The sequence below is a fragment of the Salmo salar genome, chromosome 28 (assembly GCF_965601325.2).
Source record: "Salmo salar chromosome 28, fSalSal1, whole genome shotgun sequence".
NCBI lineage: Eukaryota > Metazoa > Chordata > Actinopteri > Salmoniformes > Salmonidae > Salmo > Salmo salar.
In genome coordinates, this window is record NC_138318.1 from 24,645,619 (window position 1) to 24,750,397 (window position 104,779).

The 104,779-nt window shown below is 41.7% G+C and overlaps 3 protein-coding genes across 5 annotated transcripts in view; all 3 read left to right on the forward strand.

Moving 5' to 3' along the window:
* Positions 1-17,526, forward strand: part of lhcgr (luteinizing hormone/choriogonadotropin receptor) — a 20,055-nt gene extending 2,529 nt beyond the window's left edge. Inside the window, 13 exon segments of one of the 2 annotated variants that reach the window (NM_001123555.1) lie at positions 8,269-8,340; positions 8,458-8,532; positions 8,864-8,938; positions 9,946-10,029; positions 10,300-10,377; positions 10,578-10,646; positions 10,767-10,841; positions 11,851-12,036; positions 14,119-14,190; positions 15,138-15,334; positions 15,750-16,207; positions 16,612-17,237; positions 17,331-17,526. In NM_001123555.1, coding sequence (NP_001117027.1) covers positions 8,269-8,340; positions 8,458-8,532; positions 8,864-8,938; positions 9,946-10,029; positions 10,300-10,377; positions 10,578-10,646; positions 10,767-10,841; positions 11,851-12,036; positions 14,119-14,190; positions 15,138-15,334; positions 15,750-16,207; positions 16,612-17,178 — 2,008 coding nt within the window. In that variant the 3' untranslated portion in view covers positions 17,179-17,237; positions 17,331-17,526. 2 annotated transcript variants of the gene reach the window in all.
* Positions 17,527-26,652: 9,126 nt separating this feature from the next.
* mertka (c-mer proto-oncogene tyrosine kinase a) lies at positions 26,653-68,065 on the forward strand. Its single transcript, XM_014179999.3, has 21 exons — positions 26,653-26,963; positions 31,573-31,756; positions 32,023-32,226; positions 32,481-32,581; positions 32,804-32,977; positions 42,088-42,174; positions 42,903-43,018; positions 47,509-47,698; positions 48,800-48,945; positions 54,225-54,360; positions 58,156-58,306; positions 59,608-59,696; positions 59,880-59,975; positions 60,237-60,317; positions 60,618-60,710; positions 60,933-61,051; positions 61,171-61,280; positions 64,979-65,138; positions 66,000-66,136; positions 66,434-66,494; positions 67,004-68,065. The coding sequence occupies exons 1-21, from the start codon at positions 26,879-26,881 to the stop codon at positions 67,514-67,516; spliced, it is 3,033 nt and encodes a 1,010-aa protein (XP_014035474.1). The 5' UTR covers positions 26,653-26,878; the 3' UTR covers positions 67,517-68,065.
* A 2,270-nt stretch (positions 68,066-70,335) lies between these two features.
* Positions 70,336-99,857, forward strand: LOC106589726 (transmembrane protein 87A). 2 transcript variants are annotated; one of them, XM_014180001.3, is made up of 19 exons: positions 70,336-70,826; positions 73,950-74,010; positions 79,212-79,303; positions 79,968-80,102; positions 81,479-81,532; positions 81,786-81,963; positions 82,364-82,425; positions 91,763-91,946; positions 92,973-93,072; positions 93,188-93,281; positions 93,965-94,036; positions 94,622-94,730; positions 94,839-94,897; positions 95,179-95,282; positions 95,556-95,629; positions 95,715-95,791; positions 96,643-96,695; positions 96,799-96,829; positions 97,026-99,857. In XM_014180001.3, exons 1-19 carry the CDS (start codon positions 70,671-70,673, stop codon positions 97,065-97,067), a joined length of 1,737 nt encoding a protein of 578 aa, XP_014035476.1. In that variant the 5' UTR covers positions 70,336-70,670; the 3' UTR covers positions 97,068-99,857. The 2 variants fall into 2 exon arrangements, with proteins under 2 accessions (XP_014035476.1, XP_082826651.1); XM_082970525.1 differs by lacking the exon at positions 93,965-94,036 and adding an exon at positions 93,411-93,481 and having other exon boundaries at positions 70,344-70,826; positions 94,621-94,730.
* The last annotated feature ends 4,922 nt before the right edge of the window (positions 99,858-104,779 follow it).

Consider the following 104,779-nt stretch of genomic DNA (forward strand, 5'->3'; position numbering starts at 1 on the left):
GGCAGCCTTCGCAAATGACCATGTTGTACCTTTAAGAGGCTAAAGCCACAAAAGACCTAATGGAATGGCATGGTATCAGTTATCTGTTGTTGATTTTTCAATCTAACATTTCTAGTGTTGATTCAGGAGAAAACTATGTTTTTTTGTTCCCAAATCCTAATCAAATTTTATTGGTCACAAACACGTGTTTAGCAGATGTTATTGCGGGTGTAGCGAAATGATTGTGTTTCTAGCTCCAACAGTGCAGTAATATCTAACAAGTAATATCTAACAAGTACACAACATATACCCAATACATGCAAATCTAGTAAAGGAATGGAATTAAGAAAATTCTAACCAACTGTTGAGACCCCAACTGAGTTCTGAATAAAATAATATATACAACAATTTTGGGAAATTGATCCGCTGGCCTACAAAAGAGGGGCAGTCTGTTTATATCTTCCAAACCACAGAGTTACATTAAGGTGAACTAATCGGCCATTCCATTTGAGTGACTCTGTCCTCCATTTCTTATTCTGCTGTCACGATGGGCCTCGTATGAGGTTACATTAGCTGGTGGTTACATTAGCTGGTGTTTGGACATCTGTAGGGGCTTGGCTCAATGAGGAGGCCTGTCAATGTGGCTTTTGTAAATCGAGAGATTGTCCAAACACTCTGACACTAATAAAAACAAGCCCTTGTTCCCTGCATTAGTGGAGAGCGATGGGTCTGAGTGATTCATCAAGTCTGTTACAGTTGTCTGTTACAAAATAGCATTGTTCAATAATTGTGTCAGTATTGTCTATTGATAAAACAGAAAAATACTTTTGGCCAATACTGTTATACAGTACATGATGGAGTTCAGAGTTAACAGTGTGCTGCTTTATGTACAGTGAGCTCCAAAAGTATTGGGACATTGACAAACGTTTTGTTGTTTTGGCTCTGTACTCCAGCAATATGGATTTGAAATGATACATTGACTATGAGATTAAAGTGCAGACTGTATATTCATCCATATCAACTGAACTGTTTAGAAATTACAGCACTTTTTGAACGTAGTCCCCCCATTTTAGGGGAGCAAAAGTATTGGGACAAATTCATTTTTATGTGTATTAAAGAAGTCGAAGTTTAGTATTTGGTCCCATATTCCTAGTACTCAGTGATTACATCTAGCTTGTGACTCTACAAACTTGTTGGATGCATTTGCTGTTTGTTTTGGTTGTGTTTCAGATTATTTTGTGCCCAATGGTAAATAAGGTATTGACTCATTTTAAAGTCACATTTATTGTAAATAAGAATACAATATGTGTCTATACATATACATACATATATATATATATATGAATGTGGATGTTACCATGATTATGGATAGTCCTGAATGAATCATGAATAATGATGAGTAAGAATGTAATGGTGAGAGATTAGCATGTCATGGGAGGTATGATATTTGTTCATCTGTTTCTCACTTTCTCATTCATCATTATTCACGATTCAAAAAACACAAGCCAAATATCCCATTTGAGAAACATCTGCAGTGTAGACTCAATCTCTCCAGTCATTAAATGCATACTTCTGTTCGACTAGATGATTAGCAGTCCCATATTGCATTAGATTTTACACTGTTCATAATAATGTCAGTTTGACTATAGATTAGAATTTGTGGACAAAGACATTAAAATAAATCAGATTTTTTAATATAATTAGCTTTTTTAATATAAAACTTTGGAGTTATTGGAGATGTATCATAAACCGTTTAATAGTGTATTTATGTAGTTATTGAAAGTGTAACATTATCTGTGAAACATTTTCTCATATCTAGCTGTTTATTTGAAAATGATAGACCTGTTACTTTGAAAGGAATCTCTGTGTCACACCCTGATTTGTTTCACCTGTCTTTGTGATTGTCTCCACCCCCCTCCAGGTGTCGCCCATCTTCCCCATTATCCCCTGTGTATTTATACCGGTGTTCTCTGTTTGTCTGTTGCCAGTTCGTCATGTCTGTCAAGTCAACCAACGTTTTTGTATCAGCTCTTGCTTTACTCCCGGCTCTCTATTCTTGTCCTCCTGGTTTTGACACTTGCCTGCCCTGAGCCTGCCCGCCTGACCACTCTGCTTGACCTGACCCTGAGCATGCCTGCCGTCCTGTACCTTTGCCCCTGTTGCTGTAATAAACATTGTTACTTCGACACGGTCTGCATCTGGGTCTTACCTTATTCTGATAGTACGAACTTGCCATGACTGACCCAGCAGACCCGGGCCAGCTGCGCGACACCATCTCCTCCCAAGGAGCCACCATCGGGAGGCACAAGGAACTGCTTCGTGGCCTTATGGAGGGGGTCCAAATGTTGTCTGAACGCCATAACCGGGCATTGAGTAGTTTGCTGGAGCCATTCCGCGGGTTGTCTGGGAAGCAGCCTACCACAGCCTCTCAGTAACCCAGCTGCTAGCAGCGCCGTCTCATCGGCCGCTCCACCTTCTCAGGAGCCCCGTTTACCCCCACCCCCCCCACCCCCGGAATGCTTCAATGGAGAGTCGACCATCTGTCGGGCGTTTTCTAGCTCAGTGTGCCCTCATTTTCGAGCTTCAGCCCTCCTCCTTCCCCTAGGCTATCTTGGAGTGAGCCGATCTCATCACGCTGATGTCCGGGAGGGCTCTCACCTGGGCTACTGCTGTATGGGAACAGCAGCCGGCCATATGTGTTAGTCTGGAGGGGTTCGTGGGAGAGGTGAAGGTTTTTTACGCCCCGTTCTCCTGGAGAGAAGCTGCCCGGGAGCTAATCCAGCTTCAGCAGGACTCCTGCAGTGTGGCTGACTATACAGTGGATTTCCGCACGTTGGCAGCAGAGAGTGATTGGAACCAGGAAGAACTGTTCGATATGTTCCTGCACGGCGTCTCGGAGGAGGTCAAGGACGAGCTTGCTGCTCGGGAGTTACCTACGGATCTCGATTCCCTCATCACTTTGACCATCCAAATTGATGTCCGACTACGGGAACGATGGAGCGATATGAAATTCGACTTCGCTCGCACAACCAGGGATTCCACCTTGCCTCTGAGTTTACTTGAATTTCAGAGATCAGTGACCTATTTTGAAGCAACTATTGCAAAGGGTTTTCTAATGATCAATTAGCTTTTTAAAATTATAAACTTGGATTAGCTAGCACAATGTGCCATTGGAACACAGGAGTGATGGTTGTTTACAATGGGCCTCTGTACACCTATGTAGATATTCCATAAAAAATCTGCAGTTTCCAGCTACAATAGTCATTTAAAGCTAATTGATCATTAGAAAACCCTTTGCAATTATGTTAGCACAGATGAAACCTGTTGTCCTGATTTAAAGAAGCAATAAAACTGGCCTTCATTAGACTACCACTCAGACTAGTTGAGTAACTGGAGCATCAGCATTTGTGGGTTCGATTACAGGCTCAAAATGGCCAGAAACAAATACATTTCTTCTGAAACTCGTCAGTCTATTCTTGTTCTGAGAAATGAAGAGTATTCCATGTGAGAAATTGCCAAGAAAGTGAAGATGTCGTACAACGCTGTGTAATACTCCCTTCACAGAACAGCACAAACTGGGTCTAACCAGAATAGAAAGAGGAGTGGGAGGCCCCGGTGCACAACTGAGCAAAAAAACAAGTACATTAGAGTATCTAGTTAGAGAAACAGACGCCAGTCTCAACGTCAACAGTGAAGAGGCGACTCCAGGATGCTGGCCTTCTAGGCAGAGTTGCAGAGAAAAAAACATATCTCAGACTGGCCAATAAAAATAAAAGATTAAGATGGGCAAAAGAACACAGGCACTGGACAGAGGAACTCTGCCTAGAAGGCCAGCATCCCGGAGTCGCCTCTTCACTGTTGACGTTGAGACTGGTGTTTTGCGGGTACTATTTAATGAAGCTGCAAGTTGAGGACTTGTGAGGTGTCTGTTTCTGAAACTAGACACTCTAACGTACTTGTCCTCTTGCTCAGTTGTGCACCGGGGACTCCCACTCTTCTATTCTCGTTAGAGGCAGATTTTTAACTGCATTGTTAAGGGCTTAGAAAGCCTTTCACTGTAAGGTCTACACCTGTTGTATTCGGCACATGTGACAAATACAATTTGATTTGATTTGATTTGATAACATCCCTGTCGCTCTGTGGCAAGCAGGACAGTCACACATAAACACAGGCCATCTTATCTTCCTACATAGAACCTGTTTGTGAAACCAGCTCTTGAAAACTGAGCCTGTCCTGCAGGTTCAACTAGGTTTTAGTTTTTTTATTTGTTTAAGAGAGGAGAAAAATATAACAGAGTGGAAAATATAATATAGTAATTGTTGCAAAACATTTATGTGAAAATAGCAAATGTTTGGAGCATAATGCAGTAAATACTGTATGTTTAGATTAAATAAAATGAAGAATCAGTAATAATAAGAGCATCATGCTATAATCATCATGCTATATATTGCAGGTTTCATTTCCATATACAGTGGCTTGCGAAAGTATTCACCCCCCTTGGCATTTTTCCTATTTTGTTGCCTTACAACCTGGAATTAAAATTGTTTTGTGGCGGGTTTGTGTCATTTGATTTTCACAACATGCCTACCACTTTGAAGATGCAAAATATTTTTTATTGTGAAACAAACAAGAAATAAGACAAAAAACAGAACTTGAGCGTGCATAACTATTCACCCCCCCAAAATCACAAAATCAAAACTTTGTAGAGCCACCTTTTGCAGCAATTACAGCTGAAAGTCTCTTGGAGTATGTCTCTATAAGCTTGGCACGTCTAGCCACTGGGATTTTTGCCCATTCTTCAAGGCAAAACTGCTCCAGCTCCTTCAAGTTGGATGGGTTCCGCTGGTGTACATAAATCTTTAAGTCATGCCACAGATTTTCAATTGGATTGAGGTCTGGGCTTTGACTAGGCCATTTCAAGACATTTAAATGTTTCCCCTTAAACCACTCGAGTGTTGCTTTAGCAGTATGGTTAGGGTCATTGTCCTGCTGGAAGGTGAACCTCCATCCCAGTCTCAAATCTCTGGAAGACTGAGACAGGTTTCCCACAAGAATTTAGCGCCATCCATCATGCCTTCAATTTTGACCAGTTTCCCAGTCCCTGCCGATGAAAAACATCCCCACAGCATGATGCTGCCACCACCATGCTTCACTGTGGGGATGGTGTTCTCGGGGTGATGGGAGGTGTTGGGTTTGCGCCAGACATAGCATTTTCCTTGATGGCCAAAAAGCTACATTTTAGTCTCATCTGACCAGAGTACCTTCTTCCATATGTTTGGGGAGTCTCCCACATGCCTTTTGGCAAACACCAAACGTGTTTGCTCATTTTTTTCTTTAAGCAATGGCTTTTTTCTGGCCACTCTTCCTTAAAGCCTAGCTCTGGGGCGTGTACGGCTTAAAGTGGTCCTATGCACAGATACTCCAATCTCCGCTGTGGAGCTTTGCAGCTCCTTCAGGGTTATCTTTGGTCTCTTTGTTGCCTCTCTGATTAATGCCCTCCTTGCCTGGTCTGTGAGTTTTGGTGGGCGGCCCTCTCTTGGCAGGTTTGTTGCGGTGCCATATTCTTTCCATTTTTTAATAATGGATTTAATGGTGCTCCGTGGGATGTTCAAAGCTTTGGATATTTTTTTATAACCCGACCCTGACTTCTCCACAACTTTGTCCATGACCTGTAAGAAGAGCTCCTTGGTCTTCATGGTGCCGTTTGCTTGGTGGTGCCCCTTGCTTAGTGGTGTTGCAGACTCTGGGGCCTTTCAGAACAGGTGTATATGTAACCGATGTGAAATGGCTAGTTAGTTAGCGGTGGTGCGCGCTAATAGCGTTTCAATCGGGTGACGTCACCCGCTCTGAGACCTGAAGTAGTTGTTCCCCTTGCTCTGCAAGGGCCGTGGCTTTTGTGGCGCAATGGGTAACGATGCTTCGTGGGTGTCTGTTGTTGATGTGTGCAGAGGGTCCCTGGTTCAAGCCCAGGTTGGGGCGAGGAGAGGGACGGAAGCTATACTGTTACATACAGTGCCTTGCGAAAGTATTCGGCCCCCTTGAACTTTTCGACCTTTTGCCACATTTCAGGCTTCAAACATAAAGATATAAAACTGTAATTTTTTGTGAAGAATCAACAACAAGTGGGACACAATTATGAAGTGGAACGAAATTTATTGGATATTTCAAACTTTTTTAACAATAAAAAAATGGAAAAATTGGCCGTGCAAAATTATTCAGCCCCTGTACTTTCAGTGCAGCAAACTCTCTCCAGAAGTTCAGTGAGGATCTCTGAATGATCCAATGTTGACCTAAATGACTAATGATGATAAATAGAATCCACCTGTGTGTAATCAAGTCTCCGTATAAATGCACCTGCTCTGTGATAGACTCAGAGGTCCGTTTAAAGCGCAGAGAGCATCATGAAGAAAAAGGAACACACCAGGCAGGTCCGAGATACTGTTGTGGAGAAGTTTAAAGCCGGATTTGGATACAAAAAGATTTCCCAAGCTTTAAACATCCCAAGGAGCACTGTGCAAGCGATAATATTGAAATGGAAGGAGTATCAGACCACGGCAAATCTACGAAGACCCGGCCGTCCCTCTAAACTTTCAGCTCATACAAGGAGAAGACTGATCAGAGATGCAGCCAAGAGGCCCATGATCACTCTGGATGAACTGCAGAGATCTACAGCTGAGGTGGGAGACTCTGTCCATAGGACAACAATCAGTCGTATACTGCACAAATCTGGCCTTTATGGAAGAGTGGCAAAAAGAAAGCCATTTCTTAAAGATATCCATAAAAAGTGTCGTTTAAAGTTTGCCACTAGCCACCTGGGAGACACACCAAACATGTGGAAGAAGGTGCTCTGGTCAGATGAAACCAAAATCGAACTTTTTGGCATCAATGCAAAACGTTATGTTTGGCGTAAAAGCAACACAGCTCATCACCCTGAACACACCATCCCCACTGTCAAACATGGTGGTGGCAGCATCATGGTTTGGGCCTGCTTTTCTTCAGCAGGGGCAGGGAAGATGGTTAAAATTGATGGGAAGATGGATGGAGCCAAATACAGGACCATTCTGGAAGAAAACCTGATGGAGTCTGCAAAAGACCTGAGTCTGGGACGGAGATTTGTCTTCCAACAAGACAATGATCCAAAACATAAAGCAAAATCTACAATGGAATGGTTCACAAATAAACATATCCAGGTGTTAGAATGGCCAAGTCAAAGTCCAGACCTGAATCCAATCGAGAATCTGTGGAAAGAACTGAAAACTGCTGTTCACAAACGCTCTTCATCCAACCTCACTGAGCTCGAGCTGTTTTGCAAGGAGGAATGGGCAAAAAGTTCAGTCTCTCGATGTGCAAAACTGATAGAGACATACCCCAAGCGATTTACAGCTGTAATCGCAGCAAAAGGTGGCGCTACAAAGTATTAACTTAAGGGGGCTGAATAATTTTGCACGCCCAATTTTTCAGTTTTTTATTTGTTAAAAAAGTTTGAAATATCCAATAAATTTCGTTCCACTTCATGATTGTGTCCCACTTGTTGTTGATTCTTCACAAAAAATTACAGTTTTATATCTTTATGTTTGAAGCCTGAAATGTGGCAAAAGGTCGAAAAGTTCAAGGGGGCCGAATACTTTCGCAAGGCACTGTATATATACTGAGATCATGTGACACTTAGATTGCACACAAGTGGACTTTATTTAACTAATTATGTGACTTCTGAAAGTAATTGGTTGCACCATATCTTATTTAGGGGCTTAATAGCAAAGGGGCGAATACATATGCACGCACCACCTTTCTGTTTTTCATTTTTTTGAATTTTATGAAACAAATAATTTTTTTCACTTCACCAATTTGTACTATTTGGTGTATGTCCATGACATGAAATGCAAATAAAAATCCATTTCAATTACAGGTTGTAATGCAACAAAATAGTAAAAACGCCAAGGGGGATGAATACTTTTGCAAGGCACTGGATTTAGGGCTTGTTTTTGGTGTGTGTGTGTGTGTATGTGTGTGTGCATATGCGTGTGTATGTGAGCGTGTGTGTTTACTGAAGAGGACAACAGATATGTGTGTGACTGTGTGGAAGACCTTGAACAATGTGTTGTTACCAGGACAACTTCAGACAGGGAATTCTTTCAAGAACACACACTTCCTTGACTGTTAACAAAATGTCTTATTTGACTTACTAAAAGTAAAGTCGAAAAGTATGGTTCCTTTTCGATGGTCTGTCAAATAGTTTAAAAGTACCATTTTATATAATATTGTCTTTCTGACTGTTCCCATACTTCTCAGGGTCCTGAAGCATCTGACTATGAGCACAATAGCCAGCCACACCTTTGATGGCCTGAGAAGAGTCCAGCATATGTGAGTATCAAATATCAATCTGGCGTTGATCCATATCAATTCAATCACTTTTTGACCACACCCCTTTTGATTAGGAATTGTTCAAAATAACCCGTTTTTGCTTGGTGCGTCTTTTAGAGAAATCGGTCAAAGTGTTGCCTTGGAAACCATAGAGACCCTTGCATTCAACAATCTTCTCGACCTCAATGAAATGTGAGTGTGTTTCCCCCAGGTGTAGAACATGGATCCTCATAGAAAGAGTTTAGTCTGCTTTCTTGTATGGGCTGATCTTTTTTCAAGATGGTGTTCTAGATCTGCTAGTGATGTATGTGACGTTTAGTAATATGTCATTGTAAGTGACGTATAACTAATATGTCAGCTTGGGTGACATACAGTATAACAAAAATGATTAAGTGTCACTATTTTGAATGATCCTACTGAGACCATGTTGTGAATATATTGTAAAGGGACTGGCTGAAATCAAGCGTGTTCTGTATGTCAGATGTGTGCTGTATGTGACGTCATATACATTTTTGTTTCGCAGCTTCATTAAGAACACACGGAGCCTGGTGCACATCGCTCGAAGGACGTTCAACAACCTTCCTAAGCTGCGTTATCTGTGAGAGGCCTTCTGAACTTTAAGAGATACCAGAGATCATACCATACTATACTATGTCTGTGTTTCAAATGGCACCCTATTCCTATCATAGTCCACTACTTTGTATTCCCTTTATAGTGAACTACTTTTGACCAGGACCAGGGCTCTGGTCAGAAGTAGCGCACTATAAAGGGAATAGGCTGCCATTTGGGATGCAACCTATCTCTCTCTGCATAGTGAGGGCTTGTTCCACTCTAGATAATGCTACCTGTCTGGTTTATTCATTCACATACTTTCTTATACTCTGCTACAATGTACATGTTGACACTTTGACCTCACAATAGTTCATTTCAGTTCAGTAAATCTTTATTGTTCCCAGTGTATATATTGTGTGTATAAAACATTAAGAACACCTGCTCTTTCCATGACATAAACTGACCAGGTGAAACCAGGTGAAAGCTATGATCCCTTATTGATGTCACCTGTTAAATCCACTTCAATCAGTGTAGATGAAGGGAAGGAGACAGGTTATAGATGGATTTTTAAGCCTTGAGACAATTGAGACATGGATTGTCTCAACTGAAAAGTGTTCAGAGGGGGAATGGGCCAGACAAAATATTTAAGTTCCTTTGAACGGGGTATGGTAGTAGGTGCCAGGCACACTGGTTTGAGTGTGTCAAGAACTGTTGCTGGGTTTTTCACGCTTAACAGTTTCCCGTGTATATCAAGAATGGTCCACCACCCAAAGGACATCCAGCCAACTTGACACAACTGTGGGAAGCATTGGAGTCAACATGGACCAGCATCCCTGTGGAACACTTTCGACACCTTGTAATCAATGCCCCAGCAACTCAATATTAGAAAGGTTTTCCTAATGTTTTGTAAACTCAGTGTATATTGTACATACAAAACATAGAAACCATATGATACAACATACATAAGGGATAGCAAGACCTCGGTAAGGTAGCGCAAATAGGTTATTATTGTGTTATGAAGTAATATAATTCAGTCTTGTTATGCATTAACAGGAGTATATCCAACACTGGGATAACGGTGTTTCCTGACATGACTTCTATCCATTCTCTGGAACCTTGGAACCAAAATTTTGTCTTGTAAGTATGTGAAGAAAAAAAGGGGTGCTCCAATAACATGAGAAGAGGTGCTGCCTTAAATCCTAGTGGAATCCATAAGAGGTAGAGATGCGACACTCTCCATTAAAACTATTTTTTTATTAGAAATTCATTAAAAACACCGTGACTTTCATCAGACAGAGTGTTGTAAGTATGGGTCAGTGACGTTGAAGGACTTGTCGACACTCTGTTGAAAAGTAAATATAGGCCTAAACAGTATTATATCAACTTAATCAAAAATGTGTCTTACAGGGATATCTGTGACAACCTCTATCTTCTGTCAATACCAGTAAATGCTTTCGTTGGCATGACAACTGAATATACTGCAATGTAAGTACTGTGTTATTATAATGGCTAGGCCTACTTTTTCCAATCCAAAGGAGAATATAGTCCTAAAAGCCTGAAGTGTGAAAATGGTATTGCTATACTGAATGACATTTAAAGTCACTAACTCTCGTTATTGCCTATTCAGGATCTGGGATCTAGGCCTTAATGCCAATGGTGTTAACATTGTTTTGTCTCTATTCTAGGAACCTGTTCAACAACGGCATTAGAGAAATACAAGACTATGCCTTTAATGGGACCAAGATAAACAAATTGTAGTATTTCCCATACTTTTAACATTTCAACTTATTTTTTTACAATGATAGCAAATGACTAAATAATCCAGTAACAATAAACCATGCTATTTACATCTACTTTGTTTTATGTGTTCTTAGGGTTTTAAAGAATAACCGAAACCTCAGAGTGATCCATAGGGAAGCTTTTAAAGGAGCGGTGGGCCCTAGGATACTGTAAGTGACACGCTTAAAGACTATCAATATTTGGTCTTTATTCTATGTTTCCTTTATTTAGTCAGGTTACCACAAGACTATATGAAGTCATGGTAACCTTCCCACAGCTGCAGGGATCAACTACACATACTAGAAAGGCATCAGTACACACACTGTAAGTCACTTTAGAAGTCGAAAATATATCTAATGCATGTGCTTCTGCTTCTAGCTCCATTGGAATTTGTACAGTACCAGTCAAAAGTTTGGACACACATACTCATTCAAGGGTTTTTCTTTATTTTTACTATTTTCTACATTGTAGAATAATAGTCAATACATTAAAACTATGAAATAACACATATGGAATCATGTAGTACCCAAAAAAGTGTTAAACAAATAAAAATATATTTTATATTTGAGATTCTTCAAAGTAGCCACCCTTTGCCTTGATGACAGCTTTGCACACTCTTGGCATTCTCTCAACCAGCTTCACCTGGAATGCTTTTCCAACAGTCTTGAAGGAGTTCCCATATATGCTGAGCACTTGTTGGCTGCTTTTCCTTCACTCTGTGGTCCAACTCATCCCAAACCATCTCAATTGGGTTGAGGTCGGGTGATTGTGGAGGCCAGGTCATCTGATGCAGTACCATTACTCTCACTCTTGGTCAAATAGCCCTTCACACGGCCTGGAGGCATGTTGGGTCCTGTTGAAAAACAAATGATAGTCCCACTAAGTGCTGTGTAAGGGCTATTCTACAATGTAGAAAATAGCAAAAATAAAGAAAAACCCTTGAATGAGTAGGTGTGTCCAAACTTTTTGACTGGTACTGTAATATCCTCAAAAACCTTTGTATCCTCTGTGTTGAGTGAATGAGTTACGATGATGACAGGTTCCATCCATTCTGAACCCTTTGCCATGTCTGTAATTAGAGCTCTGATGAATGACTGAGGGAGTGAGTTCATTAGTGAGTGAGAGAATGAATTAATAAAAACCTTTATTATGATTGTGTTTTCACTGTATGTTTTCCAGAGATGTCTCGTCGACGGCGATAGAGACTTTGCCGTCACATGGCCTCAATTCTGTCGTGGAGCTGGTTGCCCGTACAGCCTACGGCCTAAAGCGACTACCCCCTTTCAGGGGTCTGGGCAACCTGCAGAAGGCACACCTCACCTACAACAGCCACTGCTGTGCCTTACTCACCTGGGACACACACAGGTGGCATAATCCCATTCTCTGCAGAAGAGGCTGGTGGGTGGAGATATAGGAGAACAGGCTCATTGTAATGGCTGGAATGGAATCAATGGAACAGTATCAAACACATCAGACATATGAAACCACATGTTTGACCATGTTCCATTTCAGCAAGCCATCCTCCTATAGCTCCTCCAACCAGCCTCTTCTGATTCACACCAGGAGCAAGTGTCAAAAGCAGGATTTGAACCTGGGTCTCCCACAGGAGAAACCAGTGTCTTGACGTTAGACCAAGAGGAAACTTCCTTTAGGGCTGACGGACAGGGAGTTCCTCTTTTCGAGGGATATAACTAGTAATTAAGTGGGCTATTCGTAGTAGAAGTTTGGAATTAATGAGACAATGGTCTTCAATGCCCTTCAAATGAATCCCATGAATTGTTTACAGGATGCAGCTGGAATCAGTCTCTAGGGCATGGGTTAAAGATAATGTAATCTCGGAACCCAAAACCAAGTAGTGTTTGCTGGCCAGCTAGCAGTCTATCACAAGAGACTAAATATATTGTATCTCATTTTAGGTTTTGCCCCGGTGCACGTTCGATGCGTGCCCGTTTGGTAATCCGGCCCTGTGTGTGTGTGTGTGTGTGTGTGTGTGTGTGTGTCTGTGACACAGCTCTCATGCCAGTCTCTCCTCATTGCTGTTAACCAAATCAAATGTTCCAAGAGGGTGGGGGCCCACAGATAGCATATGATAGCAAAATGTGTAGAATTGCAGGAAATTTGCTTTAAAACTGAATCATGTTCCCTCAGCCTCATGGCAAAATGTGTAGAATAGCAGGAAATTAGCTTTAAAACTGCAAGATTGTATAATAACATTGTAAAACTGCCAATTTTTCTCTCTGCACCATGGCAAAATGTGTTGAAATGAAAGAGGTCGGTGCCCAGGGTCCCAAATGCGGTAGTTGGCCCTACACACACACACACACACACACACACACACACACACACACAGCTGTATTTTCATGAAATGTAAGAACTTTTTGGAGTGTAACATTTTTGGAGCATTAAAAATCCTATTTTCCCTAACCTTAAACCTAACCCTAATACTTAACCTAACCCTAACATTATACCCAAAAACCCTTTCACTAAGACTAACCCTAACCCCAACCCCCCCTAACCCCAAAACCCTTAAAATACAATTTTAACAAATTCAGGACCAGAAAAAAGTCCTGACTGTTCAAAACAGTTCTTGTTTTCCTACCTTTTCAGGACATTAAGGTGAAATGTTAGGACATTGGGGTCCTGATAATGTAGGAAAACAAGGACACACACACACACACACACACACACACTTTGTCTCTCTCTCTCTCTCTCTCTCTATCGCTCTTTCTCCCACGCCCCCTCTCTCTTTTACTGTAATCATTCAAGCTCACAGGCCTAACAACACAGGTGTCATGTCCTGACCAGTAAAGGGGGTTATTTGTTATTGTAGTTTGGTCAGGGCGTGGCAGGGGGTGTTTGTTTTATGTTTTTCTGTGTTTTTGGTTTATGTTCTATGTTAGTATATTTCTATGTTTATTTTAGTGTGTCTATTTCTATGTTTAAGTTTCTTGGGTTGACCTTCAATTGGAGGCAGCTGTTCCTCGTTGTGTCTAACTGAAGGTCCTATTTAGTAGGGGTGTTTTTTCCTGTGTTTTGTGGGTAGTTGTTTCCTGTTTTGTGTATGTTGCACCTGACGGGACTGTTTACGGTCGTTTTGTTGTTTGTTTGATTTTGAGTTAAATAAAAGTAAATATGAGCACGTCACACGCCGCGTCTTGGTCCCCATTAGATGACCCACGTTACAACAGGATCATAAATGGGAACAATATCTGTTTGCCTGTTGCAGTTTATCAATGAGGTTCACAATGAAATCAAGACCAGACACTCATGGTAGTATGCTCCAAATATAGAGATGGAAAAGAGAGAACACCTATCTTTGCGATCATGGCTTCTGTGACGGCATAGACTGCCATTGTTGACTATCTTGTGGCAAGTGCGCCATCTATACATCTCTATGGCTCCACGCTGATTTTGAACACAGATTTAATTTACCTCTATCTCCCCTAGGGATTCTCCAATCAATGCAGCACAACATAATGGATCTAGGCCTACGTATTGTGATGACAGTCAGTCTGAAAAGTGAGTTTCTTTTGCTTCTTCGTTTAAATGTTCAGTGCAGCCATTTTTATCTCAATATCAAATCATTTCTGGTTAACAATTATGCGACTTATTGTGATTGTTTTAAATTACAATTGTAAAAAATAATCAAAAATAGCGTTTTAGTAAAGGGCAATTTCTCAAGCAAGAATTTTGAGAGGGGAGGGGAAACTGAAAATGACCTGTTATTGGCAGAGAAGTTTGGAACTCTCTTTCTTATTGATTTATTAACTAATGTACCGCATGGTGATGTCACCATGAAGGCCAAAACTCCATCCCACCAAAAAAACTACTCTTACACTAAAAGGGCATTATCATCATTTTCACAATTTAAAAGTATTATTCCAACCTCATAGTGTGGAAATATATATTAAACACAGGAAAATAACGTTTTTGATTGCACTGGGCCTTTAAAAAATCTAAAGTCTGAGTTCCCCAAATAATTATTCATTACATCATGGAATTGCTAAGTTTGTAGATTCATCCGTTTTGACTTAGAGACATCTTCAGTGAAGGTGCCATATTTGCCTAATTCCTAATTTGAGTAATAAATCATCTATTGATTATGACTTTTCAGGGATCCCATTTAAACTATCTGATTAGAAATGCCACTACTTGTCTGAACTAAAGTGAACTGTTTTTCATCCAGTCCTGCAATACTAGTGACACATCATGATCAATCATGATCTTTCAGTGATGACCTTTCATCTCTCCACCTTTGAACTATGGAAACAGGTTTTTCTATCTAGCCAATGGATTGTAGCCTCATATTACCAGACTAATTCATGTAAGTCCACAAGATCCGTCTGGCTCGCGACGCTAAATGCATTGGTCTTCGGGGAAAAATAAATGTCAATATAATTATACAGTCATAAAACTTTAGTGACCATTGACCTACTCTTTACACCTCTCGCTTCCTGTACCACCAGGTTTCCAGCTGGTATGGTGGACTCATCCGACACATCCCTACTGGTGGAAATACATGGAACAAACAAAGATGTGGAAGATGAGTCCTACGGAGGTGTGGATTTCCAGTATCCAGAACTAGGGTTATACTGTCAGACCAGACCAACCCTCCAGTGTACCCCAGAGGCTGACGCCTTTAACCCGTGTGAAGACATAGCAGGTAGAATCAAGAATTGCTGCACTCAACTCAGCTTAGTCCCTTAGCAAAAGTCTTTGGATGCAGGGTTAAAAAGACAAACTGGGAAAGGCAAAACCCTCATCTCACTGTAATAGTCTTTAGACGTTTTAATGTTATTTCAAGCAGTCAAGAGGTCAAACTAATGGACATGTTTTGACGACAGCCTTTTACTGAAAGAACAGAAGGCCTAGGCATGATGCAAAAACATTGAGATTACTTTGTCCTACTGTCTCCTTTCCACTGTTATTTTACTGTTTTACTATCTTTATTTCTTAATAATAAAAAAAATGGTATCTAATGTTGTTGCGCAACTTTAAATGTATTTTCTGTAAGAAATGTGTTATATAAATGAAGTTTGATTGATTGAGTTTGACTGCTTTTCCCTTGTTAACTCCAGGTTTCAGTTTTCTCAGAGTCGCCATCTGGTTCATCAACATCCTGGCGATCATTGGCAACCTGACGGTCCTCCTCATCTTCTTCACCAGTCGCTGTAAACTCACCGTGCCACGCTTCCTCATGTGTCATCTGGCCTTCGCTGACTTCTGCATCGGCGTCTACCTCCTTATGATTGCCGCGGTCGACCTCCACACCCGAGGCCACTACAGTGAGCACGCCATCGATTGGCAGACGGGAGCAGGTTGTAGTGCGGCGGGCTTCCTGTCTGTGTTCGGTGGGGAGCTGTCGGTGTACACGTTGTCGACTATCACTCTGGAGCGCTGGCATACGATAACTCATGCCTTGCAGCTGGAGAAGAGGCTAGGCCTGGCGCAGGCTGCTGGCATCATGGCTGGAGGGTGGTTGATCTGTCTGGGGATGGCCATGCTCCCCCTGGTGGGGGTCAGCAGCTACAGCAGGGTATATAATATACTGTACCATAAAAAAACAGAACAATGGACGGCAGAGTATACCTAATGCTTCTGAACAGAGTAGTGGCCGACATATTCTGTTCATTTTTCAATGATTCTACATGTTGAATCCACACAAATAGCCACCACTAGTCTGCACCCAGCAGGTGGTTGCTATGACACACTGCAGCGACAGAACGCAATGACCATCCATTGTTGTGTTAAAAAACACACCGCAGCGACAGCAAGTGATGGCCGTCCATCGTTGTTGCTATAACACACCGCAGCAAAAGAAAGCAATGACCGTCCATCGTTCTGTGTGTTCTTTACATTATTTTCCCAGAGGAGAAAATGGGTTAGGACACTTTTTTTCATTACTGCTGTATATTAAATAACACAATAAATATTTTCCAGGTGAGCATGTGCCTTCCCATGGACGTAAAGACTCCTCTGGCCCAAGCTTTCATCCTCCTGCTCCTCTTCTTCAACGTGGGGGCGTTCCTGGTGGTCTGCGTCTGCTACGTCCTCATCTACCTGGCAGTACGGAACCCCCAGTTCCCCAGCCGCAGTGCAGATGCCAAGATCGCTAAGCGCATGGCTGTCCTGATCTTCACCGACCTCCTCTGCATGGCGCCCATCTCGTTCTTCGCTATATCCGCAGCCTTTAAGGTTCCGCTCATCACCGTCACCAACTCCAAGATACTCCTGGTGTTGTTCTTTCCTATCAATTCCTGTGCCAACCCTTTCCTCTATGCCATCTTTACTAAGGCTTTCAGGAAAGATGTCTATCTGTTACTGAGTAACATGGGCTGCTGCGAGAATAAAGCTAATATGTACAGGATGAAGGCCTATTGCTCTGAGAATTTGGTGAAGAGTAGTTCTGGGAACAAAGGGACTCTGATTTGTACAACACAAATGATGGACCCTCTGCCATTGCAGAGCCAACAGCTGAAAGACGATGGAGATTTGGGGACAATCTGAAATGGCACCCTATACCTGAAGAATAGACTATGCTTTTTTATTTTGTTCTATTCATTATCATCAACAGTAGCAACAAGTGACCTTACAGTATTTTGTAGTGCAATTCACTGGTTACTACAGTCTTACTCGGGGGGGGGGGGGGGGGGGGGGTTATTGTTCGGATGGGACGTTTCTTTAACTTTTTTCTTTAACTGGGTCCTACAAGTAGAACCAGGATTGTCTGCAATTTACTGTAAATCAAAGAGACGGTAAACAATTCTGAACATTTGAACTCCAATGTAATTCTCATATGGCTAAATGTGTCATTCAACCAAATTGTATTTAAATAAAACAACATTTTCTGTTGGCATTCCAGACTTGCTTGGTGAATCAATGCTACACTATGTACATGTTTTGTAACAGAATAACTATTCGGATATATATTATATATATATATATATATATATATATATATATATATATATATATATATATACATATATATATATATATATACATACTTGTTTATTTTGCAGTCATATGGAATATCTTCAAGCAGAGGCTGTCTGTAGACCATAAGAATGAGACCAGTGTCCACAGACAGTGGTTAGACCAAGTGTAAACCAGCCTTGCATTTCACATAAGGCTCAGTGGCGACCCGTCATTCAGGGCAGAGCCCCACCTATTTTGAGCACCACATTTTTTGGAAGAAAAAAAACTTAACTCAGAACAGCGAATACTTGACTTCAGTGAGTTCAAGACAACTGGGAAGTCGGGAATAAATGAGCTCCGACTGGGAAAATACGTTTTGAACAGTCATCCAACTTGGAATTGTACATTAGGCCTATTTCTAGAGCTACGACCTGAAGATCAATGACATCATGATTCGACCTTGTTTTTTTGAGTTCCCAGTTGTTTTGAAAACGCCATAAATTCAGAGAATACCAGACTTTGATGAAAAAATTGGCCCACGAAGAACCGCTACGTCACCTTCCTGTTTAAGTGAGCACAGCACAACAAGGTGTCTAAAAATGTATTGTATGCTGCTGCATAAATTATGTCATATTCCAGGGAGATATGTATACTGTAGCTAAGAATGTAATACTAAGTGTATGTTGTGTAGTAAGATGTTAGTAGCCCATGCGTCTCACCATAATAATTTGGTCTATTTACCGCTCTTAATTTTGCCTACTGTTCTGACCTGGTGGTGCACATGTAGCCTATAACCTGTTTTAGAGAAATGTAATCATCAAATATTATAAGAGCTTTCATTGTCTGCTTCAATGCCCCCTTTACTTATCCTATGGTTCTGACTTGGTGTACAGGGAGAACACTGTAACAACGGCCCATGTTTTGAATTCTGTCGCTGTACATTTCAAAAGTGCTAAACAAATAGTTGAATTGACTATGTCCATCCTAGCTCACTCATTAATGTCTTAATCGAAATTACAGATTGCCTCTTATCAGCTTGTTGTCTGTCCCCTTACGTCATAGTTTGTACATCTCAATTTTCATTAGAAACCACATTTGTTTAAACAAGTCAGCCATATCAGCTATGTTTTTTAAAAGTCAGTAAATGAGGCTGAATGAACTGTTTCGCTGCCAGACAAGGCTCTGCTGATAGCCAGGTGTAGCAGTGGTAAGATGTTGGGACTGCTGTTGGGACAGCTTTATGTAGGCCCTAACAGTTTGTGGGCACCGTTTGTCACCGTTATAGTGCAATTAATGTATTGCTTAGTGTTGTGTTGTAGTGCTTTTGCTGGCATGCATCCCACTTTCTTTTTTTTGCCCATACCAAGATCCACTGATAATTTCTTGGTCTATTTTGCTTGAATAGCATTACTGTGCTCAATAGTCAAAAGGCGGCGCACATATGAAAATGGGTCCCCATTAATATCAGATAACGGTGTGTTATTAAAAATGTGTTGTAAATGCGAGCCTATCCTTTATTGTTCTAATCTTAGTCAAATCTCCTATTGTCCATGGACAGGAGACGATGTTTACTTTTGTGAGGATTCAAAAATGGGAATGGTTAGATCATCCACACATCCACACACACACGCGTATACACTGACTGTACAAAACATTTGGAACAGCTGCTCTTTCCATGACATAGACTGACCAGGTGAAACCAGGTGAAAGCAATGATCCCTTATTGATGTCACCTGTTAAATCCACTTCAATCAGTGTAGATGAAAGGGAGAAGACAGGTTAAAGAAGGATCTTTAAGCCTTGAGACAATTGAGACATAGATTGTGTGTCATGTCCTGACCAGTAAAGAGGTTATTTGTTATTGTAGTTTGGTCAGGACGTGGCAGGGGGTGTTTGTTTAATGTGTTTCGGGGTTTGTTGGGCAATGTTCTATGTTAGTCTATTTCTATGTCTGGTTTGACCTTCAATTGGAGGCAGCTGTTCCTCGTTGCCTCTAATTGAAGGTCCTATTTAGTAGGGTTGTTTTTTCATGGGTTTTTGTGGGTAGTTGTTCCTTGTGTAGTTGTGTGCCTTACAGGACTGTTTTCTCGTTGTTTTTGATTAAGTGTTTTTTTTTTGTTTTCTTCTCATTAAATAAAGAAGATGAGCATACACATTCCCGCTGCGCCTTGGTCCCATCTGTACGACGATCGTGACATTGTGTGTGTGCCATTCAGAGGGAGAATGGGCAAGACAAAAAATGTAAGTTCTTTTGAACGGGGTATGGTAGTAGGTGCCAGGCGCACCGGTTTGAGTGTGTCAAGAACTGCAACGCTGCTGGGTTTTTTACGTCAACAGTTTCCTGTGTGTATCAAGAATGGTCGACCACCCAATGGACATATAGCCAACTTGACACAACTGTGGGAAGCATTGGAGTCAACAAGGGCCAGCATCCTTGTGGAACGCTTTCGAGATCTTGTAGAGACCATGCCCAGACGAATTGAGTTGTTGAGGGCAAAAAGGGGTGTAGCTCAATATTAGGAAGGTGTTCCTAATGTTTTGTACACTCACTGTACATCCATGTACACTTCACAACTGCTGCTACCAGACTCTTAATTTACTATTGCTAATACTAAACAATTCAAACACCCCCCAATCCTCCCTTCTCTGATACATGTGTAAATATTGTACTATAAATTGTGCCTTCCTGTATTATACTTGTGCTAAAATGTCTATTATATTCTTATATTGTATTATTTCTTATTGTTGTTGCATTGTCATGAAGGAACTTGCTAGTAGGCATTTCGTTGGACAGTGTATACAATACATATGACTAATAAAACTTGAAACTGAAACCTGTTTTAGGCATTCATTTTATTGTTTTATCATTGCATTATTGGTATGACAGTGCTACAGTAGTCTAATTTATCTACTCAAGGCACAGTCGGCTATCAGCTGCTGCAAATATTTGCGGATCAAAATGTGCTGATCAAAATGTAATAACGAGATCAATATGGGTAATCATTGAAGAGAATGAAGAGTAACCGCCCAAAAGTGGGATCCCTCAAAAACCTCTAGTGACATCACCAGAAAAGTTTACCCCCGCCTTCCAAAGAAACATTACAGTTCTCCTAGCAGCAGGATATTATGCTGGAAAGACGATCCCGGATTTATATATTTTTTTTTTAAAGTAAGAGTCCCCCTGCAAAGACATGCTACATTTTGGGAATATCAATGTTCTGTTTAGGCTATATTTAAAGAAATACACTTGTAAAAAGTATATGTTATTGGAATTACTCAAGAGTCTGGAAAACTTAAATTGGTCTCTTTTGCTGGGCGACTGGTTTAATACAGTGCTGGTGACTCCTTACTCCACCTCCTCCATTGTCCTCAAAGAAACACTGTATATGAATGACATATTGGCTTATAGTGAAAAACTATTCTTTGTGCCAATGTAAAAGTTTGTTTGGGAGTACTAGTAGGGTCTGTAGAATGTATATATGGTGTCATTTCATAGGGGACTGAGGTCAAAATACCCAACAGGACTTTTTAAATTTTAGTCATTCAGCAGATGCTCTTATCCAGAGTGACTTACAGTAGTGAACGCATACATTTTCATACATTTCTTTGGTACTGGCCCCCTGTGGGAATTCAACCCACAACACTGGCGTTGCACACACCATGCTGGCGTTGCAAACACCATGCTCTACCAACTGAGCGTGACCCTGGACAACACCCTGTCGTTCTCCACTAACATCAAGGCGGTGACCCGATCCTGTAGGTTCATGCTCTACAACATTCGCAGAGTACGACCCTGCCTCACACAGGAAGCGGCGCAGGTCCTAATCCAGGCACTTGTCATCTCCCGTCTGGATTACTGCAACTCGCTGTTGGCTGGGCTCCCTGCCTGTGCCATTAAACCCCTACAACTCATCCAGAATGCCGCAGCCCGTCTGGTGTTCAACCATCCCAAGTTCTCTCACGTCACCCCGCTCCTCCGCTCTCTCCACTGGCTTCCAGTTGAAGCTCGCATCCGCTACAAGACCATGGTGCTTGCCTACGGAGCTGTGAGGGGAACGGCACCTCCGTACCTTCAGGCTCTGATCAGGCCCTACACCCAAACAAGGGCACTTGTTTGGGTGTAGCCCTTTCCTGCAGTCAAATGACCAAATCGCCCTCTAGTTGCCTCATTCTATTTCTACTTTGCACTTTCTTCCACTACAAATCTACCATTCCAGTGTTTTACTTGCTATATTGTATTTACTTTGCCACCATGGCCTTTTTTGCCTTTACCTCCCTTATCTCACCTCATTTGCTCACATTGTATATAGACTTATTTTTCTACTGTATTATTAACTGTATGTTTGTTTTACTCCATGTGTAACTCTGTGTTGTTGTATGTGTCGAACTGCTTTGCTTTATCTTGGCCAGGTCGCAATTGTAAATGAGAACTTGTTCTCAACTTGCCTACCTGGTTAAATAAAGGTGAAATAAATAAATAAATAAAATAAAAATGGGTAGAATGTTATTCATATTTTTCATAATTTCATAATAAATCAGCATTACTTTCAAGTTATCTTGTGATGTATATAAAGTGTAATATTGGGATGCAAACTCAAAACGGAACACATTTCAACTCTATATCTGACATAGCACAGGTGTCTTCTTTTTTAAGCCCATAACCTTGTGTGTGAGGTGCATCATTTTGTTTCAAAGTAGATTTGTTTAAGACTACCAAGAAACACTCTGTGTGACCCTGATTTAACCCACTGCAGTAAAGACTAAACAGAACATTGTTGGTCGCTGGGCTTGTGCTAAGACCTCGAAATGCTGATGCAGCACCCAGCACCGGTCCTATCATTTCTTTCCTATACAGTATTTTGTAAATATTATGTAGTAAAATTAGTACACAGTATGTAGTTTTAGTAAGTAGAAGGCAAGACCGATTTCAGACATGGCCTCTACACTAGTTTAAAGACAGAATGTGAAGGAATAGTTTTTGCTTTCCAAGATGGCCACTCTACTTAGGGCTATAACGGCCATTAACGATTTGCCAAATTTCATGCAACCTGGCAGAATTGTCGAACCCACACAACTGAACATTTGACCACTTTCCCAACAACTTAGGCAGTAACGTAGAGCATTAAAGTGCGCTAGATTCTACAGACCCTACTGACTACTCTCAACAGCACTTTTACATTGGCAAAAATACTATTTATTTTCTCCATAAGCCAATATGTAATTCATATATAGTGATTTGCATTGTGGCCAACGGAATGGTGGTGGAATAAAAGGCCAGCAACGCTCCATTTTATTTAGTCCACCATTCAAAAGGCACTCGCACATCTGAGCTATCGTTTTTGCAGGTGCATGGTAACAGTTGAATAAAATGAGAAAAAAGAAGGAACACACACATTGCTCTTGATATTATCACTTCTCTTTAATAAGCTTTATGTATCGGCCTCACGGCCTTCGTCAGAGGTCTGATACATAAAGCTTATTAAAGAGCAGTGATACTATTAAGAGCAGTGTGTGGGTTCCTTCTTTTTTCTCATTTAGTCCACTATGGAATAACACCATTGCCAGTCAAAAGTTTGGACACACCTACTCAATCAAGGTATTTTTTTAAATATTTTCTACATTGTAGAATAATAATGAAGACATGAAAGACTATGAAATAACACATATGGAATCATGTAGTAACCAAAAAAGTGGTAAACAAAGCAACATATATTTTGAATTCTTCAAAGTAGCCACCCTTTGCCTTTTTTAGTAGACACTCTTATCCAGAGCAACTTACAGTAGTGAATACATACATTTCATACATTTCCTTTCATGCATTTTTTTTTTTTGTACTGGCCCCCTGTGGGAATTGAACCCACAACCCTGACATTGCACACACCATGCTCTACCAACTGAGCCACAGGTAGGCTTTGAGCATTCTTGACATTTTCTCAACCAGCTTCACCTGGAATTCTTTTCCAACAGTCTTGAAGGAGTTCCCATATTTGCTGAGCACTTGTTGGCTGCTTTTCCTTCACTCTGCAGTCCAACTCATCCCAAACCGTATCAACTGGGTTGAGGTCGTGTGATTGTTGAGGCCAGGTCATCTGATGCAGCACTCGATCACTCTCCTTGGTCAAATAGCCCTTACACAGTCTGGAGATGTGTTTTGGGCCATTGTCCTGTTGAAAAACAAATGATAGTCCCACTAAGCGCAAACCAGATGGGATGGCGTATCGCTGCAGAATGATGTATTAGCCTTGCTGGTTAAGTGTGCCTTGAATTCAAAATAAATCACTGACAGTGTCACCTGCAAAGCACACCCACACCATCACACCTCCTCCTCCATGCTTCACGGTAGGAAACACACATGCGGAGATCATCCATTCACCTACTCTGCGTCTCACAAAGACATGGTGGTTGGAACCAAAAATCTCAAATTTGGACTCCTCAGACCAAAGGACAGAATTCCACCGGTCTGATGTCCATTGCTCGTGTTTCTTGGTCCAAGCAAGTTTCTTATTATTATTGGTGTCCTTTAGTAGTGGTTTCTTTGCAGTAATTCGACCATAAGGCCTGATTTGCGCAGTCTCCTCTGAACAGTTGATGTTGAGATGTGTCTGCTACTTGAATTCTGTGAAGCATTTATTTGGGCTGCAATCTGCAATGCAGTTACCTCTAATGATCTCATCCTATGCATCAGCGATAACTCTGGGACTTCCTTTCCAGTGGTGGTTCTCATGAGAACTAGTTTCATGATAGAGCATGATGGTTTTTGCGACTGCACTTGAAAAAACATTAAAAGTTCTTGAAATTTTCCAGATTGACTGACCTTCATGTCTTAAAGTAATGATGGACTGCCGTTTCTCTTTGCTTATTTGAGCAGTTCTTGCCATAAATTCTTTATTCATTTAACTAGGCAAGCCAGTTAAGAACAAATTCTTACTTAGAATGATAGCCTACCCTTGCCAAACCTTAACCCAGATAACGCTGGGCCAATTGTGCAACACCCTACAGCCTGGACTTAAACCAGGGTATGTAGCACCTCTAAGGCACTGAGATGCAGTGCCTTAGGCCACTGCCCCACTCAGGAGCAGACATTGACTTGGTATTTCACCAAATAGGGCTATCTTCTATATACCACCCCTACCTTGTCACAACATAACTGATTGGCTCAAACATATTAAGAAGGAAAGAAATTCCACAGATTAACTTTTAACAAGGCACACCTGTTAATGCATTCCAAAATACCTCATGAAGCTGGTTGAGAGAATTCCAAGAGTGTGCAAAGCTGTCATCAAGGCAAAGGTTGGCTACTTTGAAGAATCTCAAATATAAAATATATTTCGATTTGTTTAATACTTTTTTCTATATGTGTTATTTCATAGTTTTGATGTCTTCACCCTATTAATCTACAATGTAGAAAATAGTAATAAAAAAAGTAAAACCATTGAATGAGTAGGTGTGTCCAAATTTTTGACTAGTAATGTATATAGATTCTACAGACCCTACTGAGTACTCACAACCCCAATTTTACATCAGTACAAAGAATAGTTTTTTTCTCTACAGCCCAATATTGTGAATATACAGTAGAAGACTGAACATTGTATTTTTCAATAGTGGTCTTAAATAAAAAATAAAAAAAATAAACATATTTCTGATTTATTTAATGAATTCCTTCTTGCATTTGCTTATAAGCACCATAACAATGGCCATTGATTACAATTTACAATATTTTTTATGAGTTATCAACAATGAAATGTTTTGAAACTTGTATTTTGAATGTTTCCTCATTACCATACAACGTGACGTTGTAACTTGTGCTGATTAGTACAACAATATAGTCAGAGAATTGTTATTTCCATCGTGGAGTTTATTATCGTTCTCTTAGCAGCAGGATATTAATGCTGGCAGTGCAAAAACTCAGATTTTCTTTTTTTAAATAAGAGTCTCCCTTCAAAGAAATGCTAAAATCTGGGAATGTCGATTTATTTATTCGCACTCTAGTGCAGTACAACAGTTTTTCAAAGTACTACAACCACCTTACAAAAATGGATAATTTGACATATTTATTTTAAATATTGTATTATTTAAATATGTGAAGTTTAGTAGGGGGACCATGTTGTACATACTCTGTACATACCTAGCACCCTATGCAATACATTGTAATAGACTGTACATGGGAAACATTTTGGCTTGTAGATTGAAAACCTTTCTGCCTGTCTCAGCTAGAGTCGGATGGAACAGACTCAGCAGGATCTCTATTGGTTCGTTTTAGAAGGGTACTTTGTAACACGGCCTGCTGATGGCTTTTCACTCCTCCCTCTCCATAGTCCCCAACGCAATACACTTCAACAGTAAATATGTGTCGTTTTGGAGGGGGACTCATGCATATCCAGCAACACAGCTTTAAAGGATGTGGTACTTGTCACGGTCCTGAAATGAATACGCGCTCAACAACAACAAAAGAAACACAAGAAACCAACTTTGTTATTAAAACGAAAATCTCATTTATTTACAAGTTAAATGTAATTAATATTAAACAGGCTATTAGTACACAGTATAATAACGCTTTCAAAGACATTTTCTGTAGAGTTTTAAATGCATTACGTAGTCGTTTTCTCTCTGATAACTCATATACAGTGAGGGAAAAAAGTATTTGATCCCCTGATGATTTTGTACGTTTGCCCACTGACAAAGAAATGATCAGTCTATTTTTAATGGTAGGTTTATTTGAACAGTGAGAGACAGAATAAGAACAAAAAAATCCAGAAAAACGCATGTCAAAAATGTTATAAATTGATTTGCATTTTAATGAGGGAAATAAGTATTTGACCCCTTTGCAAAACATGACTTGGTGGCAAAACCCTTGTTGGCAATCACAGAGGTCAGACGTTTCTTGTAGTTGGTAGGTTTGCACACATCTCAGGAGGGATTCATACATTTCTTTTTGACATAATAAAAGTGGCCAGTGATTAAAATTCAGTATCTTTTGAATGAGTTATCCACATTGCGAAGCTTTTTTATAATCCTGGCTTTTATTTTGAAGGTTGGATTTACCATACCATATGGCGTCATCGTTTGTGCTGCCTGCAGAATACTAGTGAAGCTCTTATATGGACGAAACAGCTTGGATTCTAGAGCAAAATAAATGTCTGTGTTATTCAATGATGTTGAGAAATGAGAATGATAACTATTTGTGGTAAAGTGTCAGATCGTACGACTTCTAGAAAATAGTTTCATTTTTATTGGAGAGGAGGTAGTAGCGGAAAAAATCCTATTGTCTGCGCACTGCATACTATTTACTATGGCGAAAAAGTCAACTACGATACATCTATGGACTATTTTACTTTCTACCAGTGTTGGCATAATTTGGGAGAATCTGGCCAGTGGTAAGTTGAAATGTAACAATTTTTGCGGTTTGGAGGACTTTGAACAACTCTTTCTGTCAATAGTTAATTATGTCTTTGATGAAAATCAACTTCTGTTTTTCAAGCAATTCATTGTCGATGTTTCATTGTTGTTCATTTTGAAACTTGAGTTTAATATTTGTTCGATTGTAAATTAATTCCATAGAGTGATTTCTTGTGAGCATGTATTTATTTGGTAAACATTTTGAAACATACATTTACATGTATCCTTAGTGGGGGTTACAAAGGGTCTATAAATTTGTCAAATTTTAAAAGTACTTGTTTATTACCTTAAAGATAAGCCCCCAGTACTCAATTGTTTATGTTTTTGTTTTCATTGGACAAAAGTAGTTGTTCTCATCAAATATCTTGAACACTTCAAATTGGCGTATAGAAATCCAATGCTATTTGCACATAGGAAATCTCATGGGATCCATTTGTTTATGTTTTTGTAGGGGCCCCTGAACACTCTCTTATGGTGTTACGTCATCCTACAGAGTGTAGCTTTAATCCCAGCCTACAGTATATACTTGTCGGGCTTTTATAACGCCAAATCCAGGTGGTACTGATTTAAAATAGCCTGGAATGTATATGACCTCCCTGTAGCATCCAATGCAACTTCTGAAGGATTGTAAATCTGACCAGTTACTTGGAATGCACAAACCTGTAGGGCAGCCCTACACTCCAATGTGCCGTTTTTGTTTCACTGCAGTGTAGTGTTTTGATGTATTGTTAAGGGTTTCGCTGATCAGTGATGTCTGCTTGACTCTTTTAGGGACCTATGGTAAGGACAAACGTTCAGTACTGAATAGATTAATCCCTCTTTTATTCTCCTCCTCTCATGTTTAAAACCAGCCGGCTCCAGACCTCGTAGGGTAAGAGTTGAGTACCCCTGAGTTATAGGATGATAAATACTGTATACGAGAGTTTTGGTGCAGGTACAGCCAACAAGCGCTAGCTAACGTTAACCACCTAGCAAATGTTTTTAAATTTAAATTTAATTTTTTACAAATCAATTCTTGCAGTCACAGTATCGATATAAAAACTACACAAATAATATTTCGATGCTCTACTGTATCGATTTTCACCCGCTTCTCTAGGTTTGTCTAGGGTATGTAGCCTACGACACCGTTTGTGAAGAGGAGAAGTGAGAGAACAGGTTTGGCCTTTAGACTCTGGCATCACTAACAAAGTGGATCATTGCTTCCAGGGAGGCAGTTTGCTTCCTCTGATAACAGATTATTTTAACTCTGAACTGCTGGTATTCCCCCCTTCCTCTCTGTCCCAGTGAAAGCTGGTGTCAGTTCCCTTACAAACAAATGTATGAGCTTACATTTATTTCACTTTTGAAACCATATTTTCACATGTATACATTTAGAGAATCATATTTTGAAATGTATACATTTAGAGTTGACATGTTAACACCACCTTTTCACATGTGAGGAAATTGCAGTTTCACATGTTAAAAACATTCACATGTGAACATCTCAGTTCACATGTAGAATTGCAAGTTCATTAGCAGTTTCATTAGCAGTTTCATTAGCAGTTTCAAAATCTGGGGTTGAAATAATGTTATTCTCCTCACATGTGAAAAGATGTTTCCACCTGTGGAATTAGGACAGTGGTGGAAAAAGTAACCAATTGTAATACTTGAGTAAAAGTAAAGATACCTTAATAGAAAATGACTCAAGTAAAATACTACTTGAGTAAAAGTATAAAAGTATTTGTTTTGAAATATACTTAAGTATCAAAAGTAAAAGTATACATCATATCTAATTCCATATATAAAGTAAACTAGACGGCACCATTTTCTTGTTTTTTAGCCAGGGGAACACTCCAACACTCAGACATCATTTACAGATAGCCAGGGGAACACTCCAACACTCAGACATCATTTACAGATAGCCAGGGGAACACTCCAACACTCAGACATCATTTACAGATAGCCAGGGGAACACTCCAACACTCAGACATCATTTACAGATAGCCAGGGGAACACTCCAACACTCAGACATCATTTACAGATAGCCAGGGGAACACTCCAACACTCAGACATCATTTACAGATAGCCAGGGGAACACTCCAACACTCAGACATCATTTACAGATAGCCAGGGGAACACTCCAACACTCAGACATCATTTACAGATAGCCAGGGGAACACTCCAACACTCAGACATCATTTACAGATAGCCAGGGGAACACTCCAACACTCAGACATCATTTACAGATAGCCAGGGGAATACTCCAACACTCAGACATCATTTACAGATAGCCAGGGGAACACTCCAACACTCAGACATCATTTACAGATAGCCAGGGGAACACTCCAACACTCAGACATTATTTACAGATAGCCAGGGGAACACTCCAACACTCAGACATCATTTACAAACAAAGCATGTGTGTTTAGTGAGTCCGCTAGATCAGAGGCAGTAGGAATGACCAGGGATGTTCTCTTGATAAGTCTGTGAATTTGACCATTTTCTTGTCCTGCTAAGCATTCAAAATGTAACGAGTACTTTTGGTTGTCAGGGAAAATGAATGGAGTAAAAAGTACATTATTTTCTTTAGGAATGTAGTGAAGTAAAGGTTTTCAGAAATATAAATAGTAAAGTAATGTACAGTTACCCCAAAAAACAACTTAAGTAATATATTAAAGTATTTTTACTTAAGAACTTTACACCACTGAATTAGGGTGACCACATCTAAAAAGCCCAAATGCGGGACAAGGGAACGATTTTGTGTGACATTCACAGAACAGAGGACAGAATAATTTTTTTGGGGGGCAGGTTAATGGATGACGTTCAAATGGCGACATAGTTCTGCTGTATGAAGGTCACTTCCTGTTAAAGGGGCAATCCTCAGTTGTAACTTTCCATTTTGGACTTGTAAATTAATGATATGTACCCATAGATCTTTTAAAGAATATAATGTATAATGTAAATTCCTCATGAGTGTATCCCATCAGAACCCAAAATATAAGCTTGTTTTACTCCAATGTTTGTAAATAATGTAAATGTAAACAGTCACTGTATAGCCTAAAAGCATGTTTAAACTATCATTTTGATATTATGGATGGTCAGTCCTTGCATCCATAGCGTGGAGTGGTTGAGTGGTTGCATTTCTCTAGCCCCATCCCTCAGCTTTTTACTGAAACTGTGGTGTGGAGAACACTTTGTTCATGTTTCAATTAAGGATTGCCACTTTAAACACCTTTAATAGAGTAATAGTGATATTATATGGAGAAATCCTCTAGTGAGGGAGTTACTTTTGTGTCAATAATACCAAGTAAAACTTCTAAAGTCGAGAACTTAATTCTTAGCATTGCAAACAAACAGAATGATCTTGAAAGCAAAACAAAAACCCCAAAGTATGGATAGCAAAACAAAAAATTGCATGGAAATAATTTCAAAATGCGAGAACAAATTAATTGTAAATGGATGCAAAAACTATTTTCCAGTGATTTTTCTTTAATGATAATGTGACTAAATAAAACACCTCCCTCTTTCCTGCAATTTTCCCTATCTTTGGTTATGTAACCCTGGCCGTTGCTGCCTTTTTTTCCAGTTCCATGTTTTGGCACATTCATTCTAGCAACATAGCTACTGCTGGTTTGCCTCAGAAGCTAAGCAGGGTTGGTCCTGGATGGGAAACCAGATGTAGCTGGAAGTGGTGAAAATGAACATGTAACAAAAAAAATGTCACATGAGCAAAAGACTAATTCACCAGGAAAAGTACATGTGAAACTTCACACGTATCTGAAAACCACATCTCTGACTTGTGTGAAAATCTCAACTAATAAACATCTATATTTTTTTAACATGAACATTTTCACGTGATTTGTTCACACGTGTTCACATGTCTGAAAACGAAAGGTGTTTTTTTTTATGTTTTTTTTTTTGTTGTTGTAAGGGCTAGCCTGGTCCTATATCTGTGCTGGTTGTTGAACTATGACCATCGGAGTTTGCAAGACAGCAAAAACAGATCTGGGACCAGGCTAAGTAGCAGTAGCCTGTCTTGAGATTTTATAAGGATATTGCCATACACATATTTGCTTCGTCCCATATCTGTTTTTTGCTGTCTAGGCAAGACTGTATAAACAGATCTGGGATCAGGCTATATGAATATTACTTCGCTGAGATATCCAAGGGAGGACCAGGAAAAGTATTGAAATACTCCAGATATTTGGGAGATTCCTCTGCTTACACTGTATGGTTCCTCCCTTAGCACAGGGAGAGGGAGAAACAAATGCAGAGTGGTATTGAATATCAAATTAGCTGTTCCACCCCCTCCTATACAGTCTCAATACAGTTTGTTTCCATTTGAGTTAGGCTAATCGTGGTGGCTTTAATCATTTGAGTAGTTCTAACTCTGTGCGCAAAATACTAAATTTAGGGAACTGAAATGTTAGTTTCAATTGCAGATTATTCTCCAATCCCCCTGTGACGTTATTTTGTGTTTTTTGTTGTTGTGAGAAATACAGTATATAAAGTTATTGACTATTGATCTAAGGTAGGAGAAATGACAGAGATGGTCTATAATATTGTAACAGGCTTTGGAAATGACCGTCCCTTCCTGCTCACATACAGCTGAGCATCATGGGAGTCCCTATGTTTACCGTGTCTCTGGAGGACGTGGCCGTGGCGGGGTCTCCCCCCACATGTCAGGACGCCAGGGTCGGTCCTCCAAGCCCACTGTACCCCCCGAGACCCTCATCGTACCAGCCCATTCCCCGAGGGTCCACCTCAGCCAGGACGACATCAGGAACCTGAGGTTACTATCTATCAATCACTTGTTTGTATTGTTGTTGTTGTAACTTTTGTCTTGTTGTCTTTTTTTATTATCATTAGGTAGATGTTATTTGTTTTACCATTCTGAACCCCTTTGGGAATAAGTCTTTGTATTAATCAATGCGTGAGCTATCCTCTGAGGTTTAAATCACATCTTACTGATGAATGTTTCATTTGCAACCGTAAAATTCAACAACATTTAACTCAACTCAACTTCCATTTCATTCAACTCAATTTGATTCCATCCAGGTTCAAGCCTACGGTGGGGTCGGTGCACCTATCCGAGGGCCACGAGGCAAAGTTCAACTGCTCCATCGACATCCCTGACGCCAACCTGGACCTCACCGTGCTGTGGTGGAAGAACAACATGGAGCTGGCTGGAAACCTGCAGGTGGTCATCAACGAACTACAGACCGTTACACACGGGGTCATGACCCTGCTGTCCACCGTCAGGTAACTGTAATGGGAGGACTTGGGTGTGAGCAGGGGACATTCATGGCAGACACAGCATGTGAAGAAAAGAGCATTTGGATACTTAGATCCTTGCAATTTTTTGTAATTAAACTGCCAAGCTTTCAGTTACAGTCGACCTTTGTCAGAACATAGAAACACAAACAATGTGACACAGAGAGTGCAATCAGTATTATAAATCAGGTGGTTCTGAAATGTCTGGATTGCTAAATTTCTCCACTACTTGTGTGTTTCAGCATAACTCATGTGCAGAGAGCTGACTCTGGGGACTACCGCTGTAGACTGAGAGTCAGTGACACAGTGATAGAGTCCCAGCCTATCAGCATCCAGGTCGAAGGTGAGTCCCAACATCATACGAGTGCTTCAAATGGATGACAAGGGTTTCCATGACTGGTTCTTATATACTGTGTCTTTTAGGTGACCAGTTTGAGCAAGACGAGGCGTAGATTCACTGATCTTGATCTTAACAAGTAGTTATTTGTAATGTAAGGTGATTCTGCACAGCCTGACTGCAATGTAGTCGATCTCAAACATGTACTCTGTCTGTGTGTGTTTTTAGGTCTACCAACGTTCACAAGACAGCCTGATGACAAGAACGTAACTCGTAACAGCCCCTTTAACCTGTCGTGTGAAGCAGTGGGTCCCCCGAATCCTATCACGATCCACTGGCTACGCAACGGAGTGCGTGTGATAGGGTACATTACCTCCTCCCCCAGCAACTACACTGTACCAGGTGAGAGAGACACACACACATGCACGCACACACACGCGGGCACATGCACAGATGAGCACACGCACGTGCGTATACATGCACACACATATGCACACACATATGCACACACATGCACACACATGCACATATGCACATACACACTCATACGCACATACACACACACATGCACACATTTGCACATACACACACACGTACATATACCCACATATGCACCTACACACATGCACATACACACGAACATGTACATACACACACATATGGACATACAATCTCTTGCTTTCATATGAAGTATTGAACTGGCAGCCAATATTATCTCAGTACCACTTTCTGGGTTTCACAAAGAGTCTGGAGGTGTATTGGATTGTTCTATTGCTCCATCATCTTAGTTTGCATCCCAAATGGCACCCTATTCCCTATCAAGTGCACTACATTTGACCAGAGCCTCTGGTCTAAAGTGGTGTACTACATAGGGAATATGGTGCCATTTTGGAGATAACCTTAGCCTCTCTCCTAAGACCTAGAAAACCTCTTAAAATTAAAAAAAGTGGATTTCCACACCGCGCGTTGCCCATTTTGCTAAACTTTGAATTCAGGTCATTGGCTAATACACAGACGTAGATTGAATAGGGATCTTAGCGACTCACCTGCATCTCTCCTTTATAACACCACAAATGTACTGTAAGTCATGTTGTATTTTGCAATGTTGAGTTGGGTTTTCTGGCATACAAAATCCCCTAGGTCCTAAAGAAAATGTGTGCATAGGTCTCTTAAGGGAAATGTTTTGTTCTGTGTGCATATTATTAAGATTTAAACATTTTTCCCCTTATTATTAAATTACCTTGTTATTTCGTTAAAATTAATTGTTTAATGTGAGAGAGAGAGAGAGAGAGAGAGAGATGAGGTAAGACCAAAAGAGAGTATGAGGACCAAGATAGATAGATAAAGAGAACGTAAGACTGAGATAGAGAGAGGAAGTAAGACCAAAAGAGAGTATGAGGACCAAGATAGATAGATAAAGAGAACGTAAGACTGAGATAGAGAGAGGAAGTAAGACCAAAAGAGAGTATGAGGACCAAGATAGATAGATAAAGAGAACGTAAGACTGAGATAGAGAGAGGAAGTAAGACCAAAAGAGAGTATGAGGACCAAGATAGATAGATAAAGAGAACGTAAGACTGAGATAGAGAGAGGAAGTAAGACCAAAAGAGAGTATGAGGACCAAGATAGATAGATAAAGAGCACGTAAGACTGAGATAGAGAGAGGAAGTAAGACCAAAAGAGAGTATGAGGACCAAGATAGATAGATAAAGAGAACGTAAGACTGAGATAGAGAGAGGAAGTAAGACCAAAAGAGAGTATGAGGACCAAGAAGAACTTGTGTTGTGGTTTATGGAGGGAATACGGTTTCCTCATATCGCTGAATGTCCAGGCAGTCTAGCACATTTGGTTGGTTATTCATAAGCGATGGTAAAGGACATTCATGTCAGTGTTTGTGTGTGTGTTTATCAGTGTAAAATGTGCAGAGCTGTGTCCTACTCAGCTGTAGCAGAGATGTGTTGGAGGTCTGAATACTGTGATGTCACTCTGTCTATCTACAGTCTCAGCATCTGTCTCTCCCTTTCTCTCTTTCCCTCCATCTCTTTCTCTCTCCCTCTACTCTCCATTTTCCTCTCTCTTTTTGTCTCTCGCTGTGTCTCTCTCTCTCTCTGCCCTATCCCACTTTCTCTATTTCTGTCCTGCTACCACAGAGAGATGTATCACCATGTTCACTGTAACTGTGGGCCCCCCGAGTTACAGTGCTGAATAGCTAACCACTTCCAACTGGACTCGCTCTAGCTTTAACAATGTGTCTGTCTGTCTGTCTGTCTGTCTGTCTGTCTGTCTGTCTGTCTGTCTGTCTGTCTGTCTGTCTGTCTGTCTGTCTGTCTGTCTGTCTGTCTGTCTGTCTGTCTGTCTGTCTGTCTGTCTGTCTGTCTGTCTGTCTGTCTGTCTGTCTGTCTGGACTGTATACTAAGATAATCATGTTGGTTATTGGGGAAAATGGATCCTTTCAGTTAGTTTGGTGGGGAGGAATCTGATATTGTCAAGGGTCAAGATAAGCTTTTTGTGCAAGGAGAATGTTTTGTGTGGTTTGATGAATGGGAATGTGTTGCGTGTCAAGGCCAGTGGTGCCATGTTTTACTCCATACATTTTCCTTGACCCCCAAAAGTACTCGTTACATTTTGAATGCTGAGCAGGACAGGAAAATGGTCCAATTCATGCACTTATCAATCGAACATCCCTGGTGTTGGTGTGCCCCTGACTATCCGTAAAAAAAAATACTGCTGTCTGGTTTGCTTAATATAAGGAATTTAAAATGATTTATGTGTTTACTTTTGATACTTAAGTATATTTTAAACCAAATATTTTTAGACTTTTACTCAAGTAGAATTTTACTGGGTGTCATTTTCTATTAAGATATCTTTACTTTTACTCAAGTATGACAGTTGGGTACTTTTCCCACCACTGGTCAAGACTGAGTAGAGCTACAACATTTTGGCCTGGAGATTTACTAAATTAGTTATGATTTGAATCCTGGACTGACAGAGTGGGGACTGCAGCTTTGAAACGCTCCAAAATACCTAAAGGGGCCTTAATGATTAATTTGTAATAAATATCTTGAAGCTGAGCAGTGTTGTGAGCATAAGACTTGAAGTTACCTGCCTCCGTTAGGTTCTCCCACAGATAAACACCTGTCTTCAATGTGAAAACATAACATTGGCTCTATGCAATTTACAGCAGTTCATTTTCTTGGTGACCTGGGGCCAAGCATTCTTTATTTTTTCTTTATTTTTTCTTTGGAGGGGGGGTAGATCAGCTTTAATATTGCAGATAGATTGTGGGTCCTATCAAATTGTTAGGTGGGGACATTGTTTCCAATCCCCCATATTTAATTGTATTTTATTTTTACATATATTTTCCATTGAATTTATGAATCTAGGGCCTCCCAAATGGCGCACTGGTCTAAAGCATTGCCTCACAGTGCTAGCTGTGCCATTAGAGATCCTGGTTTGAGTCCAGGCTCTGTCGCAGTTGACCGCGACCGGGAGACCCGTGGGGTGGCGCACAATTGTCCCAGCGTCGTCGGGGTTAGGGGAGTGTTTGGCTGGCAGGGATGTCCTTGTCCCATCATGCTCTAGCGACTCCTGTGGTGGGCTGGGTGCAATGCACGCTGACACGGTTGTCAAGTGTACAGTGTTTCCTCCGACACATTGGTGCTGCTGGCTTCCAGGTTAAGCGGGCATTGTGTCAAGAAGCAGTGTTGTGTTTCGGAGGACGCACGGGCTCTCAACCTTCGCCTCTCCCGAGTCCGTACGGGAGTTGCAGCGATGGGACAAGACTGTAACTACCAATTGGATACCATGCAAAAGGGGTAAAAATAATTCATGAATCTTTTGAGCTCTGTGGTTTGATTTAGGGTCCGGTACTGTTCAGTTTATATATATATGTTACCCCTTGGTAGTGTTATCAAAAAGCACTGCATTGATTTTTACTGCTACGCACACGATACACAACTTTACATTTGTGTCACCAGTAGTCCAGACACAGTGGTGAGTTGTAGGGCCTTTAGTAGTCCAGACACAGTGGTGAGTTGTAGGGCCTTTAGTAGTCCAGACACAGTGGTGAGTTGAAGGGCCTTTAGTAATCCAGACACAGTGGTGAGTTGTAGGGCCTTTAGTAGTCCAGACACAGTGGTGAGTTGTAGGGCCTTTAGTAGTCCAGAAAGAGTGGTGAGTTGTAGGGCCTTTAGTAGTCCAGACACAGTGGTGAGTTGTAGGGCCTTTAGTAGTCCAGACACAGTGGTGAGTTGTAGAGCTACTGGCTGGGAGGTGAAGGGTGGAGGGTTAGAGGCCAGAGTTGTGTTTTTTTCCAGCATGTGCTGTGTGTGTGTGTGTGATGGGGGTTGAAGGGAAGATGGACAGATCGGGGGATGGCTCCCTGGACAAAGGCCTCATTCACAGGATGGCCCACCACCCCGCTCTGCTTTACAGGGAGGGACTGGAAAGGGGAGCTGGCTGGGGACTGGCAGGCTGGCAGGGTTTACTTACATCCATATCTCTGGATGTTACGGGTAGCCTCTCCTCCCACTAACACTGAGCAGTTTCCTTCCCTTTTCTGACTCGATTCTGATTGGGCCTGTTCAGCTTTTGTTACTGGGGTGGTAGCCTACTGTTGTTACAGGTAGCCTTTGCTCCCTCAAATTCTAACCATTTTCCTTTCTGTATATTAAAGTCCAGTTAGCCACTGTTCTCTCCCAGAACAATACATGTTACATAATGATTTACAAACCTAGTCCCCAGAGGCACATTACAGGGTCAGACCATGGCCACATTACATGCCCACAATCTCCTCAGAGCACAAAGGGAACCAATGTGTTACAGTGATGGAATGGAATAGGCTACTTTAGTTGAAAATGGAAAAAGACATTGGGGCGAAATGTGATGCATTGATATAAAAAAGAGCTGAAGTGTGTCCCCCCAAGTGTACTCTTTTTGACCCACCCAATGGAACCTGGTCAAAAGTAGTGCACTGCACCATATAGAGAATATAATGCCATTTGGGACGCATACTGGGTTATATGAGGTTGTTCTGCAACCAGGTCAGTTCAGCAGTGAAAGCCTGGTAGAATGGAACCATAGAAATAGAATGGAACCTTGCCAAACCTGATAATTACACACTGTTTGTTGGACTTGGAACCGCAATGCAATACTTCCAGGGCTAGTTACAGAGAGATCATACATTTGGCTCGCTGGTTATAGAGAGATCATACATCTAGGCTTGATTGAAGTTGCCTGACCTAATCGAACCAATAGAATAGTCGCAAAAGTGCAAATCCCTGCCCATTTGGCACTCTAGGCAGACTAAAGCAAATGCTAAAAGTATTTGAAAGATTTCAAATAGTATTGGAACCCAGTTTCGGCTCACTCCACCCACTCACTCTCTCTATGCATTTACTGTAATCCACTAAACCAATTTCAATGTTGTTAGCCTCTTAGTTGGAATGGTCACTTGCAAGTCTCAAGAAATTCTGTTTTGAGCTGCAGGAGTTGTCTAGGACAGCCACCAATAAATGGTGTCGGTGTGAAGAGCAAGTGTCTGACCTTTGCTTTGTGTGTTGTCTTTTTATTAAACTTTTTATTAGACTCTTTAGTACTCATTGATCTGTGAGTTGGAAGGCCCTCTGAAAGATGCTGTTAATTCTCTGGATGTGACCCACATGGCACCCTATTCCCTTTATAGTGAATTACTTTTGACCAGGGACATACAGTGGGGGAAAAAAGTATTTGATCCCCTGCTGTTTTTGTTTGTTTGCCCACATACAAAGAAATGGTCAGTCTATAATTTTAATGGTAGGTTTATTTGAACAGTGAGAGACAGAATAACAACAAAAAAATCCAGAAAAATGCATGTCAAAAATGTTATAAAATGATTTGCATTTTAATGAGGGAAATAAGTATTTGACCTCTCTGCAAAACATGGCTTAGTACTTGGTGGCAAAACCCTTGTTGGCAATCACAGAGGTCAGACGTTTCTTGTAGTTGGCCACCAGGTTTGCACACATCTCAGGAGGGATTTTGTCCCACTCCTCTTTGCAGATTTTCTCCAAGTCATTAAGGTTTCGAGGCTGACGTTTGGCAACTTGAACCTTCAGCTCCCTCCACAGATTTTCTATGGGATTAAGGTCTGGAGATTGGCTAGGCCACTCCAGGACCTTAATGTGCTTCTTCTTGAGCCACTCCTTTGTTGCCTTGGCCGTGTGTTTAGGGTCATTGTCATGCTGGAATACCCATCCACGACCCATTTTCAATGCCCTGGCTGAGGGAAGGATGTTCTCACCCAAGATTTGACGGTACATGGCCCCGTCCATCGTCCCTTTGATGCGGTGAAGTTGTCCTGGCCCCTTAGCAGAAAAACAACCCCCAAAGCATAATGTTTCCACCTCCATGTTTGACGGTGGAGATGGTGTTCTTGGGGTCATAGGCAGCATTCCTCCTCCTCCAAACACGGCGAGTTGAGTTGATGCCAAAGAGCTCCATTTTGGTCTCATCTGACCACAACACTTTCACCAGTTGTCCTCTGAATCATTCAGATGTTCATTGGCAATCTTCAGACGGGCATGTATATGTATTCTTGAGCAGGGGGACCTTGCGGGTGCTGCAGGATTTCAGTCCTTCACGGCGTAGTGTGTTACCAATTGTTTTCTTTGTGACTATTGTCCCAGCTGCCTTGAGATCATTGACAAGATCCTCCCGTGTAGTTCTGGGCTGATTCCTCACCGTTCTCATGATCATTGCAACCCCACGAGGTGAGATCTTGCATGGAGCCCCAGGCCGAGGGATATTGACAGTTCTTTTGTGTTTCTTCCATTTGCGAATAATCGCACCAAATGTTGTCACCTTCTCACCAAGCTGCTTGGCGATGGTCTTGTAGCCCATTCCAGCATTGTGTAGATCTACAATCTTGTCCCTGACATCCTTGGAGAGCTCTTTGGTCTTGGCCATGGTGGAGAGTTTGGAATCTGATTGATTGATTGCTTCTGTGGACAGGTGTCTTTTTTACATGTAACAAGCTGCGGTTAGGAGCACTCCCTTTAAGAGTGTGCTCCTAATGTCAGCTCGTTACCTGTATAAAAGACACCTGGGAGCCAGAAATCTTTCTGATTGAGAGGGGGTCAAATACTTATTTCCCTCATTAAAATGCAAATCAATTTATAACATTTTTGACATGCGTTTTTCTGGATATTTTTGTTGTTATTCTGTCTCTCACTGTTCAAATAAACCTACCATTAAAATTATAGACTGATCCTTTCTTTATCAGTGGGCAAACGTACAAAATCAGCAGGGGATCAAATACTTTTTTCCCTCACTGTAGAACTCTGGTCAAATGTAATGCACTATATAGGGAATGGGGCGGCATTTGGGACTTACTTACAGTCTCTTCTCTAGAAAGGGAAGCTGGATGCAGTCGTTGGCTGTTATTTACTAGATTTGGCTCTTTTCACTGTTGCCTGAAATAGACAAACCTTGGTTTGCCAAAAAAGGCATTTCTGCTCTATAAAACCAGTATCATAAACTGAGTAACTCTCTCTCTCTCTCTTACTTTTTCTCTCTCTTTCGCTCTATCTCTCTCTCGCTTTCACTCTCTCTTTCACTTGCTCTCTCTCTTTCTTTCTTTCTCTTACGCTTTCTCTCTCTCTCTCTCACTCTCTCTCTCTCCCTCTCTGTGACCATACACTGGCTTCTCTACAGCCTATCTCAGTTTGTAATGGGAGGTTTGTTTATTTGTCTGTTTGAAGAACTTCAAGCCTGCTGGAAGTATTTAGTAACTCTGAGGGAAAATGAGAGAGATCATGAGACTTTGAGAGATGTCAAAACTTTGATCATAGTTTTACCAAAACGTAAGGTTTTAGTTTATAAAGGATTTGTAGGTATTTATATAGACCTCATACTGGACTTAGGAGGTAAGCTTCTGTACTTTTGAAACTCACTTGTTTAAAATGTCAATATTTGACTGCCGTGATAACTGAGTGACAGGCTCCATACCCTGATGAGACAGATGTGGCATTATGTACTACACTCTTAGAAAAAAAGGTGCTATCTAGAACCTAAAGGGTTCTTTGGCTGTCCCCATAGGAGAACCCTTTGAAGAACCCTTTATGGTTGCAGGTAGAACCATTTTGGTTCCTGGTAGAACCCATTTGGGTTCCATGAAGAACCATTTCTACAGAGGGTTCTTCATGGAACCCAAAAGGGTTCTCCTATGGGGACAGCCGAAGAACCCTTTTGAAACACTTTTTTCTAAGAATGTACATTACCCATAATAGTCTGCACATCATGTTTCTACTCCTCCTTGATATTCAGAGGAAAGTAAACAAAACTAGAAAAGGTAAATGTCCTGAAGAAAAATGTGTGTACTTGCTTCAGCAGTCTAAAAGGCTGTTGTATGGTGGTGGTAGAAGTTTCAATTGGTAAAGGCTAATGTAGAATCACACTGAGGGTACACTACAAAACAGATTCATTAGATATTCAGAAAAATGAAAACAATAACAAGCCAAGCTGTTTCCAGTTCCAGTCAGCTCTCGTGGGCAGAGCAAGCAGTGAATTGTGGAATGGTTTCTGAGCTTCGAGGCAGAGCAAGCAGTGCATTGTTGTGGAAAGGTTTCCAAGCATGAAACACTGGACAGTGTGGAAAAAAACAGCAGCACAAAAGGGACATTATATGGAGCAGGCCTACGCTGGGCAGATGCAGGGTTTGAACACTGCTCCTGTGTGGTGGTAGCCAGGAGAAAGAACTCAGGCATTGAGAGAGACACCATTGGTCCAGTATGGACTTTAGTAGAGCAGAAGCGGTTGCAAAGTGGAAAGATTCAAAAGTTTAGTTTATTGTTGAGGTACTGCCATTATCTAACCTGACACTTATCTAACCTGACACTAGGCCTATGTTTTGTCAAGGATGATTCAAGGATGATTCAAGGATGACAAACCACTCAAACCTCTCACGTCAATAATTCTTTTTAGGCCTACTCAGGACTAAAGCTCTTCCCCCTGTCAAGCTGACACAGCTTTCATCAGTCTTTTTCATGGTCTAACACTTTACCCACTACAGTACATGTAGTCCTGTATTCTGCTAATGGTAAACTAGTATTAGTAACATTCACTTTCAGGCGGTAAGTGGAAGGGAATGAAATTAAAAAGTGGCTTGTATCACATTGTTTGACATGTTCATTTTGCAGCTGACACAATATGACAGTTGGTTTCTGTTTGTGTGGTAGTTGGTAGAGGCATGAACGTTATCAAGACCTTGACTTACTTTCTATTGCATTTCAGTAGTTACTGTACTGTATGCCCATGATAAATGCATTGTTTGTAGAAGTTTCAATTTAAATATTTCATTGGTTGAGTTCACAAAGTTGAACTTAAACTACTCCACCATACTTTTATTTGGTTATACACAAAGTTAAACTTTATACACAAAGTTAAAGCATTATCATTATAAAATCTGTTCCATTACCTTGTCCTTCGGTACAATTCAGTTAACATGTTCTGCTGTGTTATGTTTTCGTCTATAGGTGTGGACAAGTACACCCAGTTCAGCTGTGAGGCCCACAACCAGAAAGGTGTCACTACTTCCAGGGAAGCTAACGTCAACATTAAAGGTAATGTGGACTCCAAAGTCTCCTCCCACACTTTGAACTATTTGAATATGATAACATGGACAGGGGAGATCATCCTAGATCAGCACTTTGTGAATATGGGCACATTCAGGCTGTCTGAGCGGTAATAGTGCCCTAAATCTCAGTGCGTGGTGCCCAGTAAGGCAGCCACGGTGCTTCTTGGTGAGGCAGCCACGGTGCTTCTTGGTGAGGCAGCCACGGTGCTTCTTGGTGAGGCAGCCACTGTGTTAGGTCGCTGCTCTTTGTTAACTTATGGATTGCTAATTGGGCTGTATTTATTGCTGTATGGGGATTATGTGGATTTTATTTAAGCAATAAGGCACAAGGGGGTGTGGTATATGGCCAATATACCACGGCTAAGGGCTGTTCTTATGCACGACGCAACGCGGAGTCCCTGGATACAGCCCTTAGCCGTGGTATATTGGCCATATACCACAAACCCCCGAGGTGCCTTATTGCTATTATAAACTGGTCACCAACATAATTAGAGAAGTAAAAATACATGATATACTACAGCTGGCAGCCAATCAGCATTCAGGGCTCGAACCACTCAGTTTATAATCGTCAATATATTCTGTCTGTATATTCTGTTTATTCTGGCAGCACCATTTCAGATCAATTTCCTAGTACATGTAAATGTACTTGGCAAATAAAGATGATTCTGATTCTCCTTCTCTCGTGATGATGGATTGTGTTTGGTATGTTTGCAGTGCTTCCAGCTCCTGTCTCTGAGGTCACAGTGATACAACGTGAATCTAACAAACTAGTTCTGAGATGGACCCCTGGACACGATGGATTCTCCCCACTCACTACTTGCCAGATCAGGGTAAGCAAAGCTCCACACTCTCTGCCTAGATGGTGTATGATGACACAGAGAGACTAGCCTTGCTACCCATCCACATCGCTCCAGCCAAACGCCACGCCCTCTAACCATCAATCAATCAAATGTATTAATAAAGCCCTTTTTACATCAGCCAATGTCACAAAGTGCTATACAGAAACGCAGCCTAAAACCCCAAACAAGCAATGCAGATACATGGTGGCTAGGAAAAACTCCCTAGAAAGGCAGGAACCTAGGAAGAGACCTAGAGAGGAACCAGGCTTTGAGGGGTGGCCAGTCCTCTTCTGCCTGTGCCGGGTTGAGATTGTAACAGTACATGGCCAAGATGTTCAAACTTTCATAGATGACCAGCAGGGTCAAATTATAATAATAATCACAGTGGTTGTAGAGGGTACAACAGCTCAGGACCTCAGGAGTAAATGTCAGTTGGCTTTTCATAGCCGAGCATTCAGAGTTAGAGACAGCAGACACGGCAGAGAGAGAGAGTCGAAAACAGCAGGTCCGGGACAAGGTAGCATGTCCGGTGAACAGGTCAGGGTTCCATAGCCGCAGGCAGAACAGTTGAAACTAGAGGTTGACCGATTATGATTTTTCAGCGCCAATACCGATTATTGGAGGACCAACAAAAACCGATACTGATTAATCGGCCGATTTTAAATTTAAAAAATGTATTTCTAATAATGACAATTACAACAATACTGAATGAACACTTATTTTAACTTAATATAATACATCAATAAAATCAATTTAGCCTCAAATAAATAATGAAACATGTTCAATTTGGTTTAAATAATGCAAAACAAAGTGTTAGAGAAGAAAGTAAAAGTGCAATATGTGCCATGTAAGAAAGCTAACGTTTAAGTGCCTTGTTCAGAACATGGGAACATATGAAAGCTGGTGGTTCCTTTTAACATGAGACTTCAATATTCACAGGTAATACATTTTAGGTTGTAGTTATTATAGGAATTATAGGACTATTTCTCTCTATACGATTTGTATTTCATATACCTTTGACTATTGGATGTTCTTATAGGCACTAGTATTGCCAGTGTAACAGTATAGCTTCCGTCCCTCTCCTCGCTCCTACCTGGGCTCGAACCAGGAGCACATCGACAACAGCCACCTTCGAAGCAGCGTTACCCATGCAGAGCAAGGGGAACAACTACTCCAAGTCTCAGAGCAAGTGACGTTTGAAACGCTTTTAGCGCGCACCCCGCTAACTAGCTAGCCATTTCACATCGGTTACACCAGCCTAATCTTGGGAGTTGATAGGCTTGAAGGGGTGGGTATAATTTGTGGAACGTTCCAACAGGAATCTGTTCCAAAAAACGTAAAGTAAAGGTTGCCAACCAACAACGCATACAAAGTAGCAACGCATACAAACCTAGCTAACTAGCTGCCGAATAGGCATCAACTCACCACGTAGCTTATTCTTAATGTTTGTCCATAGGCAACCAGAGTGAGGACAGACATTTTTCGGAATAAACGTGATGAGTGAAAAACGCAATGAAATAGACCACTCCCTACCCGGTATCTTATTCTGCCGCTATACAACTTTGTATGCGTTGTTTTTTGGCAACCTTGTTATTTACGAAGTTTTTGGAATAGATTCCTGTTAGAACGTTCCACAAATGATATTAAATTATAGTTGATAGGCTTGAAGTCACAGCGAAGAGCTACTGGAAAAACGCACGAAAGTGCTGTTTGAATGAATGCTTACGAGCCTGCTGCTGCCTACCACCGCTCAGTCAGACTGCTCTATCAAATTATAGACTTAATTATAATATAATAAACACACAGAAATACGAGCCTTAGGACATTAATATGGTCGAATCCGGAAACTATCATCTCGTTTTTTCTTTCAGTGAAATACGGAACCGTTCCGTATTTTATCTAACGGGTGGCATCCCTAAGTCTAAATATTCCTGTTACATTGCACAACCTTCAATGTTATTTCATAATTGTGTAAAATTCTGGCAAATTAGTTCGCAATGAGCCAGGCAGCAAAAACTGTTGCATATATCCTGACTGCGTGCAATGAACACAAGAGAAGTGACACAATTTCATGTTAGCAGGCAATATTAACTAAATATGCAGGTTTAAAAATATATACTTGTGTATTGATTTTAAAGAAAGGCATTGATGTTTATGGTTAGGTACATTGGTGCAACGACAGTGCTTTTTTCGCAAATGCGCTTGTTAAATCAACACCCGTTTGTCGAAGTAGACTGTGATTCAATGAGAAATTAACAGGCACCGCATCGATTATATGCAACGCAGGACATGTTAGATAAACTAGTAATATCATCAACCATGTCTAGTTAACTGGTGATTATGTTAATAAGATTGATAGTTTTTTATAAGATAAGTTTAATGCTAGCTAGCAACTTACCTTGGCTTCTTGCTGCCCTTGTGTAACAGGTAGTCAGCCTGCCATGCAGGCTCCTCGTGGAGTGCAATGTAAGGCAGGTGGTTAGAGCGTTGGACTAGTAACCGGAAGGTTGCCAAAACGAATCCCCGAATCCCTCCTGAACAAGGCAGTTAACCCCCGTCCCTAGGCCGTCATTGAAAATAAGAATGTGTTCTTAATCTGACTTGTCTAGTTAAATAAAGGTGTAAAAAATTAAAAAATTGGCAAATTGGTGGCCAAAAATACTGATTACCGATTGTTATGAAAACTTGAAATCGGCCCAAATTAATTGGCCATTCCGATTAATCGGTCGACCTCTAGTTGAAACTGGAGAAGCAGCACGACCAGGTGGACTGGGGACAGCAAGGAGTCATCAGGCCAGATAGTCCTGAGGCATGGTCTTAGGTTTCAGGTCCCCCGGGAGGGGAGGGAGAGACAGAGAATTAGAGGGAGCATACTTAAATTCGCATAGGACACCGGATAAGACAGGAGAAATACTCCAGATATAACAGACTGACCCTAGCCCCCCGACACGTAAACTATTGCAGCGTAAATACTGGAGGTTGAGACAGAAGGGGTCGGGAGACACTGTGGCCCCGTCCGACGATCCCCCAGGACAGGCAGGATATAACCCCACCCACTTTTCCAAAGCACAGCCCCCACACCACTAGTTGTATATCTTCAACCACCAACTTACCATCCTGAGACAAGGCCGAGTATAGCCCACGAAGATCTCCCCCATGGCACGAACCCGAGGGGGGCGCCAAACCCGGACAGGAAGATCACGTCAGTGACGCAACTCACTCAAGTGATGCACCCTTCCTAGGGACGGGATGGAAGAGCACCAGTAAGCCAGTGACTCAGCCTCCGTAATAGGGTTTAGAGGCAGAGAATCCCGGTGGAGAGAGGGCAGAGACAGCAAGGGTGGTTCGTCGCTCCAGTGCCTTTCCGTTCACCTTCACACCCCTGGGCCAGACTACACTCAATTATAGGACCTACTGAAGAGATGAGTCTTCAATAAAGACTTGAGACTGAGTCTGCGTCTGTCACATGGATAGGCAGACCATTCCATAAAAATTGAGCTCTATAGGAGAAAGCCCTGCCTCCAGCTGTTTGCTTAGAAATACAAGGGACAATAAGGAGGCCTGCGTCTTGTGACCGTAGCGTATGTGTAGGTATGTACGGCAGGACCAAATCGGAGAGATAGGTAGGAGCAAGTTCACGTAATGCTTTGTAGTTTAGCAGTAAAACCTAAACATCAGCCCTAGCCTTAACAGGAAGCCAGTGTAGATAGGCTAGCACTGGAGTAATATGATCAAATTTTGGGGTTCTAGTCAAGATTCTAGCTGCTGTGTTTAGCACTAATTGAAGTTTATTTAGTGCTTTATCCGAGTAGCCAGAAAGTAGAGTATTGCAGTAGTCTAACCTAGAAGTGACAAAGGCATGGATTAACTTTTCTGTAACATTTTTGTACGGAAAGTTTCAGATTTTTGCAATGTTACGAAGATGGAAAAAAGCTCTAATGTTTCTTCTCCACGATGAGTCGGGATTTAATCTCCTACCTGATGACTTCTCGAATGCGAACACATTCAAAGCGTTTTGAATGGTCCCAGAAACCGATGGGTTGGGCCAGAGCCTGAACACGTGGGTAAAGCACAGTTTCGGAAATATTCATTGGCTTTGATACTCGCTGATGGATTGTTTGGTACAATGCCCCTCACTTTGACGTCAGCAGAGAGGACTTCTAGGATTGCAGTCTGACTGAATACATGTTGTGATAAATAAAGCAGAGGAATTCAATTCAGTATGAGTCATCAGGGAACAGAGAGATGGCACCAGCTCAAATAAACAACTTGCTGATAGCATCAGTCAGTTGTCAATTCAAACAAATGTTTATCAGTGTTTATTTGAATCCCTGAATAGGGTTAATTAGTGTTGTTCCTAAACCACTTTGTGATATCTTTGCACAAATGTATCTTTTTATAAGAAAATTCTGTCCTGAATGTCTGTCTACAGTAGGCTATATATTTTTCTAACCTATATTTTTCCCTGTGCTCTCTTCAAGGTGAAAGAGGTGAGCCGAAGGAGAGGAGAGGTCAGGCTGGCTAGGATAATCAACACTACAGCTCCTCCGTTCCAGAGTGATGTCCCGGGGTTACAGGCCATGACCTGGTACAACATGAGCGTCTCCTGTAGCAATGAGCTTGGGCATTCACCAGTCAGTACCTGGGTCCAGAGCAACACTACAGAAGGAGGTGGGTAACATCTATGGGCCCGGGTAAAAAGTAGTGCACAATGTAGGGAATAGGGTGCCATTTAGGACATAGGCCCATTGTCTTTGAGCAGGTGCTGGACATCAACACATTTTCAATACAAGGTGAAAATAGACTCTGTACACTGGATTCTATGCTCCCATGTGAATTATTGGTGACAATGTTTCAACCACATCATGATCCGCTATACTGCAGCCAGGACATGGGTCAGTTTGGAGATTTCGGTAGTGTTTTCATGCATAGAGAATGCATAGATCGCAGGAGCAGCCTGTCCAGGTCCTTGCCTTCTTAAGACTGCATACATCATATGCACTTTCCTGTATGGGATTCTGTAGATCCTGTGTTAGGTCCTGCCTCTGTATAAGATGCATGGCTGTGTGTTGTGTTATTGTAGCGTGGGGGGATCCAAATTGTTGTTTCACTTCACAAAAGAGAGCAATTCAGTTTGGATCCGGGCTAGTTTTCTTGTCCCCTCATCCCATCAAGTATTCAGAAATCAGTTTAATTTCATTGATCAGAAATTGTTAGAAGTACAGTACATACTATATTTTGCATGACAGGGGTTCCTAGTGAAATGTGCGTCACATCCAGAATATGTCTGATATTATCTTTGCATATCTTCCTGAGAGGCCACATAGGAAGCAAAAGCAGGAGTGGTCTCATGGAGAAAGCACGCAGTTCATCGTGTATGGGTGGGGCTGCTTCTGACTTCCTCTCTAAACTAAAGCCGCTGTTGGGGATATTTTAGTCTACAGATCTGACAGGAATCTTTCCATGCTGTAGGAAACATCAGAAGTGGTTGGCCCGAATGTGGCCTCATCTCAGTCATTTTCTTTGATGACGAGACATATTGAAAATAATGTCTTATTTGTTTCATTACCTCCTATATAAAAATGTTGATGTAACCGTGAAGGACCGTGCACATTAATCAACATTTCAGTGTTCTTATAAATGCGAATGTGCCAGTGTTTGCAAAAGTAGTCTGTTGTATGTGAGCTCTATTTGAGGATTATCACAGATTCCAGGATTGAAGATCGTTTTTGAGTGTGTGACCCTCTCTTTCCCTTCCCTTTGTTACTCCAGTACCGTCAGTCTACCCCCGTAACGTGACTGTTATGCTAAACGAGTCAATGCTGGTGATCCGATGGAAGGACCCACCCCGGGACAGGGTCAACGGAATCCTCATAGGTTATGATGTCATCGTCACGTATGGGACTCAGGACAACAAGGTGATTCTCCTCCTGGAACCTGGAAGACATTGATGCTATCACCCTAGAAATATGATTATTAGACTGGACGTTTCCATCCTATTTCTATGGCGCTCACTGCCTCTCTCAATCACTGAAAGAGGCAGTGGGTCTCCCCATGGGTCTCTCCCCATGGGTCTCAAAAAGTATTCTATTCTATTGATTCATCCATGCCTCTGTGAGATCTAGAATAGCAGAAACTTAAGATGACCTACTGTAAAAGGTTTTGTTGCACTTTCAATATTAACAATGTCAGTTTCATACTGAGATTTCCGGACCAAGATTCAAGAAGTGAGATGGTCATATGATTTTATAGTCAGTCAGTTTGTTCATAAGGTGGTGTGTGTGTGTGTGTGTGAGCGTGTGCATGCGTTGTATGAGGTGGGGGATTGTTGGTCCTTCTTCTGACATTGTTCCTTTCTACCCAACAGACGGTCAACTTCTCTATTCTCTGTCCTGAACTAAAGTGTTTCATTCTACCGTTGAGTCAACAGTAACCTCTCCTGTGTGTAGCAATGCAGGAGTTGTCATTTTTAGGGAATGCTGAAAGTTATTATCCTGGTCCTAGATCTGTAGTGCACTGTGTAGGGAATAGGGTACCATTTAGGACACACCCCAGTTCTCTCTAGTACAATAGCAGGTTTCCTGTCACTTTCTGGTTGTGTAGTGGTTTACTGGAATAGTGTTTCCCCGTCTGAGTCATTGGTCATTGGTTGGTGGAGTGAACGGAAAATGAATACCTTAGATAGAGAGGGACTGCGTCCCAAACGGCACCCTGTTCTCTAATCCCCAACTCAGTCCTGGGGACACCAATGGGTGCACCTTTTGATTTTTGCCCAAGCACTACACAGCTGATTCAAATCATCAAAGCTTAGGAAAGACTGCTCTATTTGCGTCCCACTACATAGGGACTCAAACAAAGGTATACATTTGTAATAACCATATGCCCTGTCCAGTCAAATGATGACATCACCACGTACAAAGGCTTTGTAACGACATCAGTGAATGAATGGATATGTATAATAACCCATGTGGGTCCTGTCCAGTCAAAAGCTGTCTGCATGACGTCATCATCACACAAAGGCTTGGTCAAAAACAACACTCATATATCAGTGACGGGAAGTGTGTGTGTGTGTGTGTGTGTGTGTGTGTGTGTGTGTGTGTGTGTGTGTGTGTGTGTGTGTGTGTGTGTGTGTGTGTGTGTGTGTGTGTGTGTGTGTGTGTGTGTGTGAATGTAAGTGTGTGTGTGTGAATGTAAGTGTGTGTGTGTGAATGTAAGTGTGTGTGTGTGTGTGTGTGTGAATGTAAGTGTGTGTGTGTGTGTGTGTGAATGTAAGTGTGTGTGTGTGTGTGAATGTAAGTGTGTGTGAGACCCAGCTCCTGGATCCTCAGCTGTTCAGCTGTTTCACCAGCCAAACAGCTGTGTTGTTCAAGAGAGTGATTCACAGAAACACCTTACATAGACACCTAACTTATTTTACTTTTCTACTCTACTCTACTCAATCCTGCTCAACTCAACTTTATTCTACTCTACTCATCCTACTCTACTTAACCCTGCTCTACTCTTCTCAACCCTGCTCTACTCAACTCTACTCTACTCAACCCTACTCTGCTCTACTCAACCCTGCTCTACTCAATCCTGCTCTACTCAAACCTGCTCTACACTTCCCCATCCTGCTCTACTCAACCCTGCTCTACTCATTCCTACTCTACTCTACTCAATCCTACTCTACTCAACCCTACTCTGCTCTACTCAACCCTGCTCTACACTTCCCCATCCTGCTCTACTCAACCCTGCTCTACTCATTCCTACTCTACTCTACTCAATCCTACTCTACTCAACCCTACTCTGCTCTACTCAACCCTGCTCTACACTTCCCCATCCTGCTCTACTCAATCCTACTCTACTCAAGCCTACTCTACTCAAACCTGCTCTACTCAACCCTGCTCTACTCAACACTGCTCTACTCTACTCAACCCTACTCTACTCAACTCAATCCTACTCTACTCTATTCAACCCTGCTCTATTCAACCCTGCTCTATTCAACACTGCTGTACTCTACTCATCCTACTCTACTTAACCCTGCTCTACTCTTCTCAACCCTGCTCTACTCAACTCTACTCTACTCAACCCTACTCTGCTCTACTCAAACCTGCTCTACACTTCCCCATCCTGCTCTACTCAACCCTGCTCTACTCATTCCTACTCTACTCTACTCAATCCTACTCTACTCAAGCCTACTCTACTCAAACCTGCTCTACTCAACCCTGCTCTACTCAACACTGCTCTACTCTACTCAACCCTACTCTACTCAACTCAACCCTACTCTACTCTATTCAACCCTGCTCTATTCAACCCTGCTCTATTCAACACTGCTGTACTCTACTCAACCCTACTCTACTCAACCCTGCTCTACTCTACTCAACCCTACTCTACTCAACCCTACTCTACTCAACCCTGCTCTACTCTACTCAACCCTGCTCTACCCTTCTCTGCTCTACACCCTACTCTACACCCTACTCTACTCAACTCTACCATGCTCTACTCTACCCCCTACTCTAACCCCTACTCTACTCTACCCTTCTCTGCTCTACACCCTACTCTAACCCCTACTCTACTCTACCCTGCTCTGCTCTACACCCTACTCTAACCCCTACTCTACCCTGCTCTGCTCTACACCCTACTCTAACCCCTACTCTACCCTGTTCTGCTCTACACCCTACTCTACTCAACTCTACCCTGCTCTGCTCTACACCCTACTCTACCCTACTCTAACCCCTACTCTACCCTGCTCTGCTCTACACCCTACTCTAACCCCTACTCTACTCTACTCTACTCTACCCTGCTCTGCTCTACACCCTACTCTAACCCCTACTCTACCCTGCTCTGCTCTACACCCTACTCTAACCCCTACTCTACCCTGTTCTGCTCTACACCCTACTCTACTCAACTCTACCCTGCTCTACTCTAACCCCTACTCTAACCCCTACTCTACCCTGCTCTGCTCTACACCCTACTCTACCCTACTCTAACCCCTACTCTACCCTGCTCTGCTCCACACCCTACTCTAACCCCTACTCTACCCTGTTCTGCTCTACACCCTACTCTAACCCCTACTCTACCCTGTTCTGCTCTATACTCTACCCTGCTCTGCTCTACACCCTACTCTAACCCCTACTCTACCCTGCTCTGCTCTACACCCTACTCTAACCCTACTCTACTAAACCCTGCTCTGCTCTACACCCTACTCTAACCCCTACTCTAACCCCTACTCTAACCCCTACTCTAACCCCTACTCTACTAAACCCTGCTCTGCTCTACACTACTCTATTCTATCACCAAGCTATAGTATAATTGCTATTTCTAGACATATAATAGATGTTTTTGGTCAGTGAAATAGTACAACATGTTTCTGAGTGTGTGTTTTCTATGCCTTTAGCCAGCAGACCAGTAACACAGTCAGCATGTTAGCTAGTTCAGTTTTAGTTTCCAAAATAAAAGTTCTGGTGTGAAATGTTGTCATAGAGAGATAGTCCACCATGTGTCTGTGTGACTTCCATGTTTTTCCAGGCCTCCAGTCTCACTGTCAGCATGTTAGCTAGTGAGAGAGGAACCCCAGATGTTGCCATGCGGTGGTATTGTGCAACCAAGGGCTTTATCCACTGTCACATGTTCCCCAACAATCCCCCGCTCAGCTCTCTGTAAACACCATGCTGATCATGTCTGAGCCCCAAATGGCAACATATTCCCTATTAAGTGCTCTACTCTATGAGCCCTAGTCAAAAGAAGTGCACTACGTAGGGAATACGAATAGGCTGCGATTTGGAACTAAACCCAAGTCCACATACCAGCCTGCCTGTCAAGAAAGTTTTGTTTTCTTCCCCTTTTTTCAGAGCTTTGTGAAACAATTTTCTCAGCTTCCCAATGTTAGCAGAGCTAGAAACATCCAGAATGGCTCTGCAATGACTTGACACAAAACAAATGTGGGTTACAAGTGCAAATATATTTCACGTTGGCATGAAGGATCGGGAGAACAGACGCAGGAATGCATAATAGGGTTTTTCATTAAGCCCAAATTACGGCGTGCCGTGTAAAGGCACGGGGACGAAGACCAAACAAACACGTAACAAAACACAGGGTAGAAACCCAAACAAAAGAGCGAGGAGTACCTCAAATAAATAACACAAGCGCACAATGATTAACACACGGGACGAGACCCGTAATCATCTGCACAATCCACAAGGGCACGAAAGCCCAAAACACACAGCACAGGTACTCACACTCACCAACAGACATTGTAACAATAATCAACCCCCCAATGGAAAACAAAGGGCACATATATAAAAATACTAATCAGTGGGAATAGGGGACAGGTGTGCATGATGAAAGTTCCGGAGGGATCCGTGACACAATGTTACATAGTATTTGGTTAACGTCATTTCCTGGCTGTTAATCAGAATTTGCCACATATCTAACGCTGACTTTGACACACAGATAATCATTAACTTCAAGGGACCACTACAAACACTATAATCCAAAAAAATGGCCTATAGTACGTATGACAGACAATTTTCCCAGGTGTCCATCTGTTACTGGGTGATGTTCAGTAGGAGGGAAACATTTTGAAACATTTCCAGTAAGAACACAGATTGTAGTTTTACATTGGTAAATTATTTGCTATCATAATAATAATTATTATTTATTAAACTTCTATAGTATTTTCATAAAATCTCAAAGCGCTTCAAGAGCAAAAAACAAACTAGCAATATATCATGACATGATAAGACAACAGATGTAGGATCTTAATTTGATCAGTCTTTTGTTGCTGATCATTTTTCTGCACTTGCAGCAAACGCAAACTTGTAGTGTATTCAAGGTTTAAAAAGGCTTCTAAAGTTTGCAATTTCCACTTAAAAAAGTCAGACTTGTTTTGCCGTAACAAAAAATATATCAACCCCGACAAAAAATAACCATTGACTATAATCCACATAGCAATTCACATTCCCTGTTGCTGCAGGATTATTTTCCTGCTGTAGCAAACTGGCTCAAATTAAGATTCTACCTCTGTAGTTATAACAGTGTTTCTTAATTCCTGGGAAGACATTTTTTTTTTGCCCTAGCACTACACATCTGATTCCACTAGTCAAAGGTTTGATGATGAGTTGATTAGTGGTATGAGTTGATCAGTTGAATAGGTGTCTATTATTGTAAACTGCTGAGTACAACCATGATCGCTCTAACATGCTGTTGTGTTCCTCAGATCCGCAGCTCCTCCAACACTGCTACGGTGGCCCTACAGGAGTTCAACACTACATACAGTGTTCAGGTAGCTGCCTGTACTCAGGCTGGGCGTGGCATGCTCAGTCCACCGGTCGGGATCTTCGTACCAGAGAACAGTGAGTAGACCGCACTACATCAGGAGTCCCTAATCCTAACAGCTTTATACATATTGAATTACATCAGGAGTTCCTAATCCTAACACCTTTATTCATAGTGAATTACATCAGGAGTTCCTAATCCTAACACCTTTACACATATTGAATTACATCAGGAGTTCATAATCCTAACACCTTTACACATATTGAATTACATATTGAATTACATCAGGAGTTCCTAATCCTAACACCTTTATTCATATTGAATTACATCAGGAGTTCCTAATCCTAACACCTTTATACATATTGAATTACATCGGGAGTTCCTAATCCTAACACCTATTGAATTACATCAGTAGTTCCTAATCCTAACACCTTTATACATATTGAATTACATCAGGAGTTCCTAATCCTAACACCTTTATACATATTGAATTACATCAGTAGTTCCTAATCCTAACACCTTTATACATATTGAATTACATCAGTAGTTCCTAATCCTAACACCTTTATACATATTGAATTATATAAGGAGTTCCTAATCCTAACACCTTTATACATATTGAATTATATAAGGAGTTCCTAATCCTAACACCTTTATACATATTGAATTACATCAGTAGTTCCTAATCCTAACACCTTTATACATATTGAATTACATCAGGAGTTCCTAATCCTAACACCTTTATACATATTGAATTATATAAGGAGTTCCTAATCCTAACACCTTTATACATATTGAATTACATCAGGAGTTCCTAATCCTAACACCTTTATACATATTGAAGTACATAAGGAGTTCCTAATCCTAACACCTTTATACATATTGAATTATATAAGGAGTTCCTAATCCTAACACCTTTACACATATTGAAGTACATAAGGAGTTCCTAATCTTAACACCTTTATACATATTGAAGTACATAAGGAGTTCCTAATCTTAACACCTTTATACATATTGAAGTACATAAGGAGTTCCTAATCTTAACACCTTTATACATATTGAAGTACATAAGCATGACAACAACCGCAAGTAGATATTTAACCTGACCGTGTTCTAAATAGTAGGCCGGTTAAGTATGTGATAAAAATAAAGTTTTATTGTATGTGACATTTACAAAATCGAGTATACTTTAAATTTCCGGATGTCATACTAATTTCAGCTTTGACAACAGCTGATAATCAGATATGGGGACGTGCTACTGAAATTAACCAATAACGTGAAACAACACAATCGCGCATGACGCAGTCTCAGTATGCGAAAATATAATGTTTTACAGTGTGCAATTTTGAAAATCGAGTATGGTTTAAATGCCAGGATGTTGTACTAATTTCAGCTCTTCATCTAGTAGAATTGAATGCACACTTTTCCACAATGCATTGGAAGAGGTGGGTTGCAAGTGACAGGCCCTAGTTCTAGTAGCGGTGTGTGGGTAAAATCCAGTGGTGTAAAGTACCTAAGTAAAAATACTTTAAAGAACTACTTACTATTTATATGTTTGACAACTTTTACCTTTACTTCAATACATTCCTTAAAAAAAGATTGGACTTTTTACTCCATACATTTTCCTTTACACCCAAAAGTACTTGTTACATTTTGAATGTATAGCAGGACAGGAAAATAGTCAAATTCACACACTAAACAGAACATCCCTATTCATCCCTACTGCCTCTGATCTGGCAGACTCACTAAACACACATGCTTTGTATGTAAATTATGTCTGAGTGTTGGAGTGTGCCCCTGGCTTTGCGTACATTTTAAAAAAAAGAAAAGAAAATTGTGCCGTCTGATTTGCGTAATTTAAGGACTTTGAAAATATTTATACTTATACTTTGAAATTTCATACTTAAGTACATTTTAGCAATTACATTTACTTTTGATACTTAAGTATATTTTAAACCAAATACATTTAGACTTTTAATCAAGTAAAATTTTACTGGGTGACTTTACTTTTAAGTTATCTTTACATTTACTCAAGTATGACAGTTGGGTACTTTTTCCACCACTGGTAAAATCACCAGGGAAGCCAATCCAGAAAAAAAGCCATATTACAACCTATGTGTTGTGATAGTTGAATTGTTTGCTCTATAACCTGTTAATTTATATGCCTTGCCACTGTGATATATAGGCCTAAGGCCGAGACAATAAGAAGACACAGTCGCAGAATAAATTCATCCAGACCTTTGTTTCATCCCAAAAAGGGAGCGACCTCTGTCCGGTGAGGCCCACAAAGTATATTGCATGTAGGGTAACAAACAGTTACATGACCTACAGCATGGTCAAGCAAGTTAATGTTTCTGACAATTTCGGACCACTAAACAACTATTGATTTAGAACCACAGAGAGTTACTGCAAGACACAAAGAAAACAGGAGCTGCCTCCACTATTCCAGCACCATTTCAACATCATCAAATCGTGTGTGTGTGTGTGTGTGTGTGTGTGTGTGTGTGTGTGTGTGTGTGTGTGTGTGTGTGTGTGTGTGTGTGTGTGTGTGTGTGTGTGTGCGTGCGTGCGTGCGTGCGTGCGTGCGTGTACGTGTGCAAGTTGAAAAAACATGTTGACTCATCCCACATTAACATTTTCAAGGCTGTCTCTTCACATGATAACATTTCTGTCACAACGCCAATGCCATCCTCCTCTCTTTCATGTTGATTAAACGGTCTATGACTCTGTAATACAGTACATGCTTTTAGTTTTTGTTGCCCTAGGCTACCTGGCTAAAATGCTTGCTCACTAGCCAAACTTCCTTTCATGTGCAACGATGAGCCAGCTAATTAACATTAGCCTACTTCATCTAGCTACATATTGAACTATCATCCTCTCAGGCCAGGGGCACAATGTATGAATTTATGGTTGGTTCAGAATCGCCGTTATAATCACTTGCCAGTACAGAGAATTAGGTAAAACCACAAATGAGAATTAGGTAAAACCACAAATGCAAATCCCTATCTCCACTCATGGCTATTTAGGAAAGGGACACTTTTAACTAGCTAGCTAGCCACTAGAGGACAATGACACAACGAGATGTAACAATGCAAGTTTTTCTGCCAATTACGTTTTTCTGTTGATGTTATTGATGTGAAGCCAAATCCAAACTGGTTTCCCTTGACACTTTTTTTTGGTGCGGCAGGAACATTCACAGTTGAGCTAACTCAGTTTAGCTCAACGCTGATTGGCAAATGTTATACTTTTTTATCAAGGGAGGCCAAATGCTCGCTGGTTTCCCTTGCATTCAATACTACAGGTGGAAAAAATGTCATACTCTTTTTGACCAGACCGTATCAGATACGCTACACATACAGAGACAGAGGGGCGCTGTTTTGCTCTCTTGGATGCTTCCTCCGGTGAGATACATTCAGCCTCTTCCGAATTGAAGGATAATTATGAAACAAAGAGAGACGAAAGATGATCAATTATTATGTGTATGTTTTTTTGTTTTTGTTAGTTTTTTGGTAAATGTTTTGGGGAAGCTTTGCTTCCCTTGTCATCCATGAATACACACCACTGCCTAGTTTTCTTCAAGTAGCCATACAACAAAATTAGGCTACTTAATTGGGAAGATGCAGAATAGTGAAGCTTCTGCGGTGGTGTTAAAGGGCAATTCGGTTGTTGCAAAATTACACACAAACTGGGAACACACACATTTACAGCAAAACATATACAACATACAGTTGAGGGAGTTGAAACTTTGATCATGTTTCTATCATGTTTCTATCATGTTTGTGTGTTCTGTTCTATCAATCGATCATACTTTGATTTGATTGATTCATTGCTTGATTGATTCAATCATTGATTGATTGCGTGTTGTGTTCCAGAGTGGCCCCTGTCTCCCTCCTCCAGTCCAGACACCATAGGATCAGACTCTGTGTATATCATACTGGGGGTGGTATGTGGCTTCTGTCTCCTGCTGCTAGTACTCTGGGCTGCTATCTGCATGAGAAGCAGGATACTGGACACACGCTTTGGGTAAGTTTGCATGCTTCTTCACATATTAAAGTCTTAATTGTATCATGATGTACAAGGAGGGGTGTACATTGATGTACTACAGTACCCAAAATGCTGTGTAACATCTGGTTTGTCTTGTTTCTGACGCTAACCTAATGGTGTCCTCAATACCTTAATGATCTGATCATGATCACTTTAAACCCCTGTGTATTGACTTTGACCGTGCTGCAGTCCATTGTTGTAGTACTGGAAGTCACACAGTATCTTGATTCTTAAATTGGTCAGGGGAAACGGTGTAGCTAAGGGCAGTCTTCCTTCCTCAAATAACTTACTTGTACTTGACTAGTAGATCAAAGATCCTCAACAGTGCATCTCCAGCCAGTGAATTCTGTTTTGCCTTTGTAGTGCTCTTCACTCAGTTTCACCAGTAAGAAATGTCTATTGTCTGTTGCTGCAGATGTAAAAGTTACTCAGCATTTTGATCCCTGAAGTTGGTAAGGGGAAACGGTGTATTGGTCAGTGGAAGTGGTTATATTTCCTGTTGAGGGAGGGGTAAAGTTACTCAGTACATTGTCAATAAAGCAGCCTGGTTTCCTCATAATCACTGACAACTGCACCTGAGTCAAGACTGCCAAGGTTGTGCTGACTGGATCACGTTCATTAGGCACCAAATGGAAGAAAACAGACTGAAACAGCTGGACTCAATCAGCAGTGAGATCTGGGCGGTGTTAGTTAAAGGCAGACTATGGAAAACATTTTTCAACAGAAAATGAAAATGGGCCTATCTCATTGGACAAGCCCTGGTAGTCCCTCCCTGTTTGTCTATTTTCTTCTGTTTGGTGCCTAATGAACACAACCATCCCTGGTCTTACTGCTGAAGACAGAAGTAGTCTAGCTGTGTTGGAAAGAAACACCAAAATAATCCTTTCCACTCTAATCCTCTCACCTCTCCACTCCGCTCCACCACTCCTCTCTGCTAGTCTTTCCTCCGCTCCTCTCTCCTCCTCACCAAAACAACCCATCTCCTCTCTGTTCTGCTGTCTCTGTTCTGGAATTCATTATGTTGAAGAGGTGACTCAGTGTTGCCGTTCGGGATATACAGATAAGAATGCTCAGAACTGGCAGACACCTCTCATCCCCCAGAGGCAGGAAAACATCCGGTCATAGAGCTTGCTTCCTGATTCAAGATGAATTCTTAATCGTGTCAACCAAATGATTACAACTCTGAGGCAAGCTCTTGTTAAAGTGTTAGTCAGTGAATGACTCATTCTGCTCCATTGTATATAGTAACTTGTTTTGTTTCTCTCTGGCACCCCCTGCAGTCAAATGTTTGGAAGTGGAGAGAAGCTTCAACCCATCGTTCAGTACAGGCCACAGAAGTCCTACAACCGATCAGCCATTGAAATTACACGTACGTTAATAAACATTCTATTCTAATCTACTGTACTCTGCTCTACTTTACTCTACTTTTCTCTACTCTACTCTAATCCTCTATGTTCCTATTAACATACATCGGAGAAGAAAATCTATATCCACAGATTTTGCATAATAGTAAAAATATGAGCTCTATTTTCCCCTCTTGCCCCCTTTTTAGTAGGTAACCTGGGTGTGAGTGATGAGCTCCAAGCCAAACTACAGGACTTCATGATTATGAGAAATCTGCTCTCCATCGGGAAGGTTCTGGGAGAGGGTGAGGATGACATTCATTTGATTATTTAGTACACACAATTAGGGGCCTATTTGTGTTATAACGTAGGTAGAATACAACTTTATCTCAGTCATATGTCATTTCTTCCAATGTAATTTCTTACTTTTTTTTTGGTCATCTCATTTGTTTGTGGTTGTTCCTTAATCGCATTTCACATGTAATGTATTTGTTGCTACTCGTCATTTAGAGGTATTTCTGACTGTTACCTTTCTGACTGTTACCAACCCATTGTTTATTGACCAGGTGAATTTGGCTCTGTGGTGGAGGGACATCTGAAACAACTGGACGGAACATCTGAGAAAGTGGCTGTGAAGACCATGAAATGTGAGCTTCATCCTCTTGTTAGTTTTCTGTAATTGGGCTGATCTAACAATGCCCATTAATTTAGGTCAGATTCAGAGTGTTTTTTTCTCCTTCTTACTCTCTGATTAATATCCTAGATGGTTGATGAATTCCTCATAGCCTGGTCCCAGATCTGTTTGTGCTGTATTACCAGCTACTATGACCGTTCATGCCATGTTTGGAATGCCAGTGACCGCAGGAGTTGGAAAGATAGTGCAAACAGATCTAAGACCAGGCTAAATAACACATGACATTTGTATTAATCTCCTCTTTGTTTTCCAGTGGATAACTTCTCCCAGAGGGAGATAGAAGAGTTCCTGAATGAGGCTGCCTGCATGAAGGACTTTGACCACCCTAATGTCATCAGGCTGCTAGGTACTGTAGGTCTTCTTTGCTGCCATCACAGACCATCCTGCACAGTCCTGCCCATCATGCAGAAACGATGGATTCATGCTCACTCACTCCATCCAGCCATACATACACATAAGAGATCACAGTTGATGACTAAAGGATTTTGTAATACTTAGTAAAAACTTTATTTTACAGTCATTTTACAACTGGTATTTACCTGGTATTACATTGATCTGCTCCTGCTAGGTGTTTGTCTGGAGGCGGGGTCTGGTCACTTCCACAAGCCCATGGTGATCCTGCCCTTCATGAGATATGGAGACCTCCATAGCTTCCTGCTGCGCTCACGCCTCGGTGACAGTCCACTGGTGAGCTATCTGATGCTTTCCCGAGCAGCACTTTGGAAAAAAGTGTTGTCTTGTCTGAATATGGTTAATGACATTGTAATGATGAAGATGTTGTTTCTTTCTTCTTCTTTTTCTTTCAGTTCCTGCCCACTCAGACACTCCTGAAATTTATGATTGACATCGCCATGGGGATGGAATACCTCAGTGGGCGGAACTTCCTCCACCGTGACTTGGCTGCACGCAACTGCATGTAGGTTTACATTTCACCTGAACCAGAGCCATACTGAGTGTACAAAACATTACGAACACCTTCCTAATATTGAGTTGCACCCCCTTTTGACCTCAGAACAGCCTCAATACGTTGGGCATGGACTCTACAAGGTGTCAAAAGCATTCCACAGGGATGCTGACCCATGTTGACTCCAATGCTTCCCACAGTTGTGTCAAGTTGGCTGGATGTCCTTTGGGTGGTGGACCATTCTTGATACACACGGAAAACTGTTGAGCGTGAAAAACCCAGCAGCGTTGCAGTTCTTGACACACTCAAACCAGTGCGCCTGGCACCTACTACCGTACCCCTTTCAAAGGCACTTACATATTTTGTCTTGCCCATTCACCCTCTGAATGGTGCACATACACAATCCACATCTCAATTGTCTCAAGGCTTAAAAATCATTCTTTAACCTGTCTCATCCCCATCATCTACACTGATTGAAGTGGATTTAACAAGTGACCTCAATAATGGATAAAAGCTTTCACCTGGTCAGTCTATTTCATGGAAATAGCAGGTATTCCTAATATTTTGAACACATAGTGATTTACATCTTTACATTGTGACAAGGTACAGGTCAGAGCTGTATATACACACACACATATATATATATAAACTGAACAAAAATATGAACGAACATGTAAAGTGTTTGTCCCATTTTTCATGAGCGGAAATAAAATATGCCAGAAATGTTCCATATGCACAAAAAGCTTACTTCTCTCAAATGTTGTGCAAAAATGTGTTTACATCCCTGTTAGTGAGCATTTCTACTTTGCCAAGATAATTCATCCACCTGACAGGTGTGGCATATCAAGAAGCTGATTAAACCGCATGTTCATTACATAGGTGCACGTTGTCCTGGGGACAATAAAATTACACTCTAAAATGGGCAGTTTTGTCACACAACACAATGCCACAGATGTCTCAAGTTTTGAGGGAGCATGCAATTGGCATGTCCACCAGAGCTGTTTCTGGAGATTTGATCTTAATTTCTCTACCATAAGCCGCTTTAGAGAATTTGGCAGTACCTACAACCGCAGACCAAGTGTATGGTGTCGTGTGGGTGAGCCTTTCACTGATGTAAACGTTGTGAACAGAGTGCCCCCCTGATCAACTCTATGAGAAGGAGATATGCCGCGCTGCATGAGTCAAATGGTGGTCACACCAGATACTAGCTTAAAGGTATCTGTGGAATCCATAGATTAGGGCCTAATGAATTCATTTTCAATTGACTGATTTCCTTATATGAACTGTAACTCAGTTAAATCTTTGAAATTGTTGTATGTGGCGTTTATATTTTTGTTCAGTGTGTATATACACTGCTCAAAAAAATAAAGGAAACACTTAAACAACACAATGTAACTCCAAGTCAATCACACTTCTGTGAAATCAAACTGTCCAGTTAGGAAGCAACACTGATTGACAATAAATTTCACATGCTGTTGTGCAAATGGAATAGACAACAGGTGGAAATTATATGCAATTAGCAAGACACCCCCAATAAAGGAGTGGTTCTGCAGGTGGGGACCACAGTTCCTATGCTTCCTGGCTGATGTTTTGGTCACTTTTGAATGCTGGCGGTGCTTTCACTCTAGTGGTAGCATGAGACGGAGTCTACAACCCACACAAGTGGCTCAGGTAGTGCAGCTCATCCAGGATGGCACATCAATGCGAGCTGTGGCAAGAAGGTTTGCTGTGTCTGTCAGCGTAGTGTCCAGAGCATGGAGGCGCACCCAAGAGATAGGCCAGTACATCAGGAGACGTGGAGGAGGCCGTAGGAGGGCAACAACCCAGCAGCAGGACCGCTACCTCCGCCTTTGTGCAAGGAGGAGCAGGAGAAGCACTGCCAAAGCCCTGTAAAATGACCTCCAGCAGGCCACAAATGTGCATGTGTCTGCTCAAACGGTCAGAAACAGACTCCATGAGGGTGGTATGAGGGCCCGACATCCACAGGTGGGGGTTGTGCTTACAGCCCAACACCGTGCAGGACATTTGGCATTTGCTAGAGAACACCAAGATTGGAAAATTCGCCACTGGCGCCCTGTGCTCTTCACAGATGAAAGCAGGTTCACACTGAGCACGTGACAGACGTGACAGAGTCTGGAGACGCCGTGGAGAACGTTCTGCTGCCTGCAACATCCTCCAGCATGACCGGTTTGGCGGTGGGTCAGTCATGGTGTGGGGTGGCATTTCTTTGAGGGGCCGCAGAGCCCTCCATGTGCTCGCCAGAGGTAGCCTGACTGCCATTAGGTACCAAGATGAGATCCTCAGACCCCTTGTGAGACCATATGCTGGTGCGGTTGGCCCTGGGTTCCTCCTAATGCAAGACAATGCTAGACCTCATGTGGCTGGAGTGTGTCGGCAGTTCCTGCAAGAGGAAGGCATTGATGCTATGGACTGGCCCGCCCGTTCCCCAGACCTGAATCCAATTGAGCACATCTGGGACATCATGTCTCGCTCCATCCACCAACGCCACGTTGCACCACAGACTGTCCAGGAGTTGGCGGATGCTTTAGTCCAGGTCTGGGAGGAGATCCCTCAGGAGACCATCCGTCACCTCATCAGGAGCATGCCCAGGCGTTGTAGGGAGGTCATACAGGCACGTGGAGGCCACACACACTACTGAGCCTCATTTTGACTTGTTTTAAGGACATTACATCAAAGTTGGATCAGCCTGTAGTGTGGTTTTCCACTTTAATTTTGAGTGTGACTCCAAATCCAGACCTCCATGGGTTGATAAATTGGATTTCCATTGATTATTTTTGTGTGATTTTGTTGTCAGCACATTCAACTATGTAAAGAAAAAAGTATTTAATAAGATTATTTATTTCATTCAGATGTAGGATGTGTTGTTTAAGTGTTCCCTTTATTTTTTTGAGCAGTATATATATATATATATATATATATATATATATATGTATATATATATATATATATATATATACAGTACCTGTCAAAGGTTTGGACACACCTACTCAATCAAGGGTTTTTCTTTATTTTTATTGTTTTCTACATTGTAGAATAGTAGTGAAGACATAAAAACTATGAAATAACACATATGGAATCATGTAGTAACTAAAAAAGTGTTAAACAAATCAAAATATATTTCATATTTGAGATTCTTCAAAGTAGCCACCCTTTGCCTTGATGACAGCTTTGCACACTTTTCTTTCGGAATGTAGTGAAGTAAAAGTAAAAGTTGTCAAAAATATAAATAGTAAAGTAAAAATGTTTTAAATATATTTAAGTACTTTACACCACTGTGTGTGTGTGTGTGTGTGTGTGTGTGTGTGTGTGTGTGTGTGTGTGTGTGTGTGTGTGTGTGTGTGTGTGTGTGTGTGTGTGTGTGTGTGTACAGGTCTGACCTGAACTTTTTCACAATGTAAAGATATGAGTCTTATCTCAGGGTAAACGGAGAGGACGGCAGCTAAACCATCCTTGTTCCTTGGTACTGTTCATGTACGACTGTGGTCTATTTTGGCAACTTATTCAAGTAGAAACTCACTGTTGCTGTCCACCATATTGTCATTGTTATGTAGACACATTGCTCTTGACATTTTGAATAAATGCCAAATTCTTGCACGTGTATCCTGCCTGGTCAATTTTGATCTGTTTCTAGTAAGTGGAATTGATAGATTGTTCTATTGATTGATTGGTTGGTTGGTCTGGTCCTACAGGCTGCGTGATGACATGACGGTGTGTGTGGCAGACTTCGGCTTGTCTAAGAAGATCTACAGTGGTGATTACTACAGACAGGGCAGGATAGCCAAGATGCCTGTGAAATGGATCGCAGTGGAGAGCCTGGCGGACAGAGTATTCACTGTGAAGAGTGATGTGGTATGGAGGTCCACACACACACACACACACACACACACACACACACACACACACACACACACACACACACACACACACAATGATGTTGTAAGAAACGTCTGAGATCGAGCCCCCATCAGCTAGTTTAATTTCTTTCATCCTTGACTGATTATAGGAATACATGTGAATGTGTCAGAGAGAAAGGAAAAGTACTGTTATTCAAGTATTTAGTTCCCTTTCTGAGAAATTAAACAGCCAGCCCATGAAGTTCAGCCCACAGCCACAGCACTCAGCATTGGAAAAGTTATTGGGTAAGAGCCGTGTGACTGCAGAACAGTTAAATGGCTATCCAGACTTTCTGCTTTTCACTCCCTACCTACATGTACATAGTACTTCAATCAATCAATCACCTAACCAAACCTACATGTACATATTACCTCAATCAATCAACCCAACTACCTCGTACCCCAGTACACTGACGCAATACTCCTTGTATATAGCCTGTATATAGCCTCCTTATTGTTATTTTATTGTGTTATTGTATTAATTTACTGTTTTATTTTTTATCTATTTGTTCATTTTCTTACTTTTTAACTGCATTGTTGGGAAAGGGCTCGTAAGTAAGCATTTCACTGTAAAGTCTACACTTGTTGTATTCAGGGTGTGACAAATACAATTTCATTTGATTAGACTGCAAATGTGATACTTGAAATCACAAATTAAAACGCATTTACAGTTCTCTGATCACGTTATGTAGATGCATCTAACATGTTATTTTAGTGGGAGCTAGCAGAACCTACCAATTTTAACATTTACGTTAACAGTCTATCACGAGAGAGAAACTACAGCTAACATAAACGTGTGCTGTGTGTCTTCTTGCAGTGGGCATTTGGTGTGACCATGTGGGAGATAGCGACACGGGGCATGACGCCGTACCCTGGTATCCAGAACCATGAGATTTATGACTACCTACTTTTGGGCCACAGGCTGAAGCAGCCAACAGACTGCTTAGATGAACTGTGAGTGTTTTTCTTCTCTCTACATGGCTGTCTTTCAGATTGGGTTTTAGTAGATAGGAACATTTAGCCTGATCCAATACCTGTTTGTGCTGTATTGCCAACTCCTAAGGTCAATGAATGGACATATTAACTATACAGATCTGGGACCAGGTTAAGGAACATTATGTTACAGCCAGAACAATATAGATAAACTGAAGAAGAAGTAATGCCTGCAACTCTGTTACGCTCCCCAGTGGTTTATTAAGACGCAAAACAGATCACATTTGAATGATTATTCTTACTTCTCCTGTCCACCAGGTACGAGATCATGTACAGCTGTTGGCGTGCTGACCTCCTGGATCGCCCCGTCTTCACTCAGGTGAGAGAACTCCCGACGAAGCTGCTCTAGACAAAGTCTACGTCCCAAATGGCACTCTATTCAATTTATAGTTCACTACTTAGGGAAACCCATAGGGCTCTGGTCAAAATTAGTGCATTATATAAGAAATAATATGGTGCCATTTGGGATGCAGACATTGACATAGACACCCTGGTCAAAAATAGTGCACTACACTCTTAGCACCTTTTTTTTCTATCAAGAACCTAAAAGGGTTCTTCGGCTGTCCTCAAATAAGAACCCTTTGAAGAACCCTTTCTGGTTCCAGGTAGAACCCATTTGGTTCCAGGTAGAATCCTTTTGGGTTCCACGTAGAACCCTTTCCACAGAGGGTTGTACTTGGAACCAAAAAGGGTTCTACCTGAAACCAAAAAGGGTTCTCTTCTCCTATGGGAACAGTTGAAGAGTGAATATAACAAATAAGGTGAAATTTGCTATGCAGACTCAGACTGCGTAAAGATGAATCTTCTAATCTTTCGGACTTTCCTTAGGTTAGAGAACTGTTGGAGAAGCTGACAGAGAAACTTCCGGAGGCTTCTACCAGCAAAGAGGACATCATCTACATCAACACCAGTTTCCCTGAGGAGGATCAGCCCGGTGCTTGTGCAGACTCCCACCTGGATTTGCCTCTTTTTAGCTCCTCCCCTTCCTGCAGTCATAGAAACCAATTCAGCCCCTCCCCTTCCTGTAGCGACCAGTTCAGCTCTTCTCTGTCCTGCAGTGACAGTCGCCAGAGACGAGACAACCGAGATCTGGTGACAGCAGTCATCCACGAGAATATGGAGGAAAAGGAGGAGGAAGATGATCGTTACGTTGTTGTCATCTCTAATGCCAATAGGAGTGGGGACCCCGCTGTCACCATGACAACAGCAGCTGTGGACAGTGACACTCCCCTGTTGGCTCGGGAGGGCTTGGGTGGTGTTTTGGGGGGAGTTACTCGTGACTCAGTGGGAGATGTCACTGGGATGGATCAGCACGCAAGTGACACAACGCTGTTGCTCTGATAGGCATGGAACGTTGGGACTAGAAATCCAGTAATCTGAAACCAGACAAAGAAAAGAAAAGCTCTCCCCCAGGGGTCATGTCTGATGATAATACACATCCTTCTTGTCTGCACTTTGGACTGTTGAGGACATAATATTAGGTATTGTAATGACCCTGCCGTTGATAAGCACGATGACCACTCACCCAAGGGAACTAGCTTTCTTGGAGCAGCGGTAACATTTCTGGATCTGGACCCTATGATACTGGTTGCAAATCACGCCTCGGAATCTCGTGCTACTTCCTCATTTTGTTACAGTTTGAACGTATGGTACTGTGTGGATCATGAGCACATAGACCTTCTGATTGGTGCAGCATGTGTAGTCTCACGTTGCAACACTTCCAAGTTGTTTCACCAAGGATCTGCCCAGTGTCTATAGAAATATAATCCCTATTTCTATGATCCTGTCTTGTGTAGTTCTGTCCAGTTTCCATAGAAATATAATCCCTATTTCTTTGATTCTGTCTTGTGGCATTATTAAAATAGTGTTATTGCCTTGTTTATTCCCCAATGCTTTGCATTGAAATAATTGTGACCAGTTTTCCAGTGGATGTTTATACCTCAAATGGTTACCACCAGCTATCAGTGTTAATGCAAGAGATGTACATAAGAGACGCTACATTTGCACATCTCTCTTATAGTATATTTCCAATTAAATAAGCTCTGCTAAAAAATGAAGTCAGTGTATCCCTAGCAGATATTGAAAGCTGTGAACAAGGCACAATTACAGCCAACCACTGTTGTAAGTCAGTAGTACACTCCCATTACAATCAGAGGCCATCTAAAGCATGTGTACTGTGTCTTTCTGTCCTTCTTGGATCCACACACATAGCAGCGCTTCTTCTTGTTGCTACCGCCTGCAATCTACTCACACTTACTTTCGGTATTGGAGTTGTTGGTTCTGCGGGTCAGGCGGATGGGGCACCAGCATCCTCCTCCTGAATCCTCCTCATGATGGCTGCAAAAGCTGGGGTCCTTGGGATATGTTGCCTCCTCTGGATTTGAGGTCTTACCAATGCCTTGCCCTGTTCTTCGAGAAAGAGATGTCTCCTCTGGAGCTTCCCTCTGTAACAATCTGGGTTCAACCCCATCCAGATGACCAACGCGTTGTACGCCGAGATGCCCAAGATGTTGAAGAATTTCACAAGTGTCCAGGGTAGGGTTCTTCTTTTGCAGCTGTAGCCAGTCACCAGCTTGTTTAAATTGTCCACCCCTCCTTTTGTGGCATTGTAATCCATTATGATTTCTGTTTTTTGATGTTCCTGGCCACAAATTCTCCCATCCCTATGCAGCGTACTCATGAGTACCACATTTTTGCCTTTCTTTGGCACGTAGGACACTAGGGACGTTCTGGACATGAACACAAACTTAAAGGAATTTATAGGCCAGTTCCATGTATTCAACAGCTGAGGTGGGATCTCTGGCTTGTTTTTTCTTACTGGTCCTACCATTGTCAGCTTCCTCTTGAGGAGCTCCTGTCCCAGCTTGTGTGAAGTAAAAAAGTTATTGCATGTGATGTTGTGGCCACAGAGTCCCTGTGTCACATCCAGGACAACCCGCATCCCTTGGTTCTTCTCAGGAGCTCCTCCATCTGGCTTCCCTGTATACACTTGCATGTCCCACGCATATGATGAAGCAGCATCACAGGCAGCACAGATCTTGATTCCATATTTTGTGGGTTTAGATGGTATGTACTGCCTGAAAGGGGCAGCGGCCCTTAAATGGCATAAGCTGCTCATCAACAGTAACGTTGGGCCCAGGGTTGTAAAACAGGGGAAGGTGGTCCACCCACTTGTCCCATACTGACCTGATTGCAGCTAGCTTGTCTCTCTGCCGCCGAGCTGGTCTGGTGTCTCGGTTATCGCAGCGGATAATCCTGGAAATAATGTGGACGTTTTCCAGTGACAGTTTTGCACGGAAGAGTTCTCTGCCAGTTTCTACATCCCACAGGGATTCTGTAGATTCCCCATTGGATATGAAAACAGCAGAAAGGATAAGAACCCCAACATATGCATGTAAATGAGTTTGGTCCATCTCCTTCCACCTCTCTCCAAAAACACGCCTTCCCTCCAAATTAATGCAGTCCAGAATAATTTTCTGGATGGTGTCTGGGATGAACAGTTCAAAAGAAGACTTTATGTCCTGCACATGAGTAACCACCATCCTCGTCGGCCCTGGTTGCATCCTTATTACATTGGCAGCCACCCCGCATGACCGCCAATGTGATAAGGATGCAACCAGGAGGGCAAGAATCTTCTTGCCCTCCTGCAGGCTGCTGATGAGCTTGTTGCTGACGGGCTGGTCCTGGGGTTGGCTGCCGACGGGCTGGTCCTGGGGCTGGCTGAGGGTCAGGTCAATCTCATCCTCTTCTTCCAACTCACTGTCAGACTTCAAATTGACAGAGACATGATCCTCATATTCGGAAATTTCTTCATTTTCCAAAGTGGAAGACACTCCTTCCACACTAGCTTCTCTCCCTGCAAAACATTTTTCTAAGGCCCTCTGATCAGAGATAATATTTGCCATACTGATTGATTGTGGTAAGGAGCCACACATGCAAAGCTATTTATTTGTGGTGTCCCTCCCCCAATTTGCACCTGGCTGAGGTATAGTGTGGCAAAATACCGACTTTTTTATAATGTATCGAAATAATGTAATGTAATAACATTGTGCAGGTTCTCGCAGTACATTTTATAGTTTCACACACTACAAAGGGTAAAGAGTGCGAGAAAAGTGGGAGACAGGCAGAAAGGCAGGTGGACCCGAACACCACATATGTAATATAAATGTGTAGGGGGGTAAACAGTGTGCACTCAATGAAAATGTGTTATTTTACATGTTCTTCACAGAAAATGAGCCAAGGCCAATGAGTGGCAGGTGAAAAAATAATTAATTGCATCATTTGTCTTCTAGTATACATTGAAAATGGGTCCCACAGACCCGAACACCACACTAGGGTTAATACAGTATATACATGGTCACTGGCACTGCTTAACATGGTGTATGGTTCAATGCATCTGATGCCAAAACGTCAACTCAAACATAAGCATGTGCGTGACGTTACTTCCACTCAGGTGAGTTAGCTAGTCGCCCCAGCTGTACCACATGCTGAAAACATGGCTGCTTCTGTACGTGTGAGGACGTGGAACAGCACGGCTAGCTCAGTGAAAACCTGGCTCCTTTATTTGGCAGGGATTCTTTTACTAGGAGATGTAAATAGCGGGGTGATGGCAGCTCCAGAACCAGGACAATGGAGAATTACAGTTGTCAATGTGAGTATTAAAATATGTAATATAGTTAGCTAGCAAGAACAATTGTGCGATTAATTTCAACTAACTGGCTAGCAATCCAACCTACCTAGCTAGCCAGTTAGCATGGGTTTGGATGCAGGGGGCGTTTTTCTGTTCATAAAATTGAACATTATTGATTAATAATGCATTTTCCTGGACAGATTGACTTTATCGATATGCACAAGCCGTTGTAGCAAACATTAATGTTTTGTCTGCTAGCTAGATAGCATAGGCTCACTAACCCGATATCGTTGAAAGATGTAGCCACAGAGTTTCTAAACTCAGAGGCGCAACATCGCGAAACTTCCGGGAACGCTTTCCAAGCAGACCAGGTCCGGGTTTGGAGAAGTCAATAAGTGAAGTGAAACATGGTTCCTTAGTTAATTTTATCAATCTAAAGACACATAGATTCGAGACAATGTATTAAGTAGATTAACATGTTATTTCTCCAACCTCGTGAAAGTGACAAACTGACACGTTTCCATTTGTCAAAACAACTATCGAAAGTGTGCCTTTTGATTTGACGGCGTTCACATGCGCAGTTCGGCGCGAGACGAGATTATGTGTTTCTGCGCATGAGTTTAGCTAGACAACGTCGCCTACAAGCTTGAGCTGGGATTTTTAATGGAGAAGCAGTGTTTGCCGATCTTCATATCTACATTTCTTGGCCAAACACCTCGGTTAGGCAGCTACCTAGCTAAAGTTACATAGCTAAATGTAAACAAACATCAGACACAGACCACTGTACTCAGGGTTAGATCATTGCCTGAAATTTAGCCCAGATAGAACGTACGTCTACCAATCATTCAGCTAGTTAAATTAGTGAACTAGCGAAATTTCAGATTAGAATGTGGGCTGTGCCAAGTCTATTTGGTAGACTAGCTACCGTGTCCAATGAATTGAAGAGGTCTACCAGTAAATTGCTTTCAAGTCAGTGAAGGGCAAGTGAGCAAGTGCACAAGAGAGGTAGGCTCATTGGGAGTTTAAGTTTTCCATGGAGGTGGTCAGGTGTCTGACCTCCATCATATCCTGTTGCAAAGTAATGTGAGAGCTGCCCATTGCCTGCCTAGGGACTCCCAATAATGGTTACCAGGGCCTATATGAAGTGTATGAGTAGGAATGAGTGCTGGTCAAGGATCAAGTCCCCCTTCCAATGTAATCTAATTTATCGCGATCTGAAAAAGCAAAACGGATTCTAAATCATCACTCTTACTCAGAGGCTGGATACATACGGCCCCAGATGAGAGAACACGAGTGTTGTGGTTTATGGAGGGAATAGGGTTTCCTCATATCACTGAATGTCATGGGTGCATATATTATACAGTTGAAGTCAGAAGTTTACATACACCTTAGCCAAATACATTTAAACTCAGTTTCACAATTCCTGACATTTAATTCAAGTAAAAATTCCCTTTCTTAGGTCAGTTAGGATCACCACTTTTATTTTAAGAATGTGAAATGCCAGAAGAGATTTATTTCAGCTTTTATTTATTTCATCACATTCCCAGTGGGTCAGAAGTTTACATACACTCAATTAGTATTTGGTAGCATTTCCTTTAAATTGTTTAACTTGGGTCAAATGTTTTGGGTAGCCTTCCACAAGCTCCCCACAATAAGTTGGGTGAATTTTGGCCCATTCCTCCTGACAGAGCTGGTGTAACTTTGGTTTGTAGGCCTCCTTGCTCACACACACTTTTTCAGTTCTGCCCACAAATGTTCTGTGGGATTGAGGTCAGGGCTTTGTGATGGCCACTCCAATACCTTGACTTTGTTGTCCTTAAGCCATTTTGCCACAACTTTGGAAGTATGCTTGGGGTCATTGTCCATTTGAAAGACCCATTTGCGACCAAGCTTTAACTTCCTGACTGATGTCTTGAGATGTTGCTTCAATATATCCACATCATTTTCTTCCCTCATGATGCCATCTATTTTGTGAAGTGCACCAGTCCCTCCTGCAGCAAAGCACCCCCACAACATGATGCTGCCACCCCCGTGCTTCACGGTTGGGATGGTATTCTTCGGCTTGCAAGCCTCCTCCTTTTTCCTCCAAACATAACGATGGTCATTATGGCCAAACAGTTCTGTGTTTGTTTCATCAGACCAGAGGACATTTCTCCAAAAAGTACAATCTTTGTCCCCATGTGCAGTTGCAAACTGTAGTCTGGCTTTTTTATGGCGGTTTTGGAGCAGTGGCTTCCTTGCTGAGCGGCCTTTCAGGTTATGTCGATATAGAAGTGGTTTTACTGTGGATATAGATACTTTTGTATCTGTTTCCTCCAGCATCTTCACAAGGTCCTTTGCGGTTGTTCTGGGATTGATTTGCACTTTTCACACCAACGTACGTTCGTCTCTAGGAGACAGAATGCGTCTCCTTCCTGAGAGGTATGACGGCTGCGTGGTACCATGGTGTTTATACTTGCGTACTATTGTTTGTACAGATGAACGTGGTACCTTCAGGCGTTTGGAAATTGCTCCCAAGGATGAACCAGACTTGTGGAGGTCTACATTTTTTTCTGAGGTCTTGGCTGATTTCTTTTGATTTGCCCATGATGTCAAGCAAAGAGGCACTGAGTTTGAAGGTAGGCGTTGAAATACATCCACAAGTACACCTCCAATTGTCTCAAATTATGTAAATTAGCCTATCAGAAGCTTCAAAAGCCACGACATCATTTTCTGGAATTTTCCAAGCTGTTTAAAGGCAAAGTCAACTTTGTGTATGTGAACTTCTGACCCACTGGAATGGTGATACAGTGAAATAATCAGTAAACAGTTGTTGAAAAAATAATTTGTGTCATGCACAAAAGTGGATGTCCAAACCGACTTGCCAAAACTATAGTTTGTTAATTAACAAGAAATGTGTGGAGTGGTTGAAACACTTAGGTTGGAGTCATTAAAACTTGTTTATGTAAACATCCGACTTCAACTGTATGTATGGGGGATCCCGGGAATCAAACCCACGATCCTGGCGTTGCAAGTGCAATGCTCTACCAACTGAGATACAGAGGACCTGTTAGGCATTAGGCCTATACTACATTAGAGTCAGGACTGACTTACTCGGTTTATCTAACTAATGCCAATGGAAACACTGTTCCCTCTTCTTCACAGACCTCAAGACCATTGCTTTTGAGGAAATCCATGTATAAAGACACTGATATCAAATTGAAAGGTAAGATTAGCCTATGTTTGATGTCATACTGTATATGGGAAATGCCTCGCTTGAGGGTGTCAAACAAATGAAAATCGGTTTCCTCGAGCATTTGTGAGAATTCTACTGAATGTTTCACTTTCACAAGACCTGAAAATAAACGTTTCAGGGTGCGATTTGCAAGATGCATATTCTATATGACATTATCTTGTTTACAATCTTCAAAAGGTTCCATGCGACTCGCACTGCCCTGTCACAATACCTGGTACTCTGGTTCTAGATCTTCGACCCGCTACCAAAGATTGCCTATTATATTGAAAAGATAGTCAAGTGACCTTTTTAACAATGCAAATGCATGTTCTCAAAGATGGAAGGCAGGCAGGAGGAGGCGAGGTCAGGTGGGACCATTCTAGCCACTGAGACGGCAGATGCGCATGTGAACAACAGCCCATAGAGATGGATGGAGTACTCTTTATATCTGTGCCATTATAGCGTCTGCAGCATGGGTAACGCCATTGAGCCTATCTTTATTTTAAAGTAGTAAATTCTCTTCAGTGGCTGATTTCTCCCAACTCATAGGAGTCCCCACCAAGTTCACTATTTTAAAATAGTGGAAACCATCAATGGCAATGTCCGTGCTTGATTTTATTTTATTAGGGTTTCTTTTAGTCCTCATTTGTGCAAAAAAAAAGGGTTATATCCGTTAAGACTGCTGAACAGTTAATCAAAATGCTACCCAGACTTTCTGCATTTCACCCCCTACCTACATGTACTTCAATCAATCACCTAACCAAACCTACATGTACATATTACCTCACTCAATCAACCCAACTACCTCGTACCCCAGTACACTGACTCTGTACCGGTACTCTTTGTATATAGCCTCGTTATTGTTATTTCTTATTGTTACTATTTTCTTATCTATTTGTAAATGTTCTTACTTTTTAACTGCATTGTTGGGAAAGGGCTCGTAAGTAAGCATTTCATGGTAATCTACACTTGTATTCTGGGTGCTTGTGACATTAAAATGTTATTTGATTTATCCGTGTCCTCTATCTCTATGAAAACAGGCACAGCTCCAATATAGTTTTTTTTCTTTTTTTTTATAAATTGACGAAATGTATATCAGTGCCACGTACAGTATCAGTCAAAAGTTTAGACACACCTACACATTCCAGGGTTTTTCTTTTTTAATATTTCCTACATTGTAGAATAATAGTGAAGACATCAAAACTATGAAATAACAACACATATGGAATCATGTAGTAACCAAAAAAGTGTTAACCTTTCTGGCGCAGGCGTTCCGCTAGCGACCCACCTCGACAACAACCGATGAAATTGCAGAGCGCCAAATTCAAAATAAAGAAATAGTCATAATAAACATTCATAAAAAATACAAGTGTTATACATCGGCTTAAAGATTAACTTCTTGTTAATTCAGCCACTTTGTCAGATATCAAAAAGGCTTTATGGCGAAAGCATACCATGCGATTATCTGAGGCCAGCGCCCTGCTTACAAAAGCATACAAACATTTTCCAACCATGTAAAGGAATTATAAAAGTCAGAAATAACGATACAATTAATCACTTACCTTTGAAGATCTTCATATGGGTGCAGTCACAAGAGTCCCAGCTACACAATAAATGTTAGTTTTGTTCAATAAAGTCCCTCTTTATATCCCAAAAACTCAGTTTTGTTGGCGCGTTTTGTTCAGTAATCCACTGGCTCAAAGGCGGTCAAAACATGCAGACGAATACAACCTAATAGTTCCAGTCAAGTTCATCGTAACATGTCAAACAATGTTTATAATTAATCCTCAGGTTGTCAATTGTCTAAATAATCGATAATATTTAAACCGGACAATAGCGTATTCAATAGAAAGGAAAAACAACGAAGGGCGCGCACTCGGTCATGCGCAAACACAGCACTGCATGATTCTACAGTCCACTGACAGAAAGGTCTCATTCTTCTTCATTTTTCAGAAAACAAGCCTGAAACAATGTCTAAAGACTTCACATCTAGTGGAAGCCATAGGAACTGCAATCTGGGTCCTAACCCATTAGATATTCTATAGGCATTCAATTGAAAACTACCTACATTAAAAAAATCCCACTTCCTGGATGGATTTTCCTCAGGCTTTCGCCTGCCATATCAGTTCTGTTATACTCACAGACATTATTTTAACAGTTTTGGAAACTTCAGAGTGTTTTCTATCCTATGTTCTGGGCCTGAGTAACAGGCAGTTTACTTTGGGCACGCTTCTCATCCGGATGTCAAAATACTGCCCCCAAGCCATAAGAAGTTAAACAAATCAAAATATATTTGAGGTTCTTCAAAGTAGCCACCCTTTGCCTTGATGACAGCTTTGCACACTCTTGGCATTCTCTCAACCAACTTCATGAGGAATGCTTTTCCAAACAATCTTGAAGGAGTTCCCACATGTGCAGAGCACTTGTTGGCTGCTTTTCCTTCTCTCTGTGGTCCAACTCATCCCAAACCATCTCAATTGAGTTGAGGTTGGGTGATTTGTGGAGGCCAGGTCATCTGATGCAGCACTCCATCACTGTCCTTCTTGGTCAAATAGCCCTTACACAGCCTGGAGGTGTGTTTTGCGTCATTGTCCTGTTGAAAAAAACAAATGATAGTCCCACAAAGCGCAAACCGGGTGCGATGGCGTATCACTGCAAAATGCTGTGGTAGCCATGCTGGTTAAGTGTGCCTTGAATTCTAAATTAAACAGTGTCACCGTCACACCACCACCTCCATGCTTCACGTTGGAAACCACACATGCAGAGATTATCTGTTCACCTACTCTGCCTCTCACGAAGAAACGGTGGTTGGAACCAAAAATCTCCAATTTGGACTCCAGACCAAAGGACAAAATTCCACCAGTTTAATGTCCGTTGCTTGTGTTTCTTGGCCCAAGCAAGTCTCTTCTTATTGTTGTGGTTTCTTTGCAGCAATTCGACCATGAAGGTCTGATTTTCACGCAGTCTTCTCTGAAAAGTTGATGTCTGTTACTTGAACTCTGAAGCATTTATTTGGGCTGCAATCTGAGGTGCAGTTAACTCTAATGAACGTATCCTCTGCAGTAGAGGTAACTCTGGGTCTTCCTTTCCTGTGGCACTCCTCATGAGAGCCAGTTTCATCATAGCGCTTGATGGTTTTTAGACTGCACTTGAAGAAACGTTAAAAGTTCTTGACATTTTCTGTATTGAATGACCTTCATGTCTTAAAGTAATGACGGACTGTTGTTTCTCTTTGCTTATTTGAGCTGTTCTTGCCATAATATGGACTTGGTCTTTTACCAAATAGGGCTATCTTCTGTATACCACCCTTACCTTGTCACAACACAACTGATTGGCTCAAACGCATTAAGAAGGAAAGAAATTACACAAATTAACAAGGCACACCTGTTGATTGAAATGCATTCCAGCTGACTACATCATGAAGCTGATTGAGAGAATGCCAAGAGTGTGCAAAGCTGTCATCAAGGCAAAGGGTGGCTACTTTGAAGAAAATCAAATATAAAATATGATTCCATATGTATTATTTCATAGTTTTGATGTCTACACTATTATTCTACAATGTAGAAAATAGTACAAATAAAAACCCTTGATTGAGTAGGTATGTCCAAACCTTTGACTGGTACTGTATATCAGTGCATTTGTAACAACCTAACCGTTACAAGACTTCTATTAGATCAAATAAGCCTCACGTAGCAAATTTGCAATTTTGTGTTGTTGACCAAATTCGACACTCATTGAACTCCATACAAAAATTCCTCACATAGTAGAATCCCAGTATGTAACTATTCCCCCCTCCCATCAAAAATAGTTACGATATATAGAGTTCAAAATAAAATCCCCAAATCCCAATATTTATCTTGTTGACAATATCGCTAGTTTTCTGTACCGTCACAAATTCCAATATTCACTTCATAGCTCGTTCTCCATTTTTTTAAAGGGAGCCAATTTGTTTTCAGGACTTTTATTTCCATGACTGATCAAAACTCATTTCCTCATGGCTCTCTCTTGTCCTCTTGCAGCAGAAATATGTTTGGAACATCGAATCGCAATAAAATCACGGTATCGAATCGCAATACATATCGTATCAAACCTAAGTATCTTGATCCCTGCCCTACTTTGTGGGCTTATTTTCGTGGGCAGAGTAAAACCTCTAGCTTCCTCTCAGCCGCTACTCACGCAGGTCCAGGGATAATTTCAGTCAGAGTACCAAACGCTAAAGAGTCCGGATCATCAAGGGATATGAAAGCACCCTAAGAACTACCTCAGTAACCATGTTTCCATCCAACCTTTTTATCCGTGTAAAGTACATGTCAGATAAAACATGTCACGACAGGCCTGATGGAAACGGAAAATTTGTGAGTCAACTTTCCAAACGTCGACAAAACAAAATACGCTAGACAAGGTGGGATCTTGTTGTGTCGGCAAAATTAATAATGCAAGACATGGCGACAGAAATGCTTTATGCGCAAATATTGATATAACTATTGTAATGAAACAGCAGGCAGGGATCAGGTCTCGAACCCTCGACCTTCAAGCCCGAAGTCCGGCGCGCTATCGACTGTGCCACAAAGTCATGCTCGTCCGGCAGTGTCGATTTCCACGCTTATAAACCCAGGGTCTTTACACTATCATATCGAAGTAAACAGTCACGCGATATGTTGTGTACTGCGATAATACGACTCAGGAAAGAATGCTGTTTTTGTGCTACAGATGAAATGCGTTATAATGAACTTCACACGGTGGTAAAAGTGCACGCAGTGATTAATGATCCTTTCCAATAAATATCGAGGGACTTATTCTGGAGAGATGATGATTGATGCTTGGCTTTTGATAAATCTAAACCTCACTTTTTTTTTTGTCCATTATAATCTAATCATTTAGGCTATCCTACCCACACTGTATCTGCGAGCAGAGTGGGTACATTTTGCTATTTTTGACAACCATCAGTAGAATTGAATGTGATGGAAACCCATTTAACTTGTATTTTTTGTTTCGGTACATGGGAATTTAACCGCAAAAGTATTTTTTTATGTGCGCTACGTCATCACACACAGCATTTTATCTGCAACAGGTCCATTTGATGGGAAAATGTGCATATTTATGTGGATTTTAGAATATTCACAAATCTGTTACCAATTAGATGGAAACATACCTAGTAACACTTAATTATTATATATACATTTTTTTTAAAGTTGTGTCCTTTGGATGTCCAGAGGAGATGACTTTTACCATTCAATGGTACTTGAAATACTACCCCTGTCACAACGAGTTCAATAATATTGAGGTAAGTAAAGTACATGCACTAGCCTAGTTAGTAAGTTACTAGTACCATGTTAGTCTAAAGCAGGGGTCGGCAACAGGTGGCCCGGGGGCCAGAATTTGTTTTGCTCCCAAGTTTTTACTACAAAAATAAATAGTAAAATCACCAGGAATTCAGCAAAAAATGAGTTTCATGTAGGAAATCTGTTCCCAATTATTCCCATGAAAAAAATGAATGTATATGTGATAGTGACTCAATGTAATCAAGGTATAAAATTATTGTATTTGAAAAGAAAAATACATTTTTGGGCTTAGTTGTGGTCAATTTACAGTGTACAAATTATTATAGTTATATTCCGGCCTTCCACTCCGACAAAAATCGGCCTGTTGCCGAATCTAGTTTCCTACCCCTGGTCTGTAAGTTGAAATCAGATATGGGTGTGTGGAGCAGACAGTGAGTGTTTGCCATAGTCATCTTTCATTATCACTACCTTCATTTGTTTAGGATTCCTATGGTAGTACCACATTTTGATAGTTGGTGTGAATTACCAGTTGACTAATATGCGCTTTTGGAGTTACTTTTAAATCTCATTGCTCAAAGGAAATGTATGTCTCCCTACATTCAATTACTAATAAATATTGTATTTATAAAACATATCTGAACTTTGATATAAATCATTACTTTCAAGGAAATGTATGAGAGGACGCCACTGAGTCGAGGACAGAGTATGGATCCTAACCCTCTAGGACAAGGGGAATGCATTGAGCACAAGCACAAGCCCTTGACCTGCAACAATGACGTGCGATACTTCCCAATGCTAAATGTAAGGGCTTATAGGTTACATACAGTACATGAGTTACCTTCCATTACAGGGCTTTTCACACTACTGGACTGAACTGAGCAGTCCTGGTTACTCAGCTACCATAGTTGCTTGAACCGTACTGAAAAGGACAGGGTGAAAACAAAATATTCAAGCCACAGTTTTGTTCGGGTCGGCTCAATAGTTTGAAAAGGATACAGTGCATTCAGAAAGTATTCACACCCCTTCCCTTTTTCCACATTTTGTTACGTTACAGCATTATTCTAAAATTGATTTTTTTAAATGTAATCCTCATCAATCTACACACAATAACTCATAATGACAAAGTGAAAAGCATTAAAAATATATATCTTATTTACTTAAGTATTCGGACCCTTTATGACACTCGAAATTGAGGTCAGGTGCATCCTGTTTCCATTGATCATCATTGAGATGTTTCTACAAGTTGATTGGAGTCCACCTGTGGTCAATTCAATTGATTGGACATGATTTGGAAAGGCACACACGTGTCTATATAAGGTCCCACAGTTGACGGTGCATGTCAGAGCAAAAACCAAGCGCTCCGCAGAGCTCAAAGACAGGATTGTGTCGAGGCACAGATCTGGGGAAGGGTACCAAAACATTTCTGCAGCATTGAAGGTCCCCAAGAAGACAATGCCCTCCATCATTCTTAAATGGAAGCAGTTTGGAACCACCAAGACTCTTCCTAGAGCTGGTCGTCCGGCCAAACTGAGCAATTGGGAGAGAAGGGCCTTGGTCAGGGAAGTGACCAAGAACCCGATGGTCACTCTGACCGAGCTCCAGAGTTCCTCTGTGGAGATGGGAGAACCTTCCAGAAGGACAACCTTCTCAGCAGCACTCCAACAATCAGGCCTTTATGGTAGTGGCCAGACGGAAGTCACTTTTCAGTAAAAGGCACATGACAGCCCGCTTGGAGTTTGCCAAAAGGCACCTAAAGGACTCTCAGACCATGAGAAACAAGATTCTCTGGTCTGATGAAACCAAGATTGAACTCTTTGGCCTGAATGTCAGGCGTCACGTCTGGAGGAAACCTGGCACCATCCCTACGGTGAAGCATGGTGATGGCCTCATCATGCTCTGGGGATGTATTTCAGCAGCAGGGCCTGGGAGACTAGTCAGGATCGAGGGAAAGATGAACAGAGCGGTCCTTGATGAGAGAATTTATACATCTGTTTTTGCTTTGTCATTATGGGGTGTGTGTGTGTGTAGATTGGTAAGGGGGGGGGGAAATATTTAATCAATTGTAGAATAAGGCTGTAACGTAACAAAATGTGGGAAAAGGTCAAGGGGTCTGAATACTTTCCGAATGCACTTGTTGTTTGAGTTACTAACAACTTACTATGACAACTTTGTTTCAGAAAGCCAAGGTGGAACCACGGATAGTTGTCCCGCCCATGGAAGGGGCAGCACCGGTAAGCTGCTATGATGGGGTCATGGTGTTTGCATCTCTTTTTTAGCACACACTCATTCAGCTATTGCTTTCGGCTATTGCCAGTTCCTAAGGTCATTGTCAATGAGCATAGGAGTTGCCGTTGGCCATATACAGCATGCACTACGAGATCTGGGACCAGGCTATCACTTTTCAGATTCTCTTAAGTTTCTGGGATTTCTAAATACATTGCATAATGCAATTTTTAAAACAAATGTTGGTTCAATCCTACTCAGGGTTCGGATGAAAACTACACCAATTGGACGATGGAGGAGTACGACAAAGTCAGCGGTGTGAAGAACGCCAGTGTGTCACTTAAAGATGATGTCATTGCCACCACGTGGAAGGATGGCCCCTATCTGTTTGTGGTGGTGATTAAATCTAACAAACAGGAAGCTAACTGGAATTTAACTGGTGGGTTCGCTACATTAACCACCATGCGCCTCAGCTGGGTTGTGTTCGTTAGGCACCAAACAGAAAAATACAGACTGAAACAACAGGGAGGGACCACCAGAACTAACAGAAGAACATTTACTGAAACTGGGCGTGACTAGCTAGCTGGACTCATTTTTGTTTTCCGTTGCAAAATGTTATGATCTACCCTAATGAACACGACCCAGTTCTTGAATGTCAAACTTGCCCGTGAGGCTTACCAAAATGGAAATTACTTTTCCTTAGTCAGCCAAAATACTAATTGAAATGATTTAAAATAATAATACATTGGCTACTGTTTTGATCACATTGCTCAATGTTGTAACCCTGATTTATTTTCTGCGTTATGGATAGCTGATGTATACTCTCTTTATATTTCCAGTAAACGTTGTAATGAAAGGAACTCACGGCTACATCTCCATCACTGAATGGCCTCTCATGATCGTGAGTATACATTTCATTTATTCTATCCTTTGAGTTGGGACAGATTCAATTAAACATTGTCACATTAAATAAACAGTCAGATGCATTGCACCATGACACTTTAGCTCATGCTAATTTCCAGTAATTGTCCCTAGTCAAATATTACATTTACATTACATTTACGTCATTTAGCAGACGCTCTTATCCAGAGCGACTTACAAATTGGTGCATTCACCTTATGATAGTACAGTAGTATAGTATAGTACAGTAGTACATTGGTATAGTAGAGCAGTATAGTACAGTAATATAGTAGAGTAGTATAGTACAGTAGTACATTGGTATAGTAGAGCAGTATAGTACAGTAATATAGTAGAGTAGTATAGTACAGTGGTACATTAGTATTGTAGAGTAGTATAGTACAGTAATATAGTAGAGTAGTATAGTACATTGGTATAGTAGTATAGCACAGTAATATAGTAGAGTAGTATAGTACAGTAGTACTTTAGTATACTACATTAGCATAGTAGAGTAGTATAGTACAGTAATATAGTAGAGTAGTATAGTACAGTAGTACATTAGTAGTACAAGGGGCGGCAGGTAGCCTTGTGGTTAGAGCGTTGGACTCGAATCCCCGAGCTGACAAGGTAAAAATCTGTCGTTCTGCCCCTGAACAAGGCAGTTAACCCACTGTTCCCTGGTAGGCCTTCATTGAAAAAAAGAATTTGTTCTTAACTGACTTGCCTAGTTAAATAAAGGTAAAATAAATGAATAGAGTACAGTAGCATAGTACAATACAATACAGTACAGTATAGTACAGTAGTATAATAGAGTAATTTAGCCTATATAATGTAGGCTTAATCATTGTCATAGATTGCAGACACCTGTTTTGCTCACTCACCAAATTGTATTAGTCACATGCGCCAAATACAACAGCTGTAGACCATACAGTGAAATGCTTACTTACGGGCCCCTAACCAACAATGCAGTTTAAAAACAAATATGGATAAGAAATAAAAGTAACAAGTAATTAAATAGCAGCAGTAAAATAACAATAGCGAGACTATATACAGGGGGGTACCGGTACAGAGTCAATGTGCGGGGGCACCGGTTAGTTGAGGTAATATGTACATGTAGGTAGAGTTATTAAAGTGACTATGCATAGATGATAACAACAGAGTAGCAGCGGTGTGAAAGGGGGGGGCAGCAATGCAAATAGTCTGGGTAGCCATTTGATTAGGTGTTCATGAGTCTTATTGCTTGGGGGTAGAAGCTGTTTAGAAGCCTCTTGGACCTTGAGTTGGCGCTCTGGTACTGCTTGTCGTGCGTGAGCAGAGAGAACAGTCTATGACTAGGGTGGCTGGAGTCTAGAGGTCGACCGATTAATCGGAATGGCCGATTTCAAGTTTTCATAACAATCGGAAATCGGTATTTTTGGATGCCGATTTGGCCGTTTTTTTAAAATTGTATATATTTTTTTAACTAGGCAAGTCAGTTAAGAACACATTCTTATTTTCAATGATGGCCTAGGAACGGTGGGTTAACTGCCTTGTTCAGGGGCAGAACAACAGATTTTTACCTTGTCAGCTCGGGGATTCAATCTTGCAACCTTACGGTTAACTAATCCAACGCTCTTACCACCTGCTTTACATTGCACTCCACGAGGAGCCTGCCTGTTACGCGAATGCAGTAAGAAGCCAAGGTAAGTTGCTAGCTAGCATTAAACTTATCTTATAAAAAAACAATCAATCAATCATAATCACTAGTTAACTACACATGGTTGATGATATTACTAGTTTATCTAGCCTGTCCTGCGTTGCATATAATCGCTTAGGTACACGTTGCTCCAACCATAAACATTAATGCCTTTCTTAAAATCAATACACAAGTATATATTTTTAAACCTGCATATTTAGTAAATATTGCCTGCTAACATGAATTTCTTTTAACTAGGGAGAATGTGTCACTTCTCTTGCAACAGAGTCAGGGTATATGCAGCAGTTTGGGCCGCCTGTCTCGTTGCGAACTGTGAAGACTATTTTTTTCCCTAACAAAAATAGCCGACTTTGTCAAACGGGGGATGATTTAACAAAAGTGCATTTGCGAAAAAATCACAATCGTTGCATGACTGTACCTAACCATAAACATAAATGCCTTTCTTAAAATCAATACACAGAAGTATATATTTTTAAACCTGCATATTTAGCTAAAAGAAATCGAGGTTAGCAGGCAATATTAACCAGGTGAAATTGTGTCACTTCTCTTGTGTTCAATGCACGCAGAGTCAGGGTATATGCAACAGTTTAGGCCGCCTGGCTCGTTGCGAACTAATTTGCCAGAATCTTACGTAATTATGACATAGCATTGAAGGTTGTGCAATGTAACAGGAATATTTAGACTTAGGATGCCACCCGTTAGATAAATTCGGAACGGTTACGTATTTCACTGAAAGGAAAAACGATTTGTTTTCAAGATGATAGTTTCTGGATTCGACCATATTAATGACCAAAGGCTCGTATTTCTGTGTGTTTATTATGTTATAATTAAGTCTATGATTTTGATAGAGCAGTCCGACTGAGCGGTGGTAGGCAGCAGCAGGCTCGTAAGCATTCATTCAAACAGCACTTTCGTTCGTTTTTCCAGCAGCTCTTTGCTGTGCTTCAAGCATTGTGCTGTTTATGACTTCAAGCCTATCAACTCCCAAGATTAGGCTGGTGTAACCGATGTGAAATGGCTAGCTAGTTAGTGGGTGCGCGCTAATAGCGTTTCAAACGTCACTCGCTCTGAGACTTGGAGTAGTTGTTACCCTTGCTCTGCATGGGTAACGCTGCTTCGAGGGTGGCTGTTGTCAATGTGTTCCTGGTTCGAGCCCCGGGAGGAGCGAGGAGAGGGACGGAAGCTATACTGTTACACTGGCAATGCTAAAGTGCCTATAAGAACATCCAATAGTCAAAGGTATATGAAATACAAATCATATAGAGAGAAATAGTCCTATAATAACTACAATCTAAAACTTCTTACCTGGGGATATTGAAGACTCATGTTAAAAGGAACCACCAGCTTTCATATGTTCTGAGCAAGGAACTTAAACGTTAGCTTTCTTACATGGCACATATTGCACTTTTACTTTCTTCTCCAACACTTTGATTTTGCATTATTTAAACCAAATTGAACATGTTTCATTATTTATTTGAGGCTAAATAGATTTTATTGATGTATTATATTAAGTTAAAATAAGTGTTCATTCAGTATTGTTGTAATTGTCATTATTACAAATAAATAAAAATCAGCCGATTTTTAATCGGGATTGGCGTTGAAAAATCATAATCGGTCGACCTCTACTGGAGTCTTTGACAATTTTTAGGGCCTTCCTCTGACACCGCCTGGTATAGAGGTCCTGGATGGCAGGAAGCTTGGCCCCGCTGATGTACTGGGCCGTTCGCACTACCCTCTGTAGTGACTTGCGGTCGTAGGCCGAGCAGTTGCCATACCAGGCAGTGATGCAACCAGTCAGGATGCTCTCGATGGTGCAGCTGTAGAACCTTTTGAGGATCTGAAGACCCATGCCAAATCTTTTCAGTCTCCTGAGGGGGAATAGGTTTTGTTGTGCCCTCTTCACGACTGTCTTGATGTGCTTGGACCATGTTGTTTTGTTGGTGAATATGGACGTGGACACCAAGGAACTTGAAGCTCTCAACCTGCTCTCCTCTTTTTCCTGTAGTCCACAATCATCTCCTTTGTCTTGATCACGTTGAGGGAGAGGTTGTTGTCCTTGCACCTCACAACCAGGTCTCAGCCTATAGGGAGGAGGCCAGTCTCGTCGTTGTCGGTGATCAGGCCTACCACTGTTGTCATCGGCAAACTTAATGATGGTGTTGGAGTTGTGCCTGACCGTGCAGTCATGAGTGAACAGGGAGTACAGGAGGGGACTTAGCACGCACCCCTGAGGGGCCTGTGTTGAGGATCAGCATGGCGGACGTTACCTACCCTTACCACCTGGGGGGCGGCCTGTCAGAAAGTCCAGGATCCAGTTAAAGAGGGAGGTGTTTAGTCCCATGGTCCTTAGCTTATTGATAAGCTTTGAGGGCACTATGGTGTTGAATTCTGAGCTGTAGTCAATGAATAGCATTCTCACATAGGTGTTAATTTTGTCCAGGTGTGAAAGGGCAGTGTGGAGTGCAATAGTGGGTCTAGGGTTTCTGGGATGATAGTGTTGATGTGAGCCATGACCAGCCTTTCAAAGCACTTCATGGCTACAGATGTGAGTGCTATGGGTCGGTAGTCATTTAGGCAGGTTACCTTAGTGTTCTTGGGCACAGGCACTATAGTGGTCTGCTTAAAACATGTCGGTATTACGGACTCGAACAGGGTGATGTTGAAAATGTCAGTGAAGGCACTTGCCAGTTTGTCAGTGCGTGCTTGCAGTACACGTCCTGGTAATCCATCTGGCCCTGGGGCCTTGTGAATGTTGACCTGTTTAAAGGTCTTGCTCAAATCGGATGCAGATAGTGTGATCACACAGTCTTCCAGAACAGCTGGTGCTCTCATGCATGTTTCAGTGTTATTTGCCTCGAAGCGAGCATAGATGTAGTTTATCTCGTCTGGTAGGCTCGTGTCACTGGGCAGCTCTCGTCTGTGCTTCCCTTTTATAGTCTAATGGTTTGCAAGCCCTGCCACGTCCAACGAGCATCAGAGCCAGTGTAGTACGATTCGATCTTAGTCCTGTATTGATGCTTTGCATGTTTGATGGTTTGTCGGAGGGCATAGCGGGATTTCTTATAAGCTTCCAGGTTAGAGTCCCGCTCCTTGAAAGCAGCAGCTCTGGCCTTTAGCTCAGTGCGGATGTTGCCTGTAATCCATGGCTTCTGGTTGGGGTATGTACAGTCATGGCCAAAAGTTTTGAGAATGACACAAATATTAATTTTCACAAAGTCTGCTGCCTCAGTTTGTATGATGGCAATTTGCATATACTCCAGAATGTTATGGATTGATCAGATGAATTGCAATTAATTGCAAAGTCCCTCTTTGCCATGCAAATGAACTGAATCCCCCCCCAAAAAACTTTTCCACTGCATTTCAACTGCCACAAAAGGACCAGCTGACATCATGTCAGGGATTCTCTCGTTAACACAGGTGTGAGTGTTGACGAGGACAAGGCTGGAGATCACTTTGTCATGCTGATTGAGTTCGAATAACAGATTGGAAGCTTCAAAAGAAGGGTGGTGCTTGGAATCATTGTTCTTCCTCTGTCAACCATGGTTACCTGCAAGGAAACACGTGCCGTCATCATTGATTTGCACAAAAAGGGCTTCACAGGCAAGGATATTGCTGCCAGTAAGATTGCACCTAAATCAACCATTTATCGGGTCATCAAGAACTTCAAGGAGAGCGGTTCAATTGTTGTGAAGAAGGCTTCAGGGCGCCCAAGAAACTCCAGCAAGCGCCAGGACCGTCTCCTAAAATTGATTCAGCTGTGAGATTGGGGCACCACCAGTACAGAGCTTGCTCAGGAATGGCAGCAGGCAGGTGTGAGTGCATTTGCACGCACAGTGAGGTGTAGACTTTTTGAGGATGGCCTGGTGTCAAGAAGGGCAGCAAAGAAGCCACTTCTCTCCAGGAAAAACATCAGGGACAGACTGATATTCTGCAAAAGGTACAGGGATTGGACTGCTGAGGACTGGGGTAAAGTCATTTTCTCTGAATCCCCTATCCGATTGTTTGGGGCATCCGGAAAAAAGCTTGTCTGGAGAAGACAAGGTGAGCGCTACCATCAGTCCTGTGTCATGCCAACAGTAAAGCATCCTGAGACCATTCATGTGTGAGGTTGCTTCTCAGCCAGGGGAGTGGACTCACTCACAATTTTGCCTAGGAACACAGCCATGAATATAGAATGGTACCAACACATCCTCCGAGAGCAACTTCTCCCAACCATCCAAGTACAGTTTGGTGACAAACAATGCCCTTTCCAGCATGATGGAGCACCTTGCCATAAGGTAAAAGTGATAACTAAGTGGCTCGGGGAACAAAACATCGATATGTTGGGTCCATGGCCAGGAAACTCCCCAGACCTTAATCCCATTGAGAATTTGTGGTCAATCCTCAAGAGGTGGGTGGACAAACAAAAACCCACAAATTCTGACAAACTCCAAGCATTGATTATACAAGAATGGGCTGCCAGAAGTTAATTGACAGCATGCCAGGGCGGATTGCAGAGGTCTTGAAAAAGAAGGGTCAACACTGCAAATATTGACTCTTTGCATCAACTTCATGTAATTGTCAATAAAAGCCTTTGACACTTATGAAATGCTTGTAATTATACTTCAGTATTCCAGAGTAACATCTGACAAAGTTATCTAAAGACCCTGAAGCAGCAAACTTTGTGGAAATTAATATTTGTGTCATTCTCAACTTTTGGCCACGACTGTACGTACGGTCACTGTGGGGACGACATCATCGATGCACTTATTGATGAAGCCAATGACTGATGTGGTGTACTCCTCAATGCCATCGGAGGAATCTCGGGAACATATTCCAGTCTGTGCTAGCAAAGCAGTCCTGTAGTTAATAATCTGCTTCATCTGATCACTTTTTTATTGATCTAGTCAGTGGTGCTTCTTGCTCTAGTATTTGCTTGTAAGCAGGAATCAGGCGAATAAAATTATGGTCAGATTTGCCAAATGGAGGGCAAGGGAGAGCTTTGTATTTTTCTCTGTGTGTGAAGTAAAGGTGGTCCAGAGTCTTCTTTAAAAAAAAAAAAAAAATTTTAAAAAGATTCCTCTCTCTGGTTGCACATTTGACATGCTGTAATAATTTGGTGAAATGGATTTAAGTTTCCCTGCATTAAAGACCCTGGCTACTGGGTGAGCGTTTTTGTTTGCTTATGCCGGAATACAGCTCATTCAATGCCGTCTTCGTGCCAGCCTCTTACTGTCGTGGTATGTAAAGAGCCACGAAAAATATAACTCTCTAGGTAGATGGTGTGGTTACAGTTTATCATGAGATTACCTCAGACTAGCAATAGCTTGAGACTTCCTTAGATATCGTGCACCAGCTGTTATTTACAAAAATACATGTTCTGTCCTGCCGGTGCAGCGTATAACTAGCCAGCTATATGTTGATAGTGTCGTCGTTCAGCCATGACTTCGTGAAGCATAAGATATTACAGTTTTGACTGTCCTGTTGGTAGTTTATTCTTCCGCGTAGATCATCTATTTTATTGTCCAAAGATTGCATGTTTCACTTGCAGGGTTTTGTGTTGTCTATGTAATATAATACTGCATATGCCATTTTTCCAAAGCGTCTTAGTCATGAATGCATATATTTCAACATACGGGTGGCCCTGGGAATCGAGCACACAACCGTGGCGATGCAAGTGCCATGCTCTACCAACCAAGCCATATAGGACCTTGTTGTTTGTTCAGATGACTAAAGACCTTTTCAGGCCTGATGAAACTGGATGCTGTGCAGTCATAGGTTTGACAGTGATCAAACAAACCAGTTTGTCAAACTTTATGATGTACTTTTGGAGGTACGTTCTAACTCCTCACATGCCTAGGTTTTGGCTTAGCGGGCTAATGCGCTCTTCAGGCATGCAGGAGAGCCAGGTTAAAACCCTGTCTCATTGTAGTTAATATGTTTTAACACCCATCTCTTTCTCTCTCAGTTCTACATGGGGATGTGTACATCCTGTACGATGTACCCATTACTCTGGTTCATGTGGTCAGCCTGCTACTGGAAAAACCTACAGTGAGAGGGAAAAAGTATTTGATCCCCTGATGATTTTGTACGTTTGCCCACTGACAAAGAAATTATCAGTCTATAATTTTAATGGTAGGTTTATTTGAACAGTGAGAGACAGAATAACAACAAAAAAACGCATATCAAAAATGTTATAAATTGATTTGCATTTTAATGAGGGAAATAAGTATTTGACCCCATCTCAATCATAAAGATTTCTGGCTCCCAGGTGTCTTTTTATACAGGTATCAAGCTCAGATTAGGAGCACACTCTTAAAGGGAGTGCTCCTAATCTCAGCTTGTTACCTGTATAAAAGACACCTGTCCACAGAAGCAATCAATCAATCAGATTCCAAACTCTCCACCATGGCCAAGGCCAAAGAGCTCTCCAAGGATGTCAGGGACAAGATTGTAGACCTACACAAGGCTGGAATGGGCTACAAGACCATCGCCAAGCAGCTTGGTGAGAAGGTGACAACAGTTGGTGCGATTATTCGCAAATGGAAGAAACACAAAAGAACTGTCAATCTCCCTCGGCCTGGGGCTCCATGCAAGATCTCACCTCGTGGAGTTGCAATGATCATGAGAACGGTGAGGAATCAGCCCAGAACTACACGGGAGGATCTTGTCAATGATCTCAAGGCAGTTGGGACCATAGTCACCAAGAAAACAATTGGTAACACACTATGCCTTGAAGGACTGAAATCCTGCAACGCCCACAAGGTCCCCCTGCTCAAGAAAGCACATATACATGCCCATCTGAAGTTTGCCAATGAACATCTGAATGATTCAGAGGACAACTGGGTGAAAGTGTTGTGGTCAGATGAGACCAAAATGGAGCTCTTTGGCATTAACTCAACTCGCCATGTTTGGAGGAGGAGGAATGCTGCCTATGACCCCAAGAACAACATCCCCACCGTCAACCATGGAGGTGGAAACATTATGCTTTGGGGGTGTTTTTCTGCTAAGGGGACAGGACAACTTCACCGCATCAAAGGGACGATAGACGGGGCCATGTACCGTCAAATCTTGGGTGAGAACCTCCTTCCCTCAGCCAGGGCATTGAAAATGGGTCGTGGATGGGTATTCCAGCATGACAATGACCCAAAACACACGGCCAAGGCAACAAAGGAGTGGCTCAAGAAGAAGCACATTAAGGTCCTGGAGTGGCCTAGCCAATCTCCAGACCTTAATCCCATAGAAAATCTGTGGAGGGAGCTGAAGGTTCGAGTTGCCTAACGTCAGCCTCGAAACTTGGAGACGATCTGCAAAGAGGAGTGGGACAAAGTCCCTCCTGAGATGTGTGCAAACCTGGTGGCCAACTACAAGAAACGTCTAACCTCTGTGATTGCCAACAAGGGTTTTGCCACCAAGTACTAAGTCATGTTTTGCAGAGGGGTCAAATACTTATTTCCCTCATTAAAATGCAAATAATTTTATAACATTTTTGACATGCATTTTTCTGGATGTTTTTGTTGTTATTCTGTCTCTCACTGTTCAAATAAACCTACCATTAAAATTATAGACTGATCATTTCTTTGTCAGTGGGCAAACGTACAAAATCAGCAGGGGATCAAATACTTTTTTCCCTCGCTGTATATAAACATATATTTCTCTCCCTCAGTTCTACATGGTGATGTGTATAGTGTACATCCTGTACGCGTTACTCTGGTTCATGTGGGCTGCCTGCTACTGGAAGGACTTACTGCGGATCCAGTTCTGGATAGCTGGAGTCATCTTTCTGGGCATGGTGGAGAAGGCTGTGTTCTGTGCTGAGTACGAGAACACCAACGGTGTCGGGGCAGCTTGTGAGTCTACACCACGACTAATACTACTACTAATACTACTACTAAACTACACCGAGCTCTCTGTCTGAGTGGTTTAAAGAGTAGTAAGATCCTCTGTATAGGAGTATGGTGAAGGCTGTGTGCTGAGTATGAGAACAACGGTGTCAGGGGCAGCTTGTGAGTTTACAGTACACTACACCCAGCTCTCAATTTGATCCAGTCCCATTTCCCTCCCTACCCTTTCCTCTTGGCACTAACCTGTCCATTGTTTTGCAAATCTGTATGGTCTGAATAGGCGGGTATGGTCTGAATAGGCGGGTATGGTCTGAATAGGCGGGTATGGTCTGAATAGGCGGGTATGGTCTGAATAGGCGGGTATGGTCTGAATAGGCGGGTATGGTCTGAATAGGCGGGTATGGTCTGAATAGGCGGGTATGGTCTTGTTAGCAGTTGATATTCTTCTTCAATAACACAAACCCCAAAGCAAATCAGGGGGAAGAAAATAGGTTTATTCTTATTCAAAGAGGACGAATCATGCGGGGAGGGAGATGGTAGATGTTCATGCTCCCCTGTCCTCAGTGATTCTCTCCTGTGCTTCTCTCCGCAGAACAAAGGGACAGGATGTACTTTATAACCCAGCCCTTGCCTGTGGTTGACCAATTAGAATTCCTTGCAATAAAACTGGACCAAATAACTATCCTATTTCAGGCTCGATGCTTAGACAAATTCCTCCCATGTCTCTGACCCATTGATCAATAATTCCCTATTACATAAAAAACACTATTTCCATTGATCGTTAGTACTCTATTTACTTTTAGTCCTCTTGACCTCTCGTACGCTGCGTTGTGTGTTTATCTTCGACATATTCTTAGTCTGAATAGGCAGGTATAAGCAGTGTAGTGATGATGGTGCTTCCACCATATTGCTTCTACCTTACAGATTTGCTTAGAGCCAAGGGGGAGGTTTAGGGAGTGTTATTATTCCAAGCAATACATTGTTTTTCTGCCTTGTGTGAGAGACCATGCATTCCAATGTTCTTGTTTTCAGCTCCAGGCCTGTTGATCTTTGCTGAGCTCATCTCTGCCCTGAAGAGAACCCTGGCACGGCTGCTGGTCATTATTGTTAGTCTGGGATATGGAATAGTCAAGTAAGTTGAGAAAATAAAGGTCATCACTCACTCCCTGTCACTCCCAATCCTTTGATAGGTTAGCCTGCTATCTATATTTAGTACATTTTCCTGCATTTTGTGTGTTTCCTATCAGGCCTCGACTGGGTACAGTGATGCACAGAGTGGTGGGACTAGGCGTCCTGTACTTTGCCTTTGCTGCTATCGAAGGTGTGCTTAGAATCACTGGGGTAAGGAGTTTTCTTGATTTTGCTCCAGTGAGCTTGCGTTCAAAATGTGAAATTTCAGTTCCAGATGGGCTGCTGTTTTTCCCTTGTGAGTTATGGAAATGACTTTCAATAAATGTATATTCACTAAAGGGTCGTGACAATGGCCTTTCCCTCATCACAATCGTTGTTCTAGTTTTGATGGACTCCTGTATCGTCTGGTTCATATCCTTAATCCAATTATCATACGGAGTTTATAATAATTACTCCATGATGGTCTATAATAACAAAATAGGCCTACGTGTCTGTATCACTTGTCTGTCAGTACAGAATTTTACACATTTTGCTATTGCTTACTAATACGTTTTCATAAGTGTCACTAATAGACTAGGTGCTGGGGTTATGTGTCTTGTACAATTTAAAGTGGAGTTTGAGTTGTACACTAAATCATGTTTCAGTGGGTGATTTTCTTTGGTTACTGCTCTGGTGAAAGGTTCTCTACCTACCCCACTCACTTTTTCTTCCTCTGTTCTGTCTCTCTCTCTCTCGATGTTAATCTTGCGCTCTGACTCTCTCATATTTCTCTCCTCTTAACTTTCATCCACACTTTCCCCACCTGCTCTCCTCTCCTATTTATTTATCTTACTCTCAACTTGTATTCTCTCCTCTTCTCTTCCGCACTCCCCCTTTCTCCTCTCATCCCTCAGGCGAAAGACTCTGACCTGGCTCTGTTGGCCAACATTCCTCTGGCTCTGCTTGACTCCTCTCTCTGCTGGTGGATATCCTTTGGTGTGCCTATAGCCCTGCTTGGGCTCCTCTGTCCCCTGGGGGCCCCTCTATCCCTGGTCCCTACCCAGGGTTTCTCGGATCCTCAGTCTGGGGGCCTACTCTGACCCTCCCTGGGCTTGAGGGTCCCCTGCTTCTATCAAAGGGTTCAGTCCAACTCCAAAGGGTCTCTGCATGTTAACCCACTAGCTACATGCTAACCCGCTGCCTCTCACAGCTAGCTTCTCCTGACGTATATAAATAGAGAGCATGAGAGATTAGATTATTTGCTGTCTCACTAGCTAACTCACAGCTAGCTAACCTGGAAGTCTACAAGTAGAGGTCAAGTAGTCCGGCCTTTCCCAGGGCCCCTTTACCTGGGGCCTCATTTGTTCTTCGGCTCAATCACATTCCAACACCTTAACCCACTAGCTACCACTCACAGAGGGCACATAATCCCACCTTGCATGCTGTTTTCCCTGCTGACTTTGCTAGGTTCTTCCCTGATTCCGTGTTATACGTGAAGTCTGTCAGTTACTCTACATACTGTCAGTGTCTACTGTCTAGCCCAGAGGTTGTTTCCTTGACTGCCTCCTAACATATTCGTGAGCCTGGCTCAAACTATAAAGACACTGAAGCTGAGGAGAAACCCAGTCAAACTGTCTCTCTACAGACACTTCACGAACACACTCATCTTTGCCATCATAGGTGAGTGAAGTTGTTAAATTGATGTGGAGTCTTCCCCAGCACCAGATACCGGTCATTCATTCAATCAGAGTAGTCTAATGATGATCACTCTTTTTTTTTGTCCTTTAGCTTCAATCATTTTCATGGTGTGGACGACAAAAAAATTCAGGCTAGCAGATTGTCAATTGGTAAGAATACATCTCTGTCTTGTTTCAAACGTTTAAATCGAAAATATACAAATGTGTGTTATCCAGTTCTTCTGGATCAATGTTTTTAGCTTGCTCTGTGTTTCGTGAGACGAATATCGAATCAACAGTTAAGATTTTTTATTTTACGAACACCTTCAATATGTGGCTGTTTAACCTCCTTTTAGTTGAATGCAGTGATTTAAAAGAATGTGCTAAATAACAAAAATGTAAATATACTGAATCCTCATGACTGACACGTTTGCATCGTCCTGTGTGGCCAGGACTGGATGGAGCTGTGGGTAGATGATGCCTTCTGGAGGTTCCTCTTTTCCATCATACTGCTGGTGATCATGTTCTTATGGAGACCATCTGCTAACAACCAGAGGTGATGAGTGATTTGGCTGTTATATAACAGACATTTTGCATTGATCTAAGTGTTATCATCCTGCACCTTAGCTCCCTTGTTGAGTGTGCTGTAGATTTCTCAATGGCAATATGTTGACCTATCAAACCACCTCCAACAGTCAGTCAGGGAGACAGTGCATCGCCCTTTCGACTCTTCAAAGCTTCACAGAGGAAACACAAACTTAAACAGTCTTTCTCTAAATGGAGCTTTATAACTATTCATAATGTTTAACTTTTCCTCTGTTCTCATCAGGTATGCATTCACTCCTCTGATGGACGACTCTGATGATGAGGAGATCGAGGAGTTTCTGGTGTCAGCTAATTTGGGTACAGTTCACTAAGTGAAATAGTAGGGTTTTCATTCTCACTGCGTCAAACATTAATCCCCAAAAATGTTTCTCTCTCTACACAGCTGATGGCATAAAGTTGAGAGCAACCAACGCCAGGAGTGAGACAAACGGTTCAGCCAAGCCTTCAGGACCCAACCCGGTTAGTATCAAACATTCAGTTCAACTTGCCCCGGAGGTAATAAATTAAGAAAGGCAAAGTCCGTTTACAAGTATCGAATCGATATGAACGCAAAGTACTCCACATATAAATACAGTATACAAACAAGTCAATCTTTCTTTTCTCTCTCCCTTTTTCTCCCCATTTTTTTGTTATATCCAATTGGTAGTTAGTCTTGTCTCATTGCTGTGACTCCCTTACGGTCTCGGGAGAGGCGAACGTTGAGAGCCGTGCGTCCTCCAAAACTCAACCAAGCCGTACTGCTTCTTGACACAATGCCACTTAACCCGGAAGCCAGCCGCACCAATGTGTCGGAGGAAACACTGTACACCTGGCGACTGTGTCAGCATGCACTGCGCCCGGCCCGCGACAGGAGTCACTAGTGTGCGATGGGACAAGGACATCCCTGCCAGCCAAACCCTCCCCTAACCCAGACAACGCTGGGCCAATTATGCACTGCCACAATTGGCCCAGCGGGTCTCCCAGTCGCGGCCGGCTGCGACAGAGTCTGGACTCGAACCCAGAACCTCTATTGGCACAGCTAGCACTGCAATGCAGTTCCTTAGACCACTGTGCCGCTCGAGAGGTCCAGTCAATATTTTCTGTCAGCACAGTCAATGGTCCACTTTCAGTTAACTGCACATGATGACATGACACTTTTGCTTACTCAAATGTTTGCTCTTACATGGCAGTTCAAACCCCCTACTGGCAGACATGAATGGAACATCTATGTAGTTTAGTAAATCACATGAATAAGTTTAAACAACAGGGGGCAGCGTGGAGTAATTATCTATTTTTTTTTCTCTTCTGTCATTCTCTACCAATCTGTCCAGGATGAAGACATGAAATGGGTGGAAGAGAACATTCCTACCTCTTTAACAGACGTGTAAGCATGACTTAACAAAAGAGAATAGATGTGTTTTAAAGTGGTCAACATTAGGCGGTTGTATAAAAGCACGTTTTGTCTTTCTTTTCCTCTTTCATTATAGAGCGTTGCCTGTCCTTCTCGACTCGGATGAGGTATGTGTTTCCTTATTAACACAACAGGTCTCAAATTTGGCTCATTTCTGTCAATGGCAACACATGGTTTGCTTTACTGTGCATTTCCTTTAATGTTATTCAATTCTCAGATTACAGTATTATATGTACAGTATTATATGTACAGACTAGGATGTTAGAGAAATGTATAATATATTCTCTGTATTTTTTTTACCAGGAAATCATGACTACAAAATATGAAATGTCCAAGATGGAGTAACATGGAAAGTCTTCCTCCTACCCACGGTGGATGCAGAGCATCTCTTCCTCGGGTTCCTAATGCATGGCATGGAATAGACAGATCATCTGGAGCACGACACCTCTCCAATCCTAGTCCTAGGGCTGTTTAGGCTGAGACTCAAACCTCTGTTCCTCTGTACAACACTACTGTGGCTTAACACAACACCTCTGACTTGGCGATCAGCAGGGTCCTATTCATTGGGCATCAAATGGAAGAAAGTGTATTAAAACGGGGAAGTACTACTTCAACTTGTCCAATAAGACATACACTTGTTTTAGTTTTCCTTTCCAGAGCGTTTTGTTACGGTGTGCCCTAATGTATTCAACCTATGTTATATGTGGGCATCAGAAAATCTCGCCTGCAATACTCCTATTCTGCGCATCCCAAATGGCACCCTGTTCCCTATATAGGGCACTGCTTTTGGCCATGGCCCATACGGTTTTATAGGGAATAGGGTGCCATTTGGGATGTAACTTTTATGAGACTTCTGTTCCAAACACTTTGTTAAATGCTGTATGTATTTATTAACATTTTTGCTCACTAAACTTGACTTTATAGGAGAGAGGAACAAGCTGGTATATTATTTCAACACCAATTGGACACTACATAATAACATTACACCTCTGAATGTTATCATCTATCAAAGTAATATTGGTATAGTAAACGTTATTTATTATATATTTCACTAAGTAAAGCTTTATTGCATCCTAACCAAAGTATAATGTGATGTGGGAGAGTGTGCGTTTTTGTCTAGGCTGGGACACAGGATTTATATGTGCAGTGTGTTACGCAGTACTAAACAGAAGTGTTCTTGATAATGTCAGTGTACGATTGCAGGACTTGAGGTCTGTTCAGGAGGATGTAACGTTACAGAATGTTAAGATAGAAATGTATGGTGTAGAAGAGATTGTCTGGCAGATAGAAATACAAGGAATAGAGCTGACATGATTCCCTATTCTATCTACTATCAATGTTCAGAAAGTTTACATCACTGAATGGACCCCTGAGGTTGGTAGAGGAAGTACTGTAATTGAGGCTTACATCATTGAGGAGTTGTGTTTGAATGTGAGTGGAGGGAATCTTTAGCCTGGTTCCAGATCAGCAATAACAGCGTTACAATGGCCATAGGAGTTGGCAAGACGGCACAAACACATCTGGGATCAGGCTAGGTAGTCCTCTGTTTCCGCTAGTCAAATAAAGAGCAATATTAAATACGTCCTATGACCTTGTAAGGTTTACTTACACTCCTCTGGTACCCTCCCTTTACCTGTTTTACATTGCTTGTACACTAAATGGTACCCTATTCCCATTAGCAGGGGTGCTAAACTCATTCCATGAAAGGTTTTAGTTTTTTCCTTTCAATTAAGACCTAGACAATCAAGTACAAAGGAGGAGTGAAAACCCACAGATGCTCAGCCCTCCATGGAATGAGTTTGAGATGTGTGCCCTATATAGTGCACTACTTTTGACCAGATCCCTATGAGCCCTGGTATAAAGTAGTGTGCACTATATAAGGCATAGCGTGCTATTTGGGACAAACATGGCTATTTATTTATGTTTAAGTGTACTTACAACTTGCTTTATTTAGTTTACTCTATAGGTACATTTATGGGGATATTGTGTGATAAGTTTTAATGTTATTTCTGATTTGTTGTCATCTGCCTAGCTTGTTCTAAAACTCTTTTTAAAGGACAAACTATTGGAAATGACTCTTGTCTAATTGATTAATTCATGCTTTTATTTTGCCGTTGAAAAGGGGAAGTGTCTACGACTCCAACACCCCTATCTCCATCTTATGTTCTGTAATGGTACAACACTTTCAAAGTATAGATTCTTTGTGCACCATTTCTGTAACGGTAATCGGTACTGGTGCCAGTTAGATGGTGTAGGTGTCTGAAGTCTTCAGATGTAGAAGAGACTGGGGGGGGCTTGTCTCGTGTGGACATTCCCATTTCCAAATAGGATGATGTTGTATTGGTCCATGTTGTGCTCTGCAGCCTTTACCTAGGTTAGGGAGTTATGATTTCACTCACAACCTCAACTATTTCCTAGGACCTGTCCAGAAACATTCCCTAGTCCCTACCCACTAGATTTTCTTACATCTGTCCAATCCTTGCATAGGTAGGGTGTAGGTGTCAGTTTGGGAATCAGGCCCTAGTATATGTAGTGCTTTCCCTAACTTGTATAAATTAAGATTCTTACTCAGACCCTGACATTCTTCTCTTTATGATCATTATTTCCCTCTTATGTAGCCTACAACTGTATGTCTGCCTCAGAGTTGGTTATTTTCACTTAACAGACTGGTTTTGGCTGACTGTTAGTAGTGTTATTATATTATTTACTGCCTTATACCTATTTTTGGAAGGGTTAACGTCTTCAGAGCTATGCTGGAACTTTTAAACCCAGGGCCTGTATTCATAAAGCGTCTCAGTATGAGTGCTGATCTAGGATCAGTATGAGTGCTGATCTAGGATCAGTATGAGTGCTGATCAAGGATCAGTTTGACCTTTTAGATCGTAATGAATAAAATGGACTCCTGATTAGCACGCCTACTTTGAGATGCTTAGTAATGTACATATGGCTCCAGATCAATTTGGCTTGTTTGTCTTTTTATTTCTGTTGACAGAGCAGAGAGAGAGAACAGCACCTTGTTATTAGTATGCCAAACTGTAAATCTGTATTTATGATGTTTGTTGAAAATCTTTGTTTTCTGATCGATTTCAAAACGATGGTTAATTTAATTGTAAATAAAAATGTTTTACAAATTTAGTTTGTGTTATTGCAGTCACTGGATAACAGATTATAACCACTGATCATTAGATCGTCATTATTAGTTGATCATCCAGTCAGGGAGATTTGCTGTGCGATCATGATGCGGCCAGAGTGCCATATTGGTGTACTTACAGCAGGTGATGGGCAACTGTCAGTCGGGGTTTTAACTTACTGTTGGGAGGTAGAATACACAAGGTGCAATACCCAGCGGCCAGGTATCTAAACTGGTACTGTAGTAATCAAGGTTGAATTAAAGCCTTTGGGGCCCCCATTGATTTTGCTAGTCTCACTCAGATTTAATTTTAAAAACTGTAAACATTTATCTCCACCCTATGGCAAAATGAGTAGAATTGCACTAAAGGAACTCTTAAACTAAAAAATGTGCATTAGTTAAAATTGCTAAATATTCTCTCCGCCCCTGGCAAAATGTGTAGAATTGCACAGAATTTTAAATGTAAAAAAAAAAATGTCTCCAGGTAGAGAACATTTTCTGGCCCCCACCCCCATCAAAGTTACCCATTCCTGACAAAGTATACTTCTGGCAGCAGTCTGTTTTTTTTTGGTTTGTTTTTTGTTGTTCTTCTCTTAGATTTTATATCTGGATTTCGATTGAACTCTCCTGGCAGATTCCTTACCCAACCATGCGTTCATGTATTGACTTTGGGTGATGTCCTCTAGTCTAGTGGAATGAGATGTTCTGTTCCGTTTGTACAGCTGTTCGTGTGATGCAGACAGCACAAAAACAAACTGATTTTCATCTGAAGACAGAGAAACCTCTCAGAATATTTACACGTACTGTATTTATCATAACCAATGTCCTAAAATGCCCTTATCACCCTGATAAAACAAAGTGTTTAAGACATTATGTTCATAGGGAGATAACCAGACTAAACAGTTTTCTTCTGCACTTTGAATCTTGTATTTTCAAAGTGATAATTAGCTGCAGTTCTTGAAATTTCAGTAGATAAATGAATGCGTATAGGGCCTACTATACAGAATCAACATGTTCCCTACCAAGTGTTCGTTCCTGATTTGCGTGAATGAACCCAATCTGTTCCACAGAGGGCAAAGAGCCTTCAATAGGCTGTTAGTTGTATTCTTTACCACATTATCTATTGACCACGTCATGTGAAATCTACAACAACCCCATGCACATATGTGTCATGTCACAATGAAAGCTTGTTTTTCAGTAAAGTTTTTGAAGAGCTCTTTCTTTCTTCAAAGGGATCAAGTGAAAGTAGACTAAATTACACAGTGTTAGAAACCCGATTGCTCCAGTCCAGGGGCTTTGTACTAGTATTGGGTTATGAAACCGCTTAGTAAAGCCAACCAGATTCTTGTGTTGACACAAACAGGGGAACAACAAGCCTTTAACGAGGTGAGTGACACAGCCTATCCCAAGCCGTTCCCTCCCCCTCCCTCGTGGCCCTATTGCAGATCTAAAGGGTATTGAGGAAGTATGCAGTGTAGAGGTGGATCTTCCACCATATTGCTTCCATCGCTGCTAACATTGAAGGGTTACTTAGGGCCATGGAGTAAGGAGGGGCAGGGAGTGAATTGGGACCGACCATAGAGATAGTTAGAGGACACAACATTATAAAATAAAAATAAATAAAAAGGTTTATTTTCACATACACCAGGTAGGTGCAGTGAAATGTGTTGTTTTACAGGGACAGCCATAGTAGTAAGCGACCCATGGAGCAAATTAGGGTTAAATGCCTTGCTCAAGGGCACATCAACAGATTTTTCACCTTGTCAGCTTGGGTATTCAAACCAGCAACTTTTCAGTTACTGGCCCAACACTCTAACTGCTAGGCTATCTGCCGCCCTATATCTGTCCCATTATGGCAAACGTGAGAGCATGGGCAGGGCCATTGAGGCCATTTCCATTCTGAAGTAGTCAATTATCTTCTTCTGCTGCTTCTATGACTTGGTAAACAAACAAAGGGTGCATACTGCAACCTGGAGTGTGTTGTTTGAACAGGTACAACGCCAAGTTTGGCGATTTACTGGCACCTGCAGTTATGGAATGTTTGCTCACGAATATAATTCATTGGCTGATCCCTCCTGATGACCTGGATGGAATTATGTGATCCTTCCCAAACCCATAGGAAGTCCGACCCAGTTGACTACTTCAAAATAGTGAAAAGCCTTAATGGCACTTCCCATACTAAAATGTACTTTTGGGCACTAGAGTCCTCTATCTATCTCTATGGGAGTTTAGGGCCCATATGCTCTGAAACGCTTTGTGAATGAGTGCTGATCTAGAATCAGTTTTGCATTTTAGATCCTAATGAATACGATTACATGAACAGGGGGACCTGATCCTAGATCATGAGACCTGTTTATTTGAGGTCCCAATGTCACATTTGTTTCTCTGATGCTGGCTGGGGTTGTGTGTTAGCTCAGTTCCTGTTATGTTGGAGGTTTTCAGATAGAGGGAGGGAGGGAGGGAGGGAGAGAGAGAGAGAGAGAGAGAGAGAGAGAGAGAGAGAGAGAGAGAGAGAGAGAGAGAGAGAGAGAGAGAGAGAGAGAGAGAGAGAGAGAGAGAGAGAGAGAGAGAGAGAGAGAGAGAGAGAGAGAGAGAGAGAGAGAGAGAGAGAGAGAGAGAGAGAGAGAGAGAGAGAGAGAGAGAGAGAGAGAGAGAGAGAGAGAGAGACTGTAGGGAGTTCTACCTGGAGACAAAACAATCACACAGATGCTCATTCTCCTCTCTCCTCCCTTCTCATCCACTGTTGGACTAACTCCAGACATTTATCCCACATGAAAAACGATCCACCTCCGACCTCCCCTTTTCCTGCATAATATAACCAGAACAAAATGCCTCCTCTATGTCTTTTCATTCTGAAATAGCCCACTGACAAAACTCTCACTGCTTTTCTCTGTTTTCATAAAGGGACTCACGTACCGGGGGAAAGAAAGGCTCTACTGTTTCCCTTTCTGAATGACTTTCTGGTTTTCCATAGAATTCCATATGTTTTGTTATTGCAGGAACATTTTCAAATAGGTACAAAAGCAAAGGGGAAAGTGAGGAAGGAGGGTGTCTACTGTTGTTTCAGGAGGATGGAGAGCACATGGTCGACGGGCGATGCCTTCGGAATCTGGAGAATTTGGAATGTTGGAGATTATTTCTTCCTTTTGTGTGAAAAGGGAAAATGAATACAGGATGTGAATGCTGCAGGTGTTATGTGACATTGGGTAGCTTTCCACTAAAATCTGATAATGTTCATGTGTCTCTTTTGACACTGACAGACAACATGCTAGCACACAGAACTTGGTAATAAACCCCTGTGCTTGGCTTTCTCCTTGATGCCTTTACTCCAAGGAATGCATAGAGTATGTATCATTACTTCTAGGGCAAATGTATGTAGCCCAGTTATGTAGTCTAGTGTGGTGGTTTAGTTATGTAGCCCAGTTATGTATGTAGCCCAGTTATGTAGTCTAGTGTGGTGGTTTAGTTATGTAGCCCAGTTATGTAGTCTAGTGTGGTGGTTTAGTTATGTAGCCCAGTTATGTAGTCTAGTGTAGTGGTTTAGTTATGTAGCCCAGTTATGTAGTCTAGTGTGGTGGTTTAGTTATGTAGCCCAGTTATGTAGTCTAGTGTGGTGGTTTAGTTATGTAGCCCAGTTATGTAGTCTAGTGTGGTGGTTTAGTTATGTAGCCCAGTTATGTAGTCTAGTGTGGTGGTTTAGTTATGTAGCCCAGTTATGTAGTCTAGTGTAGTGGTTTAGTTATGTAGCCCAGTTATGTAGTCTAGTGTGGTGGTTTAGTTATGTAGCCCAGTTATGTAGTCTAGTGTAGTGGTTTAGTTATGTAGCCCAGTTATGTAGTCTAGTGTGGTGGTTTAGTTATATAGCCCAGTTATGTAGTCTGGTGTAGTGGTTTAGTTATGTAGCCCAGTTATGTAGTCTGGTGTAGTGGTTTAGTTATGTAGCCCAGTTATGTAGTCTAGTGTGGTGGTTTAGTTATGTACCCCAGTAATGTAGTCTGGTGTAGTGGTTTAGTTATGTAGCCCAGTTATGTAGTCTAGTGTAGTGGTTTAGTTATGTAGCCCAGTTATGTAGTCTAGTGTAGTGGTTTAGTTATGTAGCCCAGTTATGTAGTCTAGTGTGGTGGTTTAGTTATGTAGCCCAGTTATGTAGTCTAGTGTAGTGGTTTAGTTATATAGCCCAGTTATGTAGTCTAGTGTGGTGGTTTAGTTATATAGCCCAGTTATGTAGTCTAGTGTAGTGGTTTAGATATGTTGCCTAGTTATGTAGTCTACAGGGGCGGTTCTGGGGGGGGGGGGGGGGGGGCAGTGGCCCTGTGACAACAATTTTGGACCCCCTTGTGGCCCCCCTAAATGTGGAGTATGAAATCATTTTTACATAACTAATTTTTGCTATCGTTCTTTTTTTACATCCGTTATTAGACAATGGCAACGCGGAACACTAATGATTATGAACATGGTCTTTTGCCTGCTAATGCCTGCAATGCAGTGAAGAAAACGATATGACAACAATAACGTCTAATGTAACTGGCCCCTCTAACAGTACAACTGGCCCCAGCTTGGCCCAGCCAGTTGAAATGGTCTAGAACCGCCACTGGTAGTCTAGTGTAGTGGTTTAGTTATGTAGCCCAGCCCAGTCACTACTTAGCTTGGCTGACACGACACACGTCACTCACAGCGCAGGGAGAGTTGTGAGCACACTGGTCTAGAAAGGAGGCTATTTGTTAATGCAATATTCACTCAGAAATAGAGTGACGTGTTTGTTTCGTTCTCTCAAATGTGTTTTTTTACTCTGGGGTTGAGACCTCTCATTGTTTGGATTTGAAAATCCAAGCGTTGTAATAGAAGGGGGTGGCGCTCGGGGGCTGTGTGTGGCTGTGCATATGGGTGTTTGAGTGAGAAAGACACAGAGAGCCAACCAGTAAAAGTA

Excerpts from the sequence above, each read along its gene's own strand:
- mertka (XM_014179999.3), top strand. The coding sequence starts at position 26,879 with ATGGCGAAAAAGTCAACTACGATACATCTATGGACTATTTTACTTTCT. Across the intron at positions 59,697-59,879 it reads ATCAGCCATTGAAATTACAC|TAGGTAACCTGGGTGTGAGT; the intron begins GTACGTTAATAA and ends CCCCCTTTTTAG. Across the intron at positions 66,495-67,003 it reads ATCGCCCCGTCTTCACTCAG|GTTAGAGAACTGTTGGAGAA; the intron begins GTGAGAGAACTC and ends GACTTTCCTTAG.
- LOC106589726 (XM_014180001.3), top strand. The coding sequence starts at position 70,671 with ATGGCTGCTTCTGTACGTGTGAGGACGTGGAACAGCACGGCTAGCTCA. Across the intron at positions 74,011-79,211 it reads CACTGATATCAAATTGAAAG|TTGTGTCCTTTGGATGTCCA; the intron begins GTAAGATTAGCC and ends TTTTTTTTAAAG. Across the intron at positions 93,282-93,964 it reads GTGTGCTTAGAATCACTGGG|GCGAAAGACTCTGACCTGGC; the intron begins GTAAGGAGTTTT and ends CTCATCCCTCAG.